The sequence below is a fragment of the Somniosus microcephalus genome, chromosome 15, assembly GCF_052327205.1.
Source record: "Somniosus microcephalus isolate GS21.2 chromosome 15, FLI_Smic_1.0, whole genome shotgun sequence".
NCBI classification, from domain to species: Eukaryota; Metazoa; Chordata; class Chondrichthyes; order Squaliformes; family Somniosidae; genus Somniosus; species Somniosus microcephalus.
Window position 1 is genome coordinate 47,322,388 of NC_141001.1, and position 121,896 is coordinate 47,444,283.

At 46.4% G+C, this 121,896-nt stretch overlaps 1 protein-coding gene across 1 annotated transcript; it reads left to right on the plus strand.

Annotated features, from left to right (window-relative positions):
- The first annotated feature begins 40,918 nt into the window (after positions 1–40,918).
- Positions 40,919–121,578, plus strand: LOC147106706 (acyl-CoA 6-desaturase-like). The gene is made up of 7 exons (XM_086008506.1): positions 40,919–41,302; positions 52,917–53,114; positions 56,028–56,129; positions 78,748–78,755; positions 79,780–79,876; positions 114,134–114,213; positions 121,421–121,578. Exons 1-7 carry the CDS (start codon positions 40,919–40,921, stop codon positions 121,548–121,550), a joined length of 999 nt encoding a protein of 332 aa, XP_085864632.1. The 3' UTR covers positions 121,551–121,578.
- The last annotated feature ends 318 nt before the right edge of the window (positions 121,579–121,896 follow it).

Here is a 121,896-nt window from a genome sequence, read left to right on the forward strand (position 1 = left end):
AGTGATCGAGGGATGCATTCTCTGAGCGTTGTTGCTGTTCTTTTGTGACCTGTCAATTCATCGTTGCAATATTTGAGTTTGGGGATATTCATGGATATTCCTTTCATAATTGCGAATTGATGGTCTTTTCCCAGAACATCTTTTCGGCGCAGATTGCCTTGCACTTTTTAAAAAACATCTTGATTTAAGGTACGGAGAAACACCAGTTTTTTGGCAGAAGGCCAAGGTTATTTGAGTTCAGTGATCCGAAGTTACTATCGGTCAGTTGAATCTGGGCCATCGTTCTTGAAGGAACACCTCCTTCTGAGGCTGAGAGATGCCCGGATTAAATCTCCAGGTGAGGTCTACATATGGATTATTAAATTACTGGGGCTACTGGTGAAAATTAGAGAAGAGCATGGGGAGACGAGTATTTTTAAATGATGATTAAGTATAATTACCAAAACCACTGATTGAGGCTTTCACAAGAATGTGGATGGATTCCTGGATTACAATTCCCAAAATATCCATAGCAGTCTTGGAAAATCCAGCACTGTTATGTGATAAAAATTGATTTATTCAGTCACCATAAATCAGTGGGCGGTATTATAAATGAATGCTGCTCTTGAAAGCAATCTCCAAAACACTGCTAAAAATCCTGGAACCGCAATTAATAAAAAGAGTTTGACTTACTCGGTCACTGTAATGCAGTGACCCTGATGAGTACGATTTAATTGGACTGCAATTCACATTGGTGCTATAATATACTGTATTAATATAATTAAAGTTCCCCGAGATGGAATATTGCTAATAATCTATACTCATTCAGAATCGATTGCAAATAACAATGACTTTTTTCCCATTTTCTCCAATTCTTAGGAACTTGGTGGTGGGAGAAGATCAGGAACTTGGGTTGGGGGGAAATTCATAAACTTGGGGGGTGGTCAGGAACTCGGGGATGGGGGGTGGGGTGGAGGTCAGGAACCAGGGCAGTTGGAGAAGGTCAGGAACGTGAAAGAAAAAAAGATTTTCATTTATATAATGCCTTTCACGACCACCGGACGTCTCAGTGCTTTATAGCCAATGAAGTACTTTTGAAGTGGGGTCACTGTTGTAATGTGGGAAAGGCGGCAGCCAATTTGCGCACAGCAAGGTCCCACAAACAGCAATGTGATAATGACCAGATAATATGTTTTTGTTATGTTAGTTGAGGGATAAATATTGACCAGGACACCGGGGATAACTCCCCTACTCTTCTTCAAAATAGTGCCCTGGGATCTTTACATCCACCTGAGAGAGCAGGCGGGGCCTCAGTTTAACATCTCAGCTGAAAGACGGCACCTCCGACAGTGCAGCACTCCCTCAGCACCGCACTGGAGTGAACAAGTCAGAAACTCGAGGTGAGGAAGGTTAGGAACTTGTTTGGGGGGTGGGAGAACGTCTTAACCCATGAGGGTGAGCTCTGTCTGTTCTATGTGAGCTCTGTTCTGCCTGGAGCAAGGCAGTCAGAATGGCTCGAATTACACATGTAAATTGTTTACTTCGGCAGGCAGGGTCAAATTACACATTCCAGGTAAACTGCTGGGTGTGTCTTGCCCTTCAAGGGGACCAATAAGAAATCAGCTGTTGCCTTAAAGGTGACCCATCAGAGATCTGGTGTTGGAAATAAACGCGACCAACGGTTAATTCTTGTCGGGTGTTGCTGGGCGGGCTGGAAATATAAGATGAACTGCTGATGCAAAGAGGGCATGGAGAGGGAGAGAAAGAGAAGAAAAGAACATGAAGGAGGTGGTGAGAGAGAGAGAGAATATAACGATTATCTGCCTGTATTATTGGAGAGATGCTGCATGCATGTAATGTAAGAATGCATTCCAGTGATCGAGGGATGCATTCTCTGAGCGTTGTTGCTGTTCTTTTGTGACCCGTCAGCTCATCATTGCAACATTTGAGTTTGGGGATATTCATGGATATTCCTTTCATAATTGCAAATTGATAGTCTTTTCCCAGAACATCTTTTCAGCGCAGATTGCCTTGCACTTTTTAAAAAACATCTTGATTTAAGGTACGGAGAAACACCAGTTTCTTGGCAGAAGGCCAAAGTTACTTGAATTCAGCGATCCGAAGTTACTATCGGTCAGTTGAATCTGGGCCATCGTTCTTGAAGGAACACCTCCTTCTGAGGCTGGGAGCTGCCCGGATTAAATCTCTAGGCGAGGTCTACATATGGATTATTAAATCGCTGGGGCTACTGGTGAACATTAGAGAAGCACAATTCTTCTGAGTCACGCATGGGAAGACAACAGTTTTTTTTAAATGATGATTAAGCATAATTACCAAAACCATTGACTGAGGTTTTCACTAGAACGTGGATGGATTTGTGGATTACAATTCCTAAAATACCCATAGCAGTCTTGGAAAATCCAGCACTATCATGTGGTAATTGATTTAAATTGCTTTATTCAGTTACCATAAATCAGCAGGCGATATAATATAGAATGCTGCTATAGAATGCAATCTCCAAAACACTGCGAAAAATCCTGGAATCTCATTTAATAAAAACAAAATTTGACTTATTCGGTCATGGAATACAGCGACCCTGATGAGTACGACTTAATTGGACTGCAATTCAAGTTCGTGCTATAATATATTAACATAATTAAAGTTCCCCTGGGATGGGATATTGCTAATAATCTATACTCATTCAGAATCGATTGCAAATAACAAGGACTTTTTTTTCACAATTTTCTCCAATTCTCTCCCCTCCTCTCCAGAAAGTGCTGACTTTTTGCTGGGGCACTGCTCCAATAGTGCTTGTCAAGTGACCATTCTTCACGTGTGCCTAGACGATGAGTGTCACCGTGGGGGACAATACAGCTCATGTTGTTACCCAACATCAAACCGAATGGACCCTCCAGCAGGTGGTGCTGGATATTGGTCAGCACTTGGAACCCTGGCTGCTTTCCAGCTCCCGAGCCGAGAACAGATCAGCCAGCTCACTCTATACTTGGAATTGACCCTGGGAGCTTGTACTCTGTATGGTTTAGTCCCACATTTAGTGGAAGATTTACGCAATGAGCTATCACAGGAGCGTGATACAACATTCTTCCGATAAACTGATCTGTTTAAATATTGTTGTAAGTATGTTGCGATGTCTGTTCACGCCAGTATAAATACTGCACCAAATAGGCCCTCCTGACATGAGACATGAATTCTCAATAGACCACTACAGTTTACCAGAGTAATATTCCCAATTTAATGTCAGCCATTCTTGCAGCCTCTTCAAGTAGAAGTGCCAATAAGGGCTGAATCATGGATAGTTATGCACTGTGTGTCCATGCCCACTACAGACTGTCCCAAACTCATTACACATTGGACCCTTCCAACCAGCACCAGAGGAGAATTTCATCCCCTGAATCTTCGGTAGGTTTCAACCCGGATCGGAGAGGTAAAGGACAATGCTCTCTGCAGTAGGATTAAACCCAGATCGGAGAGGTAAAGGATAATGCTCTCTGCAGTAGGTTTGAACCCAGATCGGAGAGGTAAAGGACAATACTCTCTGCAGTAGGTTTGAACCCAGATCGGAGAGGTAAAGGACAATACTCTCTGCAGTAGGTTTGAACCCGGATCGGAGAGGTAAAGGACAATGCTCTCTGCAGTAGGTTTGAACCCAGATCGGAGAGGTAAAGGACAATGCTCTCTGCAGTAGGTTTGATCCCGGATCGGAGAGGTAAAGGACAATACTCTCTGCAGTAGGTTTGAACCCGGATCGGAGAGGTAAAGGACAATGCTCCCTGCAGTAGGTTTGAACCCAGATCGGAGAGGTAAAGGACAATGCTCTCTGCAGTAGGTTTGATCCCGGATCGGAGAGGTAAAGGACAATGCTCTCTGCAGTAGGTTTGAACCCAGATCGGAGAGGTAAAGGACAACGCTCTCTGCAGTAGGTTTGAACCCGGATCGGAGAGGTAAAGACAATGCTCTCTGCAGTAGGTTTGAACCCGGATCGGAGAGGTAAAGGACAACGCTCTCTGCAGTAGGTTTGATCCCGGATCGGAGAGGTAAAGGACAATGCTCTCTCTAATCAACTACATCACCCATTTCCTAAATGCTTCAAAAATCACTTTGATCTTTAAATGAATTGTTATGAATATAGATACAGGAGATTAATGTGATGCAATGCAAAATGATACCATGATGTCTTGTAGAAGATGGCACACTGTTTGAATTGCATTGATGTCCAGTTTGAATTCAAAGTTTTGGTGCAATATTACAGCTATATTGGGCCAACAAAGTGACCAGTGATGTCTGATGGTTGAATAATCCCGTGATGAAATGCACTGGGGTGGCAGGTTTCCCCCAATGGCTCAATATGATACAAAGGCGCCGAGAACTGAAATGTCCCAGGTTCAAACCTTAGTCTGTGTTGAATTAACTCGCCTCAGCACCCTGGGCTGAGGAGGAGGATAAAGTAAGCAAGGGTTTCCATTCCCACCCCTGATCACTGTTCAGAGACACCTGTTGGAAAATATGTGGATATTTGTGAACGGAGGGTGCGAACAGGATCAGGCTTGCCTGTGATGCTCCCCTGTGGTTGAATAGCCTGACAACGTTCACAATGTAGGATCGCTCAGGAAGAATGGACATTTGGGTAAGGTACTGCTGGGGAGTTGTCTGTGGAACCATACCACACCATGACAGAACCCATTCACGAAAGGATGGGGCATAATACAGGCAGTCGAGAAACATGCTCAATAGGTAAAGTACATGTACAAGATATAGACTGTCCAGTGGTTTGAGTGAAACCCATTTGACTTTTCCCTGATACTCCACAGATGGAGTGATGACACAGTGTCCCTGTCCGTGAACGGTGGAATTATCCTGTCTGAATGATATTGCCACTGCCTCTGTAGCTGTTAGTGAGATGTTAAATCTTCTTTTGAAGCTGCTCTCAATCGATTCATGGGTAAATGCAGCACGGGTACTAAGCAAGTCTCTGTCCTGTGCTGAGTTAGCTCATTGCAACTGAGGCAGCGATAGGGATCCTGCAATTCATAGAATCATAGGATCTTACAGCAGGAGGCCATTCGGACCGTTGTGCCTGTGCCGGCTCTTTGAAAGGGCTGTCCAATTTAGTCCCACACCCCAGCTTTTTCTCATAATGCTGCAAATTAGTCCTCTTCAAATACTTGTCCAAGTGCCTTTTGAAAGTTATTATGGAATTTGATTCCACCACACTTTCAGGTAGTATGTTCCAGATCTTAGCCACCCTCTCTGTGAAGAAATTTCTACTCATTTGCCCTCATAATTTTGAATACTTCTGTTAGGTCACCCCTTAACCTTCTCTGCTCGAAGGAGAACAAGCCCACCTTCTCTAATCTCTCCACATAACTGAACTCAAGTCATTTTTTTTATTTGTTCTGAGATGTGGGCATCGCTGGCAAGGCCAGCATTTATAGCCCATCCCTAATTAGCCTTGAGAAGATGGTGGTGAGCTCCCTCCTTGAACTGCTGCAGTCCTTGTGGTCAAGGTACTCCATTTGTGCTGTTGGGGAGGGAGTTCCCGGATTTTGACTCAGTGACGATGAAGGAACGGCGATATATTTCCATGTCAGGATGGTGTGTAACTTGGAAGGGAAACTTACAGGTGGTGGTGTTCCCATGCGCATGCTGCCCTCGTCCTTCTAGGTGGTAGAGGTTGTGGTTTTGGGAGGTGTTGCCGAAAAAACCTTGGCGAGTTGCTGCAGTGCATCTTGTAGATGGTACACACTGCAGCCACGGTGCGCCGGTTGTGGAGGGAGTGAATTTTTAAGGTGGTGGATGGGGTGCCAATCAAGTGGGCTGCTTTGTCCTGGATGGTCTTGAGCTTCTTGAGTGTTGTTGGAGCTGCACTCATCCAGGCAAGTGGAGAGTATTCCATCACACTCCTGATTTGATCCTTGTAAATAGTGGAAAGGCTTTGGAGAGTCAGGAGGTGAGACACTTGCTGCAGAATACCCAGCCTCTGACCCGCTCGTGTTGCCACAGTATTTATATGGCTGGTCCAGTTACGTTTCTGGTCAATGGTGACCCCCAGGATATTGATGGTGGGGGATTTGGCAATTGTAATGCTATTGAATGTCAAGGGGAGGTGGTTAGACTCTCGCTTGTTGGAGATAGTCATTGCCTGGCACTTGTGTAGTGCAAATGTTACCTGCCACTTATCAGCCCAAGCCTGAATGTCGCCCAGGTCCTGCTGCATGCGGGCAGGGACTGCTTCATTTTCTGAGGAGTTGCAATTGGAACGGAACACTATGCAATCGTCAGAGAACACCCCCACTTCTGACCTTATGATGAAGGGAAGGTCATTGATGAAGCTGCTGAAGATGGTTGGGCCTAGGACACTGCCCTGAGGAACTCCTGCAGCGATGTCCTGGGGCTGTGATGATTGACCGCCAACAACCACAACCATCTTCCTTTGTGTTAGGTATGACTCCAGCCAGTGGAGAGTTTTCCCCCCCGATTCCCATTGACTTCAGTTTTACTAGGGTTCCTTGATGCTATACTCGGTCAAATTGATGTCAAGGGCAGTCACTCTCACCTCACCTCTGAAATTAAGCTCTTTTGTCCATGTTTGGACCAAGGCTGTAATGAGGTCTGGAGCCGAGTGGTCCTGGTGGAACCCAAACTGAGCATCAGTGAGCAGGTTATTGGTGAGTAAGTGCCGCTTGATAGCACTATCGATGACACCTTCCATCATGTGACTGTGGAGCTCCTAATCAGACCCTGGAGCACATCATTGAACACTGCCCTCAGAGGAAATTCGCAGGCAGCCTACAAGATATCCACGCTGTTGCACCGGAGGTTTTGGCCTGGATATCCAACTTAGATATTGACATTTGATTTGCTTTGCTACTACCATACCAAAGAAGAAGACTTTGCTGATGATTGAGAGTAGACTGATGGGGCGGTAATTGGCTGGATTAGATTTGTCCTGTTTTTTGTGGACAGGACATACCTGGGCAGTTTTTCACATTGTCGAGTAGATGTCAGTGTTGTAGCTGTCCTGGAACAGCTTGGCCAGAGGCGCGGCTAGTTCGGGAGCAATAATCTTCATCACAACAGCCGGGGTGTTGTCGGGGCCCATAGCCTTTGCTGTATCCAATGCGCTCAGCCGTTTTTTGATATCCCGTGGAGTGAATCGAATTGGTTGAAGACTGGCTTCTGTGATGGTGGGGACCTCAGGAGGAAGCTGATATGGATAATCCACCCGGCTCTTCTGGCTGAAGATGGTTGCAAACGCTTAAACCTTGTATTTTGTACTCGCGTACTGGACTCCGCCATCATTAAGGATGAGGATATTCATGGAGCCTCCTCCTTCCATTAGTTGTTTAATTGTCCACCACCATTCACGACTGGATATGGCAGGATTGCAGAGCTTTGATCTGATCCGTTGATCGTGGGATCGCTTAGCTCTGCCTATAGCATGCTGCTTCCGCTGTTTACCATGCACGTAGTCTTGTGTTGCAGCTTCCCCAGATTGGCACCTCATTTTTAGGTACGCCTGGTGCTGCTCCTGGGATGCTCTTTTGCACTCCTCAGGGTTGATCCCCTGGCTTGATGGTAATGGTAGAGTGAGGGATATGCCGGGCCATGAGGTTACAAATTGTGGTGGAATACTATTCTGCTGCTGCTGATGGATCACAGCGCCCCATGGATGCCCAGTTTTGAGCTGCTTGATCTGTTCTGAATCTATCCCATTTAACACAGTAGTGGTGCCACACAACACGATGGAGGGTGTCCTCAATGTGAAGACGGGACTTCATCTCCACAAGCACTGTGCGGTGGTCACTGCTAGCAATGCTGTCATGGACAGATGCACCTGCAACATAGATTGGTGGGGACGAGGTCAAGTAGGTTTTTCCCTCGTGTTGGTTCTCTCACCACCTGCCGCAGGCCCAGTCTGGCAGCTATGTCCTTCAGGACTCGGCCAGCTCGGTCAGTGGTGGTGCTACCAAACCACTCTTGGTTATGGACATTGAAGTTCCCCATCCAGAGTACATTCTGTGCCATGGCTACCATCAGTGCTTCTTGCAAGTTGCAAGTGGTGTTCAAGAAGGAGGAATGCTGATTCATCAGCTGAGGGAGGGCGATAGGTGGTAATCAGCAGGAGGTTTCCTTGCCTGTGCTTGACCTGAAGCCATGAGACTTCATGGGATCTGGAGTCAATGTTGAGGACTCCCAGGGTCACTCCCTCCCAACTGTATACAACTGTGCTGCCACCTCTGGTGGGTCTGTCCTGCCGTTGGGACAGGACATATCCAGGGATGGTGATAGAGGAGTCTGGGACATTAGCTGAAAGGTATGATTCTGTTGAGTATGACTATGTCAGGCTGTTGCTTGACTAGTCTGTGGGACAGCTCTCCCAATTTTGGCACAAGTCCCCAGATGTTAGTGAGGAGGACTTTGCAGGGTCGACTGGGCTGGGTGTGTCTTTGCAATCAAGCCCTGTCCTGTCCTTCCTCTCTTGAAAATTGAACTACAGATGTGCCAAGTGTAAAGTATCATGCAGTCCCTTTCTGTCTTTGATGTGTGCACACACACACACACTTTGCAGCATGGGTGGCGGCAGGGGGGTTGGGGGGGGCGGGTGCGGTGTTTTCTGGATTGGAATTCAAAGGTGGGGAAGGGATGCTTCAGTTGTACAGAGTCTTGGTCTGGCCCCATCTGCAGTACTGCATTCAGTTTTGGGCATCGAACCTCAGGAACGATATACTGGCCTTGGAAGATGTACAGCGCAGATTCGCCAAAATTATACCAGGCCATCAAGGGATAAATTATGAAGACAGGTAGCATAAACTTGGCTTGTATTTCCTGGAGTTTAAAAAGTTGAGGGGTGATCTAATCGAGGTATTTAAAATGTTAAAGGGGTTAGATACAGGGAAATAGTTTCCTCTGGTGGGGAATCCAGAACAAGAGGGCATAATCTTAAAATTAGAGCTAGGCCATTCAGGGGTGAAATTGGGAAGCACTTTTCACACAAAAGGTAGTGATAATCTGGCACTCACACTCCCAAAGGTTGTGGATGCTGGTCAATTGAAATTTTCAAGACTAATATTGATAGGTTTTTGTTAGGTAAGTGAACAAAGGCAGGTAAGTAGATTTGAGGTACCGATCAGCCATGATCTAATTGAATGGTGGCACAGGGTTGAGGGCCTGAATACCCTACTCCTGTTCCTATGTTTCTATAACAATTGAGAGAGACCCCTGATTTTTCTCTCTTTCTCCCTAGCTGAGTGGTACTGAGACCAATTGTAATGTTCAAACCGCCACCCTAGCTGAGTTTGGGTAATTCAGTGAGGATCAGGAAATTGAGCCAGGACCTTTTCTGGTCTGTATGGGTCAGCTACATGCAACTTTTATCAGCTGAGAATCTGGGAAAGGTATTTTCACTTTAATCAATGGTGTTGTTGCCCAAGGAAGAAAATAGCAATGAAACCTATAATTAAGGCGTGGACTTGAGAAAGGTAATCAGCTGTTGCGTACATCGAATACCAGCACGACACAGAAATGGCACATTGATGTAAGGCTTGCACATACTGAATCCTCTGGGCATACTAATGAGCCCCAAGTGAGTAGAGTTTTTGCTTTGGCAGCTGGGTTACAGCGACAGAAGGTGGGCAGAGGAAGGAGGAGCAGGAGACCCCAGAGGATTAGGCTTTTTCCTCTCAGGGGAATTTAGCATTTATGTAAGGCTCAATTTTGCCAGTGCTCAAAGTGCGGGTTAGCTGTCAAAATAGCAACAATTGACACGTGTGTCGGGTCCGTCGGCGCTGAACAGACCTGACACCAAGTGGCGAGGGAGGCAATTCACATCATTAAATGGGTTGTTAACATACAATTAACTGTTATTTTAAGCCTACATTTCAATTTTATGTGCTCCCCCACGGGTTACCCGTTGCTCGGGGAACTCGTCAGCTCAGCATGTCGTGAGTGGATTCAGCATTGAATTATCTCATGACCTGACAGCTGCCAAAGTTGTATAAAAGATCCCAGGTTACAGCTGTTCACATTCAAAGCTCAGAAACTGTTAGTTACTGCATTTGGAAGATAGATTGAGCTTTATGCAGCTTGCAAGTGTTTGGAGCAAACACTCTATCCAATGCCACCTCATTGGAACAATCTCTCTCACCATTGAAGGATCGTTTCTGTCATCTCAACCTCACCTGCCATCTATTCCATCAGCATCATTGCCCTTGAAAATACCTCACCTTGGTACTCAGAATCCCACGAAGATCATCCCCAACACCAGCATCACCAGGCACACCAGCAGCAACAACAACACCAGCCTTCTCCGCAATTAACTGATGCTACACAGGTCATCAACAGCTGACCACATTGCTGCCTGGGATGCCAGGGATGGCCTCAGCATAGCCAGATTTACTTCACTTGACGCTGTACACCCTGGATGCCACATGATGCGCCAGGTTGGCAACACCCCACACCAACACCATAAAGCATCCCTGCAAAGCCCAAGCCATTCCTTTCACACTTGTCACCATTGCAGGGTGGAGAGGGGGGACTCTTATATCTCACTATTCGCTACAACTCACTAAGCCACTTCCAAAGGTGCACACAAATCTGCCCAAGAACGCAAAGTGCTGAAAATAAAGGTTTCAATGTTTGACAGCACATTACCAGAAACTTCACATGAACATTGGCTAAATCACCCAAGTGCCTACCCTTGTGTGTTTTTTTTAATTCGTTCATGGGCTGTGGACATCGCTGGCAAGGCCAGCATTTATTGCCCATCCCTAATTGCCCTTGAGAAGGTGGTGGTGAACCGCTGCAGTCCATGTGGTGAAGGTACTCCCACAGTGCTTGTTAGGGTGGGAGTTCCAGGATTTTGACCCAGCAACAATGAAGGAGCGGCGATATACTTCCAAGTCAGGGTGGTGTGTGACTTGGAGGGGAACTTGGAGGTGGTGGTGTTCCCATGCACTTGCTGCCCTTGTCCTTCTAGGTGGAAGAGGTCGCGGGTTTGGGAGGTGCTGCCGAAGAAGCCTTGGTGAGTTGCTGCAGTGCATCTTGTAGATGGTACACACTGCAGCCACGGTATGCCGCTGGTCGAGGGAGTGAATGTTTAAGATGGTGGATGGGGTGCCAATCAAGCAGGCCGCTTTGTCCTGGATGGTGTCAAGCTTCTTGAGTGCTGTTGGAGCTGCACTCATCCAGGCAAGTGGAGAGTATTCCATCACACTTCTCACTTGTGCCTTGTAGATGGTGAAAAGGCTTTGGGGAGTCAGGAGGTGAGACACTTGCCGCAGAATACCCAGCCTCTGACCTGCTCTTGTTGCCACAGTATTTATGTGGCTGGTCCAGTTAGGTTTCTGGTCAATGGTGACCCCCCCCCAGAATGTTGATGGTGGGGGATTCGGCAATGGTAATGCCGTTGAATGTCAAGGGGTGGTGTTTAGACTTTTGCTTGTTGGAGATAGTCATTGCCTGGCACTTGTGTGATGCGAATGTTACCTGCCACTTATCAGCCCAAGCCTGAATGTCGTCCAGGTCTTGTTGCATGCAGGCATGGACTGCTTCATTATCTGAGGAGTTGCAAATGGCACTGAACAATGGGCAGTCATCAGCGAACAACCCCATTTCTGACTTTATGTTGGGGGGAAGGTCGTTGATGAAGCAGCTGAAGATGGTTGGGCCTAGGACAATCCCCTGAGGAATTCCTGCAGCGATGTCCTGAGGCTGTAATGATTGACCTCCAGCCACCACAACCATCTTTCTTTGTGCTAGGTATGACGCCAGCCAGTGGAGAGTTTCCCCCCCGATTCCCATTTACTTCAGTTTTACTCGGGCTCCATAGTACCACACTCGGTCAAATGCTGCCTTGATGTCAAGATCAGTCACTCTCACCTCACCTCTGGAATTCAGCTCCTTTGTCCATGTTTGGACCAAGGTTGTAATGAGGTCGGGAGCCGAGTGGTCCTGGCGGAACTCAAACTAGGCATCAGTGAGCAGGTTATTGGTGAGTAAGTGCCACTTGATAGCACTGTCGACGTATGCTTGCAGCAGAATGAGGGTGAGTGTGAGGGGTGGCTAGTTAGATGGGGAAGTAATAATGTAGATAGAGACGGATGGGTGGAGGTGCAAGATAAGTTGGTGTGAGTAAGGATGTGCAGGAGTAGGGTAGGGAAGGCAGAGTGACGTTGATGTGATGAGTGGCACAGCAGGATGAAGTTGAGTGTGGCTTGGCAGTAACGTTTCATGATCTACTGAGATCATTGAAAGGCTTGTGCCACTGCAACCTGATCCTCCTGACGACATCCCTGCTTGTGCCCTCCTCTGCAATGTGCAACCAGGCTGTGTTGATCTCCTGGGGAGGTCTCTTCCGCCCATGGTGTAAAGTCTGTAGGTATTATGGCGAATTAATACACAGACTACAAGAGTAACTTTAACAGGACTTTACTATTCGAAGGTCAGGGCGAATCTGCCCAATAAATCCTGACACAGCACTTACATACCGGTGTGGTCACCGTCGGTATTACAGTATACAGCAGCCAAGATAAAGTAGTGCCACACCTAAAATAGTTCTCTTAAAGGTGGACGGTTACATACAATAGTTCTCTTAAAGGTAGAACAGTTACATACACTACACATGGGAAGGGAAGAGAACCTCTCTGCGTGCATATGGAGGGAGTCATGGAAGAAACTGGGTGCAGCCATGCACCTTTGTGCAGTGCTTGTCAGTGTTTGCAGCACCTCAATGCTGTACAACACTGACAGCAGAACTGTCAAAATCAATTTGGACACGGCCCCTTTAAGGAAACCGGCTGATGATGCGTCATCAAATGATGTCATCAGACCCACTTCCTTTTAATTGGCCGGGAACCTCGCAGGGTGGGCGTAACAAGCCTTATTAACGTAAAATCACTTGGAGAGTGCGGGCCGCAGTAGGCAGTGGGCTGGACCACGACACCGACCCCGGTCGCCCCGTACCCGCCTTGGTTGGCGAAATTGCGGCCGTAATAGCAGTGTTTGTACTCCATACAAAAAGCTACATAACTGAGCCTAATCACCTGCACTCACCTAATCCGATACTTGATACAGTCGAGACAGACAAACACATGTTGCTTATTTCTACCTGTTGCAAACTGGTTGAAAAACTATGTATTTGCAAGTTAAAATTGTTAGAGATGATTGGGGAGGGGAGAATTTGGCCTTTTAAATAATTTAATAATAGTGGATCTCCTGTGATGCTGCTCATGGTAAGTTGAAGAAAACATTGTTTTATAAGGACAGGAGTGTTATATTATGTACAGTGTCTTCTGGTAATGCTGTGTCGCTTTAAGACCATAATGTCTAATTGTTCAGTGAGCAGCACTTCAAGCCAATTCAAATTTAATAGCTTGGTGAAGAAAAGTGTCCAAATTGTAAAATGCTTAAGTTTCAGGATCCAAGTCAGAAGTGCCTGGTATGACGAAGGGTCATCGACCTAAAACGTTTCTCTCTCTACAAATGCTGCCTGACCTGCTGAGTATTTCCAGCATTTTGTTTTTATTTCTTTTTTTTGGTATTTTTTCTGTAACAGTGACACATCTGGAGTGTAATGGACAAACCATGAGGTAGATGAAATATATTAAGCACACTCTGAAATGTCCTGTATTCCCCCCACCCTTTCCTCATAAGCTATTAAATTGAATTTCATCAGTCATCAGCTTGATGCATATCAATATTTTGGGTCATCTATAATTTATATGAAATCTTAGCTACTGGTTGTTAAAAACTTCAGATCTCCATTTATAAAATGGCCTTTAAAAACTGCACAAGTCAACATTTTATGAATGTGGCTTTAAAATCTGGTTTCACTGCACATACTTGTGCAGTGATAAAATCACATTACATCAGCAAGAGATTAGTTGATAAACTGGAAATTCAATTAGATTACAAAATTCATACATATACAGGGTAATGTGTATTCAATTTTGTAATGCTTTCAAGTGTGATAAAAGATGGTGTAATAACGAATGTCTTACAAGCATGAAATATGTGTTGTCAGCAATACATGGATGACTGAACCTATACTGTATGTGAGCTCTCACTGAGGTAACTGTTTCCACCATGATCATCCTCCTATTGGCTCTTAGCATGTGTTGAAACTGAACTCTCATTATTAAGTAATTGAGATCAGTTTCATGCTGTTCTTGTCAAAGGATTTGGTTATTTGACACCAATTAAGCACTAAATAATGACTTAGTCCGAATTAAAACATTTATTAATTTGCTTGAAATCAAATCAAGCATCAAAGTAAAACCTGTAAAGAGAGGAAAGCATTGGACAAGTTATTCTGTAAATCTATATATTACAAATATGACAAATGAACACACGTAAATGATGGGCAGGAAAAGACCAGCTGGTTCATTAAGCCTGCCCCACACTCATGATGCCTGGAGCATCATGACTGGACTCCTTGTGCCCCCTCACCCCCAGCAGAAGCCATATGATCTCCTGGGAGAGGCAAAAAACAGAAAAGTAACACAGGACAAAAAGGAGAAAAATATTCCTCTCCGACCCCCATCAAGGCATCGAAACCTCTCCAGGAGACCACATTGAGCCTGCGTATATTAACTGTTAGATCACTTGCCTTCTGTATGATGACATCTCTGCCCCAGCCAAGAACTGGTCCAGCTCCCTCTTGAAGGCTTGCAGAGAGTCAGCACACAGCGCACAAGTCAGCAACGCATTCCAAAGGTTAGCTACTCTCTGGGAAAAGCCTATTTCTACTCTTTATCCTAATATAGACTGGGATAGTAATAGTGAAAAGGGCAGAAAGGGGGAAGAATTTCTGAAGTGTGTTCAGGAGAACTTTCTTGATCAGTACGTTTCTGGCCAAATGAGGAAGGAGGCATTGCTGGATCTGGTTCTGGGGAATGAGGTGGGTCATGTGACGCAAGTGTCAGTAGGAGAACATTTAGGGAACAGTGATCATGGTATCATAAGGTTTAGATTAGCTATGGAAAAGGACAGGGAGCAATCTAGCGTAAAAATACTTCATTGGAGGAAAGCCAATTTCAGTGGGTTGAGACAGATCTTTACCGGGTAAATTGGAATCAAAGATTGGCAGGCAAAACTGTAATCGAACAATGGGCTGCTTTTGAAGAGAAAATAGTTTGGGTACAGTCGAGGTAAATTCCCACGAGGGGAAAGGTAGGGCAACCAAAGCCAGAGCTCCCTGGATGACAAAAGAGATAGAGAGTAAGAGGAAGCAGAAAGAGTAAAAAGAAGCAGAAAAAGGGGGCGTATGGCAGATGTCTGGTTGAGAATACAAGTGAGAACCAGGCTGAATATAGAAAGTTCAGAGGGGAAGTGAAAAAGGAAATAAGAAGGGCAAAGAGAGAGTATGAGAATAGACTGGCAGTTAACATAAAAGGAAATTCAAAAGTCTTCTATAGGCATAGAAATAATAAACGAGTAGTAAGAGAAGGAGTGGAGCCGATTAGGGACCATAAAGGAGACCTATGCACGGAGGCAGAGGGCATGGCTGAGGCACTAAATGAGTACTTTGCATCTGTCTTTACCAAGGAAGAAGATGTTGCCAAAGTCACAATGAAAGAGGAGGTAGTTGAGATACTAGATGGGATAACAATTGATAAAGAGGAAGTACAAAAAGGCTGGCTGTACTTAAAGTAGATAAGTCACCAGGGCTGGATGGGATGCATCCTAGGATGCTGAGGAAAGTGAAGGAAGAAATCATGGAGGTACTGGCCATAATCTTCTAATCCTCCTTAGAAACGGGGGTGGTGCCAGAAGTCTGGAGGGAGTGAATGTTTAAGGTGTATGGGGTGCCGATCAAGCAGGCTGTTTTGTCCTGGATGGTGTCGAGCTTCTTGTTGTTGGAACTGCACTCATCCAGGCAAGTGGAGTGTATTCCATCAGACTCCTGACTTGTTCTTTGTAGATGGTGGAAAGGCTTTGGGGAGTCAGGAGGTGAGACACTCGGTGCAGAAGACCCAGCCTCTGACCTGCTCTTGCAGCTACAGTATTTATGTGGCACGGACTGCTTCATTATCTGAGGAATTACAAATGGAACTGAACACTGCAATCATCAGCAAACACTTCTGACATTATGGTGAAGGGAAGGTCATTGATGAAGCAGCTGAAGATGGTTGGACCTAGGACACTGCGCATTATATGGTATAATGCACTTGTCCTTTATAAAACAACAACCATGAGCAGTGCCATGAGAGATCTGCCAGTATAAAAGTTTTGAGATGTGCCCTAAGCACTTCAGGCATCACACTTTGGTCTCTAGTGATTTGTTATTTTTTTTTCTTATCTTATAATCAAGGTATACAAAAAATGGCAAGCATTCATCTTTAATGATCTCTGGATGTGTAGAACAGGAATTAGCCTCTAGTTGTGCTTTTTACAGCAACTAGACCTTGTGGTTTTAAAAGAACAAACTAGGTTAAATGCAACTGTACTATAGCAGCAGAATAATACATTGTGGGCCAGATGGTGTAATTCTCCTTTGTTCTATTGCTAGGATTTGTCACAATTCAAAGTGTTGTACTTTGTTACAGATGCAAAACAATCTTAAGTAAACCAGAAAGAAAATAATTTTTGCTGGTTTTTGTGATTTTGTTTTTGGATGGGAGGTGGGGGGAATGGAACGAGGAGCTAGAAATTTACAACTACCTATCAATCTCTACAGAAACAAAATCCCTTCACCTGGGGATTGAAGGGGTAATTACAAGTCCTAGCCCTTCCCGGGCTATTCCAGATCAGGCGTATTCCCCAGACGTTCACCTTCAACTTAAGTTAGAGATAGCCGAATTCCATAAGACGCTTAAATGTGTCTAAAGGTTCAGGCTATCTCTCCCTAAAGGAAAGGAATGACTGAAGATGTTACCGTCCTCCAGATAGTACTTTTAATAAGTTGAACTAGACTGTAACCTTCTGGATATTATAAGGGTCCGGAATACCCCCCAGAATTCTGCAACTCCTTACAAAAGAGTGTACAGAAATTGGGTTTGTGAATTTATACAGAATTACTCTTTGAGACAATTCTAAAAATATATAGTTTTATTTAAGAGCTATCATTCAGTTAACAGCTGTTGAATCAGTCGCAACATTAACAATTCAAAATACAGATAGCTTACATTTCTTATTTCTCAGAGATCCTTATTTTCAAATCTTTACTTCATTACATTTTTACATTTCTTACTTATTTCTAAATCCAGATTATCCAACAAAATCAATTACTTTGATTTCCCGAGACTCAGTTAAAAACTTACAGAGCTGCCTCTGAAGAGTTGAAAAACGCTTTGCCCGATTAGCGAGTTCTGCCTTTCTGTTGAAAAGGTCTATGTTTTATACTCTTTTTGCATTGGTTTATTCTTTGAAGTTCTCTGCTGATGTCAGCTAGTTGTCTTTATTGATTCTCTCTTTTGAATGCTTTCTATTCTTACTGTCAATTCAACTATTGCATGCATAATTATGTCTCTACCTTTAGGTGTTTCAAAAACCATCATGAAAACAATATGACAGCTATGGTTTCTGTTTGATGCCATTCTTACAAAATCACAGAATCACAGAAACCCCACAGTGCAGATAGAGGCCATTTCGGCCCATCGAGCCTGCACCGACACATATCCCACTCGATCCTCGTAACCCCTACACCAACACATATCCCACCCTATCCCCGTAACCCCACGTATTTAATCCCCCTAACACTAAGGGTCAATTTATCATAGCCAATCAACCTAACCCACACATCTTTGGACTGTGGGAGGAAACCGGAGCACCCGGAGGAAACCCACGCAAACACGGGGAGAATGTGCAAACTCCACACAGACAGTCACCCGAGGCTGGATTCGAACCCGGGTCCCTGGCGCTGTGAGGCAACAGTGCTAACCACTATTCAACCCTCAAAAGTCTGTTTTATAGCAAAGGGGGATATTTTTTCACTTATTTCTGTGTCTTGAGATGTGGAGGCATAGTTATCGGTACTGTATTCTCTACTGTTCTCTACATCATTGCAAGGCTAATTGTAGCCACTTGACAGCAATCAGCAGGCCTGCAGTTCACTACACTGTGCCACCTTAAAAGGGAAGGTTTATTTCTGGTGAAAAGGACCAACAAGAGGGAAAATGTTAAAGGAAAACAGGCAAAACAAATAAAAGGAAAAGAAACAGAAGAAAATGGGAAGACAACATTGCAGTGTATCAATGCACAGGATCACTGCAGTGGAGGGTGGAGCTTCCATTCATCAATGCTGCCTTATATAAATTGACGTAATAAAACTCACTACGCACTTGGTTTGAGCATAAAGCAAGGCTTTAATCAACTTGTTTCAGAACATGGAGGTCTAGTTGTACTTCACTAGTTCCTTGTCTTACAAAATGTCCCTGGTAAGCTGGGCCCACGCCCGAGTATTTATACTCCGTGGACGGCACCACCAGCTGGCCATCCAGCGTTATTTCACAAGTAGTTTCTTGATGAATGATGAGATTTATAACATAAATCTCAACCTCAGCTGGGGAGTTAATAACTGCCTCAAATACCTAAAGAAAATAAATTTAAAAACTGGGACAAAATAATTTTTTTAAGTTTCAAAATAGATAAAAGAAAAAAACATTGATTTGCATTGTTACAGGACAGCAATTACCTTTTTTATCGAGCAATTTAAGTATAAGACCAAGTTTCACAGTGTAGGTGGACTTCCAAGCTTGAAAAGAGTAGGATAAGTCAAGAAATAGTGATACCAAATCTTGTTTTTTTTAAGTCTGTAGCTCATGGGAGACTGAAAAAGGGGAGACTAAAGGAAGCAAGGAGTTTCATATTTTTGAGGTCCTGTGATAGAACAGGCTAAAGATTACTGTGGTGCTATTCTCGGGAAAGTAATTAGCAACATATGATCTTCCTTTGCTATTTCAACAGTGATGTTAAGAATTTGTCTGCTAATTTCAGCAACAATGTTTAATCTAATGAGTTATATTAGGAGATAGTGTGATGGGTTTTGATTTCAACACATTTAGAATGTAGAAAGATTGAAAAGCATATATTTAGAGCTCAGGAAGAATAAGAGAAGGAAGCTCAAAGGATGAGTAGCTCATAATAGTTTTGGTAAAATAGGGTAGACAAGAAAAATTCCAACAGGGAGACAGGATCGAGACGAGGTAAGAGAGGATCACCTATCAGATGACAGTCTTTTTCTTGTATTCTGTCCATGAGTGCAGGAGAGGCGCTAGAGGAGGCTCTCCTGCTGTTGCAGCAATATTTAAGCCTGGCATGTACATGGGTTTATCTGGCCCAATGATTTTAAAGCTATGAGTTTAGTACACATTGGTCCTGTCCAGTAACCTGATCGTCTGATGAAGTTCAAAAGAAATCCTGTAGATAAGTGTCAAAATGGATAGTATTTCACAGCTTTTAATGCCACTTCATTCCAATAGCTTTTTGAGAATTGGTATTGGTCACATAAACTTCATCAGAGGTCAGCACACTCCGCTGAGTTCTGAATATTATTTGTTCAATTATTGTAAAGAAAATGCTCTAATAATTTAGAAACAAAATCACAATAATATTCTTGCTAGATTTCTTTTAATATTTTGTGGATTTTATGCATATCAAGATGAGAGATGTTACTCATCTACATGCTACCCCTCGGCAACATCATCTGCAGACATTGGGTTCGATTTTCCCAGCCCCGGGGAGGCGGGTTTGGAGGCATGCGAGTTGTTAAAATCGCCAAAACTGGCAGGCGGGCCCGTTCCCGCCTCCATCCCGCCTACGAGCAATTTTCCCAAGTGCGTGTTTTCTGACCCACTTTCCATCCCGCCTCCAAGAGGCAGGATAGGCCCTTAAGGCCCTTAACAACCACTTAATTGCCTCTATAATCCCATTTTGAGAGGCCTTTCTGATTTTAACACATTTCCCCCATCCTACATGCCTCCTCTGGAACATGCCAGGTAATCCTGGCGGCCTCACAAGTGGATTGCTTACAAACAGCTGCAGCTCCACCATTACAAAGGAGTTTTTACCGATGATCATTTGCAGGTGGCAGAACTTTGTTGTTTCAGGTCTGGGGGAACTTTTAGCAGGCACTTGGCCTGGACTCTCTGCTGGTCCATCAGGCACTTGGCCTGGAGTCTCTGCTGGTCCATCGGGCACTTGGCCTCGAGACTCTGCTGGTCCATCGGGCACTTGGCCTGGACTCTCTGCTGGTCCATCAGGCACTCGGCCTGGAGACTCTAGTTCCATATTGCAGAACATAAAACTTGAGAGAGAATGAATGAGAAATATTTTAAATAGCCCATAAAAATGATTTGGGAACAAAAGAGTGAGCTGATCTAAGCGTAAAGAGTGGAACTGCCTAATTCACTGTGGGGAACGAGTGAGTCTAATAGAGAATTTTAAAATTCAGGTGCCACAGTGCAAGATGTACATTCCAGCCACTTGACTGCTGGCTGTAAGTCACTGAGTTACAGCAACAAGAGGCTGATTGTATTTGACATGGGAATAAAGGATGATGCCGGGACCATGTGATTAGCTGGTGGGAGGACTGCTATTCAGATGGAGCATTCCAGGTTCATGAGGGAGGGGAAACTGGTGTGAAATTTCAGTCAGTTCCTCTCTCTTCCCTTCACGATTGTTTGTTTATTAAAGGGTAACGGCCCATGGTAGAGGATACCACAAAGGTTGGAAAGAGGAGAGTAGACTAGGCAACTGAAGAAGTGTGATGCCAGGCTTGGAGTTTCTCGTTTCCTCACATGGCAGCTGTTAATGTTGCTGCGATCATCATTCACACATCATCTAGAGCCATCTTTTGTTTCTTAACTTGTCCCATTACCTCTCTTGCACTAACATCCCTTTTGTCAGGTAATCTCTCCTGCCTTCCATCCAATCACAGACCTTCCCTTTGTTCTTTCCTTCCCTCCTCCCTGCCCCTGTTGACGGAGGGTTCGACCTGAAACGTTGATTCTCTTTCTCTCTCCACAGATGCTGCCTGGCCTGCTGAGTGTTTCCAGCATTTTCTGTTGTTATTTCAGATTTCCAGCATCCGCAGTATTTTGCTTTTGAAGAAGCGTCATGCCAGGCTTGGATTGTAGCCCGTGGATCATAGGGGTAAAGGAAGACTGAGGAGGCGAGGAGTTAGTTAGCCTGAAACAAAAACAGAAACTGCTGAAAACACTCGGGTCAGTCGGCATCTGTGGAGAGAACAGATGAACAGATGACATTTCAGGTGTAGCATCTTTGTCAGAACTCAATCTGAAGTTAAGCAGAACACCTCACTACCGCACAGGGTGATTGGTTCTCACACCAGCCATGTATGTGGTGACTATGAATGGAGCTGTCAGTTCACGCCAGAATCTGGTCAGTTTAATCTTGTAAACTCCTGTCAACGACAAACTAGATTGAGGATCAGGCTGACAAAATACTCAGGATCTCACAATATGGTATCATATTGCTATGCTGTGCACAGTTAATAGACCTGAGCAATTGTCATATTTGGGATGTCATGGTACGATGGTGTATCTCGAATTAGCCAATGTAAAGGAGTTGAACATTCATCTAGCTGGTGCTGCACTTTAACCTTTGTACAGGTTCCAAAGAAAAACCACGAATGCTGGAAATCTGAAATATAAAAAAAATAGGCCGGCATTTAGTCGAAGCGGCTCCCGCTCTGTTGCCGCAACTTTGTGGCATGTAATCGGGATTTCCGTCGCACTGCTGGCGAAGTTACAGCCGGGGAACGGGAGAAACTCCAAGGAAATTCCCGGCCTTGGAAAATGCTGGAAATACGAAAAATGGACGAATATTTCACGTGGATCCTTCATTCAGCCCAGCGGATGGGGAAGAAGGTCTGTTTCTAATAGGAAACTGGGCTGTGTAGTTCGATAATAACGCCTGTAGAAACTGAGACCAAATGCAGCCCAAAAAGAATGACGTTTCCTCTCTCTGGCAGACTGGGAGGTGCAGTGGGTGAGCACACTGGTCATTTGCCTCTGGGACCTGGGTTAAAATCCAGTCCACAGAAAGAGGACGAAGGATCAGTACAGGGGGCTAGACTGCGGGATAAAGTCACCCCTCTCTGATGCTCATTAGCTAAAGTGAAATTGGGAAGTCTCACTCTATTTATTGACCTGTCAGCATTAATTGAACGCCATCACACAGGCAGTAGATGGGGTGAGAAATGGAGCACCAGTCCATTAATGGGTGCTGTTATGGGTTTAAGACGGAGGGCTGCTTTTAACTCTGAGCTAGTTTTACACAAGGAGATAATACGGCAGGAGGAGGCTCGTGTGGAGCATAAACCTCGGCGTTGGCCTGTTGGGCTGAATGGCCTGTTTCTGTGCTGTAAAGTTCCATATAACATAATTAATTTCCCTTTCGACGGTAATTGGCACATTTCACCACAATAGAACTCGTTCGTTGACCAGCGTGCTAAGTCGGCTTTTTATAAAATTAGTCCCGACCCCCACCTGTCAACCATCTGGAGTCAGTTGCTGTTTACATGCTGTTTAACTGCACTGAAAGATTGCGACAGAGCACCAGCCCTCACTGTTTCCCAGCCTTCACTGTTTCCTAGCCCTCACTGTTTCCTAGCCATGCCAACTCATTGGCTGCTTTCGGTTGCATTTTATTTTACAGTAAAATGCCGCTCTTGGTTTCATATTACCTCAGGATTCTTGGACTTTAACAGCTGGAGGAGTGGAGCAGGTTCCTATCAGCTGCTACCCCACTGTACGATAAATTAACAGAACTGGGAATTGTGTGCTCATCTCATCTCGGCTCATGGGGAATGCCGGACTGAAATCCCTCAAAATTAACCACCAGATTTAGTCAACCACTTTTGACCATTACTGCTGCTGACCCAGTGAGAGCAGTTCTACTGTCCTAGACAGCCTTCTCATATTTAAACCACTTTCTTTGCCACTTGCTACACCCTAGGTATCTCTGCAAAAATGGCTGCTGAAGTGTACAGGAAAGGGAAAGGATGGGATGACGGCCTGAGGACTGACCATGGGAATCGCAACAACAACTTGCACTTTTATATAAAATCTTTTAAACGCCCCAGATGCTTCCTGGCAGTCAAGTCTGGGGAACAACAAACGCTGAGCAGGAGTCGGGAGAAAAGTTAGGGGAAATGACCAAAGCCATAGCCAAAGAGGAGGCTTTTGAGGGAAAGAAGTAGTAAGCCAGAGAGAGACTTCCATAGTGAAGGCAGCCACATGATAACTAAAAGCTCATTGAAGCATTAAAAATAGCTTTGGCAACACCCATAGATGGAATCTTGTCTTGCTGGGAAGAGGGCCATTTAATGGCCCAGGGCAATCGAAAAGATAATTTAAATAACAATGGTTTGGGTGGCACTATAGCTTCATCTCCTGTATGAGAAAAAGAAAAGACTTGCATTTATATAGCGTCTTTCACGACCACAGGACGTCTCAAAGCGCTTTACAGCCAATAAAGTACCTTTGGAGTGTAGTCACTGTTGTAATGTGGGAAATGCGGCAGCCAATTTGCACACAGCAAACTCCCACAAACAGCAATGTGATAATGACCAGATACACTGTTTTTGTTATGTTGACTCAGGGCTAAATATTGACCAGGACACCGGGGATAACTCCCCTGCTCTTCTTCAAAATAGTGCCATGGGATCTTTTACGTTCACCTGAGAGAGCAGACGAGGCCTTGGTTTAATGTCTCATCCAAAAGACGGCACCTCCGACTGTGCAGCACTCCCTCAGTACAGCACTGGAGTGTCAGCCTAGATTTATGTGCTCAAGTCGCTGGAGTTTGGACTTGAGACCCACAACCTTCTGACCCAGAAGCGAGTGTGCTACCCCCTGAGCCACAGCTGACACTGGATTATGTGTGAAATGAGTGCGGACAGTTTCAACGCAGTTTCTGGTGCTCAAAACTGCTCTTTATTTTGGCACTAGCTGGCACAAGTTTGGCATTTTCAGAGTACCATCACGGAGACCCAGAAGTGCCATGCTGTTGTGTTCTGCAGAATTGTAGCTGATGCATACTGTTGGGCAGAGGGAGCTTTACACTGCATCTAACCTGTGCTGTGCCGTACCTGGTAGTATTTGATGATAACGCTTGTAATGACTAACAAATTGTTCTGCTCTTCAGCATTTACATCCCTTGCCTTGATGGGACACAATAAATTCACCACATCAAAAGATTTCCACTCTTCTTGCTCTGTAAGCTCATTTGTATCACAGAAACATAGGAGCAGGAGTAGGCCATTCAGCCCTTCAAGTCTGCTCCGCCATTCAATATGATCATGTCTGATCCTCTATCTCAATACCATATTCCCGTTTTCTCCCCATACCTCTTGATGCCTTTTGTGTCTAGAAATCTATCTATCTCCTTCTTAAATATATTCAGTGACTTGGCCTCCACAGCCTTCTGTGGTAGAGAATTCCACAGGTTTACCACCCTCTGAGTGAAGAAATTTCTCCTCATCTCAGTCCTAAATGTCCTACCCCATATCCTGAGACTGTGACCCCTCGTTCTAGACCCCCTAGCCAGGGGAAACATCCTCCCTGGATCCAGTCTGTCCAGAACTTTATATGTTTCAATGAGATCCCCTATCATTCTTCTAAACTCTAGTAAATACAGGCCTAGTCGACTCAATCTCTCCTCATACGACAGCCCTGCCATCCCAGGAATCAGTCTAGTGAACCTTTGCTGCACTCCCTTTATGGCAAGTATATCCTTTCTTAGGTAAGGAGACCAAAACTGCACACAGTACTCCAGGTGTGGTCTCACCAAGGCCCTGTATAACTGTAGTAAGACATCCTTGCTCCTGTAGTCAAATCCTCTTGCAATGAAGGCCAACTTACCATTTGCTTTCCTAACTGCTTGCTGCACCTGCATGTTTGCTTTCACTGATTGGTGTACAAGGACACCCAGGTCCCTCTGAAAATCAACATTTCCCAATCTAGCACCATTTAAATAATACTCTGCCTTTCTGTTTTTCCTACCGAAGTGGATAACTTCACATTTATCCACGTTATACTGCATCTGCCATATATTTGCCCACTCACTCAACTTGTCTAAATCGCCTTGAAGCCTCTTTGCATCCTCCTCACAACTCACAATCCCACCTAGTTTTGTGTCGTCAGCAAACTTGGAAATATTACATTTGGTTTCCTCATCCAAATCATTGATATATATTGTGAATAGCTGGAGCCCAAGCACTGATCCCTGCGGTACCCCACTAGTCACCGCCTGCCACCCCGAAAAGGATCTACTTATTCCTACTCTCTGTTTCCTGTCGGTTAACCAATTTTCAATCCATGCCAGTTATTATCCCCAATCCCATGTGCTTTAATTTTGCACACTAACCTCTTATGTGAGACTTTATCAAAGGCCTTCTGAAAATCCAAATACACCACATCCACTGGTTCTCCCTTATCTATTCTACCAGTTACATCCTCAAAAAACTCCAGTAGGTTTGTCAAACATGATTTCCCTTTCATAAATCCATGTTGACTTTGTCTATTCCCGTTGATATTTTCTAAGTGTCCTGTTATCACATCCTTTATAATAGATTCTAGCATTTTCTGTACTACTGATGTTAGGCTATACTACTATACTGTAGTTCCCTGTTTTCTCTCCCTCCTTTTTTAAACAGTGGGGTTACATTTGTCACCCTCCAATCTGCAGGAACTGTTCCATAATCTATAGAATTTTGGAAGATGATAAGCAATGCATCCACTATTTCCATGGCTACCTCTTTTAGTACTCTGGAATGCAGATTATCTGGCCCTGGGGATTTATCGGCTTTCAGTCCCATTAATTTCTCCAGCACTTTTTTTATTAATACTAATTTACGTTAATTCCTCCATCTCACTAGGCTCTTGGTTCCCTAGCATAGAAACATAGAAGATAGGAGCAGGAGTAGGCCATTCGGACCCTGGAGCTTGTTCCGCCATTTAATGAGATCATGGCTGATCATGCAAATTCAGTATCCTGTCTCTGCTTTCTCTCCATATCCCTTGATCCCTTTAGCCTTAAGAAATATATCTAACTCCTTCTTGAATATATTTAATGAATTGGCCTCAACGGCCTTTTGTGGTAAAGAATTCCACAGGTTCACCACGCTCTGGGTGAAGAAATTCCTCCTCATCTCAGTCCTAAATGGCTTAGCCCTTATCCTTAGACTGTGACCCCTGGTTCTGGACTCTCCTGCCATCAGGAACATCCTTCCTGCATCTAGTCTGTCTAGTCTTGTTAGAATTTTATGTTTCAATGAGATCCCCTCTCATTCTTCTAAACTCTAGCGAATACAAGCCCAATCGACCCAATCTCTCTTCATACGTCATTCCTGCCATCCCAGGTATCTGGTGAATCTTTGCTGCACTCCCTCCATGGCAAGAACATCCTTCCTCAGATAAGGTGACCAAAAACAAGGTGTGGTCTCACCAAGGCCCTCTGGAACTGCAGCAAGACATCCTTGCTCCTGCACTCGAATCCTCTTGCTATGAAGGCCAACATACCATTTGCCTTCTTAACCGCCTGCTGCACCTGCATGCTTACCTTCAGTGACTGGTGCACAAGGACACCCAGGTCTTGCTGCACTTCCCCTTTTCCCAATCTATTGCCGTTCAGGTAATAATCTGCCTTCCTGTTTTTGCCACCAAAGTGGATAACCTCGCATTTATCCACATTATACTGCATCTGCCATGCATCTGCCCAATCACCCAACCTGTCTAAATCATACTGGAGTTTCTCTGCATCCTCCTCACAGCACACATGCCCATCCAGCTTTGTGTCATCGACAAACTCGGAGATATTACATCTAGTTCCCTCGTCTAGATCATTAATATATATTGTGAATAACTGGGGTCCTAGCACCAATCCCTGAGGTACCCCACTAGTCACTGTCTTCCACTCGGAAAAAGACACGTTTATTCCAACTCTTTGCTTCCTGTCTGCCAATCAGTTCTCTATCCAAGTCAGTACCTTACCCCCAATCCCATGTGCTTTAACTTTGCACGCTAATCTCTTATGCGGGACCTTATCGAAAGCCTTCAGAAAGTCCAAATACACCACATCCACTGGTTCTCCCTTATCTATTCTACCAGTTACATCCTCAAAAAATTCCAGTAGATTAGTCAAGCACAATTTACCTTTTGTAAATCCATGTTGACTTTGTCCGATCCTGTCATTGTTTTCCAAGTGCTCTGCTATTACATCTTTTATAATGGACTCTAGCATTTTCTCCACTACCGATGTCAGGCTTACCGGCCTATAATTCCCCATTTTCTCTCTACCACCTTTTTTGAATAGTGGGGTTACATTAGCTACTCTCCAATCCATGGGAACTGTTCCAGAGTCTATCAAATTTTGGAAGATGACCTGCAATGCATCTACTATTTCTAGGGCCACTTCCTTGAGTACCCTAGGATGTAGATTATCAGGCCCTGGGGATTTATAGGCCTTCAATCCTGTCAATTTCCCCAACACCATTTCCCTACAAATACTGATTTCATTCAGTTCCTCCCTCTCATTAGACCCTATGTTCCCTGACATCTCTGTGTCCTCCTTTGTGAAGACAGAACCAAAGTATGTATTTAATTGGTCTGCCATTTCTTTGTTCCCCATTATAAATTCCCCTGATTCTGACTGCAAGGGACCTACGCTTGACTTCACCAATCTTTTTCTCTTCACATATCTATAGAAGCTTTTACAGTCAGTTTTTATATTCCCTGCAAGCTTACTCTCATACTCTATTTTCCCCCTCTTAATTAATCCCTTTGTCCTCCTTTGCTGAATCCTAAACTGCTCCCAATCCTCAAGTTTACTGCATTTTCTGGCCAATTTATATGTCTTCTCCTTATGCTAATCCTAATTTCCCTTGTTAGCCACAGTTGAGTCACCTTTTTTGTTTTATTTTTATGCCAAACAGGGATGAACAAATTCTGTAGTTCATCCATGTAATCTTTAAATGTTTGCCATTGCCTATCCACCGTCATCCCATTAAGTAACGATCCCCAATCCATCCTAGCCAACTTGCACCTCTTACCATCGTAGTTTCCTTTATTTAAATTCAGGACCCTAGTCTTTGAGTCAACTACTTCACTCTCCATCTTAATGAAGAATTCTATCATATTATGATTGCTCCACCCCAAGGGGCCTCGCACAACAAGATTGCTAATTAATCCTTTCTCATTACATAATACCGAGTCTAAGATGGCCTGATCTCTAGTTGGTTCCTCAACATATTGGTCCAGGAAACCATCCCGTATACACTCCAGGAATTCCTCCTCCACAGTATTATTACTAATTTGGTTAGCCCAATCTATATGTAGATTAAAGTCACCCATGATAACTGCTGTGCCCTTATTGCACGCATCTCTAATTTCCCATTTAATGCCATCCCCAACCTCAGCATTACTGTTTTGGGGTCTGTATACAACTCCCACTAATGTTTTCTGCCCCTTGGTATTTCTCAGCTCCACCCATACAGATTCCACATCATCAGAGCTAATATCCTTCCTTACTATTGTGTTAAACTCCTCTTTAACCAGCAATGCTACCCCACCTCCTTTTCCTTTTTGCCTGTCTTTCCTGAATATTGAATACCCCTGGATGTTGAATTCCCAGCCTTGGTCACCCTGGAGCCATGTATCCGTAATCCCAATTATATCATATCCGTTTACATCTATTTGCGCAGCTAATTCATCCACCTTATTACGAATGCTCCTCGCATTAAGACACAAAGCCTTCAGGCTTGTTTTTTTAACACTCTTAGACCTTTTAGAATTATTATTTACTGTGGCCATGTTTGATTTACACCATTGATTTCTCTGACTGCCACTTTTGCTTTTCTCCTTCCTGTCTTTTGCTTCCATCCTTGCTTCCCTTTCCTTTGTCTCCCTGCACAGGTTCCCAACCCCCTGCCATTTTAGTTTAAACCCTCCTCAACAGCACTAGCAAACACTTCCCCTAGGACATCGGTCCCGGTCCTGCCCAGGTGTAAACCATCCAGTTTGTACTGGTCCCACCTCCCCCAGAACCAGTTCCAATGTCCCAGGAATTTGAATCCCTCCCACTTGCACCATTCCTCTAGCCACGTATTCACCTGAAATATCCTTCTATTTCTACTCTGACTAGCACGTGGCATTGGTAGCAATCCTGAGATTACTACCTTTGAGGTCCTATTTTTAAATTTACCTCTTAACTCCCTTTATTCAGCTTTTAGGACCTCATCCCGGTTTTTACCTATATTGTTGGTACCTGTATGCACCACGACAACTGGCTGTTCACCCTCCCCTCCTGAATGCCCTGCAGCCGCTCCGAGACATCCTTGACCCTTGCACCAGGGAGGCATGATACTATCCTGGAATCTCGTTTGCGGCCGCAGAAACGCCTACCTATTCCATTTCTGGGAAGTTATTTGTGTCCTCTTCCGTGAAGACAGAACCAAAGATTTGTTTAATTGCTCTGCCATTTTCTTGTTCCCCATTATTAATTCTCCCGTTTCTGACAGTAAGGGACCTACATTTGTCTTCATTAATCTTTTTCTTTTTACATTCTTGTAGCAGCTTTTACAATCCACTTTAATGTCCTTGAAAGTTTCCTCTCATACTCTGTTTTTCCCCTCTGAACCAATCTTTTGGTCCTTTTTTGCTGACATCTAAACTGCTCCCAATCCTCAGCCTTTTTCTGGCAACTTTACATGACTCCTCTTTGGATCTAATACTAGCCTTAATTTCTTTTGTTAGGAATGGTTGGGCCACTTTTCCTTTTGTGTTTTTGCACCAGAAAGGAATGTATAACTGTTGCAATTCATGCATTTGTTCCTTAAATGTTAGCCATTGCCTAGCCACCGTCATGCCTTTTAATGAAGCTCCCCAATCTATCATAGCCAGCTTCCTCCTCCTACCTTCGTAGTTTCCTTTGTTTAGATTTAGGACCCTAGTTTCAGATTGGACTTCTTCACTTTCCATCTTAATGAAGAATTCCAACATGTTATGGTCACTCTTCCCTAAAGGACCCCGCACAACAAGATTATTAATTAACCCCTTCTCATTGCACAATACCCAATCTAGGATAGCCTGTTCCCTAGTTGGCTCCTCAACGTACTGGTCTGAAAAACCATCTCGTACACACTCCAGGAATTCATCCTCCACAGTATTATTGCTAATTTGGTTTGGCCAGTCTATATGTAGATTAAAGTCATCCATGATTACTGTAGTACCCTTGTTACATGCATCTCTAATTACCTGTTTGATGCCTTCCCCTACATTACCACTACTATTTGGAGGCCTATAGACAACTCCCACCAATGTTTTCTGCCCCTTGGTGCTTCTTAGTTCCACCCAGACTGATTCTACATCTTGATTTTCTGAGCCAATATCCTTTCTCACTATTGCTCTGATTTCATCCTTTACTAACAGTGCCACCCCATCTCCTTTCCTTTTTGCCTGTCCTTCCTAAATATTGAATATCCTTGGATATTCAGCTCCCAGCCTTGGTCACCCTGCAGTCATGTCTCCGTAATCGCAATTATATCGTATCCGTTTACATCTATTTGCACTGTTAATTTGTCTACCTTATTATGCATGCTTCGTGCATTCAGATACAGTGCCTTTAGATTTGTCTTTTTAACATTTTTAGACATCTTGACATTTTTTTGTACTATGGCCCTATTTGTCTTACCATTTTTTCTTACCCAGATCCTATTTGTTAGTGCACTCCTTTGTTTGTACGCTCTGTCCCTTCCTGACACAACCTGGTTATCCTTACCCCAATCACTTTCCTGCACTACTTCCTTGTCTTTTCTCTTTAGCATTCTAGATTTCTCTCCACCGGGACCCTCCCTTATTTAGTTTAAAGACCTGCGAGAGGCACGGAGCTCCGAAAGCGGGAGAGGCTGATTTAAACAGAGCCGAGAGTGGGAGAGGCGGACCTGCGAGAGGCACAGAGCTCTGAGAGTGGGAGAGGCTGATTTAAACAGAGCCGAGAGCGGGAGAGGCAGACCTGTGAGAGGCACAGAGCTCCAAGAGTGGGAGAGGCTGATTTAAACAGAGCCGAGAGCGGGAGAGGCGGACCTGCGAGAGGCACAGAGCGCCGAGAGTGGGAGAGGCTGATTTAAACAGAGCCGAGAGCGGGAGAGGCAGTTTTAAACAGAGCTGAGAGCAGGAGAGAGAAGTCAAAAGTAATCGAAGTGTGACGTCACCAAAAATCAGGTAAGTGATTGGTTGGTGAGTATTTCTCTCTTTCTCACTTTTTCCAAACTTAAATTTTATGGTTTATAATTTCTAGGGTCTCTGTTGTGTAGCGGGGACTGCTGGTAAACAAGGGCCCTTGAGTATATCATTTAATTGTAGTGTAATTGGTGGGATTGATTTGATTTAATTTAATTTGAATTAATTAAAGGGTAAGTCATGGCAGCACAGCTCGGTGCCGCGGTATGCTCCTCCTGCGCTATGTGGGAAATCAGGGACACTTCCTGTGTCCCTGACGATCATGTGTACAGGAAGTGTATCCAGCTGCAGCTACTGGCTGACCGCATTGCGGCGCTGGAGCTGCAAATGGATACATACTAGAGCATTCGTGATGCTGAGGACGTCGTGGATATCACATTTAATGAGTTGGTCACACCACAGGTAAAGTCTGCACAGGCAGGAAGGGAATGGGTGACTGCCAGGCAGAGTAGTATGTGCAGGCAGGTAGTGCAGGGGTCCCCTGTAGTCATCCCCCTCTCAAACAGATATACCGCTTTGGATATTGTTCAGGGAGATGGCTTATCGGGGGAAGACAGCAGCAGCCAACTTCCTGGCACCGTGGGTGGTTCTGCTGCACAGGACGGGAGGAAAAAGAGTGGGAGAGCTATAGTAATAGGGCATTCTATTGTAAGGAGAATAGATAGGTGTTTCTGCGGCCGCAAACAAGACTCCAGGATGGTATGATGCCTCCCTGGTGCAAGGGTCAAGGATGTCTCAGAGCGGCTGCAGAGCATTTTGGAAGGGGAGGGTGAACAGCCAGTTGTCATGGTGCATATAGGTACCAACGATATAGGTAAAAACCGGGATGAGGTCCTAAAAGCTGAATATAGGGAGTTAGGAGGTAAATAAAAAAATAGGACCTCAAAGGTAGTAATCTCAGGCTTGCTACCAGTGCCACATGCTAGTCAGAGTAGAAATAGAAGGATATTTCAGGTGAATACGTGACTAGAGGAATGATGCAAGGGGGAGGGATTCAAATTCCTGGGACACTGGAACCGGTTCTGGGGGAGGTGGGACCAGTACAAACTGGATGGTTTGCACCTGGGCAGCACCAGGACTGATGTCCTAGGGGGAGTGTTTGCTAGTGCTGTGGGGGAGGGTTTAAACTAAAATGGCAGGGGGTTGGGAACCTGTGCAGGGAGACAGAGGAAAGGGAAACAAGGATAGAAGTAAAAGACAGGAAGGAGAAAAGCAAAAGTGGCAGTCAGAGAAACCAAGGGTTTAAATCAAACATGGCCACAGTAAATAATAATTCTAAAAGGTCTAAGAGTGTTAAAAAACAAGCCTGAAGGGTTGTGTCTTAATGCGAGGAGCATTCGTAATAAGGTGGATGAATTAGCTGCGCAAATAGATGTAAATGGATATGATATGATTGGGATTACAGAAACATGGCTCCAGGGTGACCAAGGCTGGGAACTCAACATCCAGGGGTATTCAATATTCAGGAAAGACAGGCAAAAAGGAAAAGGAGGTGGGGTAGCATTGCTGGTTAAAGAGATTAACACAATTGTAAGGAAGGATATTAGCTCTGATGATATGGAATCTGTATGGGTAGAGCTGAGAGCGGCGGCGGCGGACCTGCAGGAAACAAGGCGGCGGCGGCGGTGATAAAAATCAGCGGCGAGGCTCAGGTAGGCCTCAGAGCGGTGGCGGCGGTGGACCTGTGGGAAACAAGGCAGCCGCGGTGATTAAAAGCAGCGGCGAGGCTCAGGTAGGCCTCAGAGCGGCGGCGGCGGACCTGCGAGAAACAAGGCGGCAGCGGTGATAAAAGCGGCGGCGAGGCTCAGGTAGGCCTCAGAGCGGTGGCGGCAGCGGACCTGCGGGAAACAAGGTGGCGGCGGTGATAAAAGCGGCGGCGAGGCTCAGGTAGGCCTCAGAGCGGTGGCGGTGGACCTGCGGGAAACAAGGCGGCAGCGGTGGTGATAAAAGCGGCGGCGAGGCTCAGTTAGGTCTCAGAGCAGCGGCGGCGGACCTGCGGGAAACAAGGCGGCGGCGGTGATAAAAGCAGCGGTGAGGCTCAGGTGGGCCTCAGAGCGGCGGCGGCGGACCTGCGGGAAGCAAGGCGGCGGCGGTGATAAAAGTGGCGACGAGGCTCAGGTAGGCCTCAGAGTGGTGGCGGCAGCGGACCTGCGGGAAACAAGGCGGCGGTGGTGATAAAAGCGGCGGCGAGGCTCCGGTAGGTCTCAGAGCGGCGGCGGCGGCCCTGCGGGAAACAAGGTGGCGGCGGTGGTGATAAAAGCGGCGGCGAGGCTCAGGTAGGCCTCAGAGCGGTGGCGGTGGACCTGCGGGAAACAAGGCGGCAGCGGTGGTGATAAAAGCGGTGGCGAGGCTCAGGTAGGTCTCAGAGCGGCGGCGGCGGACCTGCGGGAAACAAGGCGGCGGCGGTGATAAAAGCGGCGGCGAGGCTCAGGTAGGCCTCAGAGCGGCGGCGGCAGACCTGCGGGAAACAAGGCGGCAGCGGTGATAAAAGCGGCGGCGAGGCTCAGGTAGGCCTCAGAGCGGTGGCGGCAGCGGACCTGCGGGAAACAAGGTGGCGGCGGTGATAAAAGCGGCGGCGAGGCTCAGGTAGGCCTCAGAGCGGTGGCGGTGGACCTGCGGGAAACAAGGCGGCAGCGGTGGTGATAAAAGCGGCGGCGAGGCTCAGTTAGGTCTCAGAACAGCGGCGGCGGACCTGCGGGAAACAAGGCGGTGGCGGTGATAAAAGCGGCGGCGAGGCTCAGGTAGGCCTCAGAGCGGCGGCGGCGGACCTGCGGGAAACAAGGCGGCGGCGGTGGTGATAAAAGCGGTGGCGAGGCTCAGGTAGGTCTCAGAGCGGCGGCGGCAGCCCTGCGGGAAACAAGGTGGCGGCGGTGGTGATAAAAGCGGTGGCGAGGCTCAGGTAGGTCTCAGAGCGGCGGCGGCGGCCCTGCGGGAAACAAGGCGACAGCGGTGGTGATAAAAGCGGTGGCGAGGCTCAGGTAGGTCTCAGAGCGGCGGCGGCGGACCTGCGGGAAACAAGGCGGCGGCGGTGGTGATAAAAGCCGTGGCGAGGCTCAGGTAGGTTTCAGAGCGGCGGCGGCGGACCTGCGAGAAACAAGGCGGCAGCGGTGGTGATAAAAGCGGCGGCGAGGCTCAGGTAGGCCTCAGAGCGGTGGCGGCAGCGGACCTGCGGGAAACAAGGTGGCGGCGGTGATAAAAGCGGCGGCGAGGCTCAGGTAGGCCTCAGAGCGGTGGCGGTGGACCTGCGGGAAACAAGGCGGCAGCGGTGGTGATAAAAGCGGCGGCGAGGCTCAGTTAGGTCTCAGAGCAGCGGCGGCGGACCTGCGGGAAACAAGGCGGCGGCGGTGATAAAAGCAGCGGTGAGGCTCAGGTGGGCCTCAGAGCGGCGGCGGCGGACCTGCGGGAAGCAAGGCGGCGGCGGTGATAAAAGTGGCGACGAGGCTCAGGTAGGCCTCAGAGTGGTGGCGGCAGCGGACCTGCGGGAAACAAGGCGGCGGTGGTGATAAAAGCGGCGGCGAGGCTCCGGTAGGTCTCAGAGCGGCGGCGGCGGCCCTGCGGGAAACAAGGTGGCGGCGGTGGTGATAAAAGCGGCGGCGAGGCTCAGGTAGGCCTCAGAGCGGTGGCGGTGGACCTGCGGGAAACAAGGCGGCAGCGGTGGTGATAAAAGCGGTGGCGAGGCTCAGGTAGGTCTCAGAGCGGCGGCGGCGGACCTGCGGGAAACAAGGCGGCGGCGGTGATAAAAGCGGCGGCGAGGCTCAGGTAGGCCTCAGAGCGGCGGCGGCAGACCTGCGGGAAACAAGGCGGCAGCGGTGATAAAAGCGGCGGCGAGGCTCAGGTAGGCCTCAGAGCGGTGGCGGCAGCGGACCTGCGGGAAACAAGGTGGCGGCGGTGATAAAAGCGGCGGCGAGGCTCAGGTAGGCCTCAGAGCGGTGGCGGTGGACCTGCGGGAAACAAGGCGGCAGCGGTGGTGATAAAAGCGGCGGCGAGGCTCAGTTAGGTCTCAGAACAGCGGCGGCGGACCTGCGGGAAACAAGGCGGTGGCGGTGATAAAAGCGGCGGCGAGGCTCAGGTAGGCCTCAGAGCGGCGGCGGCGGACCTGCGGGAAACAAGGTGGCGGCGGTGGTGATAAAAGCGGTGGTGAGGCTCAGGTAGGTCTCAGAGCGGCGGCGGCAGCCCTGCGGGAAACAAGGTGGCGGCGGTGGTGATAAAAGCGGTGGCGAGGCTCAGGTAGGTCTCAGAGCGGCGGCGGCGGCCCTGCGGGAAACAAGGCGACAGCGGTGGTGATAAAAGCGGTGGCGAGGCTCAGGTAGGTCTCAGAGCGGCGGCGGCGGACCTGCGGGAAACAAGGCGGCGGCGGTGGTGATAAAAGCCGTGGCGAGGCTCAGGTAGGTTTCAGAGCGGCGGCGGCGGACCTGCGGGAAACAAGGCGGCGGTGGTGATAAAAGCGGCAGCGAGGCTCAGGTAGGTCTCAGAGCGGCGGCGGCGGACCTGCGGGAAACAAGGCAGCGGTGGTGATAAAAGCGGCGGCGAGGCTCACGTAGGCCTCAGAGCGGTGGCGGCGGACCTGCGGGAAACAAGGCGGCAGCGGTGATAAAAGCGGCGGCGAGGCTCAGGTAGGCCTCAGAGCGGTGGCGGCAGCGGACCTGCGGGAAACAAGGTGGCGGTGGTGATAAAAGTGGCGGCGAGGCTCAGTTAGGTCTCAGAGCAGCGGCGGCGGACCTGCGGGAAACAAGGCGGCGGCGGTGATAAAAGCAGCGGTGAGGCTCAGGTAGGCCTCAGAGCGGCGGCGGCGGACCTGCGGGAAACAAGGCGGCGGCGGTGATAAAAGTGGCGACGAGGCTCAGGTAGGCCTCAGAGTGGTGGCGGCGGCGGACCTGCGGGAAACAAGGCGGCGGCGGTGATAAAAGCGGCGGCGAGGCTCAGGTAGGCCTCAGAGCGGCAGCGGCGGACCTGCGGGAAACAAGGCGGCGGCGGTGGTGATAAAAGCGGTGGCGAGGCTCAGGTAGGTCTCAGAGCGGCGGCGGCGGACCTGCGGGAAACAAGGCGGCGGTGGTGATAAAAGCGGCGGCGAGGCTCAGGTAGGCCTCAGAACAGCGGCGGCGGACCTGCGGGAAACAAGGTGGCGGCGGCGGTGATAAAAGCGGCGGCGAGGCTCAGGTAAGTCTCAGAGCGGCGGTGGACCTGCGGGAAACAAGGCGGCGGTGGTGATAAAAGCGGCGGCGAGGCTCAGGTAGGTCTCAGAGCGGCGGCGGCGGACCTGCGGGAAACAAGGCGGCGGCGGTGGTGCTAAAAGCGGCAGCGAGGCTCAGGTAGGTCTCAGAGCGGCGGCGGCGGACCTGCGGGAAACAAGGTGGCGGCGGTGGTGATAAAAGCAGCGGCGAGGCTCAGGTAGGCCTCAGAGCGGTGGCGGTGGACCTGCGGGAAACAAGGCGGCAGCGGTGGTGCTAAAAGCGGCAGCGAGGCTCAGGTAGGTCTCAGAGCAGCGGCGGCGGACCTGCGGGAAACAAGGCGGTGGCGGCGGTGATAAAAGCGGCGGCGAGGCTCAGGTAGGCTTACTAATCTCCAATCTCAAAACTTAGAGAGAGGGAGAGAAGTAAAAAGTAATCGAAGTGTGACGTCACCAGAAAGCAGGTAAGTAATTGGTTGTTGAGTGTTTCTCTCTTTTTTAAACTTTATCTCTGTGGTTTATAGTTTCTAAGCTCTCTGTGGTGTAGCAGGGACTGTTTGTAAACCAGGGCCCTTAAATATATCATTTAACTGCAGTGTAATTGGTGGGATTGATTTGATTTAATTTATTTTGAATTAATTAAAGGGTAAGTCATGACAGGAGAGCTCAGCCCCATGGTATGCTCCTCCTGCGCTATGTGGGAACTCAGGGACACTTCCTGTGTCCCTGACAACCATGTGTGTAGGAAGTGTATCCAGCTGCAGCTACTGGCAGACTGCATTGCGGCGCTGGAGCTGCAATTGGATACATACTGGAGCATTCGCAAGGCTGAGGACATCGTGGATATCACGTTTAAGCAGTTGGTCACACCGCAGGCAAAGGTTGCACAGGCAGAAAGGGAATGGGTGACCAGTAGGCAGAGTAGTAGGCGCAGGCAGATAGTGCAGGAGTCCCCTGTGGCCATCCCCCTCTCAAACAGATATACCACTTTGGATACTGATGTGGGGGATGGCCTACCAGGGGAAGGCAGCAGCAGCCAACTTCCTGGCACCAGGGGTGGTTCTGCTGCACAGGGCGGGAGGAAAAAGAGTGGGAGAGCTATAGTGATAGGGGATTCTATTGTAAGGGGAATAGATAGGCATTTCTGCGGCTGCAAACGAGACTCCAGGATGGTATGTTGCCTCACTGGTGCAAGGGTCAAGGATGTCTCAGAGCGGCTGCAGACATTTTGGAAGGGGAGGGTGAACAGCCAGTTGTCGTGGTGCATATAGGTACTAACGATATAGGTAAAAACCGGGATGAGGTCCTAAAAGCTGAATATAGGGAGTTAGGAGGGAAATTAAAAAATAGGACCTTAAAGGTAGTAATCTCAGGGTTGCTACCAGTGCCACGTGCTAGTCAAAGTAGAAATAGAAGGATATTTCAGATGAATACGTGGCTAAAGGAATGGTGCAAGTGGGAGGGATTCAAATTCCTGGGACATTGGAACCAGTTCGGGGGGAGGTGGGACCAGTACAAAATGGACTGTGTGGTGCCAACAGTGTAATGGAGTAACCAGGGAATGAGGACTAAACTGATGGTGAGGAGGAGAGGGGTGTTTATGCAGGAATGCATGGCTGGAGGAGATCATTGAAGAAGGATCAGGCAAGGCCTTAGAGGAATTTGAAAGCTAGGATGAGAATCTTGGTCGATTCAGTGGAGTTTGATTCTGGTGGACTTAAGAGAGATAGGTAAGTTAAATACAGTAAGTCAATGATCCAATAAAGGACATTTTACTCTAACTAACTCCTTCTTTCCCAGACCTCAAAACTGTGGAACTCCTTCCCTTCGTCCTACAAGCTACAGGATTTTAAAATCCAAACTTTGTTTCAACTTCCAAAAGGCGTTTGATAAAGTGCCACATAATAGGCTTGCCGGCAAAGTTGAAGCCCATGGAATGAAACAGACAGTGGCAGCATGGATCCGAAATTGGCTAATTGACAGGAAACAGAGTAATGGTGAATGGTTGTTTATCGGACTGCAGGAAGGTACACAATGGGATTACCCAGTGGTTGGTACTAGGAACACTGCTTTTCTTGATATATATTAATGACTTAGACTTGGGTGTACAGGGCACAATTTCAAAATTTGCAGATGACACAAAACTTGGAATTATAATGAACAGTGAGGAGGATAGTGATAGACGTCAAGAGGATATAGACAGGCTGGTGGAATGGGCAGACATGTGGCAGGTGAAATTTAATGCAGCAAAGTGTGAAGTGATACATTTTGGTAGGAAGAATGGGGAGAGGCAATATAAACTAAAGGGTACAATTCTAAAGAAGGTGCATGAACAGAGAGACCTGGGGGAATATGTTCACAAAACGTTAAAGGTGGCAGAGCAGGCTGAGAAAGCGGTTAAAAAAGAATACGGAATACTGGGCTTCATAAATAGAGCCATAGAGTACAAAAGCAAGAAAGTTATGATGAACCTTTATAAAACACTTATTCGGCCTCAACTGGAGTATTGTGTCCAATTCTGGGCACTGCGCTTTAGGAAGGATGTGAAGGCCTTAGAGAGGGTGCAAAAAAGATTTACAAGAATGGTTCCAGGGATGAGGGACTTCAGTTATGTGGATAGACTGGAGAAGTTGGGGTTGTTCTCCTTCGAGCAGAGAAGGTTGAGAGGAGATTTGATAGAGGTGTTCAAAATCATGAGGGGTCTAGACAGAGAGAAACTGTTCCCATTGGCGGAAGAGTTGAGAACCAGAGGACACAGATTTAAAGTGATTGGCAGAAGAACCAAAGGCGACATGAGGAAAAACCTTTTTATGCAGCCAATGGTTAGGATCTGAAATGCACTGCCTGAAAGGGTGGTGGAGGCAGATTCAATCATGGCTTTCAAAAGGGAATTGGATAAGAATCTGAACGAAAAAGATTTGCAGGGCTACAAAGAAAGGTTGAGGGAGTGGGACTAGCTGAAGTACTCTTGCAGAGAGCCAGCCCGGGCTTGATGGGCCGAATGGCCTCCTTCTGTGCTGTAACCATTCTATGATTCTAGTCACCACTTCTTGATTAAAGTTGTCTTTTCTGCTACTGTTTTTTTCAACCTTGCTGGTATCCTTAATGATGAGTGCTTCTCAATTTGACAAACAGACACGTGTATACTATTTCAAAAAGAAAATACTGCAGATGCTGGAAATCTGAAATAAAAACAGAAAATGCTGGAGATACTCAGCAGGTCAGGCAGCATCTGTGAAGAGAGAAACAGAGTTAATGTTTCAGGTCGATGACCTTTCATCAGAACTGGAAAAAAGCAGGAAATGGAACAGATTTTTAAGCAAGTGTAGGGGCTGGGAAATGGGGAGGGGATGAAAGAACAAAAGGGAAGGTCTGTGATAGGGTAGAAGGCAGGAGAGGTTAAGAGACATTAAGAGATATTCAAGGCAAAAGGAGATGGTAATGGGACAGATTAAGAAACAAAGGATGGCTCTGGATGAAGTGTGAATTGCGCTGGCAGAATGAAAGACAGCTGCCATGTGGGAGAGAAGAAAAAAAGACACAGACAAAAAGTGTGGATGAAAAATATATATATGATAGGGGCTGAGGTTATGATCTGAAATTGTTGAACTCTATGTTGAGTCCAGAAGGCTGTAAAGGGCCTAATCAAAAGAGGAGGTGCTGTTCCTCGAGTTTCCGCTGAGCTTCAGTGGAACAATGCAAAAGGCCGAGGATGGTGAGGTCTGAGTGGGAGTGGTGCGAAGAATTAAAGTGACAGGCGACTGGAAGCTCGGGGTCCCCCGTTCAGCCCATCTAACCAACCCATCCATATCATCCTGTAGCCTGAGGCTTCCCTCCTTGCTATTTACCACCCCACCAATTTTCGTGTCATCTGCAAACTTACTGATCATACCTCCTACATTCATATCTAAATCATTAATGTACACTACAAACAGCAAAGGACCCAGCACCGATCCCTGCAGTACACCACTGGACACAGGCTTCCATTCACAAAAACAACCTTCGACCATCACCCTCTGCCTCCTGCCACTAAGCCAATTTTGGATCCAATGTGCCAAATTGCCCTGGATCCCATGGGCTCTTACCTTCTTGACCAGTCTCCCATGCGGGACTTTGTCAAAAGCCTTACTGAAGTCCATGTAGACTACATCAACTGCACTACCCTCATCCACACACCTAGTCACCCCCTCGAAAAAGTCAATCAAATTGGTTAGACATGATCTCCCCCTGACAAAGCCATGCTGACTATTCTTGATTAATCCTTGCATCTCCAAGTGGAGACTAATTCTGTCCCTCAGAATTTTTTCCAATAATTTCCCTACCACTGATGTTAGGCTCACTGGCCTGTAATTCTCTGGTTTATCCCTACTACCCTTCTTGAATAATGGTACTACATCTTATCTGGGCCTAGTGATTTATCCACTTTTAAGCCCGCTAAAACCACTAGTACCCCCTCCCTCTCAATACTAATTTGTTCAAGTATATCACAATCCCCCTGCCTGATTTCTATGCCTACATCGTCCTTCTCCATAGTCCCTCCTCTGTCTTGTTCATGTGTTGTATCGAACCTTTTGCCGAGTCCATCAGGAAGGATGCAATCTTAAGAGGGGTGACGATCCCAGGCAGCGGAGGCACTCAGGTCAAGGCCTCCCTGTACATGGACAATGTCGCCGTCTTTTGCTCGGATCCGCTGTTGGTCCACAGATTGCTGAGCATCTGCAACCAGTTTGAACTGGCCTTGGGAGCCAAATTCAATTGCAACAAAAGTGAGGCCATGTTCTTTGGCAACTGGGCCAACCGATCCTTTGTCCCCTTCACTGTCAGGTCAGATTACCTGAAGGCGCTGGGAATATGGTTCGGAGCGGTCGGGGCGTGCACCACAAACTGGTCAAGGAAAAACTTGGAATGTGGGAGCAGCGCTCCCCATCGATTGCGGGCAAGAACCTGGTCATCAGGTGTGAGGTACTCTCAGCGTTGCTGTATGTGACAGACTAGATGCAGGAAGGATGTTCCTGATGGCGGGGGAGTCCAGAACCAGAGGTCACAGTCTAAGGATAAGGGGTAAGCCATTTAGGACTCAGATGAGGAGGAATTTCTTCACCCAGAGAGCGGTGAACCTGTGGAATTCTCTACCACAGAAGGCAGTTGAGGCCAACTTATTAAATATGTTCAAGAAGGAGTTAGATATATTTCTTAAGGCTAAAGGGATCAAGGGATATGGGGAGAAAGCAGGGACAGGGTACTGAATTTGGATGATCAGCCATGATTTCATTAAATGGCGGAACAGGCTCGAGTGGCTGAATGGCCTACTCCTGCTCCTATCTTCTATGTTTCTATGTCTATGTGGCACAGGTCAGGCCCATACCCAACCCCTGCACCAGGACAGTCACCCAAGCCTTCTTCCACTTTATCTGGAGGTCAAAAATGGGCAGACACAATGAAAAAACCTCCGGACAAAAGGGGGAAAAACATACCCAACATTGCCCTCATCCTGATGGCCACCTGTGTGTACGGCTGCATCATTCAGTACGCAAACACCAAGTGCTGAGGTTCTAGCTATCCCCGGTGTTGCGAAGGATGGGTCTGGCCACACTGCTGCGGAATGCTTCATTTAGTTGGACCGTGCCAAGCCACCTGTCCTTTATAGAAAAGTTTGTACAGGAAAACTCCTTTGACCACAAGGCCATAAAGCAGTGGTCTGCACATAATCTCCTTGAGGCCATACGGAGAAATTAGATTGTGGATCCTGTCGGATGGTTCCCCGAGCAGACTGTCAAAGTCATTTGGCAGAATGCTTCATCGCCAGAGCTTTCAAACAAGCACCAAGTTATAGCTTGGCTGGTGGTGAGAAGGGCCCTCCCCATCAGATCCTTCATGCGCACCCGGAGTCTCAGAACCACTGCATGCTGTCCATGAGGCGGCTGTGGGGGGGACGAGACCGTCGTCCATCTCCTTCTGGAATGTGCATTTGCAAAGAAGGTCTGGAAGGAGATGCAGTGGCTTTTGTCGAAATTCATCCCAAGCAGCTCGGTAACCCAGGCCTCTGTGGACTGTTCCCAGGGACGCACACCTAGACAAACATCAACTGCTGCTGGAGGACCATCAACTCGGTGAAAGACGCCCTTTGGTCTGCCCGCAACTTGCTGGTCTTCCAGTGCAAGGCGTTGTCCACGACCGAGTTTTGCAGACTGGCACATTTCAAGGTCCAGGACTACGCGCTGAGCGACGCACTAAAGCTTGGTGCAGCCGCCGCAAAGGCTCAATGGGGAAATGCCACAGTTTAAGGCCCTCCTGCCATTGTACACTGAGGGGCTGGAAGCAGCGTAAAACCCCTCGGGCTGTATGTCTTAGTGATTATACTGATTGCAATTTAAATGTACATGTAATCTGCACTGCAAATGGAATGAGGTACTCTAATGTATTCAACCTGTATTGTATGATGTAAAATATGATATGTGGATTGTAATGTAATGTATCTTGACAAATTTTATGAATAAACTATATTTTGGGGGGAAAAATGTGGGTAGATGGTAATTTCACACCACTTCAGGTTCCGGTATACTGACTGCTGCAAAGACAACACTGTCAATAAAACTGAGGTTTAAAGAGAACCCTTGTGGCGCGTTGGACCGACTTTTAAGTTGTTGATGTTTGAGGATAACATTCTGCCATTTTAACTATTTTAACACAAATGGACCTGGCAGTCAGAGTCCAGTGAGATCTCTACTATATACACTGTTTCCGATCGGGTAATTTGACCTTGGCAGGAGTCACGTGTTGACACTTCCATTAAAACCTACATTAGCACCTTGATAATGTAATCATTCCCTGGATTTGCTTACTGCTGTTACACTTTGATTACACTTTTTTAATTTGGACTAATACATAAGTCAAATTGAGCAACTTTGAATTAAGAGGAGTAGAGTGTAATTATTCTGCATCGACCCTGTGCTGTACTTGATCCAGGAGTGCTTGATGCTGATGAGGGGACAAGTGTGCTATCACATAGCAGTTCTTTACAGTATTTTATTTAGGGGATAGAGTTAGACGCTTGCCTGGAATCTGGGTTCTTTCATTTGCTTGCAGTGCAGCTTCTCTGTGAAATGGGTTTGTGCAGTCCCAACCCAGTTTATTCAGGCATGAGCCCGTAGCAGTACGTGGCAGCAAGTAAAACTAAATTGGTAATCTCGCTTAAGGAAACCGTGGGATAGCTATGTGGAAATGTTGAATGTCACACTGGTGCAATAGGGGATGCTTTTCAGGTTGGGACTGAAGCACATTTTGGGGTGGAGTAGAGGACGCTTATACAGGCTACTGATAATTCAAAGTTATCTGCTTAAATAAAATGATCAAGCAGCATGAATTAAGCAATTTTAATAAAACACAGGCTTTTTTATTACACTTTTTTAATTTGGATTAATCGATAAATCAAATTGAGCAAGAGGAGTAGAGTGTAATTATTCTGTATAGACCCTATGCTGTACTTGATCCAGGAGTGCTTGATGCTGATATCAGGTGACTGAAATGGAAAATGTTCCATTCCTGGCACTAACACTCCACCTTAATGAGCACAAAAGTGGAGAATACAAAACAGTTCCTTTGGAGACTGTGGGAGTATCTGTATCTGTAAACACACGAGTCACAGGGCAGGCAGCAGTGACAAAGGGCATGCAGCATAGGGAAGAAGGATGAAATCATCAGTAAATAATTTATTAAAAGGTTCAGTTTACCTCATTGATCCAGGTTACCATTTGCCTACAACAATACAGATGGTCTCAGTAATCCAATTCCCCGCTCGCTTGTCGGTAGAAAGCCCTGCTTTGCAGATGGTGTATGTGAGCTAGAAATGTTTGTGACTCCTTGTAACTTTGGATGATCTAAAGCTTGGTTGAGCAGCACAGAACATAAGTGGACTGAGGGGAAATGTGTTTCTTAGAAATAAGCTTTTATATTTCTCCACTCCCTCCCCCCCACACACAATCATAACTGGAGTACGGTTGCACAGTTCCCCAGCTGCTCTTCAGTACCTCACCTAAATAGCCATTCTTCATCTGTGAGCTGACAGCTCTATGTACGATCAGGGTATTTGCTACAACAGTGATGCAATTGATGAGCAATCATGTTCTCACCTGACCTCCACATAGCTGTGCCTTCCAACAGGTGTCATTGGATCGTGATCAGCACTGGGAACCCAAAATTGTAAAGTCCGCACTTCAATAATACACGGACTTCGGGAGAACAGTTTAACAGGTACTTTACTGAACAAGAGGCAGCTTGAAACTGAAACTACAGAAGCCTGCTAGGGCCTTTTTATACAGGCGTGTTCACTGCCGGTACTGCAGTCTAAGACCAGTTATTCCCTTAAAGGCACATACACAACAATTCCTCCCCTTTTAGATAAACAGTACATAACATTCATTTAACAACTAAATAATAACTAATTACAATTACAATTTTCTCAGTAATATATACATCAACTGAAATAATCATTTATAAGTTCAGTCTTTGAGGAGGCTTCCTGATCCGGACTGGATAGCGCCTTTCTCGAGTACCCTGTTCTGGCGGTGGAGTCAATTCTGGCTCATTGTCATTGGTTGGTTCGTCAGCTTCCAATACCCCTGCTTCTGAGGTAGACGCAATCTGTACTTCGGGCTCATTACCAGGTGCACATGCTTGTGGTACAGGTTTGGCTTGTTCCTGTGACTCTAGAATCTGGTCAGCATGGCGTCTCACGATGCTCTCTCCAACGTCCACTGTGTACATTAGTGGTCCCTGCTGTGTGCATATCGTGCCTGGCTGCCATTTTTCTGTTCAGTAGTCGCGGGCCAAGACTGGTTGCCCTATCTTGAAGCTCCTGGTTGGCTTCTCATTTATGTGCTGGAACTGCTTATCCTCAACATCTCATCTTATGTTTGGTTTGAACAAATCCAAGCGACATCTTAGTCTCCGGTTGAAAAACAGTACGGCTGGAGTTTGGTTGGTTACTGCATGTGTCGCATTTCAGTAAGCAAACAGGAAGTTATCCACCTTGTGTTGCAGTGGTATGTCATCATTATACATTGCCTTTATGGCCTTTTTAAAGGTCTGAACAAACCTCTCAGTCAATCCATTTGTGGCTGGATGATATGGGGCAGATGTGTAATGTTTCACCCCATTATTCTTCAGGAACCTCCGGAAATCCTCAGACACAAACTGTGGGCCATTGTCGGAACAGATCTGTTCTGGCAACCCATTCCTGGCGAAGATGGTCCTTAGGACTGCAATAGTTTTCTCCGTGGTGGTGGAGGACATTTTAATGACCTCTGGCCATTTCGAATGGGCGTCCACAGCGATTAGAAACATTGAGTCCATAAATGGACAAGCGAAATCAACGTGTACCCGTTGCCATGGAGATGAGGGCCACTCCCATGGATGTAGCGGGGCCTGTGGTGGAGTATTTTGGACCTTCTGGCATCCTGTGCATCTCTTGGTCATATCCTCGATTTCTTGATCGATTCCCGGCCACCACACAAACGCCCTGGCTAGGCTCTTCATTTTTACCCCTCCCAGATGACCCTCGTGAAGCTCATTGAGTACTCTATCTCTCAACTTGGGTGGAATTACCACTCGGGATCCACACATCAAGGTTCCCCGGCACACTGACAGCTGTTCCCTCCTTGGCGAGAATGCTGGCAACAGTGAGTCGCCATATGCTGGCCATCCCTTCACCGTCAAATCATAGACCCGAGAGAGTGTCGGGTCATTTCGGGTTTCCTTTTCAATACTTGCGTTTGTAACAGGCAAACATTCGACTATGGTCGCATGGAATATCTCCACCGGGTCCACTGCAGGTGCTTCTTCCGCCGTAGGCAATGGTAGGCGCGACAGCCCATCAGCATTTCCATGTTGTTTCGTACCTTTGTACTCTATGTCATACTGATGTGCCCCTAGAAAAAGTGACCATCTTTGCAGCCGTTGCGCCGTCATCACTGGAACGCCCTTCTTTGGGTTAAAAATGGAGACCAGGGGTTGATGATCAGTCAGTAGGGTGAATTTCTGCCCGTGCAGATAGTGATTGAACTTCTTCACCCCCCACACCAGGCTGAGGGCCTCCCTGTCAATCTGGGCGTAGTTACGCTCGGCTGAGGTTAGCGAGCGCGATGCAAAGGCTATTGGCCTCTCTGAACCGTCACGGAATTTGTGTGACAGCACCGCTCCAATGCCGTAAGGTGATGCATCACATGCCAACCAAATCGGTAGTGTTGGGTTGTAGTGGGCCAATACTTCTTTTGAAGTGATTTGGCATTTACATTCCTGAAAGGCACGCTTACACTCATCACTCCATTTCCATGTTACACCAGTTTGAAGGAGGGCGTTCAGTGGGTGCAGAATTGTAGATAAATTCGGCAAGAACTTATGGTAGTAGTTCACCAACCCGAGGAACGACCTCAGTTGCGACACATTTTCTGGTGCTGGAGCCTTGACTACAGCCTCAATCTTGTCCGGCGACTTATGCAACCCTTCCTCATCAATCATGTGGCCACAATACGAGATTTGTCTCCTGAAGAACTTGCATTTTGGACGGTTGGCTCGTAGCCCATATTCCTGCAATCTCGTGAGCACCTGTTCCAGGTTGGCAAGGTGTTCATTGTCATTTTCGCCCGTAACCAGGATGTCGTCCAAATAACACTGGGTCCCCGGGATCCCTTGTAGGACTTGTTCCATTGCCCTCTGTCACATAGCCGGGGCTGATGCTACCCCAAATACCAGTCGATTGTACTGGTAAAGGCCTTTGTGAGTGTTTATCGTGAGGTATTTCCTAGATGCTTCTTCCACCTCCATTTGTAGATACGCTTGAGCCAGGTCAATCTTTGTAAAACGTTTCCCTCCAGATAGTGAGGCGAAAATATCTTCTATCCGTGGTAGCGGATACTGTACTGTGTGCAGGACTGGGTTCACAGTCACCTTGAAGTCCCCTCAGATGCGAACCTTCCTTGGCTCCCCAGGCGTGCTGCTCAATGCTTTCTTCATTACAGGAATGATGGGTGTGGCCCACTCGCTCCCGTCCACCTTAGACAGCACCCCCGAATGCTCCAGACTCTCCAGTTCAGCTTCCACAGCTGGGCGTATCACGTATGGCACCGGTCTGGCCTTGAAAAATATTGGGGTTGCGTTATCCTCAATCTTTATGGTTGCCTTTACTCCTTTTAGAGTCCCAAGTCCTTGTTGGAACACCTCTTCCACGTCAGATAGAATTTGTGACAGACGTCCAGGTGCGACGTCATCATCTTTTTTGTCAGTCACAGTTAGTGCCAGAATGGAATGCCAATCCAATTGTAGTCTTCGGATCCATTCACGTCCCAATAATGGTGGTCCTCCATCTCGTAGTATATACATGTATAGTTTCTGTGTTTCCTTTCCGTTATATTCAACTGGCACCCTTATTTTTCCTCTGGGGTAGACCTTTTGCCCCGTGTATGTCTTCAATACAATGAACGTGTCCTTTAAGGGTATGTGTGAGAATAGCCGCTCATAGTCTCATCAATTCATGACAGTTAGGGCTGATCCTGTGTCCAATTCCATCTTCACTGGGGACCCTGCTATCATGAGGGTGACCCAAATGGTTCGGTGATCTTCTTTTGCGATCACGTTGTGTAACTTTAAACAACTTAGTCGCCTGCTCCCGGAGTCCTTATCACTCTCCTGATCTTCTGAACTACTATCTGTCAGTTTCTTTACTTTCCTGTACTGTTCCTTAGTAGTTCTTGTCGTGTTGGTCTTCTTTCCCGACCTGCAGACTCTTGCTATATGTCCCATCTTCCCGCATTGCCTGCATATTTTGTCTTTAAACCAGCAGTCCTTCTGCTCATGGGTTGTTCTGCCGCAGCGGTAGCACTTTTCGGCTCCATACGCCATTTTATTAGCGCTGTATTCTTGTGGTTTCTGTTGTATTTCCACAGCTCCCCGTGCTGCCACTTCGTAGGATACTGCCACGCTGAAAGCCTGTTCTAGCGTCAGGTCTTTTTTTGAAAGTAGTCGTTTCTGGGTTCCTTCACTCTGGAGCCCGCAGACAAACTTATCCCGTAAGGTGTCTGCCAGTCCTGCTCCGAACTGGCAGTGCTTCGATAACTTGCGTAGTTCCGTAAGATAGTCAGCATTGCTCTCATCTTTGTGCTGGTTTCTTTTATGGAACTTGAATCTTTCTGCTATCAGCAGTGGTGTAGGGCTTAGATGTTCCTGTAAGATATGAACAATCTCCTCAAAACTTTTCTCCATTGGTTTAGCTGGGGTAATTAAATTCCACAATAGGCCATACGTACTCGCACCCATCAGATTTAATAATATCGACGCCCTCTTTCCATCAGCCACCTCATTTGCCTTGCAGTACACTTCAATTCTTTCCACATACGTGGTCCAGTCTTCTACCTCGTTGTCGAAAGCAGTGATACTGCCACTTTTCGGCATCTTGGGCGATTTAAAATGGCGCCTCCCGCGCTTTTGCTTCTTCCCCAATGGAATAAAATGGTGCCTCCCGCGCTTTTGCTTCTTCCCCTTACTGCCACACTGCTCCTAGCATTCTACAGGGTAATGGCGGTGACCCGCAGCTTTGGCGCATCTCGCTTTCCTTCCCCCCCATTTAGTTTCTCTCCGCTGTCCTGTTCTCGAGCACTGACCACGCCCTGTGCGCTCCACCCTCTCTCTCTTGCTTTCTTTTCCCGGTGACGCTGCGCGGCCCGATTTGTAGAGCCGCTCGATCGAGCTTGAGCCCGCCGCACTCCGGAAGGGTCAGCGCGCTACCTGCTACCAGCACGATTCGCTGGAACCACAGTCTCTCCCGCAATTCTCCAAACACCGATGGATTCTTCGGGCGGTTGCTCTCGGTCGACGCCCGTTGCTCAGACTACGACTTTCCAGGACCTTCCTTTCAGGCGAGATCCCCGTGAGATGATGCCACACTGCAGGTGAGTTCGAACTTACTCGTCGCCACTGTAAAGTCCGCGCCTCAATAATACACGGACTTCGGGAGGACAGTTTAACAGGTACTTTACTGAACAAGAGGCAGCTTGAAACTGAAACTACAGAAGCCTGCTAGGGCCTTTTTATACAGGGGTGTTCACTGTCGGTACTGCAGTCTAAGACCAGTTATTCCCTTAAAGGTACATACACAACAAAAATGATTTTTTTCTCTTCTAACACCGCCTCCCCAACATGGAGGTACTGAGCACAAATGTAGAACTCCTACCACCTCCCCATCAGAAGTCCGCTAACTCACCACAGTTCAGAGATCAAACCTGGAACCCTGCTTGGTGTGTGTGGTCAATTCCACACCAAGCAGTGCATTTCCTCTTCAGCCGTTGGTAGAATCCTGAAAGGAAATGTTTGCACCCGGGACTGAAATGATTAATTCATGGGTGGAGCTGGAATAATAAGGTTTGATTGTAGGTGGCCTTTGGAATTTGACCTGTGGTCTTCCAATCAAGGTCACTATTGTAACTAGCATTGTGGTTCCACAGGAAATTCAGGGTTAGAAGCCCATCGAAGGGAGGGAGATTGAGATGGACAGTATTCAAGAGGCATGTGTTTCTAGGATTAAGGGATATGTTAAGGGTTAGGAGGGGAGGCTCAATGACAAAAGATACCAGCTTGTTCAGCCCTATGGCTTTTTCCTGCTTCCAAATAAATATGTTTGTTCATATCTACAGTAATTAAGTCTTGATTTTTATTCACCCCTCCACAATGCACAAACCATTACCCTGTTGAGGGACCAACCAAAACCCACGTCAATGCCACCTTTGGAGATGACATTGGGTGATAACACAAGAGTGCCCCATGGTGACGCTGCACTCTGATTTCTGCCTCCATGTGGGAGAAATGGCTGGCACAATGGTCAAGACTCTAAACAATTATTTTGGAGCACACGGGGTTGGGGGTAATATTTTGGCATGGATAAGGGATTGGCTAACTAACAGAAAACAGAGAGTCGGGATAAATGGGTCATTTTCCGGTTGGCAACCAGTAACTAGTGGGGTGCCATATGGATCAGTGCTGGGGCCTCAACTATTTACAATCTATATTAATGACTTGGATGAAGGGACCAAGTGTACTGTAGCCAAATTTGCTGATGATACAGAGATAGGTGGGTTAGCAAGTTGTGAGGAGGACACAAAGAGACTGCAAAGGGATAGAGATAGGTTAAGTGAGTGGGCAAAAATTTGGCAGATGGAGTACAATGTGGGAAAATGTGAGGTTATCCACTTTGGAAGGAAGAATGAAAAAGCAAATTATTATTTAAATGGAGTGAGACTACAAAATGCTGCGGTACAAAGGGATCTGGGGTCCTAGTACATGAAATACAAAAGCTTAGCATGCAGGTACAGCAAGTACAGGAAACTCTCTTTTTACCGGCACCTAAATAACCGGAAATCTCTCTTAACCGGCAAAATTCAGGAGTAGGTTCAGGTAAGTTTTACTTCATATTAGTGGCCGTGTAACCGGGGTTCCTGGATCTGTGGCCGTGTAACCGGGGTTCCTGTACCTGTTGCCATGCAACAGGGATGCCTGGATCTGTGGCCGTGTAACCGGGGTTCCTGCACCTGTTGCCATGCAACAGGGACGCCTGGATCTGTGGCCGTGTAACCGGGGTTCCTGCACCTGTTGCCATGCAACAGGGATGCCTGGATCTGTGGCCGTGTAACCGGGGTTCCTGCACCTGTTGCCATGCAACAGGGACGCCTGGATCTGTGGCCGTGTAACCGGGGTTCCTGCACCTGTTGCCATGCAACAGGGACGCCTGGATCTGTGGCCGTGTACAGGGCTCTCTTACCTTAGTAAGCATACCTCTCAGTAATCCGGACTTTTTGATCAACCGGCACCACGCCGGTCATAGAAACATAGAAGATAGGAGCAGGAGTAGGCCATTCGGCCCCTCGAGCCTGCTCCGCCATTCAATGCGATCATGGCTGATCATCCAAATTCAGTACCCTGTCCCTGCTTTCTCCCCATATCCCGTGATCCCTTTAGCCTTTTAATCAGTGCCAGATAAAAAAGAGTTTCCTGTAATTCGGAAGGCTAATGGAATGTTGGCCTTTATTGCAAGGGGTATGGAGTATAAAAGTAGGGAAGTTTTGATGCAACTTTACAGGGCGCTGGTGAGACTGCACCTGCAGTACTGCATACAGTTGTGGTCTCCATATTTAAGGAAGGATATACTTGGAGGCAGTACAGAGAAGGTTCACTAGGTTGATTCTTGGGATGGAGGGGTTGACATATGATGAAAGTTTGAGCAAGTTGGGCCTATACTCATTGGAGTTTAGAAGAATGAGAGATGATCTTATTGAAACATATAAGGTTCTGAGGGGGATTGACAGGGTGGATGCTGAGAGGATGTTTCCCCTAGTGGGGGTATCTAGAACTAGGGGGCATAGTTTCAGAATAAGGAGTCGCCCATTTAAGACAGAGATGAGAAGGAATTTCTTCTCTCAGAGGGCGGTGAATCTTTGGAATTCTCTACCCCGGAGAGCTGTGGAGGCGGAGTCACTGAATATATTCAAGGTGGAGATTGACAGACATTTGAACTACAAGGGTGTCAAGGGGTATGGGGAGAGAGCGGGAAAGTGGTGTTGAGGACAAGATTGGATCAGCCATGATCTTATTGAATGGTGGAGCAGGCTCGAGGGGCTGATTGGCCTACTCCTGCTCCTGTTTCTTATGTTCTTATATTCTTATCACGAACCTACGTATAGAATCGCAGGATCAGACCAATGTTCCATGATACCGTGCAGTGGAGTGCCAACGCATCATGCCCATTACCTATTTACAGTTTGATTTTAACCAGAATGAAATAGTTTGAGCCAAAGGAAACCCTGGTGAAATCATTGCAAAAATCAGATTGTGATTCAACAAATTAGTATATTCCCGCTGAGAAATCAACTCCCACTCTAGAGCATGACCTAAAAACTGCACTTGGTATTGATTCCGTGTGTGCAATACCATGCAAAATAGACTACTAATAGATTTTTAAAATCTTCTGTCAGCGCGTACTTCCTGTCTCCATTTTGCCATTATAAATTCCAGTGCCACATTTATAATGGGAACCGTCTATGTAAACTTGTCACACTGTAATTACTCCCTCCCCCATTCGAGGCACTGCAGTGCCCCTACTGACAGGAAGATGACCAGTTTACTTAAGTAATTTCCATTATTAATGTGGGCACAGGAATTTATAATGGGAATAGAAAAGTAAGGACAAAATGTATGGTTTTAAATTGGAGACTGAATTAGACCTGCAAACCCTGAGCTAATTATCCCAGCCCTCTAACCCCGTTTCATCTGGGGACTACACTTGGTTTTCACTCCCCTTTGTGCAATGACACTGAAAATCAACTAGTTTTAAAATTAAAATGAAATGAATTTGAATGTAATAGGGGCTTTGCTTTTTATCTAGGGAAAGTGTTTGGTTCCCAGCAGTAACATCTAACACTAACATTTGATGAGCATAAAATTCATTGAAAAAAGAGTGGTTACGGAGCACCCGTTGAAGATTCAGTGAACACTCATTCATTTGGTTTCAGATTGAGTTGATTGAAGATTTTCGGGCATTGCGGAAGACAGCGGAGGACATGAAACTATTTGACACAGATCTGGTGTTTTTCTCTCTCTACTTTGGCCACCTCTTGGTCTTGGAGTTCCTGGCCTGGGTGACGCTGTCATATTTTGGAACTGGCTGGATTCCAACTCTCCTTACTGCATTAATCCTGGCAACCTCACAGGTAAGGAACAGTCATCACTACATAATCAGATCAATGAAAGGCGTGGAACCAAGCAAAATGAGAATACCTAAGCATGGCAGGGGGAGGTACTGTGCTACGTCACTCCCTTTTTCTCCAGGGTACAAACTCTAATTAAGTTTAATCGAATGGGATGATCTCTTAATGTGATTTCAGTTAAGGATCCTGAAGAACACGAGTTTGGCTAATCCCAGTGCGGGATCCAGAAGGACAGGGAGTTTAGCCGATCCTATAGGATAGTACATTCAACTCCATTCAATCACTGACATGCTCTCTCTTTCCCAGCCCTACGCTTGATGTAAAGTGGGCAAGCAGCCACGATATGGGATAAAATGAATGCTTCCTCCGAAATCTATGGATTAATTAAGGATAGTCGGCTCAGATTTGCAAAAGGAAGTTGTATCCGACGAATTTAATATTGTTTTTTGAGGAAATATGGAGCGTATTGATAATGGAAATGTAGGGGTCGGTTTTTACCCGGCCAGTTTCCTCCGGGTAGGCAGTTAAAATTGAGCAGGTTACTTTCCTGCTCATAACCCAATCCTTTCCGATATTAAACTGCAGGATTTCACAAGCGGATGAGTCAACTGCCTAAAGCAGTCGGGTGCCTCAATATATGCAAATCAGGGTCCTATTAAGTCAATCGGTGTGTTCAACATATGAAGGATTTTGCTAAAGCAAACAGAATAACTATTTCCACTGATCGATGAGTCAGTAACTAGGAGACATAAATATAAGATCATCGGCAAAAGAGAGGGAGGCTAGGAGAATTTAAAAATATATATTTATAAGGAGTGAATAAATACTTGAAAAATGAAAAAAAATTAAGACTGTATGAGGAAAGGGAAAGGGATGGAACTAAGTCGGTAGCTCTTTTTGGAAATTGGCACAGGTGCAATGTGCTGACTTGTCGCCTTCTGTGCTGTAATACTCTGTAAATAACTCAGTGAATCTCAGTGTGACTCGTACAAATCTCATCCATGGCAATTGATTATGGGAATCCTTGATGCTGTGTAGCTACAGGGATTTAGAATCTTCGTCCTTTTGAGCGAGGGGAGTCTTTTATGACTCTTGAATATCTCCTGGATATAAACACCGAGGAATTCTCCCTTGAAAATAATGCACCAGTTCTACACGGAATGAACAAACCCCTTCAGCCTGTTCTCAGGGATCTCAAGCCTTGGTTGAAAACCTTGCATCTACAGTGAGATGGGTGAATGACTGCCATGAAATAATGCTGAGTTTTTTGTTGGATGAACTGATCAGCAGTTGTGGGGGTGAGAAACAGAGAAACATAGAAGATAGGAGCAGGAGTAGGCCATTCGGCCCCTCGAGCCTGCTCCACCATTCAATGCGATCATGGCTGATCATCCAAATTCAGTACCCAGTCCCTGCTTTCTCCCCATACCCCTTGATCCCTTTACCCTTAAGAAATACATCCAACTCCTTCTTGAATATATTTAATGTATTGGCTTCTACTGCCTTCTGTGGTAGAGAATTCCACAGGCTCACCACTCTCTGGGTGAAGAAATTCTTCCTCATTTCTGTCCTAAATGGCCTACCCCTTATCCTTAGACTGTGACCCCTGGTTCTGGACTCCCCGACCATCAGGAACATCCTTCCTGCATCTAGTCTGTCCAGTCCTGTCAGAATTTTATAAGTTTCAATGAGATCCCCTCTCATTCTTCTAAACTCCAGTGAGTACAAGCCCAATCGACCCAATCTCTCCTCATACATCATTCCTGCCATCCCAGGTATCAGCCTGGTGAATCTTCGCTGAACTCCTTCCATGGCAAGAACATCCTTCCTCAGATAAGGTGACCAAAACAGCACACAATACTCAAGATGTGGTCTCACCAAGGCCCTGTACAACTGCAGCAAGACATCCTTGTTCCTGTACTCAAACCCTCTCGCTACGAAGGCCAACATACCATTTGCCTTCTTAACCGCCTGCTGCACCTGCATGCTTACCTTCAGTGACTGGTGCACAAGGACACCCAGATCTTGTTGCACTTCCCCTTCTCCCAATCTATTGCCATTCAGATAATAATCTGCCTGCCTGTTTTTGCCACCAAAGTGGATAACCTCGCATTTATCCACGTTATATTGCATCTGCCATGCTTTTGCCCAATCACCCAACCTGTCCAAATCATCCTGGAGTTTCTCGGCATCCTCCTCACAGCACACACGCCCACCCAGCTTTGTGTCATCTGCAAATTTGGAGATATTACATCAAGTTCCCTTGTCTAGATCATTAATATATATTGTGAATAGCTGGGGCCCAAGGACCGATCCCTGCGGTACCCCACTAGTCACTGCTTGCCGCTCGGAAAAAGACCCGTTTATTCCAACTCTTTGCTTTCTGTCTGCCAACCAGTTCTCTATCCAAGTCAGTACCTTGCCCCCAATCCCATGTGCCTTAACTTTACACGCTAATCTCTTATGCGGGACCTTATCGAAAGCCTTCTGAAAGTCCAAATACACCACATCCACTGGTTCTCCCTTATCTATTTTACCAGTTACATCCTCAAAAAATTCCAGTAGATTATTCAAGCACGATTTACCTTTCGTAAATCCATGTTGACTTTGTCCGACCCTGTCACTGTTTTCCAAGTGCTCTGCTATTACATCTTTGAGAATGGACTCTAGCATTTTCCCCACTACCGATGTCAGGCTTACCGGTCTGTAATTCCCCGTTTTCTCTCTACCACCTTTTTTGAACAGTGGGGTTACATTAGTTACCCGTGAGGAGGCGGGGACGGTGAGAGCCGCTGAACTGTTTATCTGGGAGGATCATTGAGGATATTACTTTCTATAAAACAGTAAAAAGAATTCAATCTATTTTCCTATCCCTGTACAATGCTGTAAAGGTGTTTATCTTTTTGTGGATTCCAGACCCAGTCAGGCTGGCTTCAACAGGACTTTGGACATTTGTCTGTATTTCGGAAATCAAAGTGGAACCACCTGCTACATAAGTTCCTGATCGGTCACATGAAGGTTAGCATGGGGGAGGTGTTCTTAAGACAATGCTAATTTTAAAAAATCAGAATGCTGCAGGGTTTTCTGTAGTCTATTCCAAAGGACTTTACAAAGAATGGGTGTGGTGTATGATTATGTTGAGGCTGAAGCTGCTTTTCTTGCTGATTCTGAAACTGGCTCGGGGAACTTCAGCTTTACTGATCCCAGACTTGGTATTTGCCCATTAGGCCAGTTATGTTACATAATTTGCGGTAATGTGAAATAAAACCAGAAACCTTTGGAAACACTCAGCAGATTTTTAAAATATTCATTCCTGGGATGAGGGCGTCACTGGCAAGGCCAGCATTTATTGCCCGTGAGAATGTGGTGGTGAGCCGCCTTCTTGAACCGCTGCAGTTCATGTATTGTTTTACGTAGTGGTTTGGTACAACTGAGTGGCTTGCTAGGCCATTTCAGAGGGCAGGTAAGAGTCCACCACATTGCTGTGGGTCTAGAATGACATGTAGTCCAGACCAGATAAGGACAGCAGATTTCCTTCCCTAAAGGATATTAGTGACCAGATGGGTTTTTACAACAATCTGATAGTTTTATGGGCACTATTACTGATACTAGCTTTTTATTCTAGATTTATTAAATTAACTGAATTTAAATTCCCCAGCTGCCCTGGTGGGATTTAAGCTCATGTCTCTGGATCATTAGTCCAGGCCTCTGGATTACTAGTCCAGTAACATAACCACTATACTACCATACCCGCATCGGTGGAGAGAACAGACAAGTTGACGTTTCGGGTGTGCGGACCCTTTATCAAGACATGGTCTTCCAATGTAGGGGCCCAAGCCCCAGGAAGGAGCAGGTTGGTGTTTGGGGTGGGGACCCTCTGTCAGGATACCATGATGGGGAGGTTGGTCTGTACCCTTGGTGTCAACTTGCTTTTTACTTCTACCAGGCTCTTAGGCCACTGGAGCACGTTCTGCTTTGCCATTTATGCTTCCCTCTCCACCTGCCCATCAGCCATCTCTTTCAGCTATTCACGCATTTTCTGTGTCTTCTATTTCTTTGATTTCTCTCATTATGTCTCCGATTGTCTCATCCTAATATTACTTCTGTCATTTAACCATCTTCCCTTCTCCATTTAAGCACTTTAGAGGTCATTCTGTTTCTTTCTCTGTGACTGTGTCTATATATTTTCCGTCCCCTTTCCCATGTTCTGTTCCTTTTTAAATGCTGTTCATCGGTAATATCGGTAGAACATGAGAATTAGGAGCAGGAGTAGGCCATACAGCCCTTCGAGCCTACTCTGCCATTCAGTAAGATCATGGCTGATCTTTGACTTCAATTCCACTTTCCCGCCTGAATCCCATATCCCTTGATTCCCCTAGAGTCCAAAAAAAAGAACATAAGAATTAGGAGCAGGAGTAGGCCATACGACCCCTCGAGCCTGCTCCGCCATTCAATAGGATCTGGCTGATCTTCGACCTCAACTCCACTTTTCTGCCCTATCCCCATATCGCTTGATTCCTCTGGAGTCCAAAAATCTATCTATCTCAGCCTTGAATATACTCAACGACTGAGCATCCTTTGGGGCAGAGAATTCCAAAGATTCACAACACTCTGAGTGAAGAAATTCATCCTCATCTCAGCCTTAAAAGGCCGGTCGGTCCCTTGTTCTGTGACTATGCCCCCTAGTTCTAGGCTCTCCATCAGGGGAAATTATCTCTCAGCATTTATCCTGTCAATCCCCCTCAGAATCTTAAATGTTTCAATGAGATACCTCTCATTCTTCTAAACTCCAGGGTATAGGCTCAATCTCTTCTCATAGGACAACTCTCTCCTCCCAGGAATCAATCTAGTGAACCTTTGTTGCACTGCCTCTAAGGCAAATATATCCTTCCTAGACAACAGTACTCCAGGTGTGGTCTCACCAGAGCCCTGTACAATTGAAGCAAAACTTCCTTACTCTTGTACCCCAACCTTCAGCAATAAAGGCCAACATGCCATTTGCCTTCCTAATTGCTTGCTGCACCTGCATACTAACTCTCTGTGTTTCTTGTACTAGGACACCTAAATCTCTTTGAACACCAATATTTAATAGTTTCTCACCATTTAAAAAATATTCTGTTTTTTAAAATTCTTCCTACCAAAGTGATTAACCTCACATTTCCCCACATTATGCTCCATCTGCCACCTTATTGCCCACTCACTTAACCTGTCTATATACCTTTGCAGGCTCTTTGATTTCTCCTCACATCTTACTTTCCCACCTAGCTTTGTCTTGTCAGTAAACTTGGATACATTGCACTCGGTCCCTTCATCTAAATCATTAATATAGATTGTAAATAGCTGAGACCCAAGCACTGATCCTTGCGGCACTCCATTAGTTACAGCCTGCCAATCTGAAAATGACCCATTTCTCGCTACTCTCTGTTTTCTGTCTGTTAACCAATCCTTTATCCATGCTAATACGTTAACCCCAACTCCATGTGCCGTTATCTTGCTTAACAATCTTTTATGTGGCACCTTATCGAATGCCTTTTGGTAATCCAAATATACAACATCCATTGGTTCCCCTTTATCTACCCTGCTAATTGCATCGTCAAAAACTCTAATAAATTTGTCAAACACGATTTCCCTTTCATAAAACCATGTTAACTCTGCCTAATCATATTATGATTTCTAAGAACCCTGTTACCACTTCCTTAATAATAACCTAAAGAACAAATGGTGGGTGGAGAAAGCGCAGGAGATCCAGCAGCTAGCCGACAACCACGACGTGCGTGGATTCTTTAGCGCAGTCAAGACCATCTACGGCCCAAGCACCCAAGGCCCTTCCCCACTGCGGGCCAAGAACGGAGAGGTACTCATCAAGGACAGGGAAGCAGTCAGTGCCTGCTGGAAGGAGCACTTCGAAGACCTCCTTAACCACGACTCTGTCTTCGACACGAGTGTCCTCAACTCCATCCCACAGCATGCTACCCGCCACCATCTCAGCACAACCCCAGCCCGGCATGAGGTTGAAAAGGCCATCCAACAACTGAAGAACAACAAGGCCTCAGGAGCAGATGGAATCCCCGCCGAGGCACTAAAGCATGGCGGAGAAGCACTACTGGCGCGAATTTATGAACTCATTTCTCTTATCTGGAAGGAGGAAAGCATGCCAGGGGATCTCAGAGATGCCATAATTGTGACCATCTTCAAGAAAGGTGACAAGTCCGATTGCGGTAATTACAGAGGAGTTTCCCTGTTATCTGCCACAGGAAAAGTCATCGCAAGAATCCTCCTCAATCGCCTTCTCCCAGTGGCCGAAGAGCTCCTCCCAGAGTCACAATGCGGATTCCGCCCACTAAGGGGCACAATGGACATGATCTTCACCGCACGTCAATTACAAGAGCAATGCAGGGAACAGCACCAACTGCTGTACATGGCCTTCTTTGATCTCACAAAGGCCTTCGACACTGTCAACCGTGAGGGATTATAGAGTGTCCTCCTCAAATTCGGCTGCCCTCAAAAGTTTGCCACTATCCTCCGCTTGCTTCACGACGACATGCAAGCCATGATCCTGACCAACGGTTCCACCACAGACCCAATTCACGTACGAACCAGGGTCAAGCAAGGCTGTGTCATCGCACCAATGCTCTTCTCAATCTTCCTTGCTGCAATGCTCCATCTCACCCTCAGTAAGCTCCCCACTGGAGTGGAGCTAATTTACAGAACAAACGGGAAACTGTTCAACCTCCGTCACCTCCAGGCCAGATCCAAGGTCGTCCCATCCTCTGTCGTCGAATTACAGTATGCAGACGATGCTTGCTTCTGCGCTCACTCAGAGGTCGAACTCCAAACCATCGTAAATACCTTCACCGAAGCATACGAGAGCATGGGCCTTACACTGAACATCCGTAAGACAAAGGTCCTCTACCAACCTGCCCCCGCCACACAGTGCTGCCCCCCGATTATCAAAATCCACGACAAGGCCTTGGACAATGTGGACCACTTTCCATACCTCGGGAGCCTACTGTCAACAAGGGCAGACGTCGACGACGAAGTCCAACACCGCCTTCAGTGTGCCAGTGCAGCCTTCGGTCGCCTGAGGAAGAGAGTGTTTGAAGACCAGGACCTCAAACCCAGCACTAAGCTCATGGTCTACAGGGCAGCAGTGATACCTGCCCTGCTGTATGCCTCAGAGACATGGACCATGTACAGCAGGCACCTCAAAGCACTGGAGAGGTACCACCAACGCTGCCTCCGCAAGATCCTGCAAATCCATTGGCAGGATAAGCGCACCAACATCAGTGTTCTTGCTCAGGCCAACATCCCCAGCATCGAAGCTCTGACCACGCTCAATCAGCTCCGATGGATGGGTCACACTGTCCGCATGCCCGATACGAGACTCCCAAAACAAGCGCTCTATTCAGAGCTCCGGCACGGCAAGAGAGCCCCAGGTGGGCAGAGGAAATGCTTCAAGGACACCCTCAAAGCCTCCTTGAAAAAGTGTAACATCCCCACCGACACCTGGGAATCCCTGGCCCAAGACCGCACAAAGTGGAGGAGAAGCATCCGGGAAGGCGCCGAACACTTCGAGTCTCTTCGCCGGGAGCAAGCGGAAGCTAAGCGTAGGCAGCGCAAGGAGCGCACGTCAACCCAAGCACCCCACCCAACCGCCCCTTCAACCACCATCTGCCCCACCTGTGACAGAGACTGTAGGTCTCGCATTGGACTCATCAGTCACCTGCGAACTCATTTTTAATGTGGAAGCAAGTCATCCTCGGTTCCGAGGGACTGCCTAAGAAGAAGAATAGATTCCAGCATTTTCCTGACGAGTGATGTCAGTCTAACTGGCCTGTAGCTCCCTGTTTTCTTTCTCCCTCCTTTCTTGAATAGCGGGGTTACATTTGCTACCTTCCAATCCACTGGGACCATTCCTGAATCTAGGGAATTTTGGAAGATCACAACCAATGCATCCATTATCTCTGCAGCCACCTCTTTTAGAACCCTAGGATGTAGGCCATCTGGTCATGGGATTTGTCAACTTTTGGTCCCATTAGTTTCTCAAGTACTTTTTCTCTACTAATATTAATTAATTTAACTTACTCGCTCTCATTAGCCCCTTGGTTCCCCACTATTTTTGGTATACTTTTTATGTCTTTACTGTGAAGACAGATACAAAATATTTGTTTAAAGTCTCTGCCATTTTATTGTTCCCCAATATAATTTCTCCTGTCTCAACCTCTAAGGGACTAATGCTTACATTTGCTACTCTCTTCCTTTTTACATACTTGCAGAAGCTCTTACAATCTGTTTTTATATTTCTTGCTAATTTACACTCATTCTATTTTCTCCCTTTTTATCCATTTTTTGGTCATTCTTTGCTGACTTACTACTATTCTTTGCAACATTATAAGCCTCTTCTTTTAATTTAATACTATCCTTAACTTCTTTAGTTAGCCACGGATGGATCACTTTTCCCGTGGAGTTTTTATTTCTCAATGGAATGTATATTCGTTGAAAATTTTGGAACATGTCTTTAAATGATCGCCACTGCTTATCTACTGTCATGCCTTTTAATCTAATTTCCCAATCTACCTTAACCAACTCGCCCCTCATAACTACGTAATTGGCTTTGTTTAAGTTTCAAGATTCTAGTGTTGGACTTAAGAATGTCACTTTCAAACTCAGTGTGAAATTCTATCATATTATGATCAATCTTCCCTAGAGGATCCTTTGCTGTAAGATTACTAACCCTGTCTCATTACACAAAACAAGATCTAAAATAGCCTGTTCCCTGGTTGGTTCCATGACGTATTGTTCCAGGAAACTGTCTCGAACACATTCCATGAACTCGTCCTCCAGACTACCCTTGCCCATTTGATTTGCCCAATCTATATGCAGATTAAAGTCCTGCACGATTATTGTATCACTTTGCTACAAGCCCCTATTATTTCTTGATTAATACTCTGTCCAATGGTATAACTACTCTTAGGGGGCCTATAAACCACTCCCACCACTGTTTCCTGCCCCTTGTTATTTCTTTTCTCCACCCATACTGATTCCAATTCCTTATCTTCTGAGCCAAGATATTTTCTCATGACTGTCCTTATGTTATCCTTAATTATCAGGGATACCCTCACTGCCCCCCCCCCCCCCCGCAACCACCCACTCCCCACTCCTGTTCCAGTCTGCCTGTCTTTTTGATATGTCAAGTACCCTGGAATATTTAGTTCCCAACCCTGGTCACCTTGCAACCATGTCTCTGTAATGGCTATTGGATCAAACCCATTTATCACTATTTGTGCCACTAATTCATCTATCTTGTTACAAATGCTTCATGCATTCAGGTAAAGAGCCTTTAGTTTTAACCTTTTACTATTATTCCCTGCTTTCATCTTATTCGCTGATGCACGATCACCTTTAAACTCTCTGTCCCTTCCTGTCACACACTGCTTATCTTTAACCAAATCGCTACACTGCTCCATTGCCTTAACTTTTCTCTTTAGATTTCTAAATTTCCCCTTACCTGACCCCCCTCCCCCTCCTGTTTTAGTTTAAAGCTCTATCTACAGCATAATTATTTGATTTCACCAGGACACTGGTCCCAGCCCAGTTTAAATGAAGACCATCCCAACAGAACTGCTCCCTCTTTCCCCAGTACTGGTGCCAGTGCCCCATGAATCAAAACCCCTTCCTCCCACACCACTCTTTGAGCCACGCATTTAACTCTCTGATCTGCTTGTCCCTGTGCCAATTTGCGCGTGGCTCAGGTAACAATCCAGAGATTATTACCTTTTGAGGTTCTGCTTTTTTCATTTGGACCCTAGCTCCTCAAACTCTCTCGGCATAACCTCATTCCTAGTTCTACCTATGTTGTTGGTTCCTACGTGGACCACGACAACTGGATCCTCCCACTCCCACTCCAACTTCCATTCCAGCTGCAAGGAGATAACCTTAACCCTGGCACCTGGCAGGCAACTCCGCTTTCGGAACTCCTGAGTGCGGCTGCAGAGAACAGTATCTATCCCCCTGACTATACTGTCCCCTACCACAACTACATTCCCTTTCACTCTCCCCACTTGAATGGCCTCGTGTACCACAGTGCCATGGTCAGCTTGCTCATCCACCCTGCAGACTTTGCCCTCATCTGCACAGGTAGCAAGAACCTCATATCTGTTGGATAAGGGCAAAGGCCGAGGCTCCTCCAGCACTGCACCTGGGGTCCCTTTGCCTGCCGGAGTTGCAGTCACACCCTCCTGTCCCTGACCACTAACCAGACCTGTACTACTACCTAACCTAATGGGTGTGACTGCCTCCTGGATCAAAGTGTCCAGATAACTCCCACCACCACCCCCCCCCCCCTTCCTGATGCCCCGTAATGTCTGCAGCTCAGACTCCAGCTCAGCAACTCTGAGCTGAAGTTCCTCGAGATGCAGACACTTACTGCAGACATGGTCGTCCGGGATCGCGATGCACTCCACAAACTCCCACATGCTGCAGTTGCAGCACACCACCTGCACTGTCATCCCTTTATAACCTTGTTTTAATTATTTAGTTAATTAAAATTTATGTATTTAATTAACTTAGCTTACAGTTTTGTTTTTAACTAATTACTAGATCTAGTTTAAGTTCTAGGTAGATGAAATTAAGTATTTACCTGTATCACACAGCACTCCAAGTATTGGAGGCAAAAAGAAGCTCCTCCTTAACCCTCTGCTCCAAATTCCTGCTCTCTCCAAATTCCCAAGTTCAGCACTCTGTTTAAGTGCACTCTGTGCGTCAGCAGATGCTGTTTACTTTTAAAGCTTTGGAGCCATACCCAAGTTACAAGTGCTGACTCTTCTCCTCGTATCAGGCAGTTGCCTAGTTGAAGTTAAGCATGTGCCCCTTAAAGGGGCACAAACAATAAAAACTGTAACTTAACAAAAAATTAAAAGGAAAATTAACATTAAAATACTATTCCTTGGATGATGATGCACTCTAGTCCCTGCGGTGCCCACCGGTCGCGGAAGGCCTCGAGCGTGCCGGTGCACACTGCGTGCTCCATTTCTAGGAGCACCCGGGCACAAACGTAGCCGTGGATGGCAGTCAGGCTGAATGACCCCCTCGACTGCCCACTGCCTGTACCTGTTGATGATCAGCTTAGCCAGACCCAGGAGCAGTCCTAAGAGGAGGTCCTCCAACTTGCCCATTCCCGTCCGCACCGGGTGACCAAAGATCAGGAGCGTGGGGCTGAAGTGCAACCAAAAATCGAGGAACAGCCCCTTCAAATAATGGAAGAGGAGCTGCAACTTCTCACACTCTATATATAAAGCTAGGTGGGAATGTAAGTTGTGAGGAGGATGCAAAGAGGCTTCAAGGGGATTTAGACAGGCTAAGTGAGTGGGCAAGAACATGGCAAATGGAATATAATCACAGGATCACAGAATCACAGAAACCCCACAGTGCAGATAGAGGCCATTTCGGCCCATCGAGCCTGCACCGACACATATCCCACCTGATCCCCGTAACCCCTACACCAACGCATATCCCACCCTATCCCCACGTATTTAATCCCCCTAACACTAAGGGTCAATTTATCATGTGAAGTTATCCACTTTGGTAGGAAAAATAGAAATGCAGAGTATTTTTTAAATGGTGAGAGACTGGGAAATGTTGGTATACAGAGGAAACTGGGTGTCCTTGTACACGAATCACTGAAAGTTAACATGCAGACGCAGCAAGCAATTAGGAAACCAAATGGTATGTTGGCCTTTATTACAAGAGGATTTGAGTGCAAAAGACGAAGCTGAAGTGTTTGCAACTATCTTCAGCCAGAAATGCCAAGTGGATGATCCATATCGGCCTCCTCCTGAGGTCCCTACCACCACAGAAGCCAGTCTTCAGCCAATTCAATTCACTCCACGTGATATCAAGAAATGGCTGAGTGCACTGGATACAGCAAAGGCTGTGGGCCCCGACAACATCCCAGCTGTCGTACTGAAGACTTGTGCTCCAGAACTAGCCGTGCCTCTAGCCAAGCTGTTCCAGTACAGTTACAACACTGGCATCTATCCAACAATGTGGAAAACTGCCCAGGTATGTCCAGTCCACACAAAGCAGGACAAATCCAATCTAGCCAATTACCGCCCCATCAATCTGCTGTCAATCATCAGCAAAGTGATGAAAAGTGTCGTCGACCGTGCTATCAAGCGGCACTTACTCGCCAACAACCTGCTCACTGATGCCCAGTTTGGGTTACGCCAAGTCCACTCTGCTCCCAACCTCATTACAGCCTTGTTCCAAACATGGACAAAAGAGCTGAATTCCAGAGCTGAGGTGAGAGTGACTGCCCTTGACATCAAGGAGCAATTGGGGGGAAAAACTCTCCACTGGCTGGAGTCATACCTAGCACAAAGGAAGATGGTTGTGGTGGTTGGAGGTCAATCATCACAGCCCCAGGATGTCGCTACAGGAGTTCCCCAAGGCAGTGTCCTATGTCCAACCATCTTCAGCTGCTTCATCAATGACCTTCCCTCCATCATAAGGTCAGAAGTGGGGATGTTTGCTGATGACTGCAGTGTGTTCAGTGCCATTCTCAACTCCTCAGATAATGAAGCAGTCCATGCCTGCATGCAACAAGACCTGGACGACATTCAGGCTTGAGCTGATAAGTGGCAGGTAACATTCGCACCACACAAGTGCCAGGCAAAGGTTATCTCCAACAAGCGAGCATCTAACCACCGCCCCTTGACATTCAACAGCATTACCATCGCTGAATCCCCCACCATCAACATCCTGGGGGTCACCATTGACCAGAAACTTAACTGGACCAGCCACATAAATACTGTGGCAACAAGAGCAGGTCAGAGGCTAGGTATTCTGTGGTGAGTGTCTCACCTCCTGACTCCCCAAAGCCTTTCCACCATCTACAAGGCACAAGTCAGGAGTGTGATGGAATACTCTCCACTTGCCTGGATGAGTGCGGCTCCAACAACACTCGAGAAGCTTGACACCAAGCAAGACAAAACAGCCGGCTTGATTGGCACCCCATCCACCACCTTAAACATTCACTCCCTCCACCAGCGACGTGCTGTGGCTGCAGTGTGTACCATCTACAAGATGCACTGCAGCAACTCGCCAAGGCTTCTTCGGCAACACCTCCCAAACTCACGACCTCTACCACCTAGAAGGACAAGGGCAGCAGGCACATGGGAACACCACCACCTCCAAGTTCCCCTCCAAGTCACACACCACTCTGACTTGGAAGTATATCGCTGTTCCTTCATTGTCGCTGGGTCAAAATCCTGGAACTCCCTCCTTAACAGCACTGTGGGAGTACCTTCACCACACAGACGGTTCAAGAAGGTGGCTCACCACCACCTTCTCAAGGGCAATTAGGGATGGGCAATAAATGCTGGCCTTGCCAGCGATGCCCACATCCCATGAACGAATAAAATAAAAATTATATAGGGCCCTGGTGAGACCAGACCTGGAGTATTGTGTACAGTTTTGGTTTTCTTACCTAAGGAAGGATATACTTGCCATAGAGAGAGTGCAACAAAGGTTCACCAGACTGGTTCCTGGGATGGGGGGATTGTCCTATGAGGAGAGATAGAGTAGACGAGGCCAATATTCTCTAGAGTTTGGAAGAATAAGAGGTGATCTCATTGAAACATACAACATTCTTACAGGGCTTGAAGGGTAGATGCAGGGAGGATGTTTCCCCTGGCTGGGGAGTCTAGAACCAGGGGTCACAGTCTCAGAATAAGGGGTCATTTAGGACTGAGATGAGGAGAAATTTCTTCACTCAGAGTGTGTTGAATCTTTGGAATTCTCTACCCCAGAGGGCTGTGGAGGCTCAGTCGTTGAGTATATTCAAGACAGAGATCGATAGATTTTTGGATACTAAGGGAATCAAGGGATATGGGGATAGTGCAGGAAAGTGGAGACGAGGTAGAAGATCATCCATGATCTTATTGAATGGCGGAGCAGGCTTGATGGGCCGAATGGCCTACCCCTGCTCCTATTGCTTATGTTCTTATGTATATGTGGAACACGGACTCCTCCAGGCCACAGAAAATACAGGCGGCCTGGGAGTCCGTGAACTCACTTAAAACTTTATTGCGCAGGACTGCCCCGTGCAACACCTTCCAGGCCAAGGCCCAATAGATAAAGGGAGGACTACTGTGGAGAGGGCAAGTTACAAGTGCTGATTCTTCTTCATCATGGGCAATTGCCCAATTAAAAGTAAACCATGTGCCCCCTTTTTAAAGGGGCACAAGCAATAAAAACTGTAACTTAACAAAGAAGTTTAAAAGAACCTTAACAAATCAAATTAAAATGTTGTTTCCAGTAGTGATGATGCACTCCAGTCCCTCTGGTGCTCACCAATCATGGAAGGCCTCAAGCGTGCCGGTGGACGCCGCATGCTCCATCTTCAGGGCCACCCGGGCGCGAACGTAGCCGCGGAAGAGAGGCAGGCAGTCAGGCCGAACGACCCCCTCAACCGCCCGCTGCCTGGACCTGTTAATGGCCACTTTGGCCATGTCGAGGAGCAATCCTACGAGGAGGTCCTCTGACCTGCCCGCTCCCCCCTCCCCCCGCACCGGGTGACCGAAGATCAGGAGCATAGGACTGAAGTGCGGCCAAAAATCAAGGAGCAGCCCCTTCAAATAATGGAAGAGGGGCTGCGCCCTCTCACATGAGATATATACGTGAAACATGGACTCCTGCAGGCCGCAGAAAAGGCAGGTGGCCTGGGAGTCCATGAACCGACTTAAAACTTTATTGCACGGGACTGCCCTGTGCAACACCCTCCAGGCCAAGTCCCCAATAGATAAAGGGAGGACTCCCGCGGAGACAGCAATTACAAGTGCTGTCTCAGCTCCCTGCTCACACTAATTGGCACCTATTCGAGACAAACAATTACAGTTGACTGACAGTTAACTGCCACTGGCAGGCAGTTTCTGTTAACTACAGATTTTAAAGTTCAAAGTTAAATTCAAAATGTTAAACTAAATTTCACTTTTTACAGCTAATACCCAAAACTTACCGGAGACTTCCACTCTCTCGAAATTCCCAAATTCAACACTCTGTTTAAGTACACTCTGTGGTGTCCGGGTATCAATAATACTCGGACTGCAGGAGAACAATAAAACAGGTATTTACTGAACAGAGGGGAACTCAAGACTGAAATACAGAAGCCTGCTATGGCTTTATATACAGGGGTGGTCACTGCCGGTACTGCAGTATAGAATCAGTTCTTCTCTTAAAGGTACATACACAACAATTCCTCCCCTTTTAGATAAACAGTACATAACATTCATTTAACAACTAAATAATAACTAATTACAATTACAATTTTCTCTGTACTATATACATCAACTGAAATAATCATTTATAAGTTCAGTCTTTGAGGAGGCTTCCTGATCCTGACTGGATAGTGCCTTTCTCGAGTATCCTGTTCTTGCGGCGGAATTGATTCTGGCTCATTGTCATTGGTTGGTTCGTCAGCTTCCAATACCACTGCTTCTGAGGTAGATGCAATCTGTACTTCGGGTTGATTACCAGGTGCACCTGCTCGTGGTACAGGTTTGGCTTGTTCCTGTGACTCTAGAATCTGGTCAGCATGGCGTCTCATGATGCTCTCTCCAACATCCACTGTGTACATTAGTGGTCCCTGCTGTGTGCATATCGTTACTGGCTGCCATTTTTCTGTTCGGTAGTCGTGGGCCAAGACTGGTTGCCCTATCTTGAAGCTCCTGGTTGGCTTCTCATTTATGTGCTGGAATTGCTTATCCTCAACATCTCATCTTATGTTTGGTTTGAGCAAATCCAGGTGACATCTTAGCCTTCGGCTGAAGAACATTATGGCTGGAGCTTGGTTGGCGACTGCATGTGTCGCATTCCGGTAAGCAAACAAGAAATTATCCACCTTGTGTTGCAGTGGTATGTCGTCATTATGCATTGCCTTTATTGCCTTTTTAAAGGTCTGAACAAACCTCTCAGCTAATCCATTTGTGGCTGGATGATATGGGGCAGATGTGTAATGCTTCACCCCATTATTCCTCAGAAACCTCCGGAAATCCTCTGACACAAACTGTGGCCCATTGTCGGAACAGATCTGTTCTGGCAAGCCATTCCTGGTGAAGATGGTCCGTAGGACTGCAATAGTTTTCTCCGTGGTGGTGGAGGACATTATGATGACCTCTGGCCATTTCGAATGGGCGTCCACAGTGATTAGGAACATTGAGTCCATAAATGGACCAGCAAAATCAATGTGTACCCGTTGCCATGGAGATGAGGGCCACTCCCATGGATGTAGCGGGGCCTGTGGTGGAGCGTTTTGGACCTTCAGGCATCCTGTGCATCTCTTGGTCATATCCTCGATTTCTTTATCGATTCCCGGCCACCACACAAACGCCTTGGCTAGGCTCTTCATTTTTACCCCTCCCAGATGACTCTCATGAAGCTCATTGAGCACTCTATCTCTCAACTTGGGTGGAATTACCACTCGGGATCCACACATCAAGGTCCCCCGGCACACTGACAGCTGTTCTCTCCTTGGCGAGAATGCTGGCAACAGTGAGTCGCCATGTGCTGGCCATCCCTTCACCGTCAAATCATAGACCCGAGAGAGTGTTGGGTCATTTCGGGTCTCCTTCTCTATACTTGAGTTTGTAACAGGTAGACATTCGACTATGGTCGCATGGAATATCTCAACAGGGTCCACTGCAGGTGCTTCCTCCACCGTAGGCAACGGTAGGCGCGACAGCCCATCAGCGTTTCCATGCTGTTTCGTACCCTTGTACTCTATGTCGTACTGATGTGCCCCAAGAAAAAGTGACCAGCTTTGCAGCCGTTGCGCCGTCATCACCGGAACGCCCTTCTTTGGGTTAAAAATGGAGACCAGGGGCTGATGATCAGTCAGTAGGGTGAATTTCTGCCCGTGCAGATAGTGATTGAACTTCTTCACCCCCCACACCAGGTTGAGGGCCTCCCTGTCAATCTGGGTGTAGTTACGCTCGGCTGAGGTTAACGAGCGTGACGCAAAGGCTATTGGCCTCTCTGAACCGTCAAGGAATTTGTGTGACAGCACCGCTCCGATGCCATAGGGAGATGCATCACATGCTAACCGAATCGGTAGTGTTGGATTGTAGTGGCCCAATACTTCTTTTGAAGTGATTAGGCATTTACATTTCTGAAAGGCACGCTTACACATCACTCCATTTCCATGTTACTCCAGTTTGCAGCAGGGCGTTCAGTGGGTGCAGAATTGTAGATAAATTTGGCAAGAACTTATGGTAGTAGTTCACCAACCCAAGGAACGACCTCAGTTGCGACACATTTTCCGGTGCTGAAGCCTTGACTACAACCTCAATCTTGTCCGGCAACTTATGCAACCCTTCCTCATCAATCATGTGGCCACAATACGGGATTTGTCTCCTGAAGAACTCGCATTTGGGGCGGTTGGCTCGTAGCCCATATTCCTGTAATCTCGTGAGCACCTGTTCCAGGTTGGCAAGGTGTTCACTGTCATTTTCGCCCGTAACCAGGATGTCGTCCAAATAACACTGGGTCCCCGGGATCCCTTGCAGGACTTGTTCCATCGCCCTCTGCCAAATAGCCGGGGCTGATGCTACCCCGAATACCAGTTGACTGTACTGGTAAAGGCCTTTGTGAGTGTTTATCGTGAGGTATTTCCTAGATGCTTCTTCCAACTCCATTTGTAGATACGCTTGGGCCAGATCAATCTTTGTAAAGCGTTTCCCTCCAGATAGTGAGGCGAAAATATCTTCTATCCGTGGAAGTGGATATTGTACTGTGTGCAGGACTGGGTTCACAGTTACCTTGAAGTCCCCACAGATGCGAACCTTCTTCGGTTCCCCAGGCGTGCTGCTCAATGATTTCTTCATTACAGGAACGATGGGTGTGGCCCACTCGCTCCAGTCCACCTTGGACAGCACACCCGAACGTTCCAGACTCTCCAGCTTTGCTTCAACGGCTGGGCAGATCGCGTAAGGTACCGGTCTGGCCTTAAAAATTTTTTTGGGTTTGCGTTATCTTCGATTTTTATCGTTGCCGTTACTCCTTTTAGAGTCCCAAGTCCTTGTTGGAACACCTCTTTCGCGTCAGTTAGAATCTTTGACAGTCGTCCAGGTGTGACGTCATCATCCTTTTTATCAGTCACAGTTAGCGCCTGAATGGAATGCCAATCCAATTGTATTTTTCGGATCCATTCACGTCCCAATAATGGTGGTCCTCCATCTGGTAGTATATATAGATACAGTTTCTGTGTTTCCTTGCCGTTGTATTCAACTGGCACCCTTATTTTTCCTCTGGGGTAGACTTTTTGCCCCGTGTATGTCTTCAATACAATGGACGTGTCCTTCAAGGGTATGTGTGGGAATAGCCGCTCATAGCCTTGTCGATTCATGACAGTTGGGGGCTGATCCTGTGTCCAATTCCATCTTTACTGGGGACCCTGCTATCATGAGGGTGACCCAAATGGTTCGGTGATCCTCCTTTGCGATCACGTTGTGTAACTTTAGACAACTTAGTCTCCTGCTCCCGGAGTCCTTATCACTCTCCTGATCTTCCGAACTACTGTCTGTCAATTTCTTTACTTTCTTATACTTTTCCTTAGTAGTTCTTGTAGTGTTGGTTTTCTTTCCCGACCTGCAGACTCTTGCTATGTGTCCCATTTTCCCACATTGCCTGCATACTTTGTCCTTAAACCAGCAGTCCTTCTGATCATGGGTTGTTCTGCCGCAGCGGTAGCACTTTTCTGCTCCATACGCCATTTCATTAGCGCTGTATTCTTATGGTTTCTGTTGTATTTCTGCAGCTCCCCGTGCTGCTGCTTCGTAGGATACTGCCACGCTGAAAGCCTGTTCTAGTGTCAGGTCCTTTTCTGAAAGTAGTCATTTCTGGGTTCCTTCACTCTGGAGCCTGCAGACAAACTTATCCCGTAAGGTGTCTGCCAGTCCTGCTCCGAACTGGCAGTGCTTCGATAACTTGCGTAGTTCCGTAAGATAGTCAGCATTGCTCTCATCTTTGTGCTGGTTTCTTTTATGGAACTTGAATCTTTCTGCTATCAGCAGCAGTGTAGGGTTTAGGTGTTCCTGTAAGGTATTAACAATCTCTTCAAAACTTTTCTCCATTGGTTTAGCTGGGGTAATTAAATTCCGCAATAGGCCGTATGTTCTCGCGCCCATCAAATTTAATAATACCGACTCCTTCTTTCCATCAGCCACCTCATTTGCCTCGCAGTACACTTCAATTCTTTCCACATACGTGGTCCAGTCTTCTACCTCGTTGTCGAAAGCAGTGATACTGCCACTCTTCGGCATCTTGAGTGATTTAAAATGGCGCCTCCCGCGCTTTTTCTTCTTCCCCAATGGAATAAAATGGCGCCTCCCGCGCTTTTCCTTCTTCCCCAATGGAATAAAATGGCGCCTCCCGCGTTTTTCCTTCTTCCCCTTGCTGCCACGCTGCTCCTAGCGTTCTACAGGGTAATGGCGGCGACCCGCGGCTTTGGTGCGTATCACTTTTCCTTCCCTTCGTTCTATCCTCCCCACGCTGCCCGGTTCTTGAGCACCGACCGCGCCCTGTGCGCTCCACCCTCTCTCTCTCGCTTCCTCCCGACGACGCTGCACGGCCCCTTTGCAGAGCCGCTCGATCGAGCCCGAGCCCGCCGCAGTCCGGAAGGGTCAGCGCACTACCTGCTACCAGCACGACTTGCTGGAACACCTCGACTGGGGAGCCAGGCCCAGCTCTCCACAGCCTCCCCTGCAACTCTCCGATGGATCCCTGGGCGGTTGCCCGCAGTCGACGCCCGCCGTTCTGACTTCGACCTCCAAGAAGCTTCTCTTCAGGGAAAAGATCCCCGTGGGGTGATGCAGTACTGCAGGTGAGTTCGAACCTGCCCGTCGCCAGTGTAGTGTCCGGGTATCAATAATACTCGGACTGCAGGAGAACAATAAAACAGGTATTTACTGAACAGAGGGGAACTCAAGACAGAAATACAGAAGCCTGCTATGGCTTTATATACAGGGGTGGTCACTGCCGGTACTGCAGTATAGAATCAGTTCTTCTCTTAAAGGTACATACACAACACACTCCATTAAGACACGCTGTGCAGACGACTTTTCAGCCTTGACTTGTCTGTTCTCGCCTCAGATGCTGACTGACCTGTTCAATGTTTCCAGAATTTTCTATTTTTATTTAAGATTTCCAACATTTGTAGTGTTTTGCATTTGTTCATAATGTGCAATTGTTAAACAGCTTTGATTTCATATTGATATAAACTGTGTAGTGTAATTTGAGTGTGGACTTACTTTATGGGCAAGAGCAAAAAGACCATCTCCAGGAGACAGTCTCGCAACATTTCTGCTTCACACCCATTGCAGTGTATCTGTGGCCTTGTGCAAAGCCAAGGTTAAAAGTTTTACTGGATTGCCTGGGAACTTCTTAACTGTGTTTTGGCTCTTTCTGGTGTTATTAGAAAGCCAAAAGGGCAGCCCACTAACATTAGCATTTAAGCTCTATGAACAAGCATGCACAGAACTTTTTTTACCTGGACTAGACAGCACCATAGGAGCTGGCAACTTGGGTATGACAACCTTAGCTTGCTGTGAGGTACCAGTATCAAACTGGCATTTGTGGCACAGCAATGCCCCAAGTAAAAGTGAGGGGGAAAGGGTTGCAATTGTGCCAGCTGTTTAAAGATGATTATGACAGAGAGCAAATGCTGAGAATGATTGTCAACAAGTGTGAGACACTAGACCTGGAGGGATTGAGTGAGATACCGAAACTCGTGTGGGTGATACATGATGCCAAGCTTGTGCTGCAAGACGATGGATTGAAGCAGGTAAGGAAGCCTGAGGAAGGTAAGGAGCTGCACAGTTTTAAGGTCCTGGCGAAAAAGTGAGTTAGAGTAGGAGGCAGCACAATGAGTCTTGCTTTCAATAGAGTAAAGATTCAAGGAAGAAGGATGGAGTATTCGTGTTATGTATTGTGTGTTCTCCTCCCACCTGTGGTGGCGCTGTCACAGCAGATACATGGTTGGGTGTTCTCTTGGTTAAGTTTAGCTCTCTTTGTTCGGAACTCTCCAGAACTTTCCTTTCCTTCTTGAATAAAGCACTTCATGTTTGAATTTCTGGGTTCTGAATTCTAATTGTGTCTAGGTAGAAAGGTACCGACACAACAAAGTGGCGACGAGGATCGGATGAATCTGCATTTTGGGAACTTTCTTGTTTTCGACTACAAAACACTCGGAACAGAGATTGCAGCATCACATTAACGTTACGGGTGCAGTGAGTAAAAATAAATTTTAATTTGAAACATGAGATGGCTACTATATTAGGAAACATCGGTGATTTTGATGAAAATGTGGAGCAATGGAGCGCTTATACGGAACGTTTTGACTATTTTGTATTGGCGAATGCGGTGGCAAACGAAAAGGTCGTGCCTACCTTTTTGAGTGTAATGGGGCCGACGACATTCAATTTACTTCGCAGCCTTGTGCAGCCAGATAAGCCAGGAACTAAAACGTATAAGCAACTAGTGGAAATTCTTGGAGCACATTTTTCACCAAAACCTCTGGTTATTGCTGAGAGATTTAGATTTCACAAACGGAATCAAGAGGAGGGGGAATCAGTGATGATGTTTATTGCTGTTTTAAAAAGGTTGTCAGAACACTGTGAGTTCAAGGAGGTGCTGAATGACAACATTAGAGACAGACTTGTGTGTGGTCTGCAAAGTGCAGCCACACAGAAGCGCCTTCTTACTGAGGACAACCTTACTCTTGAAAAGGCCATTGAAGTTAGTGTCTCCATGGAGATGGCAGAAAAGGAGGCTCACCAGTTGAGTTCAACAGGGAGAGTTCACAAGGTGTCGTCTGAGCCTAAAGGTGCGCGGAACGGCACATGTTACCGTTGTGGGAAAACGGGCCATCACGCTAATGACTGCTGGTGTACAGAGCTGGAATGCCGAAATTGTGGCAAAAAGGGTCACATTGAACGCGCCTGTAGACGTAAAAAAAAACAGACAAAGCTGGAAAGCATGAAAGCAAAATGTCTGTATTTGGACAAGAGAGGAAAAAGAGTGTTCATTCAGTGCAGTATGATGGAACAAGCAAAACAGAGGGGAGCGACACCTCTGAGGCGGAAGAGGTGCACATACTGTAGGTTGCAGGTGGTTCAAATGGCTACTGGGTGTCACCACTGGTGGAGGGACAATCAGTGTGGATGGAGGTGGACACAGGCGCTGCTGTGTCCCTCGTTTCAGACACTGTCTACAACAAAATGCTAAAGCATCTTACCCTTCAGCCAACAAACATCGTGCTAAAGACGTATACCGGTGAACCTGTGGCCATGAGAGGCGCCATTGAGGTGACAGTTAAATTGAACGGACAGACTGCGAAACTGCCACTATATGTGGTAAAGGGAAATTACCCATCGCTATGGGACGTGCGTGGCTAGAGAAAATCACGCTGGACTGGCCTGCAGTCCGCATGATGTCAAAAGGGGAGTCAGGTCTGACTGCAGTGTTAAACAAACATGCAGAACTCTTCAATGGGGAACTTGGGAGCATGAAAAAGATCAGCGTGAGACTGGACATTAAACCTGACAGCAAGCTGAAGTTTCACAAAGCCCGACCTGTACCCTATGCAATTAGGCCAAAAGTTGAGGCTAACTTGGAGGCCTTAGTCGAGAATGGAGTCCTGGAGCCTGTGAGCGTGAGCAAATGGGCCACACCCATTGTTCCTGTCCTGAAAAAGGATGGATCTGTTCGAATCTGCGGGGATTTTAAAGTGACTATTAAGCTGGTGCTGTCTGCGGAACAGTACCCTCTTCCCCTCATTGATGATCCTTTTACGGGCCTGGCCGGAGGGCAAAAGTTCAGCAAAATAGACTTATGCCAGGCTTATCTACAAATGCATGTCGATGACAAATCAAAGGAGCTGCTGACAATTGTGACACACAAGGGGCTATACAGGTACTGCCGCCTTCCGTTTGGAATTACGTCGGCCCCTGCTCTATTCCAAAGGGCAATGGATCAGATTTTGAGTGAACTGCCAGGAGTCCAGTGCTACCTGGACGACATCCTTGTCACTGGGACAAATGAGGAGGATCATCTTCTGAACTTGGATGCGACACTACAATGACTGAAAGAGTACGGACTCGGAGTTCATAAAGACAAATGTGAATTCTTTCAGTCTTCAGTTGAGTACATGGGGCATGTGATTGATGCTACTGGCCTGCAAAAGGCGCCGTCAAAGGTCAAGTCGATTGTGGAGGCCCCTGCACCCCAGAATGTGAGCCAGTTACATTCATTTCTGGGGCTACTTAACTACTATGGGAAGTTAATTCCAGACTTAGCAACATTGCTGAAGCCGTTACATCAGTTGCTATGTCAAGGCAAAACATGGAAATGGACTGAACTGTGCAACGAAGCTTTCGCCCAAGCAAAGAAAGCATTGCTGAAATCGGAGGTCCTGACACACTTCAACCCAAAGCTACCCATGCAGCTAGCATGTGATGCATCACCATATGGTGTGGGAGCAGTCATATCCCACATCATGCCTTCTGGTGAAGAGAAACCTAGCGCCTTCGCATCACGCACCTTGAACAAGGCCGAGAGTAACTATGCACAGATTGAGCGCGAGGCCTTGGGAATCGTTTTTGGAATTTGAAAATTCCATCAGTACCTGTTTGGGAGAAGGTTCACACTCCTGACGGACCACCGTCCATTGACTTCAATCTTCGGGCCCCACACCGGAATTCCGTCTCTTGCTGCAAGCAGGATGCAAAGGTGGGCTTTACTGTTGTCAGAACACACATACGACATCAAATATCGCAAATCAGACTTGCACGGCAACGCAGACGGTCTCTCGAGGCTACCCTTGCCTGTTACTCCCCCAGAGCCTCGTCAGATAGACATCTTCTACTTTAGACAAGTGGAGGGAGCACCTGTCACGGCAGTTCAGGTGCGAAGGTACACCCGCAATGATCCAGTCCTGTCTGAGGTAATGGACGATGTCATTCGAGGGAGAGCTATAGGAGATTCTCCTAGTTTGAAACCTTACATTTCAAAAAGAAATGAGCTCTCTGTCCAGGCAGGTTGTCTTCTTTGGGGACGCTGTGTCATCATTCCGCCACTTCTGAGGGAACCTATACTGCAACAACTTCATACAGGCCACACTGGGATGGTTTGGATGAAGGAAATGGCAAGAAGCTACTTCTGGTGGCCAGGTCTCGATGGAAATATTGAGGAGAAAGCCAAAACATGTTCCCCATGTCAAAGGGTCCGGAATGTTCCACAGCTGGCAACCCTACACCCCTGGGATTGGCCTGCAGAAGTGTGGCAGCGAGTACATGTGGGCTTCGCCGGTCCTTTCGAAGAGAAGATGTTTATGGTGGTTGTGGACGCTCATAGCAAGTGGCTGGAGGTCGCTGTGATGAGGTCTACCACGGCAGAGAAAACAATTGAGAAACTTGGTGAGATGTTCAGCCGTTATGGCTCACCGGAACAACTCGTAAGTGACAACGGTCCACAATTTGTATCACAGGAGTTTGCAACCTTCCTGCATGTGAATGGTGTCCAACACATCAGGTCTGCGCCCTATCATCCCTCTACTAACGGCCTGGCAGAAAGGTTCGTGCAAACTTTGAAGCACGCCTTGAAGGCATCGCAAGGTCAGGGCTCAATCCACCAACGTCTGAACAGCTTCCTGTTGTCCTACAAGAACGAGCCGCATGCCACAACCAAAACTTCCCCCGCTTCGCTCATGATGAAGAGGCAGTTGCGGACAAGTTTTGACTTACTCAAACCTCCAAGGGCAGAACAGGTTGTTCATTGTCAACAACAAGCTCAAGTTGAAAAGAGAGAGAAAAGAGCCAAGGAGAGATGGTTTCACCCTGGAGAGCACGTCCTAGCTCGAAACTACAACACTGGACCAAAATGGGTTCCTGCTACGGTGATCACGCAGACGGGCCCTGTGTCTTACACGGTTGAGATTGCTGAGGACGTCGTCTGGAGAAGACACACAGATCAACTGTTGCTAGGAGTAGAGACAGCCACAGAGGCTCCAACAGCTGGTTGGCCTGAACTGTTTCCGGATGATACCGCAAACCAGCATCCTTTGCCACAGTGCTCTTCTCCAACACAGGAAGTCATAGAGACTGTTCCACCTGTGCAAACTCCTGACTTTCGACTGACACAGGCACCTTCTCTATCTAGGCCTGTGTCAATGCCTACTGCTGTGGAAGCCAGCGATGACCGCCGGCATCCTGTCAGAGAGCGGCGGCCTCCAAGACGCTTGGATCTGTAGGCTTAGTGACTTACCCACAAGACTGGGGCAGAATAAACCCCAGGGTAAAGTCAGAGTTTGAGGCAGTCTACCTCTACCCTTGGTAAGTTGAGTGCATTGAAAGTAACTTACCTGTTGAGGAATAATGTGGACCTTTCATTTAAGAGGGGAGGAAATGTTATGTATTGTGTGTTCTCCTCCCACCTGTGGTGGCACTGTCACAGCAGATACATGGTTGGGTGTTCTCTTGGTTAAGTTTAGCTCTCTTTGTTCGGAACTCTCCAGAACTTTCCTTTCCTTCCTGAATAAAGCACTTCATGTTTGAATCTCTGGGTTCTGAGTTCTAATTGTGTCTAGGTAGAAAGGTACCAACACAACAATTCGCATCTTAGGAGGAATAGTACAGATTCACTCCATGTTCTCTGTGTTTAACATTGGAACCAGAAAGGATAAGACCTTACAAGCATAGTAGAATGTTATACAGTCTGAACTCTTCATACATTTAGCAACAGAATCATGTGGGCTGGAATATTTCCCTCAGTGTCACAAAAACCTCACCGTTAGTATACTCTGGGAGACATGTTTACACTCGCACCAACTTTTTCACTAACATTAGCAACTGGAGGAAAATACATCTTACAGAATAGTTATTTGAGGGATAAATATTAGCCGGGACACCAGGAATATGCTTCTCCTCTTTGAAATAGTGCCGTGGGATCTTTTACGGCCACCTGAGAGGGCAGACGGGGCCTTGGTTTAACATCTCATTGAAAAGACGACCTCTGACAGTGTAGCACTCCCTCAGTACTGTGCTGGAGCGTCAGCCTGGATTTTGTGCTCAAGTCTCTGGAGTAGGACTTGAACCCACAATCTTCTGACTCCAAGGCAAGCGTGCTACCCACTGAGCCACGGCTGACACTAATGGCAGTAGGGGGTGCTACAATTGGCCTTAGGAGAAACTATCAGCGAGGCTTCCTCCTCATGATTGCTGTCCAAAAAGCCTTCTAGAAAGTGTTTGTATGTGGACTTTGGGTGAGGACAGGTTCATTCTCAGCTGTGATACGTCTTGAAATTTCCCAACTTTCAGTGTCTAAGCTCACGCATGAAGAATGGCCATTTGGGAGTCTGCCGGTCCCTATGGAACTGTACCCAAGTGTGAGTTGCTACCTTCAGGAGAGGGGGGAAAAACATTGGAGAGGCAGAAAGTTAGAGGGAAAATGTTCTCTGGTCCCAGTTTATAATGTTCAAAGGAGGAAGAGCACCCAAAAGAGGTTTCCAAGAAACTGTTTAACAAGTACCTGTCTGTTCTGAACAGAATGTAGAAGAATCAGCACTTGAAGAGTTTAGATAGTAGTTGATACCTGACCATTGCCCTGGTTCTCTCTGCAGGTTCATAGAGAGTCACTGGTTCGTGTGGGTGACCCAGATGAACCATATTCCAATGAACATTGATAATGAAAAGCATAAGGACTGGCTCACTATGCAGGTAACCCTCAGTATAATGGTCAGATTTGGAATTTACTTTTAGCTGTTTGTGACAGTTCCCATTTTTTAAAAACTAAATGTTTTTAGTCATAAGTGCATTAGAATCTTGTATTCTTATCAAAATGGCTGCCCACTAAATTGTAACCAGTACAGACAAGCCACATCATGGGGTAACTTCACAAAATGGCCATTGTATCTCAGTTTTTCCAAGTGCCCAAAATTGCTGCCACCATCAAAAAGGCCATCTAGCTTATAGACAGTGATCTTGATTGGTTGAAGACTGGTTTGCTGCATCAATGAAGGTTCATTAAGAAGGTCTGGTATTTACATTTACATTACATATTTACATTACTGTATAAAGGTCTGGTCTTGACAAAGGGTTTTGACCCGAAACGTTGACTCTATTTTCTCTCCACGGATGTTGCCTGGCCTGCTGAGTTTTTCCAGCATTTTCTGTTGTTATTTCTGGTATTTACATTGTTTGTTCCTCCTGCCTCTTATTGGAAGTATATGATATGGACGACTGGGGGTATGTGGAGTTGGATGAAGACAGAATCAGTCTTGGCTTTGATGTCTCTCTGGTCTCAAGTGGAGAATGGCTACTTGCAGAAGGTCCTCGAAAGTGGTCCAGTGCCTATGGAACACTAGCAAGAGTCAGTGTTTTCAGGAGAGCAGTGAGGAAACAAAGGAGAGAGGCACAACAGGAGCAGAAATCAGCGGAACTCTCCCATGGGGTGCTTCATTTCTGTGGCTCTATTGTCACATAGAGATATTGTACACTAGATCTCTCATTAATCTGTGGAGAAAGATTTTCAATTATTAGTGGAGGCTAGTCTTTGTCCTGAGAAACAGATTGAATTATATGCCTGTTCCTGTTATCTATTTCAGCTGCAAATTTCAATGACTTTGTTCTCCAGAATGTTAAGAATACAGAAGACAGCTCATTAAAACACTAATGTAAAATAATTAGAATGTTTATAGTAGATTAAAGTTTCATGATACAGAAAAGTGCAGCCACGACGATGCAGATCCATGTCAGGTGCTGACAGAACAGACAGAATCTGACAATTGCATCGAGATAAAGGATGGCGAATTTAAAGGATGTTGTCACATGTCAAACTGCAAGAAAACCTGGCATGTTACTAAACCGAACAGAGTGCATTGGCATGATTGGTGATACAAAGATGTATTTTCATCACGGCTCACCCTGCTGCTAATTTGTAAAACTGTGCAGTGCTGAAGATAACTAATTTCAGCAATGCTTAGATGCTTGCACATGCAATGAGTTATCTCATTGGAAATCTAGGACCATTAGAACTTTCAAATGTAGGCCCAATTTTAATGTAATGTTTAGATGTGGTTCTTCCAGAGATACAGCCAGATCAGGTGTTTAATTTCTTGATTGACCTAAAATGGTGTTTGGAGCTAATTTTTTAGCCAATATTGGTCATACCTGGGACCAATATTGAGTTCAAGACTTTCAACATCAATCATGAAGGGGGTCAAGCAATGTTGTCTCAGATCAGTTACCATTAGGAATTACATGAAAGTCCACCACTCTGGCCAATATCAGTCAGGCCTGGAAACAAGCCTGTGGTTCCGGTGACCAATATGGTGGTATGTTTTATTGGTGTCCTAGTGTATGATGCTGTGGACTGTTGGGCATGAGTTTGTGACCATGATTCCCTTGGTAGTGAGTTCCCTATCTTGGTAAAGGTATTAAAACAGAATCTAGTCAGTGTTCCTACATGTGATGTCACCCTTGGGCTATTTTTGCACATCACCCAATGAGGAAGATAAGTGAAGGGCCATCACCTGCCAATTCTATCATCCCAAGGGAAGGTGAATGAAGAGTCCAGAATTCACCTCAATTCATTTTGACAGTACAATTGATACATTCTGCAGCTAGAACCAGTGGGTCACTACGAAACATCTTGACCGCTTGTTTACAAATACCCTTTATTTTCTTCTAAGAGAGACCTTTCAATAAATGACTTACAGACTGGATGCACTGTATAATTTGCATGGCTGTGAAATGGTTTGGGCTCTGCTCTGTAGTTACTGTGTGAAGTGACTGGAACAACGCTTAGAACCAAAGAATCAGGTCATTTGGTCCACTGAGTCGGTGATTTTTCCACTTAGTCTGATCCCACTGCTTTCATAGAAACATAGAAGATAGGAACAGGAGTAGGCCATTCGGCCCCTCGAGCCTGTTCCACCATTTAATGAGATCATGGCTGTACCGTCCTCCCTATGTGTAAGTGTCTGTACGCAGTTAGACAGCAAGCCAAACGCCTTTCAATAACGACATGGGAGTCAGGATGTAGCGTCCAAGCTCCGGTGTTTAATGATGCCACACTTGCATGAGGCCAATGAAACAATACAAATCAGTTGTATTGGGTTGGAGTAAAACTGAGAAAGAAAAAAGAAAGAAATGTACCTTGTTACATACATGAGATATAACTAACATCTAACCATGAATATGTAATGAAACCATTCAACTCACAGGCAATGCTTTCGAAGGCGTAACAATGTAAGATTACAGCAGATTAACTTGCAGCACACTTCATGCTGATGTGACCTCCTTGTTTGCTTATCACTATATACTACTTCCTGTTCCTGTTGAGTAACCCTACTGGCCATTACCATCTACTGCCACCTACTGGTGGCAACAAAATGTAACACCTGCAATTATAAGGCAGAACACTCCCCGCCTGGCGTCTATTAGGTGCCACTACTTATAAAACATGCAGAACTGTGGAATCAATAACACTCAGCCCTCCTTAGGTAAGAGGAGTACGACCTCTGAGATGGGTCTGAAGAACTTTTTGACCGTCCCTTGAACAATAGCCTTCACCTCTATCTTTCGCACCCTGTCATCTTTGCTGGGGAAGACAGAGGTGACAAGACCCATAGGCCACTCATTGCGGGATACTTGGCTTTCTTTCAGTAAGACGATGTCACCTTCTCGGAGACTCCGACGAGCCTCGTTCCACTTCCGCCGGCTTTGCAAAGTGGGAAGGTACTCGGTGCGCCAGCGACTCCAGAACTTACTGGCCAAGGCTTGTACTCTTCTCCACTGGCTCTTCAGGAGGTCTTTGTCAGTGAAGTCTCCAGGAGGAGTGGGTACACTGCCCTTCTGTGTGAGTAACATGTTTGGAGTCAAAAGGAATGGTGAATCTGGATCGGAAGAAACAGGAACAAGGGGCCTCGCATTAATGATTGCGGACACTTCAGCCATGAAGGTGCACAGCACTTCATGCATTAACTGAGGTGGTCTGTTCTGTCGCAACATGAAGTCCAGAATGCGCTGCGACACTCTAATCATGCACTCCCACGCACCACCCATGTGTGAAGCATGTGGAGGATTAAATTCCCATGTGCAACCTTGCTGGCTTAGGTATGTCAGGGTGCTTGGCCTTTGGTTGTGTTCATTCCCTAACTCTAGCTCTCGACAGGCTCCAATGAAATTTGTTCCACAGTCGGATCTTAACTGCTTTGCTGGCCCGCGGATGGCGAAGAATCTTCGTAATGCATTAATGCAGCTGGACGTGTCCATGGACTCGATCACTTCTATATGCACAGCTCTTGTGCTCATACAAGTGAATAGCATATCCCAGCGTTTGCTATGAGCGGCGCCTCCTCTGGTGCGGCGAGTAGTGATAGTCCAAGGGCCAAAAACGTCCAGGCCAACGTATGAAAATGGTGGCGATGAACTAAGTCGTTCCGGAGGCAGATCAGCCATCTTCTGCTCCTCCGTTCTCCATCTGAGCTTTCTGCATGTGACGCATTGGTGTAAGACAGATCCAATCAACCGTTTGCCGCTGACAATCCACAAGCCGGCTGCTCGAATGGCTCCCTCAGTGAACTGCTGGCCCTGGTGTTCTATCAGTTCATGGTGGTGTCTTGTGAGCAATGTTGTGATGTGGCTTTGATGTGGCAGGACAACAGGACTCTTTTCTTGCAAGCTCAGTTCTGCATGCGTCAGCTGTCCTCCAATTCTGATGAGGCCGTCATTCAAAACTGGATTCAGTTTCCACAGTGAACTGGTCTTGGTAATGGTTCTTTTTTCAGCAAGTGCTCTGTACTCCTCAGAGTACACCTGAACTTGAACTGACCTGATGATAATGTTCTCAGCTGCAGCCAACTCATCTGGGGAATGAGGCTTCCTGCACCAGTGCCAACCTCTGCATTTGTTTGATGAGCTGCCAGGATCGGACTTGTGAGAGCGAGCCACATGGATTAAGAAAGCTATGGCTCTAACGAGCGATCGCCAGGTTGAAAAGCGCTCAAACGTTCACAGGTAAGTAGGCTCTCTTGGGTGTGAGTCATTAAGCTGATCACATGAGGACGGACCTCCACATCTAGTTCTGGGCTGACGAGCTTGAATGATTCTTGTGCCGTATGGTCAGCTTGGTCAGGTTTGTGTAAGAAAGCTGGCCCGGTAAACCACATTGTACTGGAGAGCTGGGAGGCAGGCACTGACCTGGTGGCGAGGTCAGCTGGATTCAGCACTGGTCGGGGCATGTTGATTGTCTTATTCGCTGAACTCTGTTGTGTAATATATGAAGAACCTCTTTGACTCATTGGAGATGTAACCGAGCACAACTTTGCTGTCACAGTAGAATTTCACTGCATCAAGCTTGAAATCTATCTCATCCAGGATGAGATCCGCCATCTCCACCGCTAATACTGTAGCGCATAACTCCAGGCGTGGTATGGTGGGCTTTGGCCGGGGTGTCAACTTCGCCTTTCCCAGGACAAATCCCACGTTGCTTTGGCCCTCATCATTCCAGGGATCTCAGGTAGGCTACCGCACCAATAGCTTTCTCGGACGCATCTGAGAATACACACAACTCGGTGCGTTTGGATTTGGAGAGTGTGTCTGGTGAGTAGGTGCGTGGGATATGAAGATTTTTTAGATTTTTGAGAGAATTTCTCCATGTCTCCATTCTGTTAACCTGCCTTCGGGGAGTGGAGAGTCCCAGTCGCTCATGTCTGTGCAGAGTTCTCGTAGTAGGGCTCGTCCCTGAATAGTCACGGGCGCCACCATGCCGAGAGGGTCAAAGAGTGAGTTGACCGTTGACAGCACTCCATGGAGTGTAAAGGGCTTGTCACCTACAGACACTGCAAAAGTGAAGGTGTCAGATTCAATTTCCCAACGTAAACCAAGACTTAGCTGGGCTGGCATGGTTTCGTCACTGAGGTCTAAGTCTTTGATGCCCTTGGCGAGATCCTCAGCTGGGAAGGCCTTCATCACTGCTACACTGTTTGAGGCAATTTTGTGCAGCCTCAGGTTGGACTGTGCTAATGAAGCTTGAGTTCGCTTCAGCAGGTTGATGGCTTCTGCTTCTGAAGGTAAGGATATGAGGCCGTCATCAACATAAAAATGTCTCTCCACAAACTGTCTTGTGTCTGTTCCATGCTCGTGTTCTCCCTCTTTGGCTGCACTTCTGAGCCCATAGATGGAGACTGCAGGGGAGGGGCTGTTACCAAAAATGTGGACCCGCATCCTGTATTCAGTGATGTCCTTTGACATGTTGTTGTCGCGATACCAGAAGAACCTCAGATAGTTCCTATGGTCCTCTCTCACCACAAAGCAATAGAACATCTGTTGGATGTCTGCGGTTACTGCTACGAGCTCTTTCCTAAAGCGAATCAGCACGTCAAGGAGGGTGTTGTTTAGGTCTGGACCCGTGAGCAGAATGTTGTTGAGTGAGATGCCACAGTGCTGAGCGCTGGAGTCGAAAACTACTCTTATTTGACTAGGCTTCTGGGGGTGATAAACTCCAAAAATCGGGAGATACCAGCACTCTTCTCCTTCTTTGAGTGGAGGTGCTAATTCAGCACCTTCTTGAATATATTTAATGTATTGGCCTCTACTGCCTTCTGTGGTAGAGAATTCCACAGGTTCACCACTCTCTGGGTGAAGAAATTCCTCCTCATCTCAGTCCTAAATGTCTTACCCCTTATCCTTAGACTGTGATCCCTGGTTCTGGACTCCCCCGCCATCAGGAACATCCTTCCTGCATCTAGTCTGTCTAGTCCTGTTAGAATTTTATAAGTTTCAAAAGGGAGCTGGGTGAGTGGAAGACAACGACAACAACAACTTGCATTTATATAGCACAACATCCCAAGACGCTTCACAGGAGCGCAAGCAGATAAAATTTGACACTGAGCCATGTAAAGAGATATTAGGACAAACGCTTGGTCAAAGAGGTAGGTTTTAAGGAGCCACTTAAAGGAGGAGAGAGAAGTAGAGAGGCGGAGATGTTTAGGGAGGGAATTCCAGTGCTCAGGGCCCAGGCAGTTGAAGGCATGGCCACCAATGGTGGTGTGAAGGAAATCAGGATGTACAAGAGGGCAGAATTGGAGGAGTGCAGAGATCTGAGGCTTTGTAGGGGTGCAGGAGGTTACACAGATGGGGATGTAGATATCTTGAGCTGTAAAGGATGGGTAGATTAAGTAAGACTAGGAATATCGATCACCATGACCTCCTGCAACTTACTTGATTGCCTTTGGAGAGGAATTTTCATAGATTTTTCCTAAATTGGCCGAGAATCTTTTTTCCACTTTTTTTTGCCTCTTCCAGGAAATTGCCTGACTGGGAGAGTGAGTTGATGGTGCCTATAGGTTATACCAGGTCAGGGTGGGGCAGACTTGCTGGACCAGATGATCTTTTTCTGTACGTTTTCGTATGTTTGTAAGTACACTCTCCTCCTTTGCTCCCCACATCCTTTCTTTCCCTATGTGCTTTAATATTCCTCTTTTTCAAACAGAGATTAGGCTAGAGATGTCAGACCAACTTCAGGAGATGGTATTGCTTCCACTTCACATTCTCTGCAGTATAACTGCAGGCTGATACAAAGCCAAGTTCTTAAGAAATAAAGAGAACTAATGTAGCACTTGACTCTCTAACATTAAAATTTAACAAGCAGAGTTCTGTTATATAGGAACAAGAGTAGGCCATTCAGACCCTCACGCCTATTCCTCCATTCAATTAGATTATTTCTGATCTGTATCTTAACTCCATCTACCCACAATGGTTCCGTAATCCTCAATAGCCTTGCCGAACAAAAATCTATCAGTCTCAGTTTTGAAATTTTCAATTGACCTAGCTGCCACAGCTTTCTGGGGGAGAGAGTTCCAGATTTACACTACCCTTTATGTGAAGAAGTACTTTCTGACATCACTCCTGAACAGCTTAGCTCTAATTTTAACGTTATGCGCCTTGTTCTGGACTCTCCCACCAGAAGAAATAATTCTCTGTAGCCACCCTATCAAATCCTTTAATCATAAGAACATAAGAAGTAGGAGCAGGAGTAGGCCATACGGCCCCTCGGGCCTGCTCCACCATTCAATAGGATCATGGCTGATCCGAATCTAGACTCACGTCCACTTTGTCGAAATCTCGACTCCGAGTAAGACTCTAGACACCGGGTTCCGTCAGAAAAGTAACACTTTAATGTTTTTACTTGCACAAGGGAAGCATGTCTCAGACAATGGCTGAGGCGACAACTCCAACGAGCACGCATTCGGGCTCTATATTTATACAGTGAAGTAAACAACTCCTGATTGACACATCATTATCATACATCAAACCATTTCATGCACAAGAACAATGAATAGAACATCTTGTCACATTCCTGTACGTTCATAAGTTAATTATCGCCATATACACAAAGACATCTGTTACCACAGACTTACTCCTATTCCTTTTACATTGTTCAGTTACAGGCTGCACCTTGGGAACGGTTTTGGTACCTAGCACATTCTGTTCTGGCCGTGTTCCAACAGTCTTGCATCAGCTATTTCAATACTTAAACTTTTAACCCATGTCAACTATCCCATCATACTTTGCAAGACTGACACAAAACTATACAGGATATTCTATATCTCCACATTCCCCCCTTTTGTCCTTCTTAAGGACAACTCTATGGAATTTCTATCTGTCCTAACTTGGCAAACTCCATTTCAAAAGTATCTCCATCAATATTCTCATATTCTTCCATCATCATGATAGGTGCTGGAGGGGCTGGTGCTACCAGGGAGAGGACCTTGGTGCACAATATTTTTAAACATCCAATTAATAGACTAATCAAAATGATTATTATAACTATTGCAATCAGGACTTCCAGTATTTGTTTTCCTAGTGCTCTTCCCCATCCTGAAATCCAATCCCAAATGGACCATTGTTCAGGCTGGTGTAGTTTCTTTACGGCCTCCTTTATGTGGTTTACCAAATTGGTGATATTTTCTGAGCTATCTGGAATATAGGTGCAACATTCAGTTCCTATGGCTGCACATGTGCCTCCTTCCTTTGCCAATAGATAGTCCAGGGCCATGCGATTCTGTAAGGCTACGGTGCGTAAGGCCACCATTTCTGCATTTACTTCACTAAGGGCATCAGCAGTGTCATTGGCTATTTGTTCCAATACTGCTGCCATGTTTATAGATTCCCTGGCTAGCTTCCCGGTTCCATACTAGGGAAATGCTATGGCGAAAACCCTCTCGGTTTCTGTAATGGCTCGTCTTGCTCGTGCCCTAGGGTGGCTGTCCAATGATGAAATATGATGTATGTAGGGTATTACGTATCCCAAGTAGCATGACCCAGTCCAATTTTGTGGTAACCAAGGGTATGCTCTATGCCCACAGATAAAATAAGTATTATTATAGGCTTCAAATTTGTTCCATATCTGGTGCATCATTCCTATTCCTTGCTCCCCCTCCCAGGGTTTCTTGCTGGTAAGATTTTGCACTGTGGATAGGTTCCATTGTCCTGCGTAGGGCCATTCAACTGCACCTGGTGGTTTAGTAGTGGTTTTGGTCAAAGTGTAATTACATTTGCACTCGCTCCATCCGACCATCAATCCTTCCCCATCATTGTTTATCAGGCAGACCTTTCCTTTTGTATTTATTTATTTATTTTAGCGCCCCCCTTGAGGTGACTATTAAACTTTCTGGATTTCTTTGATTGTCATATTGGGGATGAAACCATCCTTCGAATTTCGTGGGGTTATATCCTGCTCCCTTCCACTCATTTTCCAGTAGATCTGAATTTAAGCTATTTTGGGTTTGGACTGTGTCCTCATTATTCCAGGTAGTACTAGATTGTAATAACCACCCTACCATCTCCTCTATTTTCGTAGTTCTTTCACTTGGTAACACAGTATCGGGACATGTAACCCATAGCTTATCAAGCTTCTGTCCACTATCTTCTTCTACTATCTTATCCTGCCTAATCCTAAGACTCAGGGGTTGATATGGGGGTACCTGCATAGTGTGATCCTGAAGCTGAACCTTCATAGTCTCGTTATAGCATATAATATAAAAGAAATCACTGTTTAAAAGTACACATTCTTCTATGCATGGTTTGCCCTTCAGGGGATCTGGGTAAATCCATATTATTGTGTCCGTGTATAATTGAGACACGGACTGCAGGAGTTGATTATAACAAGTCTTTACTGAATGGAGACAACCTGGAAACTGAAACTACAGAAGCCTGCTAGGGCCTTTTATACAGGGGTGGTCACTGCCGGTACTGCAGTCTGAGACCAGTTATTCCCTTAAAGGTACATACACAATTCCTCCCCTTTTAGATAAACAGTACATAACATTCATTTAACAACTAAATAATAACTAATTACAATTACAATTACGGTTGCTAGATACATTGGTTGAAGTTAAGCAATTATAAGTTCAGTCTTTGAGGAGGCTTCCTGATTCTGTCTGGATAGTGTAGTGTCCGTGTGTAGATAAAGACACTGAAGACAGGAGTTGGTTCATAGGTATTTACTAAGCAAGTCTGGGGGGGGGGGGGGTTCTAAAGGATATACACAATACACAGGCTTATGTAGCCCAAGTGGCAATTACAGGCATTATGCACACCTGGGGCTCTTAAAGGCACATACACCACAATTCCTCCCCTTTTAGCTAACCAGTACATCATATTTTAAGTAATTATTAATTACATGTTATATGCAAAATAATATACATTGCTGTAATTAATTAATTATAAGTTAGTCTCTCAGGAGGCTTCCTGACTCGGTCCGGATAACGCCTCGGGGGTGTAGTAGTTTCTGGTGGTGTAGTAGGTTCTTCTGGCAAGGCTGATTCGGCTTGAATGCCAGTGTCGGGTTCATCGGGTTCCAGTATCACCGGATCGGAGGTAGATATGGGTATCTCTACTTCATCGTTAGATGTATAGAGTGGTGGTGTAGGTTGTCCCTTTTCGGATGACTTTATGATTTGGTCAGCATGGCGCCTTATTATGCTTTCTCCGATGTCCACGGTATACATCAGTGGTCCTAGTCGTGTGCAGATAGTTCCAGGCTGCCATTTCTCGGTACGGTAGTCCCGGGCCAAAACCTGTTGGCCTATCTGGAAGGCCCTAGTTGGCCTTTCATTCATGCCTTGAAACTGCCGGTTCTCCACGTCCCTTCTGATGTTGGGCTTGACCAAATCCAGCCGGCATCTTAGGTTTCTATTGAAGAACATCATGGCGGGAGTTTGGTTGGTAACCATATGTGTTGCATTCCTGTATGCGAATAAGAAGTTATCCACCTTGTGCTGAAGTTTTATGTCTGTGGTGATTATTCTTTATGTTTAGTAAGAAGTATTGTGATTGGTTGTTTGTTTCCTGCCTTGGGATATATGCTGTAATCTCATTGGTAGTTGATGTCATGTGATTTGTGGTGGCCATCTTAAATTCAGTTCTTTCCAGCTTTAGTTGGGACTGGGTGTGGAAAGATGTGCTACAGGATTTTAAAGTTAATAAAGCCTAGATTAGAAAGGCAAATCTATTCTTTATTTCAATTTATTAACTTTATGTCAGAATGGAGCGATATCTTCAACCAGAACGATTCAATGCTGACCCTAATTCTGCTGGAGTGGATGATAAATGGAAACACTGGTATTGTACATTTAAAAACTTTTTGGGCGTGTTGGATCAAGAGTCTCTAAATAAGCTGAATATGCTGATCAACTACATTGCTCCGGATGTGTATAAGTATATTTTGGACTGTAAAACTTACGAAGTGGCTATTTCTACATTGGAAAAGATTTTTGTTAAACCAAAGAATGAGGTATTTGCACGTCACCTTCTATCTGCCCGTAGGCAGCAGGTGGGAGAATCTTTGGATACTTATTTACAAGCACTTCGGTGCCTTAGTGTTAACTGTAATTATAAGGCCGTGACGGCTGAAGAATATAAGGAAGAATCGGTACGGGATGCTTTTATTAATGGATTACTGTCTAGATCAATTCGTCAGCGGTTGTTAGAAAGTAAGACTTTGGATCTTAAGAGTGCTTTTGAGCAAGCTTCTACATTGGATGTGGCTCAGAGAAGTTCGGATTCTTATGCTCTTTTTAATTGGCCTGCGACTGTGGTTTCAGCAGTTCCGGATGAAAAGGAATTATGTGGACTTAATAGGAGTGGTTTACTAGATTCTGAAACAGTTTCTACTTCGGCGGCTGTTGCCTCTAGGATTCAGAAGTGTTATTTTTGTGGGAACGTCCGGCACCCTCGTCTGAAGTGTCCTGCTCGGGAGGCTGTGTGTAGTAAATGCGGCAAGAGAGGTCATTACGCACATGTGTGTAAATCATCAGGTTCAATTACCTCCTCTGTGACTATTCAGCCTTTAGATAGGGCGTTTATTGCATCAATTTCTGCTGCATTTGCTCATGGCCTAAACAAAGCTATAGTTACGGCCCAAGTTAATGGGTTGGAAGTGAAGGCCCTTATAGATACGGGCAGTACCGAGAGTTTTATAAGTCTTCAGTTTGCGAAGGAGAAGCATTTGAAAATTTCGCCTGTTACGTATCAGGTGTGTATGGCTCAGACGACTCTCACTTCACAAGTAGCTGGTTGTTGCCTTGTGAAATTGATTCTTCTAGGTAATACGTATACTGATATACGCCTATCTGTTTTGCCTAATCTCTGTGCGGATATTTTGATTGGTCATGATGTGCTTCAGTTACACGAGTCTCTCAGTTTTTCATTTGGAGGGACTAAGCCACCTTTATCTATTTGTGGATTAACCTCTTTATCCATTTCTCCATTATCACTTTTTTCCAATTTGATGCCGGATTGTAAGCCAATTGCTACCAAGTCAAGAAGGTATAGCAGTCAGGATAGAGAATTTATTAATTCTGAAGTTCAACGTCTCTTATTGGAAGGAATCATTGAACTTAGTTGTTCGCCTTGGCGAGCACAGGTAGTTGTCACGACTAACGAGAGACATAAGAAACGAATGGTGATAGACTATTCCCAAACTATTAATAGGTATACTCAATTAGATGCGTACCCCTTGCCTAAGATTGATGAGCTTATCAACAAAGTATCTCAGTATAAGGTTTTTAGCACTATTGACTTAAAGAGTGCTTATCATCAGATTCCTATTGTTAAGAAGGATCAACCATATACGGCCTTTGAGGCTGGCGGAAAGCTGTATCAGTTTTGCCGAATACCATTTGGTGTTACTAATGGTGTTGCTTGTTTTCAACGGGCAATGGATGCTTTTATAAGTGATAACTCTCTCTCTGACACCTTTTCATACTTAGATGACATCACAGTGTGTGGCAAATCAAGGGTGGAGCATGATTCTAATTTTAAAAGATTCCTTCAAGCTGCGGAAAAAGTTGGTTTAACTTTTACTAAAGAGAAGTGTATCTTTTCGACCACTGAGGTAAATCTATTGGGGTATATTATCTCGGGAAACAAGATTAAACCAGATCCAGAACGTCTGCGACCATTGATTGATTTACCTTGTCCTACTAATTCTAAGGCTTTGCAACGAGTTGTTGGACTGTTTTCTTATTATTCTAATTGGATTGCAAATTTTTCACAGAAGATCCGGCCTCTTATTCGGGTTACGACATATCCTCTATCATGGGAGGCCTGGACGTGTTTTGATCATTTTAAAAAGGATATCCTTGGAGCAGTTGTGCATTCTATTGATGAGCAGGTTCCTTTTGTGATTGAGACAGACGCTTCTGATTTTGCAATTGGGGCTACTCTGAACCAAAATGGAAGACCTGTGGCCTTTTTCTCACGTACCTTGAACAATAGTGAAAAAAGGCATTCTTCAATAGAGAAAGAGGCGTATGCAATAGTAGAAGCACTGCGTAAATGGAGACATTATTTATCGGGGCGACATTTTACGTTGGTAACTGATCAAAAGTCTGTGTCCTTTATGTTTGATGTCAAACATTTTGGAAAGATTAAGAATGATAAAATAATGAGGTGGAGGATTGAGTTGGCATGTTACCATTTTGATATAGTTTATCGTCCGGGGAAGGATAATGTTGCTGCTGATGCGCTGTCGAGGGCTTATTGTTCTGTGATTCACGGAGATACGCTTATTAATCTTCACAATGCCTTATGCCATCCTGGGGTTACGAGGATGATACACTTCGTACGCAGTAAGAATTTGCCCTTTTCAGTTGAAGACGTCAAGCGGATGACTTCATCATGTTCTATCTGAGCTCGGTGTAAACCGAATTTCTTTAAGCCTCAACGAGCTCATCTTATAAAGGCTACTTCTCCTTTTGAACGTTTGAGCGTTGATTTTAAGGGGCCTCTTCCTTCAACTACTCAAAACCGATATATATTTACTGTTGTGGATGAGTTTTCAAGGTTCCCTTTTGCTTTTCCTTGTGCAGATGTATCAGCTGCTACAGTTATCAAATGTCTGACTCAACTTTTTGTCATCTTTGGGATGCCTGCGTATATCCATTCGGATCAGGGAAGTTCTTTTATGTCTTCCCAGTTGAAGGAATACCTTCAGAGTCGGGGAATTTCTACTAGTAGAACTACCCCGTATAATCCCCAGGGTAATGGACAGTGCGAACGATACAATGGGGTGATCTGGAAGGCAGTTATGTTGGCTTTGACATCCCGGAACCTTAAGAATACACAGTGGGAAATGGTACTGCCTGATGCCCTGCATTCCATTAGATCATTGCTTTCAACGGCTACTAATGTGACCCCCCATGAAAGGCTCTTTAACTATCCGCGGAGATCTACTATGGGATATTCGGTACCTTCATGGCTTACTATGCAGGGACCTGTGCTGCTTCGACGCCATGTTAGATTGTCAAAATATGATCCTTTAGTGGAGGAGGTGGAGCTGTTGGAGGCAAATTCCCAATATGCTCATATTCGATTCCAAGATGGGAAAGAAAGTACCGTTTCAATTAAAGACTTGGCTCCTTGTGGTGGCCAGCCCTCTTCTGAGGATATTAACAATAGTCATGATTCAGATAATGTGGATGCTGTTACAGATACTACGAATATTTCCAATCCGATTGCAGATAATTATACTTCTATTAGTCAGCCCTCGATGGATGTTTATGACCGTCCCAGTTTACCTTCTGATGGGATTTCTAATCCGGAAACCATTGAAAATCGGGATATGGATAGCCTTCCTGCAGAAGATACTTCTGTGTCTCCTGGTGTGGGAGGGCAAGGAATTTCACCAAGGTTAAGGAGGTCGACACGAACAAGATATCCGGTCGACCGATTGAAAATGGACTTTTAAATTGATAGTAATGTTTTAAAATTGTTGAAATATTATATTATATTGTTTTAGTTGAGAGGTACTTAATACTTATGTGCAATGTTACTATTTGTTGTTGTTCACTTAGTATTGTGTCATGTTGACTAGTTTTATTCTTGTCTGTGCATAGTTTTAGTTGTAAATAATTAATTATAAATTGTAAAGGTTATTTAGGTTGGAGTATATTTTAAAAGGGGGGGTGAATGTGGTGATTATTCTTTATGTTTAGTAAGAAGTATTGTGATTGGTTTTTTGTTTCCTGCCTTGGGATATATGCTGTAATCTCATTGGTAGTTGATGTCATGTGATTTGTGGTGGCCATCTTAAATTCAGTTCTTTCCAGCTTTAGTTGGGACTGGGTGTGGAAAGATGTGCTACAGGATTTTAAAGTTAATAAAGCCTAGATTAGAAAGGCAAATCTATTCTTTATTTCAATGTCTTCATTACCCATGGCCTTTATGGCCTTCTTGAAGGTCTGAACAAACCTTTCAGCCAATCCATTGGTGGCGGGATGGTATGGGGCGGACGTGTAGTGCTTTACCCCATTGTTCTTTAAGAACTTTCTGAATTCTTCGGACACAAATTGTGGTCCATTATCAGAACATATCTGTTCCGGCAGCCCATTCCTGGCAAATATGGTCCTTAATACTGTGATGGTTTTTTCCGTGGTGGTGGAGGACATCTTTATTACCTCCGGCCACTTGGAGTGTGCATCAACTGCGATTAAGAACATTGAGTCCATAAATGGACCAGCAAAGTCGATGTGCACCCTTTGCCAGGGAGATGAGGGCCACTCCCATGGATGTAGAGGGGCCTGTGGCGGAGCGTTTTGGACCTTCTGGCATCCTAGGCAGCTCTTGGTCATGTCTTCGATGTCTCCATCGATACCTGGCCACCATACAAATGCCCTAGCTAGGTTCTTCATTTTCACTCCACCCAGATGCCCCTCGTGAAGCTCCTTTAGCACTTTATCCTGGAGTTTGGGTGGAATCACCACTCTGGATCCACACATCAAGGTTCCTCGGCACACTGACAGCTGTTCTCTTCTTTGCGAGAATGCTGGCAACAGACGTTCGCCATGTGCTGGCCATCCCTTCACTGTTAAATCGTAGGCCCGTGAGAGAGTCGGGTCATTTCTTGTCTCCCTTTCAATGGCAGAATTTATCACTGGTAGACATTCCACTATGGTAGAGTGGAATATCTCTACTGGGTCTACTGTAGGTGCCTCTTCTATCGTTGGCAACGGTAGGCGCGATAAACTGTCAGCATTCCCATGCTGTTTTGACCCTTTGTATCCTATGTTGTATTGGTGTACCCCTAGAAAAAGGGACCACCTCTGTAGCCTTTGTGCTGTCATAATGGGAACACCTTTTTTAGGGTTGAATATGGAGATGAGGGGTTGATGGTCAGTCAACAAGGTAAATTTTTGTCCGTGTAGGTAATGGTTGAATTTCTTCACTCCCCATACCAGGCTGAGTGCTTCCCTGTCTATTTGGGCATAGTTACGCTCAGCTGAGTTTAATGAGCGTGACGCAAAAGCTATCGGCCGTTCTGAGCCGTCAGGGAATTTATGGGATAATACTGCTCCTATGCCGTAAGGGGATGCATCGCACGCCAGTCTGATTGGTAGTGATGGGTTGTAATGAGCCAAAACTTCTTCGGGTGTGATTAAGTCTTTACATTTATGGAAGGCACGTTTACAGTCTTCGTTCCATTTCCAAATCACTCCTGTCTGTAGAAGATCATTAAGAGGGTGTAGAATAGTTGATAAGTTCGGTAAAAATTTATGATAGTAATTTATTAATCCCAGGAATGACCTTAATTGTGAAACATTTTCAGGTGCTGGGGCTTTTATAACTGCTTCAATTTTTTCAGGTGACTTATGCAACCCTTCCTTATTAATTATGTGGCCACAATATGATATCTGATTTTGGAAAAATTCGCACTTGGGGCGATTTGCTCGTAGGCCCCGTTCTTTCAGCCTAGTGAGCACCTGCTCCAAATTGGCAAGGTGCTCGTTGTCGTTTTCTCCTGTTACAAGGATGTCGTCTAGGTAGCATTGAGTCCCCGGAATCCCTTGCAGGACTTGCTCCATAGCTCTTTGCCAGATAGCTGGAGCTGATGCTACTCCAAAAACCAGTCGATTGTACTGGTACAGGCCTTTGTGTGTGTTTATTGTGAGATACTTTTTAGAGGCGTCCTCAACCTCCATCTGTAGATATGCCTGTGCCAAGTCAATTTTGGTGAAACATTTCCCTCCGGATAGTGAGGCGAAAATATCTTCTATCCTCGGAAGAGGATACTGTACTGTGTGAAGGACCAGGTTTACAGTCACCTTGAAGTCACCACAGATGCGAATTTTTCTCTGTTCCTCAGAGTTATTTTTCAATGTTTTTTTCATGACTGGAACGATGGGTGTTGCCCATTCGCTCCAATCTATTTTGGATAATACGCCTGCCTTTTCCAAATTCTCCAGCTCTGCCTCGACTGCTGGACGTATTGCGTATGGCGCCGGTCTTGCCTTAAAAAATTTGGGAATTTCACTTTTATTGAGGCAGTGATGCCTTTCAAGGTTCCTAGTTTCTCTTGAAACACTTCTTTGGCGTTGGCCAAGATGTCTTTTAATCGTTCAGGTATGATGTCATCATTGTTTTTTTCCTTACTGGTCACCGTCAGTGCCTGAATGGAGTGCCAGTCTAAACGTATCTTCCTGATCCATTCACGTCCCAACAACGGTGGACCACCATCTTGTAGAATGTATAAATACAACTTCTGTATTTCTTTGCCGTTGTATACAACAGGCACCCTTATTTTTCCTTTGGGGTATACTTTCTGCCCCGTATATGTTTTTAAGATAATGGATGTGTCTTTTAGAGGTATATGCGAAAATAGCCTCTCGTAATCTCGTCGATTTATTACGGTTAGAGCTGATCCTGTATCTAGCTCCATTTTAACTGGGGACCCTGCTATTGTGAGGGTAACCCAAATGGTTTGGTAATCCTCTTTGGCAAGTACATTATGTAATTTGAGACAACTTAGTCTCTTGTTTCTGGAGTCGCTATCACTCTTCTGGTCTTCGGAGCTACTGTCCGTCATCATTTGTACCTTCCTGTACTTTTCTTTATTGATTTTTTGTTTTCTGTCAGTGGATTTATTTTGTCCAGATTGGCATACCCGTGCAATGTGTCCAATCTTCCCGCATTGCCTGCATGCTTTGCCCTTGAACCAGCAGTCCCTCTGCTTATGGGTGGATCTGCCGCAGCGATAACATCTTCCGAACCCCTGTGTCATTTCATGGGTGCCGAAGTCCTGCGTCTTTTGTTGTATCTCTGCAGCTCCTTTTGCTGCTGCTTCGTATGATACAGCCATACTGAAAGCTTTGTCCAATGTTAAATCTTTTTCAGAAAGCAGTCTTTTTTGTGTTCCTTCACTTAAGAGACCGCAAACGAACTTGTCTCGAAGATAATCCGATAGTCCTGCCCCGAATTGGCAGTACTTTGATAGCTTTCTTAATTCGGTTAGGTAATCAGCGTTACTTTCATTCTTGTGTTGATTTCTCTTGAAGAACTTGAATCGTTCCGCTATCAGCAGCGGTGTTGGGTTTAAGTGCTCCTGCAGGGTATCAACAATTTCTTTAAAATTCTTGTCCTTTGGTTTGGCTGGAGTGATTAAGTTTCGTAACAGCCCGTATGTCTTCATGCCCATTAAGTTCAGAAGTACTGAAGCTTTTTTTTCATCTTCTATTCCATTTGCAGTGCAATATACCTCTACTCTTTCCACGTATGTGGTCCAATCCTCTATTTCGCTATCAAAAGCATCAATATTACCAGATTTAGGCATTTCAGAAAAGATATGGCGCTTCCCGCGCTTTTTTTTTTTCTGTAGCAAAGATATGGCGCTTCCCGCGCTTTCCCGCCGCTGCTGCCGATAACAACGCTGTTTTACTGCAGTTTCCGTTTATTCACTGTTGGAGACTTGTTCCCGACGGAGGTCTGAACGCTGACCTGCTTGCCACGCTGGCCGTCTCCCGAGTGCTCCCTCCCAGTCCGTTATTGCTTGCCTCCGATTTCGCTGCCTGTCTCAGCTGTAGAGCCCGCCGCTGGAGCCCCAGCCTGACGCCCAGGAAGGATTAGCGCAGTACCTGCCACCAGCTTGGCCAGCTGGTGAAACCACAGTTTCTCTTACTTCCTTCAGTCTTCTGGACGCCGGAGGAATCGATGTCCTTGAGGTCCGTTTCCACTTCGTCGCCACTGTAGTGTCCGTGTGTAGATAAAGACACTGAAGACAGGAGTTGGTTCATAGGTATTTACTAAGCAAGTCTGGGGGGGGGGGTTCTAAAGGATATACACAATACACAGGCTTATATAGCCCAAGTGGCAATTACCGGCATTACGCACACCTGGGGCTCTTAAAGGCACATACACCACAGATAGCGCCTCTTTGGGATATCAGGTTCTTCTGGCAAGGTTGCGTCGGGATCAATGTCGTTGTTTGGTTCGTCTGCTTCCAATATCACCGATTCTGCGGTAGATGCAATTGGTACTTCGGTTTCATCGCCAGGTGTATCAGATCGTGGTGTGGAGTTGACGTTTTCCAGTGACTCTAGAATCTGGTCAGCATGGCGTCTTACAATGCTCTCTCCAACGTCCACGGTATACATTAGAGGTCCTTGCCGTGCACAGATCGTTCCTGGCTGCCATTTCTCTGTGCGGTAGTCCTGGGCCAGAACTGGTTGACCTATCTTAAAACTCCTGGTCGGCCTTTCATTCATATTCTGAAACTGCCTGTTCTCCACATCTCTTCTGACGTTTGACTTAACCAAATCCAAGCGGCATCGTAGTCTTCGATTGAAGAACATCATGGCTGGAGTTTGGTTGGTAACCGCATGTGTCGCATTCCGGTAGGCAAACAAGAAGTTATCCATCTTGTGTTGTAGGGGTATGTCTTCATTACACATTGCCTTGATAGCCTCTTGAATGTTTGAACGAACCTCTCAGCCAATCCATTGGTGGCTGGATGATATGGGCGGATGTGTAATGCTTAACACCATTGTTCTTTAAGAACCTCCGGAACTCTTCAGACACAAACTGTGGTCCACTGTCGGAGCAAATCTGTTCAGGCAGCCCATTTCTGGCGAATATGGTTCATAAGACTGTGATAGTTTTTTCTGTGGTGGTTGAGGACATTTTTATTACCTCTGGCCACTTTGAATGTGCATCCACCGCAATTAAAAACATCGAGTCCATAAAGGGACCAGCAAAATCAATGTGCACCCTTTGCCATGGAGATGAGGGCCACTCCCATGGATGTAGAGGGGCTTGTGGTGGGGCGTTTTGGACCTTCTGGCATCCTGTACAGCTCTTGGTCATCTCTTCGATTTCTCTATCGATTCCCGGCCACCACACAAACGCTCTGGCTAAGTTCTTCATTTTTACCCCTCCCAGATGACACTCATGAAGCTCATTGAGCACTCTATCCTTCAATTTGGTTGGAATTACTACTCTGGATCCACACATCAAGGTTCCTCTGCACACTGACAGCTGTTCTCTTCTCGGCGAGAATGCTGGCAGCAGTGGTTCGCCATGTGCTGGCCATCCCTTCACCATTAAATCATAGACCCAGGAGAGTGTCGGGTCATTTCGTGTTTCCTTTTCTATGTTTGCATTCGTCACAGGGAGACATTCGACTATAGTCGAGTGGAATAACTCCACTGGATCCACTGCCAGTTCTTCTTCCACCATCGGCAACGGTAGGCGCGACAATCCATCAGCATTCCCATGCTGTTTAGGTCCTTTGTACTCGATGTCATATTGGTGTGCCCCTAGGAAAAGGGACCACCTCTGTAGCCGTTGTGCCGTCATTATCGGTACGCCCTTCTGAGGGTTGAAAATGGAGACGAGAGGTTGATGATCAGTTAGTAGAGTAAATTTCTGACCGCGCAGGTAGTGATTGAACTTCTTCACCCCCCACACCAGGCTGAGGGCCTCTCTGTCAATCTGGGTGTAGTTACGCTCGGCTGAAGTTAACGAGCGTGACGCAAAAGCTATCGGCCTCTCTGAACCATCAAGGAATTTATGTGACAGTACCGCCCCAACATCGTAGGGAGACGCATCACACGCCAGTCTTATCGGTAGTGATGGGTTGTAGTGAGCCAATACTTCCCTTGAAGTGATTAGGTCCTTACTCTTCTGAAAGGCCCGCTTACATTCATCGCTCCATTTCCATGCTACTCCTGTTCGTAGTAGGGCGTTCAGTGGATGCAGAATTGTGGACAAATTCGGCAAAAACTTATGGTAGTAATTCACCAATCCGAGGAATGACCTCAGTTGCGACACATTTTCAGGTGCTGGAGCCTTAACTACCGCTTCAATTTTGTCAGGGGACTTATGCAACCCCTCTTCATCAATCACGTGGCCACAATACGATATCTGTTTCTTAAAAAACTCGCACTTAGGGCGATTGGCTCGTAGCCCATGTTCACGTAGTCTAGTGAGCACCTGCTCTAGGTTGGCAAGGTGTTCACTGTCATCTTCACCTGTCACTAGGATGTCGTCCAAGTAACACTGAGTCCCCGGAATCCCTTGCAGGACTTGTTCCATCGCTCTTTGCCATATCGCCGGAGCTGATGCTACTCCGAATACCAGTCGATTATACTGGTAAAGACCTTTGTGAGTGTTTATCGTGAGATACTTCCTAGAGGATTCTTCAACCTCCATCTGCAAATATGCTTGTGCTAGGTCAATTTTTGTAAAACGCTTCCCTCTAGATAGTGAGGCGAAGATATCTTCTATCCTTGGAAGAGGATATTGTACTGTGTGAAGGACTGGGTTCACCGTCACCTTGAAGTCCCCACAGATGCGAACCTTCCTTGGCTCCTCAGACTTATTGTTTAACATTTTCTTCATGACAGGAACGATGGGTGTCGCCCACTCGCTCCAGTCTACCTTAGATAACACGCCTGCCTTCTTCAGATTCTCCAGCTCTGCCTCGACGGCTGGGCGAGTTGCATATGGTACCGGTCTTGCTTTGAAAAACTTGGGAATTGCATTCTCCTCTATTTTTATCGAGGCGGTTACGCCTTTAAGAGTGCCCAGTTCTTGTTGAAATACCTCTTTGGCGTCAGCTAAGATTGTTGACAATCGTCCAGGAGTGACGTCGTCATCCTTTTTACCAGCCACCGTCAGTGCCTGAATGGAGTGCCAGTCTAAACTTATCTTTCTGATCCATTCACGTCCCAATAACGGTGGTCCACCATCTTGCAGAATGTAGAGATAAAATTTCCGTATTTTTTTGCCGTTGTGTTCGACAGGCACCCTTATTTTTCCTCTGGGGTATACTTTTTCCCCCGTATACGTCCTCAAGACAATGGATGTCTCTCTCAAGGGTATGTGTGAGAATAGCCGCTCGTAGCCTCGTCGATTCATGACGGTTAGAGCTGATCCTGTATCCAATTCCATTTTGACTTGCGACCCTGCTATCGTGAGGGTGACCCAAATGGTTCGGTGATCCTCTTTTGCGATTACTTTGTGAAGTTTGAGACAGCTTAGTCTCTTGTTCCCGGATTCACTATCGCTCATCTGGTCTTCGGAACTACTGTCCGTCATCTTTTGTACTTTCCTGTACGGTTCCTTAGTAGCCTTTTTGTTGTCGTTGGTCTTCTTCCCAGACCTGCAAACTCATGCAATGTGTCCCATCTTTCCACATTGCCTGCATATTTTGTCCTTGGACCAGCAGTCCTTCTGGTCATGGTTTGTTCTGCCGCAGCGATAACATTTTGCAAATCCCCATGTCATTTCGTGGGTACCGTATTCCTGTGGCTTTTGTTGTATTTCCGCAGCTCCCCTTGCTGCTGCTTCGTACGATACTGCCATGCTGAAAGCCTTATCTAGCGTCAGCTCTTTCTCTGAGAGTAACCTCTTCTGGGTTCCTTCACTCAGGAGTCCACCGACAAATTTGTCCCGTAAGGTATCTGCCAGTCCTGCTCCGAACTGGCAGTGCTTTGATAGCTTGCGTAGTTCCGTAAGGTAATCAGCATTGCTCTCATTTTTATGCTGATTTCTCCTGTGGAATTTAAATCTTTCTGCTATCAGCGGCGGTGTAGGATTTAGGTGTTCCTGTAGGATAGCAACAATTTCATTAAAACTCTTCGTCTTCGGTTTGGCTGGAGTAATCAGGTCCCGCAATAGGCCGTACATTCTTGCGCCCATTAAATTTAGCAATACCGATGCCTTTTTCTCATCGGCTATTTCGTTTGCCTTGCAATATACCTCGACTCTTTCCACATACGTGGTCCAGTCTTCTATTGCATTATCGAAGGCAGTGATATCGCCAGTCTTTGGCATCTTGAAAATCTAAGGTGGCACCTCCCGCACTTTACCTTTGTCCCCGATGGATCAAAATGGCGCCTCCCGCGCTTTTCCTTCTTCCCCGCCAAGTTAAGATGGCGCCTCCCGCGCTTTCCCGCCGCTGCCGCTGCTGCCAACGCTGCTCTCCGCGGTATTTTTATTTTTCTATCGCGCTTCAATATTTGCTCCGTTAATTGAAGAACCGTTCCCGTCGTGGAGCGGACCCTCTGGGACACTTCCCTCCCTCTTCTTAGGTCCGAACACTGCCCGGCTGTGAAGCACCAGCCGCGCCCTGTGTGCTCCACCCTCTCTCTCTTTGCTTCCCGACTCGCTGCCCGGCCCCGTTGCAGAGCCACCCGATCGAGCTCTTGCCCGCCGCAGCCCAGGAAGGATCAGTGCACTGCCTGCCACCAGCCCGATTAGCTGGGAAACCACAGACTGGAGACCAAACCTGGCTCTCGACAGTCTCTCCTGCACTTTTCAATTCGATGATTTAGAGGGCGGTTGCCCACGGCCGACGCCCGTTTCTCGAGTTTCTTTGGATTATTTTTTTTTCTTTCTTCTGGCTTCGACCTTCAATAACATCATCTGAGGTGCTGCCAAGTTGCAGGTAAGTTCGTTTCTTACTCGTCGCCAGTATTGTGTCCGTGTATAATTGAGACACGGACTGCAGGAGTTGATTATAACAAGTCTTTACTGAATGGAGACAACCTGGAAACTGAAACTACAGAAGCCTGCTAGGGCCTTTTATACAGGGGTGGTCACTGCCGGTACTGCAGTCTGAGACCAGTTATTCCCTTAAAGGTACATACACAACACATATGGCAGTTTCAATTATCGTTAACAAAGGAACAGTCTTATTAGAGTCCAAATCCAGTTCATCTTGACAGTGTATCGTCTCCAACTAATGCCTTCTTACAATGGGACGCGTGTATCCATGTTGGTCGCTCCTTTACTTTTACAGCGGTGTTTGTGGTCAGGAGTACCTGGAAGGGTCCCTCAAATCTGGGTTGAAGGCTATTCTTTCGCTTAAAATTTTTATGTAGACGTTATCTCCTGGCTCGAAAGTATGGCACTTTCCTTCAGCGGGGTCGACCTGGGCTTCCTTTACCTGTTGATGGAAACTAGAAATGCATTTGGTTAGTGCAATACAATAACTCAACATATCTTCCTCCATTTTATGAATGTCCATTTGTCTAGCTGTTAAAGGTGCCAAAAAGGGCAATCTCTGTGGTCTTCCCATGACGATCTCATAAGGCGACAATCCTGTAGTTCTGTTGGTAGCAGACCGCATTGTCATTAAAGCTATGGGCAACAATTCAACCCATTTAAGTCCAGTTTCTTTACACAGTTTTGCAAGCTTATTTTTCAGCATCCCATTGTATCTTTCCACCAGTCCAGCCGACTGTGGATGATAACTGCAATGAAGGTGCTGGTTAATCTGTAAGGCTTTGCATAGTACGATAGCAAAATACTGCAGATGTTGGAAATCCAAAATAACAACAGAAAATGCTGGAAAAACTCAGCAGGTCAGGCAACATCCGTGGAGAGAAATTTGAGTTGACGTTTCGGGTTTGACCCTTCTTCAAAACTGGAGAGAAAAGGAACTGGATCGAAGGCAGGGCTGCAATCGGACAAAAGAATAAAAGAACCAAAAGAAGTAAAAGAGATTAGAAGCTAGACGAGATGGTAATAGGCTGGGATTGGGTGTAAAGTGTACTGGCAGGGCAAAAGATAGCTGCCAGGTGTGAGAGAGAAACAAAAGGAAAGGGGGGGGGGGAGGAAAGGAGTGGAAAAATATAAGTAAAAATGAAATAGGGGCCGAGGTTATGATCTGAAATTGTTGAGACCGGAAGGCTGCAGAGTGCCTAATCGGAAGATGAGGTGCTGTTCCTCGAGTTTACGTTGAGCTTCCGTGGAACAGTACAAGAGGCCAAGGACGGTGAGGTCCGAGTGGGAATGGAGCGGTGAATTGAAATGACAGGCGACCGGAAGCTCGGGGTCACCCTTACGGACTGAACGGAGGTGTTCCGCAAAGCGGTCACCCAATCTGCGTTTGGTCTCCCCAATGTAGAGGAGACCGCATCGTGAGCAGCGAATACAGTATACTAGATTGCGAGAAGTACAAGTAAATCGCTGTTTCACCTGGAAGGGGTGTTTGGGGCCCTGGACAGTGGGGAGGGGGGAGGTATAGGGGCAGGTGTTACATCTCCTCCGCTTGCACGGGAAGGTGCCAGGCGAAGGGGAAGGGCTGTTTGGGGTGATAGAGGAGTGGACTAGGGTGTCTCGGAGAGAGCGGTCCCTGCGGAATGCTGAAAGGGGAGGGGAGGGGAAGATACGTTTGGTGGTGGGATCACTTTGGAGGTAGCGGAAATGCCGGAGGCTTTGCATAGTTCCTTGATCACTGTCCCCGTAAAGTGGGATCCATTGTCACTTGACAGTTTTGCTGGTATCCCAAAGCGAGGCACAATGTCCTTCAATAAACAAGTCTGGGCTGGACAGGGGAACATCGGTTAGATCGATACGAGGTTTCGAAACTGATTGCGTAACTTCTTCACATGAATGTGGATCTCCATCTTCCTCTGTTGGCAATAATGTAGCTGGGTTTAGAGTGGTGCATCTTTTGATTATCAGTCTCGGATTTGACGACAATTCAACTTCGTATTTAGTGGCTCTGGCGGAGGTAAGGTGTTGTGTAATCCTCTTGCCACTGGATCCAACTGAATACTAAAGAAAGCTACCGGTCGTTGCTTATCCCCATGTAACTGTGTCAGGACTGATTGGGCAAAGCCAGATTTTTGGTGGACAAATAGATTAAAGGGTTTAGCATAGTCTGGCAGTCCCAACGCTGGGGCTGAAACCATGGCTTATTTCAGTTGACGAAAGGCGTCCTGTGACTCAGGTATCCAATTTAATTCTTCCGGAAGTGATGACATGCTCATGTCCAATAGTGGTCTGGTTATTTCTGAATAGTTCAATATCCATTGTCTACAATAGCCAGTCATTCCTAGAAAATGCTTCATTTCTCTTTTAGTCTTTGGCAACGGTGTGTTGCAAACGACCTTTAATCTATCCGGCGTTAATTCCCTGTTTTAACAATGATTCCATCACTGGCTCAATTCCTTTTTCTGCTTTCTCTGACAATGGATACTGTGACCTTTTGGGTAATGGTGCAGCTGGATTAATTGTAACTTTATAGGGCTGCGCAGTATACATCTTTCCCACTTCGTTTGGGTGTTTTGCCCACAAAATATCGGGTACTTGTTTTAAAAGCGTTTCAGCCTCTTGGCATAGCCACGTTCTTGCTTCCAATTTTTCTTCTCTTGTCAGGAGTCCGTCGAAAGTTATTTTCTGATTTAATCTAACGGAAAATCCCTTATCTCCGTATTCTGTAAGTGTGGCGCCACCCCTACACCAAGTTTTCGAGGTGGGTAAAGAGCCCATACGCTTTACCATAGGTCCTAAATCTTTAGAATGGTGAAATTTGGCTACTGCAAGAGTATAGTGAGGATCGGCATCATTGACCTTGTAGAGTGCCTTCGTAGCTTGTGAGAGGTTAATTAAGGCTGCAACGCCTTCTGGGCCGATGAAAATTTGTCTAATAGTTAGGAGGTATTTTAAATTTTAAAACGGCTGATAAAAGTTTTGAATCGTGAAATCTTGTCCTGTTTTGTCATAACAGGCCGTGCAGTGCAATTTTAAATGCCATTTCCCTAGTTTCAGGGATTCCTGGTATTGTTTTATGGAGCTTGTAATGAATCCCCACGCTCCTAACAGACTGACAAGTTCGGGACTCAAACTTGGGTCAGCAATTTCCCATGCGTAAAGAACAGGGTGTTTTATTTCTGTTACTGGGTACGCATATGCCTTACCTACTGGGATTTCTACCGTTACTCCTGATGGGGAGCAAATGATTGTAGCATTCATTTTGCACAGCAAGTCTCTTCCACATAAATTCATAGAGACATCTCCTGATAACAGAAAGGAGTGTTCTTCCTCAATTCTTCTACTTTTACTGTGAGGGGAGTCGATTGATTCAAGCGTTGTAGTATTCCAGCCAATCCAGCTATCGGGGTCTTTTTCCCATTAATAGGCATTCCTTCAGAATATCCTTTCCCTAACACCGAAAAGGTTACTCCTGTATCTACTAAAATGACATAGGTCTCCCAGCTATTTGCATTTTAATTTCAGGTTCGCTGCGTGAATTTAAAGAAACAACGGGCATTTGGTGGTCTGTGGCACCTGGGGCTGCTGGTGTCAGTCAGTAATTCTGATCTCTATTTCTCCTAAATCCCTGTCCATTTGTAGGGTAACCTCCTGACTGGTCCGAAAAAGGGTTATGGACGGTGAAATTAGGACCTTTATTCTCTAATGGAGGTCCATTATTGGAGGTTTGTTTCTGACGATTTTTCGCAGGGCATTGGTTTGCCCAATGTCCGGGGTGTCTGCAATTGTAACAATTACCAGATCGTCCATACCCTCTTCCTCTACCACGTCTCCCTCTATATTCCCCTCTATTCATCCTTCTATAGTTACCTTGTTGTCCTACCATAATAGAGGAGAAAGGTGTTTCTTCGGGGTAATTTTTTTCTTTTTTTTCTTCTGACTCAACAAACATAGAGGCAGTCTCTTTATCTGGCTGTTCTCTATTTCTCTCTTGTCCATTAAACATTCCTCGAGGCAAGTAATTCTTTCTATGTTAAATGAACCATCTGGGGGAAAGGGTCTAGCTTTACTTATCATCCATTTGGACCAATTTGGTAGATGATCGATAGATGACTGACCACAATTTTTAAGCATAAAGGCTGCTGGTGTGCCTTTCTCGGGTGGTTTGCTTGTACGGGCGCCCATTCTTAACAATCTCACCAACAATCAACAAGTAAACAGTAAACAATGGTTGTAGCAATTATTAACTTACTTCAACTATATCTCGGTCTGCGTTGTACGCCCCTACAGACCAAGTCCTTAATCTCTATATTTATGTAAAATCCTTATGCTTTAATGCGAGGGACACGAACCCTCGTGGAAGGTATCTCACCGGAGGAAAAAGATGCAGGGCTAATGCAAGTCCTTGTAAAAATACAACAATCAATTCCTAAACGATACGTTCTGCCGCGGGACTTCCTATCCCTGGCTTTTCAGGGATTCTAACCCTGCTGAGGGACTCTCTCTCTTTCTCCCCTCTTTACCTGCTGCAGTCTTACTTCTATAGCGCTTTCTTATCCTTATCTAGGTACCTTTACTTTTCCTTTTCTCGACGGTGTTTCAGGATTCAGATCCTCAAGCGTGGTTCCTCTGTTCCATATCCTGAAAGAGGAAACAATCGCGAGATGTGTACTAAGCCCAGAAACATGAGTTTTAACTGATCGCAGTACTGTGGGTAGTGGCAAACAGAACACATTTAGAGCGTGCCAAAGGAGGAATCTCTTTAACTGGCCAGTAGAGAACCGTCCCCAGGCAAGCACAATGATTCCATCCGTTTACTCACCAGCCAACAGCAAGCGATCTCGGTGGAACCTCCAAGTAATACTGTCGAAATCTCGACTCCGAGTAAGACTCTAGACACTGGGTTCCGTCAGAAAAGTAACACTTTAATGTTTTTAATTGCACAAGGGAAGCGTGTCTCAGACAATGGCTGAGGCGACAACTCCAACGAGCACGCATTCGGGCTCTATATTTATACAGTGAAGTAAACAACTCCTGATTGACACATCATTATCATACATCAAACCGTTTCATGCACAAGAACAATGAATAGAACATCTTGTCACATTCCTGTACGTTCATAAGTTAATTATCGCCATATACACAAAGACATCTGTTACCACAGACTTACTCCTATTCCTCTTACATTGTTCAGTTACAGGCTGCACCTTGGGAACGGTTTTGGTACCTAGCACATTCTGTTCTGGCCGTGTTCCAACAGTATTGCATCAGCTATTTCAATACTTAAACTTTTAACCCATGTCAACTATCCCATCATACTTTGCAAGACTGACACAAAACTATACAGGATATTCTATATCTCCACAACTTCCCTGCCCTCTCCCCGTAACCCCTAATTCCCTTATCTGCTAGGAAACTGTCTATCTCCATTTTAAATTTATTTAATGTTGCAGCTTCCACAGCTCTCTGGGGTAGCAAATTCCATAGATTTACTACCCTCTGAGTGAAGAAGTTTCTCCTCATCTCAGTTTTGAAAGGGCAGCCCCTTATTCTTAGATTATGCCCCCTAGTTCTAGTCTCACCCATCAGTGGAAACATCCTCACCGCATCCACCCGATCAAGCCCCCTCACAACCTTATATGTTTCGATAAGATCGCCTCTCATTCTTCTGAACTCCAATGAGTAGAGTCCCAACCTACTCAACCTTTCCTCATACGTCAACCCCCTCACCTCCGGAATCAACCGAGTGAACCTTCTCTGAACCGCCTCGAGAGCAAGTATATCTTTTCTTAAATATGGAAACCAAAACTGCACGCAGTATTCCAGGTGTGGCCTCACCAATACCCTGTATAACTGCAGCAAGACTTCCCTGTTTTTATACTCCATCCCTTGCAATAAAAGCCAAGATTCCATTGGCCTTCCTGATCACCTGCTGCACCTGCATACTAACTTTTTGTGTTTCATGCACCAGGACCCCCAGATCCCTTTGTACTGTAGCACTTTGCAGTTTCTCTCCATTTAGATAATAACTTGCTCTTTGATTTTTTCTGCCAAAGTGCATAACCTCACACTTTCCAACAGTATATTGCATCTGCCAAATCTCTGCCCACTCACTTAGCCTGTCTATGTCCTTTTGCAGGTTTTTTATGTCCTCCTCACTCACTGCTTTCCCTCCTATCTTTGTATCGTCGGCAAACTTGGATATGTTGCACTCGGTCCCTTCCTCCAAATCGTTAATATAGATTGTAAAGAGTTGGGGTCCCAGCACTGACCCCTGCGGAACACCACTAGTTACTGATTGCCAGCCCGAGAATGAACCATTTATCCCAACTCTTTGTTTTCTGTTAGATAGCCAATCTTCCACCCATGCCAGTATATTACCCCCAATCCCGTGATTTCTTATCTTGATCAGTAATCTTTTGTGTGGAACCTTGTCAAATGCCTTTTGGAAGTCCAAATACACTACATCCACTGGTTCCCCTTTATCCACCCTGTATGTTACATCCTCAAAGAATTCGAGCAAATTTGTCAAACATGACTTCCCCTTCATAAAACCATGCTGACTCTGTCCTATTAAATTATGTTGATCCAAATGCTCTGTTACTGTTTCCTTAATAATGGACTCCAACATTTTGCCAACCACAGATGTTAGGCTAACTGGTCTATAGTTTCCAGCTTTTTGTCTACTTCCCTTCTTAAATAAGGGTGTTACATTAGCAGTTTTCCAATCTGCCGGGACCTTTCCTGAGTCCAGGGAGTTCTGGAAAATAATCACCAATGCATCCACAATCCCTACCGCCACTTCTCTCAAGACCCTAGGATGTAGGCCATCAGGTCCGGGGGATTTATCTGCCTTAAGTCCCATTATTTTACTGAGTACCATCTCCTTCGTGATTTTAATCGTCTTTAGCTCCTCCCCCCCATTGCCCCCTGTTTGTTCAGTGTTGGGATATTTTTAGTGTCCTCTACTGTAAAGACTGATACAAAATATTTGTTCAGCATCTTTGCCATCTCCATGTTCCCCACCACTAGTTTCCCGGTCCCATCCTCTAAGGGACCAACGTTCACTTCAGCCACCCTTTTTCTTTTTATATAGCTGTAGAAACTCTTGCTATCTGTTTTTATATTTTTTGCTAGTTTACTTTCATAATCTATCTTCCCTTTCTTAATTAATCTTTTAGTTATTGTTTGCTGGCTTTTAAATGCTTCCCAATCTTCTATCCTCCCACTAGATTTGGCTACTTTATATGCCCTTGTTTTCAGTCGGATACTATCCTTTATTACTTTACTAAGCCACGGATGGCTGTCTTTTCTTTTACTCCCCTTTTTCCTCAGTGGAATATATTTATCTTGAAAGATGTGAAATATCTTCTTGAATGTAGACCACTGCTCTTGTACCGTCTTACACTTTAATCTGTTTTCCCAGTCCACTTTAGTCAATTCTACTCTCATACCTTCATAGTCTCCTTTATTTAAGCTCAGTATGCTGGTTTGAGATCCAACTCTCTCACCCTCAAACTGAATTTGGAATTCAACCATACTATGGTCACTCATTCCAAGGGGATCCTTTACTAGGACATTTTTTAATAATCCTGTCTCATTACACAGGACCAGATCTAAGATTGCCTGCCCCCTGGTTGGTTCAGTTACATACTGCTCAAGGAACCCATCCCTAATACACTCTATGAACTCTTCCTCAAGGCTGCCATGCCCAATTTGATTAGTCCAGTCAATATGAAAGTTAAAATCCCCCATGATTATAGCTGTTCCCTTATTACAAGCCCCAACTATTTCCTGATTTATACTTCGACCAACAGAGTTGCAACTGTTAGGAGGCCTATAGACTATGCCCACTAGTGACTTTTTCCCCTTCTTATTCCTTATCTCCACCCAAACTATTTCACTATCCTGATCCTTTGACCCAATATTATTTCTGACTATTGCAGTGATTCCATCCTTGATTAACATAGCAACCCCACCTCCCTTTCCTTCCTGTCTGTCCTTCCTAATTGTCAAATACCCTTGTATGTTTAGTTCCCAGTCATGATTATCTTGCAGCCATGTTTCCGTAATGGCCATCAGATCATACCCATGTGTAGTTATTTGTACCGTCAACTCGTCAATTTTGTTACGAATGTTGCGTGCATTCAGATAAAGAACTTTCAAATATGTTTTCTGACAATTTATTCCTGCTTTTACCCCTTTTACTACTTTACCTTTATCATTATGTACATTCTGTCCCTTCCTGACACGCTCTGGTTTTTAATTCCCCCACTGCTACCTTGCTCTATTGCCTTCTCCGCTGTCATTTTTATTTTTCACTCTCTTAAAACCTCCCCCCGACTAATTAGTTTAAAGCCCTCTCTACAGCCCTAGTTATTCAATTCGCCAGGACTCTAGTCCCAGCACTGGCCAAGTGAAGTCCGTCCCAATGGAACAGCTCTCTCCTGTCCCAGTACTGATGCCAGTGCCCCAGGAAGCAAAACCCATTTCTCCCACACCAGGCTTTGAGCCACGCATTTAACTCTCTAATTTTATTTACCCTAGCCAAATTTGCACGTGGCTCAGGTAGTAATCCAGAGATTATTACCCTTGTGGTTCTGCTTTTTAATTTGGCCCCTAGCTGCTCAAACTCCCTCAGCAGAACCTCCTTCCTTGTCCTATCTATGTCGTTGGTACCAACATGGGCCACGACAACTGGATCCCCCCCCTCCCACTCCAAGTTTCTCTCCAGCCCAGAGGAGATGTCCTTAACCCTGGCACCGGGCAGGCAACACAGCCTTCGGGACTCTCGCTCTCGGCTGCAAAGAACTCTATTTATCCCCCTAACGATACTATCCCCTACCACTACAACATTTCTTTTATCTCCCCCCACTTGAATGGCCCCCCGCTCCACGGTGCTGTGGCCGGGTTGCTCATCCTCCCCGCAGTCCCCGTTCCCATCCTCACAGGGAGTAAGAGCCTCAAACCTGTTGGACAAGAGCAAGGGCTGCGGCTCCTCCAACACTACCTCCTGGATCCCCGTACCTGCCTCACTTCTAGTCACACCATCCTGACCCTGGCCACGGACTACATCTGAATTAATTAATCTAATTGGTGTGACTACCTCCTGATACACAGAGTCCAGGTAACTCTCCCCCTCCCTGATGTGTCTCAGTGTTTGAAGCTCGGACTCCAGCTCTTCAACACAGAGCTGGAATTCCTCGAGCAGCCAACACTTACTGCAAATGTGATCACTGTGAGCATCAATGGTGTCCACCAGCTCCCACATATTGCAGCAGCAACACATCACCTGATCTCCCATTCTATGTAATTAATTAAATTTATTAATATTATTCTTAAATACCCTCTGCCCCGATTCTAGATGATGAATATCACACCTTAGAAACTAAAAACCACAGAGTTTAAGCTTAAAAAAGAGAGAAATACTCACCAACCAATCACTTACCCGCTTTCTGGTGACATCACACTTGGATTACTTTTTACCTCTCTCCTTCCCTCTGAGGTCCGAGACTGGAGACTGGTAAGCCTTACCTGGGTCTCTGAAGCCTTTTTAAGTTTCACGCTCGCGCCTCCCACCGATACCCGCGGTCTGAGGCCTTACCTGGGTCTCTGACGCCTTTTTAAGCTTCCCGCTCGTGCCTCCCGCCGATACCCGCGGTCTGAGGCCTTACCTGGGTCTCTGAAGCCTTTTTAAGCTTCCCGCTCGCGCCTCCCGCCGATACCCGTGGTCTGAGGCCTTACCTGGGTCTCTGAAGCCTTTTTAAGCTTCACGCTCACGCCTCCCGCCGATACCCGCGGTCTGAGGCCTTACCTGGGTCTCTGAAGCCTTTTTAAGCTTCCCGTTCGCGCCTCCCGCCGATACCTGCAGTCTGAGGCCTTACCTGGGTCTCTGAAGCCTTTTTAAGCTTCCCGCTCGCTCATCTTAAACACTTCAATCAGATCACTCCTTAATCTTCTATATTCAAGGGAATACAAGCCCAGTCTATGCAATCTGTCCTGATAATTTAACCCTTTTGGCCCCAGCATTATTCTGGTGAATCTGAGCTGCACCCCCTCCAAGGCCAACATATCCTTCCTGAGGTGTGGGACCCAGAACGGAATGCTGTACTCCAGACAGAGTCTAACCAGAGCTCTGTACAGCTGTTGTTCTTAGGCTGAGAGTGATTTAGAAACTGGCAGTATAACTCTGGTTCCTCACTCCCATGCCACTCCGTACAAGTATGAGGTCAGTACCTGTAATATAACAACTTGCCTTAGAAGACAGTAATGATATAGAATGTGTTTCCAAAACAAGCACCATTGATGGTTTGTTTGTCAATGTGCAGCTCAGTGCTTCCTGAAAAACAGGCTGGTCTGGGCAGAGCAACAATACAGAGAAGTTGCATTCAACCTGATTCAGCTCAACTCAGCAAACCTGTATTATGTATTGTGCCTGGCTTATGTCAACAAAACAAATATAGTGAGGGAATGTAGCTTTATAATAAACTCAACAGCCAGCTTCATGTCCTGATACTGTACCAACAAGACACCTGATGTGGGTGGTCAACAGGCTGGAGTGTCGAGGCACAAGCCTATAGGCCGTCTTCAGCAGTTTGAAGTCTGACTGTCAACCTGCATGCCAGGTGTTTTCAGATCATTATCCCTCAGGATGTCTAATGACGTACCATTCTGTTTTTGATTCTCCAGTTGGACGCCACGTGTAATATTGAACAATCCTCCTTCAATAACTGGTTCAGTGGCCATCTCAACTTCCAGATCGAGCACCAGTAAGTACTGTCCTCTTTCAAACAGGAAACATTTGATAAGGTAGGGGACAGTTTTTTTTGGGGGGGAGGGGGGGGTGGGGGGGGGGGGTGGGGGTATGGGTGGAGGCACACACCATTAACATATTGGCATTTCACCTCTTTGAGACCAAGGTTAGAATCCAGACCTGATTCATGGGATCTTTTCATGGGCTCCTGATCTGAGTATGTTTGCTGTGACACTGTGGGGAAATAAATGTTCCATTGACAAATATGCTTTGCCTTAATAAGTAAAACAATGACCCAATAATATTAATACATTGTGGCGGAGCCACCAAGGGTCTCAGAACAATTGGTAATAATCCCTTTAACTACAGTATAGTGCAACCGCGGACTGCACCTTTAAACTGCCTGTTAACTGTACTGTATGGTGTTTTCCTGCACTCCACGTGATGACGTCATGACGCTGCTCACGTGACCACCAGTGGCGCGAAGAACGTGATGACGTCATGACGTCAGCTTCCAGAATCTTCCAGTAGTCGTCGAGTGCCCAGCAAGCTGTATAGACCTGTATACCGTTTCTCCTGTAGTTTCCCTGCTAACTTCGTTGTTCATTAAAACCTGTTGATTTGATTCATCCAGTTGAATACTTTATTCAGCTAGGAACCTCCGTTCCTACATTGGTGACCCCGATCTCGTCGGACAACTTTCGTCAAGGATGAACACGAACGCCATCGCCCTTAAACTGCCGCAGTTCTGGGAACAGCAGCCAGCAGCATGGTTTTTCCAGGCAGAAGCACAGTTCGCTCCCCGGGAGGTCACAGCGGATGCGACCCGTTATTATTACGTGGTTGCCGCTCTCGACAGTGCCACGGCCTCACGGGTCGTCAGCATCCTTGGAAGCCCACCGGAGGAGGGCAAGTACGAAGCGCTTAAAGCCCGTTTGCTACAGGTATTTGATCTTAATAAGTCGGAGCGGGCACGCAAGCTTATTTCCATGCCCGGCCTCGGGGACTCAAAACTGTCAGAGCTGATGAGTCAAATGCTCACGCTGTTGGGAGCAGAACCCCAATGCTTTTTATTCCGTGAGCTATTCCTCTGCCAGCTACCCGAATCGGTTCAGGCGGCATTGGCCAACACAGCCATCACAGACGGTGCTGAACTCGCTGCAGAGGCAGACAAGATATTTACTGTTACTCAACAAGGTTGTGCAGCCGCGAGGCGCTTTTCCCCCACACGAGAGAAAACCAGCCCGCCCCCAGCAGGATGGTGCGCGTACCACGCCCGTTTTGGCGCCAAAGCTCGATGCTGTCGGCCTCCTTGCAGTTTCCCTCAAGAAAACAAACAAAAAAAACTCCAACAAGCCCGCGTCCTCCCGGACGGATGACAAGGTCTAAAAAGCACAGCAAGTTAGCTATGGCGGCGGGCTCAGCGGGCAAACTCATTTATGTTACGGATTCCGTTACGGGCCGCCGATTCCTGTGCGACACTGGTTCACAGTGCAGCATCCTCCCGGCTTCAAAGCTGGACCTACTATCCGGCAGCCAAGGGCCTTCCCTCGTGGCAGTAAATGGCGCTGCCATGCGTACATAGATACATAGATACATAGAAGATAGGAGCAGGAGTAGGCCATTCGGCCCTTCGTGCCTGCTCCGCCATTCGATGAGATCATGGCTGATCCTTTAATTCAGTATCCCGTCCCCGCCTTCTCTCCGTAACCCTTAACCCCTTTTGCCCGTAGAAATATATCTAATTCCCTCTTAAATATATTTAATGAGCTGGCGTACACTGCCCTCTGTGGCAATGAGTTCCACAGGTTCACCACTCTCTGAGTGAAGAAATTCCCCCTCATCTCTGTCCTAAATGGTTTAGCCCTTATCCTTAAATTATGTCCTCTAGTTCTGTTCTCACCCGCCAAGGGAAACATTCCTTCTGCATCCAGTCTGTCTAGACCTGTCAGAATTTTATACACTTCTATGAGGTCCCCTCTCAATCTTCTAAACTCCAGTGTGTACATCCCTAAACTACATAGTCTCTCCTCATAGGTCGGTGAATCGGGAAACGGACGGTAAACTTAACCTTCGCCGGTCAACGTTTTGTCTGCGACTTTATTACAGCCAAGGTCTCACAGGCCATCCTGGGGGCCGATTTTTTCTGCGCCAACGGTCTGCTGGTCGACGTCCAACACTGCCGACTCATTAATGCGTCCACTTTCCACGCAGTGCCCTGCCACCGCAGCACCGCCGTGTCCTGGTCGGTGGCCTGCGCGGTTCCGTCGCAAGACGGCTTTACGCGCCTGCTTGGCGAATTCCCGGAGCTCACCAGGCCCACTTTTTCTGCTACAAGCACATGGCACGGGGTGGAGCACCATATCTCCACGACCGGAGCACCAGTTTACGCTCGGGCACGGCGATTAGAAGCCGGCAAGCTGGCAGCCGCAAAGGCTGAGTTCCAGACCATGAAGCGCCTCGGGATCATCCGGCGTTCGGACAGCCCTTGGTCTTCCCCACTGCACATAGTACCCAAACCAGGCGGCGGATGGCGACCTTGCGGGGATTACAGACGCTTAAACGACGCCACGACACCGGACAGGTACCCTATTCCCCACATCCAAGATTTTTCGGCTCATCTGGCTGGAAACGCTATATTTTCTAAAGTGGATCTCGTTCGTGGATATCACCAAGTTCCGGTACACCCTCCAGACGTCCCCAAAACGGCAGTCATCGCTCCGTTCGGCCTTTTTGAGTTCCTCCGCATGCCATTCGGTCTGAAAAATGCAGCTCAAGCATTCCAGCGTTTGATGGACTCTGTATTACGGGACCTACCCTTCATTTTTGTCTATTTGGACGACATCCTAATAGCCAGTAAGGATTCGACAGCTCACATGGCCCACTTACGTACACTTTTCTCCCGACTCAGCCAACACGGCCTTATTGTCAATCCGGCCAAATGCACGTTCGGAGTATCCTGCATTGATTTCCTGGGACACAGGATTACCCCAGAAGGCGCCGTCCCACTAGCCACCAAGGTAGAGGCAGTTACCGCATTCCCGCAGCCTCGCACGGTCAAATCCCTGCAAGAGTTCTTGGGGATGGTAAATTTTTATCATCGTTTCGTCCCCAAAGCGGCCCGGTTGATGCAACCGCTGTACGAAGCACTAAAGGGAAAGTCGGGCAAGGATGTTCTCACTTGGACACTGCAAATGGACCAAGCGTTCCGCGATACCAAGGCGGCGTTGGCAGATGCAACTCTGCTGGCACACCCACTTCCGGGCGCGACTGTTGCCCTCACTACGGATGCCTCCGACTACGCCATCGGAGCAGTTCAAGAGCAATGGGTCGACGGGGGTTGGCAGCCGTTAGCCTTTTTCAGCCGCCAACTGCGCAAGAACGAGCGTAAGTATAGCACTTTTGACAGAGAGCTGCTAGCCCTGTTTTTGGCCATCAGGCATTTCCGTTTCCTCCTAGAAGGCCGCCCGTTCACTGCCTTCGTGGACCACAAGCCGCTCACTTTCGCCATGGCCAAAGCGGTGGAGCCTTGGTCAGCTCGGCAGCAGCACCACCTCACGTTTATATCCGAATTCACGACGGATTTGCGGCACGTGTCAGGCAAGGATAATCTCGTGGCAGATTGCCTTTCCCGAGTTCCAGTCCAGGCAGTCCACCTGGGCATCGATTTCGTCGGACTGGCAGGGGATCAACTGGCAGACCCAGAGGTACAAGCGTTTAGGACCACGCCTTCCAGTTGGCAGGTTGCAGACGTGCCGTTTCAAGAGGCAGGAACCACGCTCCTGTGCGACACATCCATGGGAGTGCCCCGGCCCATCGTGCCGGTCGAATGGCGCAAGAAGGTATTCCAGGCAATCCACGGGTTATCTCACCCGGGGATGCGGGCTTCTCAATGGCTACTGTCCCGCAAATTCGTTTGGAAAGGCATGCATTTGGGCGTCCGGGACTGGACAAACAATTGCGTCGATTGCCAAAAGTCCAAAGTTCACCGTCACGTCAAGGCCCCGCTGGCAAATTTCCCGGTGCCTGAGCGCCGTTTCGACCACGTTCACGTGGATTTAGTAGGCCCCCTTCCCGGGTCACATGGATTCACACACCTCCTGACAGTCGTAGACCGGACCACCAGGTGGCCAGAGGCGATTCCCTTGGCCGCCACCATCGCAGCAGACGCAGCCAGGGCATTTCTTTCGTCGTGGGTAGCTCGTTTCGGGGTGCCATCGGACATCTCCTCGGACCGAGGTCCGCAATTCACCTCAGAGCTGTGGAACGCAGTGGCACAAGGCCTGGGTGCCAAGCTGCACCGTACCACCGCGTACCATCCGCAGGCGAATGGCCTGTGCGAAAGGTTTCATCGGTCCCTCAAAGCGTCCCTCCGTGCCAGCCTGAGAGGACCCAACTGGGTGGATAGGCTCCCATGGGTGATGCTAGGCCTCCGGACAGCACCAAAGGAGGATCTTCAGTCTTCATCGGCTGAGCTGGTTTATGGCCAGACACTCAGAGTGCCAGGTGACTTCCTCCCTCCACACACCGAACCATGGTCTGCAGCTCAACAGCTCCTACTTCATCAGGAGGCGGCTAGGAATTTCCGGCCCATCCCAACCTTGCAGCACGACCTGTAGAGGCCTCACGTTCCGACAGAGCTCATGAGTTCGGACTATGTCTTTATTCGGCAAGACGGTCACAGAGACCCACTCAAGCCGCCGTATACCGGACCTTTTCGTGTCATCTCATCAGGGGAAAAGTTCTTCACAGTCGAAGTCGGTGGAAAGTCTGATACTGTTTCTGTCGACCGGCTCAAACCAGCCCACCTGGATCGGACTGAGCCTGTCGTGGCCGCCCAACCGCCTCGCCGTGGCTGACCGCCATTAGCCACCAGACCAGCTGTGCATCAACCCACCGTCGAACAGCCCGATTCGGCCTCCGACGCGCCTGCACCTCTGACCTCTGTTTCTGCCTTGCCCAAGACGCCGCTTCTGTCGCAATCCGGCACTGGTTCTTCGAATAACGCCCCGTTTCCGCTGCCTGAGTTTCGCCGCCATTCGGCCAGGATCATTAAGCCTCCTACTCGGTTGACAATGTCTGTTAAAGTGGATTCTGGGGGGGGGCGCCTGTGGCGGAGCCACCAAGGGTCTCAGAACAATTGGTAATAATCCCTTTAACTACAGTATAGTGCAACCGCGGACTGCACCTTTAAACTGCCTGTTAACTGTACTGTATGGTGTATTCCTGCACTCCACGTGATGACGTCATGACGCTGCTCACGTGACCACCAGTGGCGCGAAGAACGTGATGACGTCATGACGTCAGCTTCCAGAATCTTCCAGTAGTCGTCGAGTGCCCAGCAAGCTGTATAGACCTGTATACCGTTTCTCCTGTAGTTTCCCTGCTAACTTCGTTGTTCATTAAAACCTGTTGATTTGATTCATCGAGTCGAATACTTTATTCAGCTAGGAACCTCCGTTCCTACAACATCATAATTAAAACCTGTTTACTGCTGCATTTTAAATTGACAAGATTGCTAGCTCTCTGACTCTTTCTGTTTCATTGGTGATTCTGATTTAAATTAGCCATTCCACTCGCTGTACTTTTACTGCTTCACTACACTACCACATGTGCTGAGTTAATAATTCATACATTCCATCATTACACGTTATGAATATGATACTGGTATTTATATGTAAACTGTCTCGCAAAGCACAAAGTCCATAAGATACACACCAGGTAAAAGCTGACTGTCCGCACTCACCTGGTCATGTCCCTGTTGTGTGCCTTTGTCGTGTAGATGAATTGTGTGATCACCATTGTAGTAGATCCAATATCTGAGAATAGGACAAACGGTGCAGGTGATGGAGGAGCTGATATTCATTCATGTCTGATGGGCACAACAGCCAGAGAACATCCTCCATCTCCAGTACAGATATCTGTGCAACATATGGCATGTACGGTACACACTCTGGTGTTAGCACATTCACCTGACAGATAAAGGAGTACACCCCATCTCGGGGAGCATGTAACATGTGTCTTGATTTGTAACAGGAAATGTTTGTATAGCCCGTGTTACCACACGGACTGCAGCAGCTCAACAAGAAGGCAACTCACCACCACCTTCTTGAGCAACCAGGGCTGGGCACTAAATGCTGGCCTTGCCAGCGACACCCACATCCTGAGAATAAAAAAAGGACATTCTTTGTTGGCCAGAGCTCAGATGTTCCAACCTGAGGAACATTTTATGAGGTGAAGGGTTTAAACACTGATGGTGCGAGATGCAGTAAACTTGCTAAGGATTTGGAGGCTGCTTTGGGCTCCAAAGCTTTTTGTATTTTGTAACAAAGTAATGAGATTTGTGTATGTATGTTAAAATGTGAGAATGTCATTGTTCAACCGGGACTGATTTAGATGTTCTGAGTGTTAGACCTTGAAGATATCAGTAACATGCCCTGGCTGGGGGATGGAGAAGCCATTTGTTGATTTTAACTCTGGGGCGGCTGGTCAGTGGAGTGTTCCCAGTCCTGCCAGCGAGTGGCCCGGTCCATTCCACAGGCCAGGCCTCATTATCATGCAGCTCGCTGGCTCTGGGCCGGTGCAATATCTGGCGTCCCAGAAGCTGACGCGGCCAGCAGAAAGGTAGGTAGGTCCGGGGCTGGGGAGGGGAGGGGGGTGGTGGAGTCCAGGGTGGCAGAGGCCCACATTATTCTGTGGAGCCTGGAGCAACACTCCTCAACCCCTGGCTCCACGAATATAATTTTTCACTTCCCTTTTTGAGGTTTCTTGTTCTTCACTGCATAGTACAACTGGAAGAAACCTGCACGGCACATGCTGTGCCCAGTTATCCCTCGATATTACATTGGGATATGATGTATGGCGTAGGAGCACGATTTGTTTCGAGGAATGAGGCCCCCACCTGATTCAGGCAGACGCCTGGGCCACCCAGCAGAAGGCCCCAGTAACTATGGCAGCTGAGTGGAAACAGGGAGCTAAGTTCACCGTGCTGATTTGAACTCTGCCAGCGCCCTGATTCTGCCAGGTGGGCTGAGTTAAAACTGGTCCCTTAGTCTTGAGTAGAAACAAAGGAAGGAAGAAGCTGGGGCTGGACTGGGGTAAAGGGAAAAGGGGTCAATTGTGGGGCTCCAAGTCACTGCTTCTAGTTGCAGTACTATTCAGACACCAGCCTCCTTTACAAATGAGAGCCTTTAATTTCCTTTCTGTAATATATTTTTCTGCAGTCTTTTCCCTACGATGCCTCATCACAATTACTACAAGATTGCTCCTTTAGTGAAATCGCTGTGTGACAAGCATGGCCTGAGCTACCAGGTGAAGCCTTTGTTGCAGGCCTTCAAGGATATAATAGGGTGAGTAACCCACACATCATTAGCACCGTGACACCGGCCGTCAAGTATCCAGTTTCCACACACACAGGTTGCCACCTTAACCCTCTATTCTTTGGGAGATTTAAAATTGAGCCTAACTTCCACTTCAAAGCTGTCAGGGGGAAAAGAGTTTAATTCTATGTGTGGCCTTTGTTCCTTTATTTCCTGTACCTATTAAAGGGTTAAAACAGTGTCATTAAAAACCTGTTCCTTTCAAAATAGTGCGCACTGATTACCTGCCTGGGGAATTAGCAAAAAAAAGGGACATAGGAATTGGCCATTCGGCCCATCAATCCTGCTCTGCCATTTTGTTACCCATGGTAGCTCAGTCT

Coding starts and splice junctions, on each gene's coding strand:
- LOC147106706 (XM_086008506.1), top strand. CDS start 40,919: ATGTGTTGTATCGAACCTTTTGCCGAGTCCATCAGGAAGGATGCAATC. Junction 53,115..56,027: donor TAATCCTGGCAACCTCACAG/GTAAGGAACAGT, acceptor TGTGGATTCCAG/ACCCAGTCAGGCTGGCTTCA. Junction 114,214..121,420: donor AACTTCCAGATCGAGCACCA/GTAAGTACTGTC, acceptor ATTTTTCTGCAG/TCTTTTCCCTACGATGCCTC.